Raw genomic sequence first — 142527 nt, 5'->3', positions numbered from 1 at the left:
AGGCGCTCTCTCATACAGAACATTGGAGTAGCCGGCACTGGCGCATATAAATACAGAGAGCAAATGTGGTGATGGTGACGATGGCGGCAAATGACATGTCTTCAGGAAGTTCCTCTACGTACTGTGAGAGTCCAAGTGCTTTGGAAAGTTCCAGATTGCTGTCCAACAGTCTCTTCTACTTGTTCAGCCATCCTGTTGCCTTCTCTCTCTCTCTCTCTCTCTCTCTCTCTCTCTCTCTCTCTCTCTCTCGTTACATGTAGTTACATGTAGACATTATGGAGTTCAAGTTTTGTTTCAATGTTTCCTCTGAAGTAAGAAGTTTGACTTTGTGTTTCCTTACTTAGCTCTCCTGAACCACACACCTGTTTAAAAATCAAAAAGGCTGAGGGAAGACTGACTCCAGGATTCTAGAAGGCTCTTAGCACAGGATCAACACAAAGCAAACGACTTTTACTCTTTACATTTGTTTGTTTTAGAGGGGCCACAGAGCACTGTCAGAGGGCATCAGTGGGATTGGTTTCTTTTCCTCCACCATGTGGGTTCCACAGATGGAACCCAGGTTGTCAGGGTGGGCAGGGAGCTGTTCCATGCTTAGCCACCTCTCTGGCCCCCAAAGCAGGTGTTCAAAAACAGGAGGCATGGATGGACTCCAAGGTGTGACAGAGGGACTGGATGGACTGTGGAGTAAACCATTCTAGCTTCTTACATTGGTTAGTTCTCTTTCTAAACTAAGGTCACCCATCTTCTGGGGACCCCAATGACCATGGTGCTAGTCCAGGGCTTGCTTTGCTGGCAACCACAACAAAAAAGAGTTGAGGTGTGTGTGTGTGTGTGTGTGTGTGTGTGTGTGTGTGTGTGTGTGTGTTGGGTATATTCATGTTTGTGTGTATGCAGGTGCGTGTATACATATGTGCAGTTTCATGGAGAGGCCAGAGGTTGACTCCAAGTATCTTCTTTTTCTCCCCACTGTATATACTGAGGCAGACTCTCTCACTGGAACCCAGAGCCCTAGGATTCCGCCTTAGGGATCCTGAGGGCTGGGATTGCAGGCAGCCACCTTGCCCACTCTGTACTGGCTGGTTTTGTGTCAACTTGACACAAGCTGGAGTCATCAGAGAGGAAGGAGCCTCAGCTGAGGAAATGTCTCCATGAGATCCAGATGTAAGGCGTTTTCTCAATTAGTGATCATGGGGGAGGACAGAGGCCATGTAGGTTGGGGCATCCCTGGCCTAGTGGTCTTAGATTCTATAAGAAAGCAGGCTGAGAAACCATGGGGACCAAGCCAGTAAGCAGCACTCCTCCATGGCCTCTGCATCAGCTCCTGCCTCCAGGTTTCTGACCTGTTTGGGTTCCTGTCCTGACTTCCTTCAGTGATGAACTACAATGTGGAAATGTAAGCCAAATAAACCCTTTTTCCCTCCAACTAGTCCCTTACTTGCTTGTTGGTCATGATGCTTTGTCTCAGCAGTAGGAACCCTAAGACACACTCAGTATTTGTGTGGGACCTAGCAAGCTGAACTCCATCGGCATGCTTGTATGGTAAGTGTGTCAGCGACAGAGCCATCCCCTCAGCCTCCGTTGTAACTATTTAACAAAATTAGGTATCACACACACACACACACACACACACACACACACACACACACACTGGCACTAAGATGCTCTTTGGAGTGAGTCACTGGAGTGGTAGCTTTTCAGGGTCCTCATGTGACAGTTGTAAAACCCTAAGCTCAGGAAGCAGTGACTCCAAAGACACCAGAGAGGCCACAGCAGGCTGAGTGCCAATGCCAGGAGCCAGTCCGTTGAGACCTCAGGGCATTCATCTGTGTTTGTAGCATCAGCACAGGTGTGACATTTGCCTGTGGACAGCTTTGGAGAGGAACTCTGCATTACCTGCTCATTTGTAGAACAATGAGAGGGCATTTTCCTTCCTTCACTGACCTGCTCTAACACAGGCCTAGGGAAAGAAGAGGACAGATGTGTAGGGACTCCCTGAAGAGAGAGGGTTAGGGGACACTGGGCTGGGCTGGTCCTCCTCTTTAAGTTTTTTAGTTGCATTTTGTTCATTGTGTGTGTGTGAGAGAGAGAGTGTGTGTGTGTGAGAGAGAGAGAGTGTGTGTGTGTGAGAGAAAGAGAGAGAGAGAGAGTGTGTGTGTGTGTGTGTGTGTGTGTGTGTGAGAGAGAGAGAGAGAGAGAGAGAGAGAGAGAGAGAGAGAGAGGAGTCAGTCATTCTTTCCTTCTACTGTGTGGGTCCTGGGAATCAAACTCAGGTCCTCAGATTTGGCAGCAGTCACCTTTATCCACAGAGCCATCTCATCAGCCCCTGAACTGTCTCTTCAGACAGAGACAGGAAGATGGCTCAGGATCCTATCCAGGTACTTACTTGCTGTGTGAGCCAACGCAAGTCACTTTACCTCACTGAACCTTGCTTTTTCTCATCTGTTAAAATGGCCATCTCTTCTGATTGTCTAAAGTTCACAGGCTCAAGCTCAAGGTTCGTTTCCTCAGCTAGAAAATGAGCATAAAAATCCTCACTTTCTCCTGGCATGGAAACAAGGGTTAACAACAAAAATTTCTGGTACATAGTAAACACTTAGTTAACACTAGACAGAATGTGCCCATTAGGTTTTTTGTTTGTTTGTTTTTTCAATTACAGTATTATAATCCCTTACCTACAATATAAAACTCAGAAGTGGAAGGGAGCCTATGGTCTCAGGACCCTCAAGACCAAGTTCTCAGCACAAAGGAGATTTGTTTGCCCCAGAGGCAGGGAGGGCAGGGAATAAGAGACAGATATGGGAGAAGGGGAAGGGAACAAGGGACAGAGGATAGGGGTATTTGTTCCAAAGGGAAAAGGGGCTGCCCCTGGATAGAGAGAGACATGGTACATAGGAAAACTGCAGTTCATAAAGATACAAGGGGAAACCCCGTGTTAAGATGAGGTTTTAATTTTAATTGGCCATGTTATTTAGGTGAGCCAAAGGGGGCTTTTGATTGCTGGACACCAATACTTTGATAGCTGGACCTTGGTAGCCAGCCTCACTCAGAATGACCTTGAGAGCTCCCTTTAGGAGTGCAGTCTAAGGGTTTTTAGCAAGGCAGAGAGAATGGGGGAGAAGGGCCTGACAGAGTTATGCTGGCCACACTCAAGCTGGCCAGAGTCCCCTGAGGAAGGTTCTAAAAATGAAAGTGATTTATTTGCTTCTGTTGTGTGGCAGACTTTTCCTAGGGAGACCTCTATCTCTCTCCCTGTCTCTCTGTCTCTGTCTCTCTGTCTCTGTCTCTCCCTGTCTCTCTGTCTCTCCCTGTCTCTCTGTCTCATACACACACACACACACACACACACACACACACACACACACACACACACACACACACACACACACCCTACTCACCCAAGGAGCCCACAGCAGACCAAAGCACAGATACCACTAAAGTCCATCCTGGTGAATCTATGAGTTTTACTGGGGTTACTTGCAGGAATATGGGTGTGGGGTCACTTACAGGAACAGAAATGACTCAAAATCAGCTGCATCCCCAGGGCCACCCCAGCATGGCGACAGCTCACAAAGCTGGGAACCTGGAGCACAGTGCACATCTGCAGGCAGCTCCACAGGTTGGAGTCCTTTCCGGGGGCTCGGCTGGTCCCTGCTTCTTTGAAGCCCTTCAGCTGGTTCCTGCTTCTTGCTCCTTGGCTTGTCAGAGTCTTCTTGGCAGCCCAGCTCCTCTGAGATTGGCTCTCACAGTCTCCACTGCATATGTACTCTTGGTGAGGAGGCCCTAGTGAATCTGGTCAGCCTCAGGGACTTCCTGAAGCTATTTTGAGTTGTCTGCTTGGTGTTTAAAATAGAACTTCCCTGGAGGATGGAACACTACACTTTCCCTTTGAACAGCCTAGTGTTTCACTTTCTTGCAAACATCTTGTCCAAAATATCCCATCGTTTCACTTCCTGGCAACATCCTATGTCCTAAGACATTTCCCTCCAAGATGGAAGGCTTTAATTGCCGAGGAAACTACTATACAGAATCCCCCAAATTATTTCACTGAAAAACTTGACATAAGCTGATGCCAAGCTATTCAGTGTGTATCAGTCAGCTTTCCGTTACTATAACAAATGCCTGGAGGGAACCATCTTATAATGAGAAAACATCTGCACTGGCTCATGGTTTTAGAGGTTCCAGTCTATGACTGGTTGGCCCCCTTGCTTTGGTGAAGCAGGCATGTCCTGGCAGGAGCACATGGAAGACAATACCACTCACCTCATAGCCAGGAAGAGAGAGAGGAGGGAGGGAGAGAGAGAGAGACAGAGAGAGAAAGAGACAGACACAGAGACACAGAGGACACAGAGACACAGGGAGAGTCTAAAGTCCTACAACTCCCATCCAGGACACACACCCAATGACCTAAAGATCTCCTACTAGGCCCCACCTCAAAATCACTGCCATCACTCTAGAGCCAAATTAGAGACCACATATGCTGGCTAGTTTTATGTCAACCTGACACAAGCTAGAGTCTCAACTGAGAAAATGCTTCCATAATATCAGGCTGTAGGCAGGCCTGTAGGGCATTTTCTTAATTAGTGATTGATTGGGGAGGGCCCAGTCCACTGTGGGTGATACCATTCCTGAGTTGGTGGTCCTAGGAGCTACAAGAAAGCAGGCTGAGCAAGCCAGTAAGCAGCATCCCTCTATGGCCTCTGCATCAGCTCCTGCCTCCAGATCCTGCCCTGTTTGGGTTCCTGTCCTGACTTCCTTCAATGATGAACAGTGATGTGGAAGTGGAAGTGTTTCATCACAGCAGTAGTAACCCTGAGATACTACTCTTCTGCCCGTGATCTTTCTGTCCTTCGTCTGACTGTAAAAGCTTCCTGGGAGATGTCTGATTGGCTAGGACAAGGTGACTCAGCTATGCTGCAGCTACAAGGACTTTGCTTCTATAGCCCAAAGCAGTTATACCTGGTGCAATGGGACTTCTGAGAGATAGGTGCCTCTGGGAGAATGGGGGGGGTGCAGATGCCAACACAGCAGGAGCTAATGAGAACAAAGGCTGGGTGGCAGTGAGCTCCCACAAGCAGATGGTTCTCCTGTCGCCTGGCAGTGCTCAAGGTCGGAAGGAGGGCATGCAGGTAGAGGAGGGCATGGCTGGGGTTTGCTCGATAGAGGGCAATCACTGAATTAAGCACTTCGCTCTGTTTTAATTCTCACCACGGCAGGTGGCAGGGGCTGTCATTAACAGTGTGTTCAGGCAAGATATCTGAGGATCGGGAAATGAGGCTGCCAAGATCTGAAAGACAGTCTGTGAGACCTGACTGCCCACAGACTCCCGGCCCAGGACCCACACTGGACAGGACACGGATTCCATACTGAATGATCTTCTCCTGCCGGTGAATGGAAGCTGTGTGAGGGATCAGGATGGGAGGGATTCTAAGGCTCTCTGAGGTATAACGTCAGAGTTTGTTTCTGTGATCGTTAGTGACATCCTTAACAAATGTGACCTGAGAACTCCACATCTTTTCTTTCCTTAAAAAAAAGATTTATTTATTTTTAAACTACATAGATAGGTGTATATGAGTACAGGTTTTGGAAAGGCAGAGGAGTCCTCCTGGAGCTGGAGTTGTGGAGGTTGTGAGCTCCCTGACTTGCATGCTGGGAATCTAACTCAGGTCCTCTAAAAGAGCAGTGAGAGCTCCTAACCCGTGAGCAATCTCTCCATCCCTGCTTGATAGCTTTTCAAGTTAACATGAAGCTTCGACCAAAACAGTCATATATTAAACACACACACACACACACACACACACACACACCATTTTTACAAACTGCACTACTCAGACCATTTTTCAAAAGATAACCAGAAACACAGGCTGGAGAGATGACTCAGTGGTTAAGAGCACTAGCTGCTCTTGGCAGATGACCTAGGCTAGATTCTCAGAACCTATATGGCAGCTCACAACCATCTGTAACTCCAGCTTCAGAGGTTCCCCTGTGAGGGTGCTGCACACATGTGGCACAGACATACAAGCAGGCAAAACACCCATACATGTTTAAACATTACAGAGAGAGAGAGAGAGAGAGAGAGAGAGAGAGAAACTGGAAACTTCCTGGCTTCCTGAAAACTAATATTTTTTCTAAATATTTTTATTGCTTTATTTTGTACACATACGTGTAACTGGAGGTCAGGTCAGAGGGCAACTTACAGGAGTTGGTTCTTTCCTTCTACCATGTGGGTCTTAGGGGTTGAACTCAGGTCATCAGACTTGGTGGCAAATGCCTTAACCTACTCAGCCAAGTAAATAGCAACCAAGGAACCCAGCTGGGCATGGGAGTGCACGCCTCTAATCCCAGTCCTTGGGAGCTACTCTGCTCCCATCGCTGCTATCAGAGAGCACATTCTGTGTCCTACCACGGCTGTATCTGCTTTGATCACTTAATGGAGACACCATCTGGCAGGTTCTACAGAGCTACTCCTTTACCCTTGGTGTTTAAAACTATTCTGTGGAATGTTCTTGAAACTTCTGATCTCATGTTCTCATCCCAGCCTCAACATGTACCCCTGGTTTTCTTTTTTTTTTTTTTTTACTGTTTTTTATTGTCTCATCCCACCATTTTTTTAAAAAAAAGACTTATTTATTGACTGTGTGCACAGTGTTCACTGGTATATACGCCAGCTCTCATTATAGATGGTTGTGAGCCACCATGTGGTTGCTGGGAATTGAACTCAGGACCTCTGAAAGAGCAGCCAGTGCTCTTAACCTCTGAGCCATTTCTCCAACCTTCGTCCCACCATTTTGTTTTGTTTTGTTTTTCGAGACAGTGTTTCTCTGTGGCTTTGGAGGCTGTACTGGAACTAGCTCTTGTAGACCAGGCTGGTCTCGAACTCACAGAGATCGCCTGTCTCTGCCTCCCGAGTGCTGGGATTAAAGGTGTGTGCCACCATGGCCTGTCTCGTCCCACTATTTTAAAAAAGTTTTCTTTTTTATTGTGTGTATGGTAAATATATACATGTCCATGTGGGTGTGTGCATGTGTGTGGTGTGTGTGGAACTCAGAGATCAATGTTTCCTCAATAGGTTTTCACTCTAGTTTGTTTGTTCGAGGGAGGGTCTCTCACTGAACTGGGGCTCTCTAATTTGGCATGACTGGCTGGTGAGCCCTGAGCTTTTCCTACCTCTGCCTCCCTGGCTGTGGGGTTGCAGGTCTGCATGGCCATAACTGGCTCTTTACATGGCTACTGTAGATAAAGCTATGCTTCATGTTCACTCGGCACTTTACTGACTGAGCTGTCTCCCTGGCCCTGTGGTGTGGTCCTCTAAAATTATCTGACTATTCTATTGACTGTTCTAGTCGTACCCAGCTGCAACCGGGCTCCTGGCTTTCTATGCTATTCATTTGAACCCTTCATTATCCGTTCCGCCCCCAAATTCTCCCTTTGTTGACCAGTAAGAGTCCTTTCAAGTTGGGCATTTCCTTATAACATGGCCCCCATCATTTTCTTTTCATTGTTATATAGTATTTTAATTTATTTTTCAGAATTTATAATTGTACATGTGTATTCCAGTCATGTTCAACCTTCTTTTCACTTCTCCTGGACTCCCCACTCACATTCCTCTCCCAATTTCCTCTTTTTTCTTTTAAAGGCTTTATTCTTGTGTGTGTGCATACGTGTGTGTGTGTGTGTGTGTGTGTGTGTGTGTGTGTGTGTGTGTGTGTGTGTACCATGTGAATACAGGTGCCTACAGAGACCAGGAGACATTAGATATCCTAAATCTGGAGTCACAGATGGCTGTGAGCTGCCCTGCGTGGGTGCTGGGAACTGAACTCTGGTCCTTTGCAAGAGCAGTAAATGCTCTTAACTGCTAAGCCTTCTCTTCGTCCCCCTTCCTGCTTTCCTTCCTTTTGTTTTTTATTAACTCTCTGAGCGCAGTTAGTACTGTCCACGTATATCCAGGTGTGGCCATCTGCTGAAGCAGGGTCAACCTACCATGACTACTTGCTTATAGAAAACTGACTCTCCCTTCCCTACCCGACAGTAACTGCCAATCCCATCATTCCTTGAGCACTTTCTTGCTCTCTTATGAAAGAAGACCCAAGGTCACCTTCTACATTCTCTGTCCCCGTCTTGGGATCTCCCATTTGTTCAAGGAGACCAGGGGCGTTTTGTGGGGAACAGTACCCTGAAGCCAGGATCTGAGCATGTCACTGTGCGACCCTTCTCAATGGTGGGAACTAGGAAGCATAAATTGTATGCCACCAGCCTCTCAGGCCAGGCTTCCAGGCTCCCATACTGGAGTACCAACCCAACCCCCACCACCCAAATCCCTCTTCACAAATGCCTATCTGACAACTCTAGAACTAGATTTTTCTGGGAAAGGAGAGTAAAGGAGAAGGAAGAAGCTAGCTACGTCCTGGGTACTTCATTATTTTCTTTTCCTGTGTCTTCTAGTTAGTTGTGCTGACATGGAGAGTGCTTAGTTTGCAGGTGGGTCTTTGATACGGTAATTATTGTATCGGTTTCTCTGTGTGGGTAGCTACATAATCTGTAGGTAATGACCATTTTGCCGCTTATCTTCCCACCCTTACACTTCTTCAGAACATCAGCAAGAACCTGAGAGTAAAGTGAACCAGTAACTACAACATCAGGCATCCTTCAGCTGTCCCTAGTCTCCCTTAAAATATGTTCTGGTATCTGGACATAAGGTTGTATGCCTGCAACCCCAGCATTGAGAAAGGAGGGGGAGGGCTGGAAGTTCAAGGCTGGCATGGTCCACACAGGGAATTTCAGGCCAGCCAGGGCTAAGCAGTGAGACCCTATCGATAATAACAGCAATAGTAAAATTGGGTCACACAGTGCTATGTGCCTATAATACCAGTATTTGGGAGACCAAGGTGGGAGTTTAAGGTCAGCCTGGGCTGCATAACGAGACCCTCAAAAGAGAAAACCAAACAAACACAAGAAGACTTTCGAGCTGGGTGTAAAGCTCAGTGGTAGACAACATGCCTAGCATGTACAAGGCCCTGGATTTGACGCCAAATGCTTCAGAATTATGTGTTTTTCATGGGCTGGAGAGATGGCTCAGTGGTAAAGAACACTAGCTTTTCTTACAGAGGACCTGGGTTCAATCCCTAGCACCCACACAGTGGTTTATAGTCGCCTGTAACTCCATTTCCAGGGATCCCATTAAGCCTCAGGTACTGCACACACATGGTATATATATAATTTTTTAAGTATGTTTCCTTAAATTTATCATATTTTTCTTTTTTCCTTTTCTTTCTATCTTTGTTGTTTGCTTGTTTTTCACAACAGGGTCTCACTATTTAGTTCTGGCCTGGAACTTACTGTGAAGACCAGACTGGCCTCAAACACACAGAGATCCTCCTGCCTCTGCTTCCTGAGTGCTGTGATTAAAGGTGTGTACCACAATGTCTGACCTATAATCACACTTTAAAAAAATATTTTTAAAGTATGTGTGTGTGTGTGTGTGTGTATGTGTGTGTGTATGTGTATATGTGTACAATGTCCATGTGGAGGTCAGAGGAAAACTTGTGGGAGTCAGTTTTATTCCACCATGTTGGTCCCAGGAATTGATATCAGATCTCCAGCCTTGGTGGTAAACACCTTTATCTGCTTAACCATCTCACTGGCCTTAATAACTTAGAATTTTTAAGATTTAATTAGTTTATTATTTTATGTGTATAAGTGTTTTGACTGTGTGTATGTCTAGAAGAGGTCATTGGATCCCCTGGGACTGGAGTGACGATGGTCGCCAGTCACTGTGTGGGTGCTGGGAATTGAACTCAGGTCCTCTGTAAGGGCCGCCAGTGCTCTAACCACTTGGCCACATGTCCAGCCCAGAAATAACTTTTGATAAGTTTTTTTTCTATTCCTGGTTTTCTAAGGATTTTTGAAAATGCAAATGGTTGTGAGTTTCTGAAAAGCTTTCTTCTGTATGTGTGCCTGCCATGAGATGACCCTGAAGTTTTTCTCCCTTAGTCCACTGATTACATTGGAGCACTTAATGGCTGCACTTTCTGAAGGCTAAATTCTGCTCTCTTATCTGGGATAAGCCCCATCTGGTGAGAAAAATAAACACAGGATTGAGCTAACTGATACTTTGCCTAAGTTTCTCATCTTTGTGTTAGGGGTGAGAAGAGCCTATAATTGTGTCCTCTCTGTTTTCAATTTGAAAGTAAAGATTACCCTGTCGAATTAAAGATGTTAACTGCACTGTCTTTATTCTAAACCCCTTGCTTTAGAATTGAGATGTGGGATTTTATAAGATCCCAAGGATGTGTGGCAACATTTTCTGTCCTGAAAAGACTCCCCTTGGAGGTGTCACGAGCCTGGATTGTCCAGGCTGAGGGGGCTCTGGCCACAGCCTGGCCCCTCCATAAATGAAGCCCTGGGCACAATAATGCGGGGTGCTCTTCCAAACCTGGCAGAGAAGGCTTTGGGCCTAGGTCTTCTGAGATGACAGGGAGGGGCCACAAGGGACCAGAAGGGAGAAGGAAAGGGAAGAGGCTGCCTTGCTACACACTGCCAACTGTGACGGGCCCCTGTCCCCACCTCAGGGTCTCCCAGACTGCTCCAACTGTGACAGGCCCCTGTCCCCACCCCAGGGTCTCCCAGACTCCTCTGGCTCTCCCTCCTTTCCACACCCCTTCTCCTCTTCTGCTCCCCCTCCTCCCCTGATATTCCCTAATGCCAACTCTAACTTCTAGCCCATGTGGCCCTGAGGGCCTGCTTCATTCCCCCGCCCCTTCCTCCATCTTACCCTGGACTCTGTTGTCCCCTCAGTCATGGGACAGGTCTGCTCCCTTTCCCCCACTGCCTTCCCTTTTACCCAAGCAGGTTTTTTGCTTGTTGGTTGGTTGGTTTGTTTTTGGTGGTGGTGGTGGTGGTGGCGGTTTTTCAAGACTGGATTTCTCTGTGCTGCCCTGGCTGTCCTGGAACTTGTTCTGTAGACCAGACTGGCCTCAAACTCACAGAGCCCTGCCTCCCAAGTGCTGGGATTAACGTGTGTACCACCACTACAGGGCTTCAAGCAGTGAGTCTTAATCACATGTGGTGACTGGGCTGGACCTGGTTGCTTGCCACCCAATCTGAGTAGCCTGTCCCAGTCCTGCTCTGTTCCACTCACTGATTCCTGACCAACCAATGGGGGTGGTGGTGGGGGCTTCAGAACTGTCCCCAGCATTGCTTTTCTCTCTTGGGTACCACAACGGGACGCAGCTCTGGTCCTCCCTGGGTGTGTATCTGCTGCCCCCTGCTGGTCCGTTTGTTACAAACATCAGCAGATTTCCAGTTCACAGTTGATCACTAAGTCAGTCTTTCCAACATTGAACATCACCCTGACGGAGCCCTTGACAGCAAGACCAAACCAGATCCAGGAATCCACACAGCAACTGTAGGAAGTGGGTCTGAGGTAATAAGATAAAGTCACCCCACAAAGGGGTAAAACAAAACCCAGAACATTTAGGGGCCAGAGCCTGTGCCTGTAGACCTAGCTACTCAGGAATCTGAGGCAGGGGGAATCATTGAGCTAGGAGTTAGAGACCAGTCAGGCAATATATCAGAGAGAGAGGGAGAGAGAGAGAGAGAGAGGGAGAGAGAGAGAGAGACAGACAGAGACAGATAGAGAGACAGAGACAGAGACACAGAGAGACAGAGACAGAGACAGAGACAGAGACAGAGAGTTAGCCCAGCTTTGCCTGAGCTTCTGAACTGCCCCCAGCTCCTCAGAATCTCAAACCTTCCACTCTCCCAGAGCTCCACTCCCAAGCACAGCTTGCCTGGTCTTCTCTATGCTCGTTGGGTCGCTCTAAGACTATCCACGTAGTATTCAAGACTCTCTGCACTGGCATCCTGCCTCAATCTCCCTTCCTACGATGTGTGTGGTGGCGAACCCACCTATAACCCCAGCACTTGGGAGGTGGAGGCAGGAGGATAGACGTTTAAGATCATCTTTAAATTGAAGGTCAGCTTCCACAGCCCATCCATCCAACTAGTCATCCCCCATACCCTCCCCTACACACAGTCTACTCCATTCCCAACCCAAACCCCCCAGGGAGTCTGAAGAAGGAAGAGGAGGAGGAGGAAAGGAAAAGCCTCCCTTAGCCTGGCCCAAACTTGAACTGCTCGTCTGTTTCCTTAGGAAGAAAATCCTTGTGAGAAGCAGGGCAGGGAATATAGCTCGTGCTGTGGTTCTGTTGGCAGACGCTTGCCTAGTGTACACACATCCCAGAACTGCATAAGCCCGCCATGTCCCTGTGCATTGTAACCCTTAACACTCTGGAAACTGAAGCCAGGTGATCAGAGGTTCAAGATCATCCTCATAGGGAAGTCAGCGCCAGCCTGGGTTACATGAGACCCTGTCAAATAAAGAGGGGAGGGGAAAAAAGGAGGTCCTGGGAATGTAGCTCAATGGCAGAGTGCTGGCCCTAGGTTTGGTATCTAATGCCACACCCAAAAAAAAAATCAACGGAAAACAAAAAGAAACAACAATAACAAAAAACCCTGCTTCTCTGATCCCAAACGATGGGAGGCTGCGGAAGGAGGATCAGGATGACTTTATAGGTACCGGCAGCTCCCGCGTTCATGCCACCGCTGCGGGGTGCCTCCTTCGCAGGAGGTATGCTACTGGCTTATAACAAAGAGAAGTCCTGCAACACTCCAGGTGGTATAGCCCACCTGTCAATCATGCCTTACTCTAGCTCAGCCTTCCCTCTGGTCCCAAGTGCGACATCCAGCTGCCTACATCTGTCTCCACGTGGGCACCTTAAATACACCCCCCCAGCTTGTCAGCTCAGATCTCCCCAGATGGACTGTCTAAATCACCACTCCATCCATGAACCCAGTACTCATCAGGAAGAGCTCCCTCTGCCTGGCCCTTACCCATTCATCCCTTGACCCGCCCACTCATCTCAGCATCTCCCCCCAGTCTCCACTGTACATTGGCCATAGCCGTGTGGTGGTTTGAAAAGGAATGACCCTCATAGACTTGTGTGTTTGAATGCTTGACCCATAGGGAGTGGCAATATTAGGGGGGTGGCCTTTGGAATGTGGGTGTGACCTTGTTGTGGGAAGTGTGTCACTGTGGGGGCAGGCTTTAAGTAAGGTCTTATATGCTCAAGCTATGCCCAGTGTGGCAGTTTCTCCCTGATGCCTGCAGATCAAAGTGTAGAACCCCCAGCTCCCTCTCTAGCACCATGCCTGCCTGCATGCTGCCATGCTTCCCGCCATAATAATGGGCTGTTGCAGGGGTCATGGTGTCTTTTCACAGCAATAGAAACCCCAAGACAGCAGCCTAGGCTTTTTCCCAAAGCCGCCCCACATTCAGTATGTACACCACATGGCAGCAGATTGGTATATTTGATTGTGATGTCATTCTATTTGAAACACAGGTGGCATCCATTTTTCTTTGGGCCAAAGTCAAAATTCCAAGAGTAGCCTTCAAGGCCCACGCTCTGGCCCCTGCTGCTTCTCCCAACTCTTGGGCACTCCAGCACCATGACCAGATCCACGGCCTCCTTATGGCCTGAAGATAGGACCAACCTCCTCTCCCTTCACCCAGTTAGCTTCCAACTGTCCATCAGAGCTCACCTCAAGGACTGCCTTCTCAGAATGGCCCTTCATGATGCTCTTGAGGATAGGTCAAGTATTGTGACAACCCTTCTTAAGGAGCTGTGTCCTTTCTTCCAACACAATTCACCTTGCAATCCCCTCACTCACTAGATGATGACCAACACATTCCCAGACTTGCCCCCCCCCCGTGGGCAAGCATCAACGCTTTCCCAGGAGCTCGTGGGACCTCAGGGGACCTAGCTAGCATGGCAGAAGCCTTTCCATCTGACCTCAGAGTGAGTCACTAACAAGAAGAAGTAGGGCTGGAGAGATGGCCTGGTGGTTAAGAGCACTGGCTGTTCCCACGTGGTATCCCACAACTGTCTGTGACTCTGTTCCAGATAAGCCAATGCTTTAGTCTCTAGCACATCCATGCACAAAACATATACATACAAATAAAATAAGAATAAATCTTAAAAAACTATAACAGGCCAGTCAGATGGCTCAGCAGGTAGAGATGTGTGCCACCAAGCCTGAGGTGGATGCCAGGGACCCACATGGTGGGCGGAGAGAATCAACTCCACAAGTTATCCTCTGACTTCCACTTGTAGAGGCTTTGGCACTCACAAACACAGTAAATAAACTCATGTACATAAATAAATGTTAGCCGGGAGGTGGTGGCACACACCTTTAATCCCAGCACTCAGGAGGCAGAAGCAGGCAGATCTCTGTGAGTTCCAGGCCAACCTGATCTACAGGGCAAGTTCTAGGACAGCCTCCAAAGGCACACAGAGAAGCCCTGTCCTGAAAAGCAAACAAAACAAAACAAAAAAGTATACAGGGGCTGAGGAGCTGATGACTGTCCCACAAGCGTGAGAACCTGAGTTTGATCCTCCTGAACCCACATGTACAAACATGTACAAACCTGGACATGGTGGCACATGCTTGTAATTCCAGCCCTGTGGAGGCAGATCCAGGCAGATCCCTGGGGCTTACTAGCCAAACAGCCTAGCCTATTTGATGACTTCAAGACCAGAGAGAGACCCTATCTCAAAATGAAGATGGACATTGTCTGGGAAATGATTTGCTACCCAAACATCAGGACCTGAGTTCAAATCCCCTGGTACCCATATAAAATTGGAGGCAGGGCTGGAGAGATGGCTCAGAGGTTAAGAGCACTGACCGCTCTTCCAGAGGTCCTGAGTTCAATTCCCAGCAACCACATGGTGGCTCACAACCATCTGTAATGAGATCTGGTGCCCTCTTCTGGCCTGGAGGCATATATGCAGACAGAACACTGTATACATAATAAATAAATAAATCTTTATTTAAAAAAAGAATTGGAGGCAGTCATACATGTGCCTATAACTCCAATGCTATGGAGAGGAAAAATGAGGGTGTCTGGGACTTGCTGGCCACCAGCCTAGCACCAGATCCAGTGGGAGACACTGTTGTAAGGGAATAAGGGATAGAATGACAGAGTAGGACACCTGACGTCCTTCTCTGACCCCTAGCGTCTACATGCAAGCATACATGCACACACACACACACAGAGAGAGAGAGAGAGAGAGAGAGAGAGAGAGAGAGAGAGAGAGAGAGAGAGAGAGAGAAAATATCTAAGTCATCCATCTTTTTCCTGGAAGAGCATTTTGTCCTTCTTTCTTTCTTTCTTTCTTTTTTTCTTCCTTCCCTCCTTTCCCCCTCTCTCCCTCCCCCTCTCTATCCTTCCTTCCCTTCCTCTCTCCCTCCCTCTCTCTCTATTTCTTCTTCCCTCCCTCCCTTCCTTCCTTTCCTTCTTGGAGATAGGGCCTCACTGTGTAGCCCTGACTGTCCTGGACTCTGCAGATGGGTCTGCCGCTGCCTCCAGAGTGCCAGGATTAAAGGTGTGCACCACCATGCCCAGCTTTTTTCTTTCCTTTTTTCAGTACTGCGGACTGAACCTAGAGCTCCACTTACAGTAGGCAAGAGCTATGTCTGCAACCCCCCTCACCTCTGCCCCGCCCCCTTCTTCAATTTTCACTTCAAGCACTGGGTTGCCCAGGATTGCCCTCTTCTTCCTCTCTCACCCTGGCCGATCTCAACCTCCAAGTACTGAACATTGCAGGCCAGAGTCATGGGTCCAGCTGCCATTCTTCCCTTATCACAAAAGCAATGGGCGATTGTTGTAGAACAGCAACGAGGAAACACAAGCTCGAGGAGGAACGCACAGTCCTGTGTGCACGCTGTTTTGCAAACTGCTTTTCACAAGTCAGCATCTATGCTTCTGTCGTCCTGCTTGATAACCTGTTGTCTGAAAGCAGCAGTTTTGTATGTGATAATCATGGTAGATGGGTACACATGTGTGTGGGGATGTATGTACATGTGCATGCATATGGAGGTCAGAGGACCCTCTCAGGAGCAAGAAGGAATCCACTATTTTTTTTTTTTTTGGTTTTTACAAGACCGGGTTTCTCTGTATTGTTTTAGAGGCTGTCGGTCCAGCCAGGCCTCGAACTCACAGAGATCCGCCTGTCTCTGCCTCCCCAGCACTGGGATTACAAGGGTGGACCTCCATGCCTCCACACTCTGCTCTCTCTCTCTCTCTCTCTCTCTCTCTCTCTCTCTCTCTCTCTCTCTCTCTCTCTCTCTCTCCTCCCTCTCCCTTCCTTCCTTCTTAATCTTTGAGACAAGGTATTTCTATTCAGCCCTGGGTTGTTTTTTTTTTTTAACTTTTATGTGAACTTTTGGGATCAAACTCAGTTCCTCATCCTTACAAGGCAAGTTCTTTACTGACTTAACTATCTCCCAGCCACACACACACACACACACACACACACACACACACACACACACGTCTGTCTGTCTGTCTGTCTGTCTGTCATATCTGCTTTTGGGTGGAGAGGCCACAGAGGAGTATGCAGAAGTTTTCCCACCTCCTCAGCTTTCTAACGTTCTAATGTCCTTGACACAAATGCCCGTCCCCTTAAACCATTCCCAGGGGCCACTTCAGCTCACCACCAGAGGGCAGCCGCGGTCCACGCCAGCCGCCTCCTCCTGCAGCCCAGTTTGAGTTTCTGCCTGGACTTAGACTTCGTAGGGATGAAGAGTGGAAGCCCGGAGGAAGAAGAGACCAGTTGGTGACTATGGCTCCCCAAGTGGGGTATCTCGGTTGTTTTTTAGTTTGTTTTTGGAGACAGGGTCTCACTGTATAGACTAGACTGGCCTGAAGCTTGCCCTACACACCAGGCTATACTTGAACTCACAGAGGCCCCCCTGCCACTGCTGTGATTAAAAGTGTGCACCCCCCACCCTCCAGGATATCTTAAGGAGTTGGTTCTGCCCAGCCCTGGCTTTCTCCCTCTTCTTATTCATTCATTCATTCATTCAACAAACTTCAGTGTTTTATTTGTTTAGTAGGGAGAGCTTGAGACAAGGTCTCATTTAGCCCAGGCTGGCCTCAAACTATGTAGTAAAAGATAATTTTGAATGCCAGAGGCTTCTGCCTCCACCTGCAAAGTGAAGAGATTAGAGACATACACCACCAAATCTGGATTCACCTGTAATTTAAAGCAAACAACACAATGAATCTAGTGTGCTTGAGATGCCATTGCCATAACTGAGTTCTGGAACCTTCTCCCTGGAGACACCTTGGGCCCCTAGCAGCCGCTCCCAGGCCTCTACCTGCTCTCTGTTCTCCCTCTTCTGCCCGAGGCCACCCCCATCTCTATAGATGTGCCTATTATTGGAGACGATTCAAACTTTTTATTACATTTTAACTTACCTGGGGGCCACAACATGCGTGTCCCAGTCAGAGAACAACCTGTGAGAGCCACCTCTACGTCCACCATGTGGGTCCCAGGAACCAAACTCAGGCTGTCAAGCTGGGCAGCAAGCACCTGAGTGCTGAGCCATCTCGCTGACCACATCTTACATAAATTCATTCTACAGCAGTGGTTCTCAACCTTCCTGATGCTGCAACCCTTTAATACAGTTCCTCATGTTATGGTGACCCCCCAACCATAAAATTATTTTTGCTACTACTTCATAGCTACAATTTTGCTATGATTATGAATTGTAATGTAAATATTTTTGGAGATAGAGCTTTGTCAAAGGGGTCATGATCCACAGGTTGAGAACCACTGCTATAGAGATGGTGCTCATTTGGTTCATTTCACTTAACATAACATGTCAAGGGCTGTCTATGTTGTAACTTGGGTCACTACTTCATGTCTTTTCATGGCTGAGTGATATTTCATTTGACGCACAGACCATCTCTTCACTATCTATTAATCTGGGATGGACATTTGGCTTTTTCCATCTGGGGGCTATTGTAAATAAGACTGTTTATGGGTGTGTCTGTCTGTGTACACCTTCTAAAGATTACAGGCGGGGCTGGAGAGATGGCTCAGAGGATAAGAGCACTACCAGCTCTTCCAGAGGTCCTGAGTACAATTCCCAGCAACCACATGGTGGCTCACAACCATTTGTAATGGGATCTGGTGCCCTCTGCTGACCTGTGGGCATACAGACTTATGCTATATACATAATTAATTAATTAAAAAGATTACAGGCATCACCCAGAGGGGCTGGAAACTGACATCCACACAAACACCACACACAAGTTGTTGGAAAGCAGGATCCTTCAAGTCAAACAGACACCATCTTCAGGAGTTCAACCATGCCTGTTTGCAATAAGTAGATCATCACAGCTAAGTTTATTGGCTGTGGATGGTCCCTATAGAGGAGAGTGTGGGGAGGACCGATGGACCCTCACCTGGATATCCAGTCACTCCTTTCATCCAGTTGTGTGATAATCCTGCCCTAATTGCTCAGGTCTCAGGGAGGAGCTAAAATACACAGTTGGGGAAGACTCGGGGGATAAGAGGCTCCATCTACCCAGCCGTGCTGGGGCCACCATCATGGTGTAGACCTTCCCATCTGCTTTAGGGTCACCCTCACTTCCGCCAGTAATCCCTCATCATGTTCCATACGCAAGCCTAACAAACTCACTGCCTGCCCTCTCCCCACCCTGCCCCCGGAGTGAGCTTTGGTGGATTCTAGCTTTGGTTTGTCATTAAGACCTTCTGTGAACAGGATAGACACTAGTCCCTGGCAGGTAAAAGATTCTTTTTTCTTTTCAAGACAGGGTTTCTATGTGTAATTTGGGCTGTCCTGGAACTCAGAGCTGTACACCAGGCTGGCCTCAAACTCACTGAGATCCACCTGCCTCTGCCTCCCCAGTGCTGGGATTACAGGAGTGCCCCACCACCTCCCAGTTCAGAAGATTCTTCAAATATAGGTATTTACAGAAACTGTGTGCCAAAGTGGCAAAGCTTAAACACAGCCTGGATGGTCCCCAGCCCACCAGTGATGGAGAGACATAACTACAACCCATCCAGACAACGGAATGTTCTGCACACTGAAAACATACAACATATCAGGGCTGGGGGGTGTAGTTCAGTCAGTAGCATCCTCACCAGCGTGAGCAAGGTCCTATGTTCAGTCCCCAACACCACATAAACCTGACAGGCACACCTCCAATCCCAGCACTCAGGAGGCAGAGGCAGGAAGGAGGATTAGGAGTTCAAATCATCCTCAATTACATAGCAAGTGTAAGGCCAGCCTGGTCTACATGAGACCCTGACTCTAATATAAAATAAGACATGAAGAAACCATAAGCGTGTATAATTAAGTGGGAAAGGATTCTGAATTAGTTCCTTACAGTATGATTCTTTACACACACACAGAGGAGATTCAAGTTCAAGGGTCTCACAATGTAGCCCTAAATGGCCTGGAACTCACTATGTAGACTAGACTTGAACTCATAGTGACCCTTCTGCCTGCGAGTGCTGGGATTAATGTGTACCATCTCACCCACCATTACTGTTCATTTTCTTTCTCTCTTTCCTTCCTTTCTTTCTTTTTTGAGGCAGAGTTTCTCTGTGGAGCCCTGGCTGTCCTGAAACTGTCTCTGTAAACCAGATTGGCCTTAAAACTCAGAGATCTGCCTGCCTTTGCCTCTCCAGTGCTAGGACTAAAGGCTTATGCCACCATCTGGCTGTGTTACTGTTTCTTGAAATAGGGTTTCGTGTAGCCCAGGCTGGCTTTGAAGTCTCTGGACTCCTGACCCTGCTGCCTCCACCTCTGACATGCTGTGATGCTTCTGCTTTCCCTTTGGGGGATGATCCGGTTTACCTGCTCTTCCCTGTCTGGGCTGGGTGAGAGCATGGGCTTGCCCAGCGGTCCCCCCTGCTGCGCGTGCGCATGTGTCCTCTCCGGAGCTGCACGTGTCCATCCGCTCCTGCTTATGCTGCTCTGCTTTTGCTGTCCCTGGTGTTGTAATTTAAAAAGCATGTGCGAGAGAAAAACACCATGTGACAGAACTCACGCGGAGGGTTTTTTATTATTATTATTAGGGGAAAGAGACTGGGAAAAGGAGGGAGGGGAGGGGAAGACTGGCCTCTGGGGACAGAAACAGCAGAAGAGAAAAGAGAGGCAGAAAAGTAGGGGGGGACAGAGAGACAGGCAGAGAACGAGAGAGAGAGAGAGAGAGAGAGAGAGAGAGAGAGAGAGAGAGAGAGAGAGAGAGAGAGAGAGAGAGAGAGAGAGAGAGAGAGAGAGAGAGAGAGAGAGAGAGGAGGTGGGCAGGTCCCTTTTAAAAGGAAACAGTGAATGTGCACAGGTGGTGCTCTTAGTGGCTACAGCTGAGGACACATCCCATCAGAACCCCAAGGACAGGCCAGTACTGATGCCTGAATGCTGACACCTGGGAAGGAGCCCAGGGCCTCCCATGTGTTTACTGGGCTCTTGTTCAACCACTGAGCCATGCCCCCAGCCCTGTACCTGTTTTAACTGTAGTACCTTCATGGACCATCAAGGACCTCTGCCGTGCCAGCCTTTCGCTGCTATTCTCTTAGCAAATGTATTCAAACATACGCACTTGCCATATCAAATGTGATTTTTTTCTTGCTGTATTTTTCCCTTTCTTAAAATTTAAATTAGAAACAATCTTATTTTATATATCAATCCCAGTTCCCTCCCCCTCCCATTCCCCCATGCCCCCCACTGACCCCCATCCCACACCTCTTCTGCTCCATAGAAAGGGTGAGGCCTTTTAGTTTTATAATTTGCAATTGAAATGATCTCTGTTCACAGGTTGGGGGGGTGTTGTTTTGATGGCAATGTTTACTTTAGCATCATTAAAATTCTTAGTTCAAGTTGGAAGCATCCTCCAGGCACTTGGACTCTCCCAGGCCCCAGAGCTGAGCTCCGGACACGGAAGAAGACAGCCACACTTAGTCCAACCTCTTGTTTTCTTCATCCACCCCAGACAGTCCAACAGGGGCGAGGCCCATGGAGACCCAGGCACTGATTTCAAATGGGCAGCTCTGGGCTGGGCCATTCTGAAGAAGCAGGGTCTGCTTGGCTCCTTCTTGCTAGCTCTAGCTGGAGCGAAAGGTCTGCGTTCTGAAATCCCAGGGGAAGCCTCTTCCTAGGAACACACAAGGCTCCCCAGGGACAGAACCAGTGGGAGTCTCTGTGGCTTTCAGGGTCAAGTGCAACCCTCTGGCTGGCACTCCCAGTCCAGCATTGCTCTGGTCCCTCCTGCTGTGCGTTCTCCCCCTTGCTTCCCTGTCATGCACCAACTTTCTGGTAACTTCTACACTGCCAGGTCTTTGCCCCTGTTGCTGGCCTCAGACTCACTGGGTGGTTGAAGCTGACCTTGGATTCTTATCGATCTGTCTCTGTCTCCCAAGTTCTAGGGTTACAAGCATGTGCCTCCAGAGAATCAGGAAGAATAGGGTTTGGGGCTAGCCCTGGCTACAAAGCAAGACCCTGTCAATATATTTATAGATATTTTGAAGACCAGTTGCCCTGAGAACTGGAGCCAACTCCTTTCCCTGCCTGGCAGGAGGGCCTGGGTTCTAATCTGGCCTGTTTACCTCCTGTCAGAAACATATCTTGGACTCTCCTCTACCCTCACATGCTTACCTGTCTTGCCCTTCTTTGGTCCCTGGGGCCACACTCCAGCTAGTCTATCCTCTGTCCTCACTGATGCTGTCACAGTGTCTGCCAGGTGTTAACTTCCTTTCCAGCCTTGCTTGCCGGTGATACGTCTCTGACCCCACTCAGCCCACCTCCAATGGAAATCCATTTTCATTATCATTCTCTCACAATTTACACACCATCAAGTAGCAAAGTAGCATTTACAGTATCTGTAATAAATTAGTGTTAGGAAACAACGATCACTAGCAAAATATTTTTTTAAATGTATTTGTGCCGGGTGGTAGTGGCTCACGCCTTTAATCCTAGCACTCGATAGGCAGAGGCAGGCAGATCTCTGTGAGTTTGAGGCCAGCCTGCTCTACAGAGCGAGAGAGCGAGTTCCAGAGCAGCAAGAGCTGTAACACAGAAAAAAACTGCCCCCCCCAAAAAATGTGTTTGTATTTGTGTGGGCCTGTGAGTCTATGCACCACAAGGTTGTAGTGCCCATGGAGGCCAGCAGAGGGCATTGGATTCCCCACGTCTGGAGTTACAGGCCATTGTGAGCTGCCTGTGTGGGTGCTAGAAACCAGACCCAGAACCTCGGAAAGAGCAGGAAGCGCTGTTGTTAACTGTTGAACCAATTCTCTAGCCCTTGGGAAAAAATATGCTATGAACTATTCTAAGACAAGGGAGCTACCTCCTCTCCATTTCATTCCACCCAACCTAAGTTTGTTGGGATGGCTCTCGGTTTGAGGTCCCCTGCCCCCTCTCAGGTCTCTGTAAGTTTATAGTCAGCTGAAATCTGCTCTGAGCACCTTCTTGGGCAACAAGGGAAACATGATGAGTTCTCTCTGGACTCACAATCAAAGAACAAAAGGCCTTTTCATTTGGGAAATGCTCTTTGTCCCAGTGCTAAGGCACAAGGATTTGTCATAAAGGCAATGCAGCGAGGACAATCCCTAACAGGTTTTATAAATAAAGCTCCCATGGCCCATCCCACTCGGTTGGCTTCCTTGTCTTCCAGGAGGGCGCTTTTTGGAAGCATCTTAAGGGCTGGCCTGATATGATTTGGATATAAAGTGCTCCCCCAAAACACATGTGTGGAAGGCTTGGACTCCAGTGCAATGTTCAGAGGTGAAGCTGTGGAGAAAATGGTTGGATCCCGATGGCTCTGGCCAGATCACAGATCCCTCTGTCATCTGATGGCTCCATCAGAAGGACCATAGAGACAGGGAAGTAGGGCTTGGTGAATTAAGTGAGCCACCGGAATGTACCCTTGAAGGGTCCATCTGTCCCCAGCCCTTTCTCCATCTGCATTTCCCAGATGCCACGAGGTGAGTGGCTTCCTTCATTACAGTGTCCTGCTTTGCCATAGCATAGGCCTGAAAGCAACAGACCATAAAGAAAAACCTCCAAAACTATGAGCCAAAATGAACCATACCTTCCCTAAGCCATTAATCAAAAGCGCCTACCACAGAGGATTTGGGGATGGAATGTCCACCATCAGAGCCTTGGAAAAAAGCAAGTATTTTGCCTGTCAGGTACTAAAATGTAGGCATGATCCCCCACACGTGGCTGCAAGCCCTTTTCCACGCCATCTGTAGAGCTCCCAGAAAGCTGAAGATTGGACCTAGAGCACACACGTGAGGGGCAGGTGTTAAACATGGGTTCCGTCTGTGGCTGGCATCAACATTAGTAGCGTCAGTCTCCCACAGGGTTGTTTTTTACCCCACCCACCCCAACCCACGATGCCATACCCACTGACTACATGTCTTTTCTGGCCTGCCGCAACTGGAGCCTGGTCTTCAGCGGGTAGTGGAGGTGCCTGGGCACGTGTTGGTCTAGGAGGTGGCCGAGGCACAATGACTTCATGGTGTCTCCACAGACAGCAGCAGCCCAAACAGTGTGAGTCATGCGGTTAGAGCATTGTGGGATCTCAGCACACCTGACGGATCACAGGGACAGCAGCCAACACGGATGTTAGGAGATCTGCAGGCTGGGAGGGGACCGGCCTGCCCTCTCTCCTCCTGGACCTGCCCATGATCTTCTCTCAAGAGCCCGTAGCTCTTAGCAACGGAACTGGATGAAAGCCCACAGGGCCATTTCCCAGCTGTGTGACCTGCAACTGTGCTGAGACTCGGGAAAGGAAGGGGTAGGTGGGGGCCAGAGTCCACCTCTACACAGCTCCACATCCTGCTCTGTACACCCTGCAGAGAGAATGACTGACTTCCTACCAACACTAGCTGTGTGTTCTCCATCCATGAGGACAAAATCCCGGAGGTTTTATATACTTTGGGACCTCTCCCCTAGGGATTAGGAGTCAGTTGACCAGGGAGGACAGGCTACCAAGCACTTCTCACAGCTCCCCAGATGATGCAAAGGGACTAGCAGGATCACAAGCTGAAGATATCCAACCTTTCTTTTCATATCCAAGGAGACTGAGCCCTACAGATTCCACATAGCTTTTTCCATACCCAAGGGCCCCACCGTATGCAGTGCAGTGGGACTCTACATTGTTCCCTCCATGGGAACAGACTGTGGAATGACACATACATCAAAGTGGAGGGTAACAGTTGTAAACCAGAATCAGGTTCAAATCCTGCACTGCCACAGACAGGCTGTGTGATACGGGGCAAGCCACTTCATCACCCTGACCCCCAGAATTTTCTTCTGTTAAATGGGGATCCTACGAAGCCTAAAGCAATAGTCACTGAAGAGAAGAGTTTGATTGACATTTATGGGGCGCTGTGTGCTGGGTCTGTAAATGGACTGCAGCATTAGGGTCAGGTTGACTGAGGAGGCCCCCAGAGGAAGCTGGCTGGGCAGGGGAGGGTAGAGGTATATATGAGCAGCCACATGGAGGTGTGTGTGAGCCATGGTGGGGAAGGCCATGCCTGCCCCTTGTCAGATCAAAGTGACCGACCAGGAAAGGCTCATTGAGGCTGTGACGGTTTGGACCCAAGCAGCTGACAGCCAAGCAAAGAGCATTCAAGGGGGAGGGAAACGGCTTTAGCAGCGGGGCTCTGACCTTTCCCATGCCCCGGACTCAGCAGGCAGAACAACCTGGTTCTGTTTCAAGGGCGCCTGGCTCGGTGCCTCTCTCCAGCCCTCACCTCAGCCCAAGGGCTGCAGCCATTGTGACAGCAGTCAATGGCCATCCCAGTGGAGCCCTGCCCAGCCCGGAACGGTCAGGTTAGGAAAGCTTTAACCGCAGCAGTCCCCAGACACCCCAGGGTGAACCTCGATAGCCCTCCCTGAAGCTCAGCTGCTGCCCCATCTTCAGAGGGCTTGGGCTGACTTCCTCCCATGCCTGGGGCTTGCACAGGAGCGACCCACTACCCAGAGGACTCTTCAAGGCTCTCCCGAGACAGCCGGCTCATAGTCTTTCTCATTTCAGCCCCTTCACTCCTCCTATCCCACATCCCCAGTAAAAACCTTCAGCACCAATCTTCAAGTGGCTAAGCTGACTTTACCATACTCGCCCTTCGAACCTCCCTGCCTAGCCCCTGTTCCTTGCTCTTTCCTATATCCCAACAATCTGCCTCTGCCTAGCTTCCAACCGCCTCATTCACGCTGTGAATTAAAAAAAAAAAAAACTCATGTAGCCCATTGCCCAGCATGGCCTTGAACTCACTATGTAGTGATATCATAGCATGCTTGTTTAGTATATACAAAGTCCTAGGATGAAATCAAACACTGAACAAACATGTAATTCTAGTGCTCAGGTGATGGAGACAGGAGGATGAGAAGTGCATGGTTGTGGTAGTTTGACCTAATTGGTTCCCACAAGCTCATAGAGAGTGGCACTATTAGGAGGTGTGGCCTTGTTGGAGGAAGTGTGTCCCTGTGGGGGTGGGCTTTGAGAGCTCATATATTCCCCAGCCATGCCCAGTGCCTCAGTCCACTTCCTGTTGCATCTGATCAAGATGTAGCCAGCACCGAGGTGTTGGTGGCGCACGCCTTTAATCCCAGTACTTGGGAGGCAGAGGCAGGCGGATCTCTGTGATTTCGAGGCCAGCCTGGTCTACAGAGTGAGTGCCAGGATAAGCTCCAAAGCTACACAGAGAAACCCTGTCCCGAAAAACAAAATAAAACAAACAAACAAACAAACAAACAAAAAAAGATGTAGCCAGCACCATGTCTGCCATGCTCCCTGTCATAATGATAATAGACTAAACCTCTGAAATTGTAAGCCGTCACCTCAATTAAATGTTTTCCTTTATAAGAGTTTCCTTGGTCATAGTGTCTCTTCACAGCAATAGAAACCCTAAGGTCAACCTGGAATCCAATACTCTGGAAGCACAGGCAGTATCACTGTGAGTTCTAGACTAGCCTAGTCTACAGAGTGAGTTGTAGGCCAGTCAAAGTCACACACTGAGACCCTGTTCCCCAACCCAGCAGTGAAACCTAGCACCGATGTAGCAGTGTGCATCTGAATCTCAGCATTTGGGAGACAAGACCAGGAGGATTGCAGCAAGTTCAAGGCTAGCCTGATCCACATCATGAGTTCTGTGCCAGCATGGGTTATATGGTAAGCACCTGTCTTAAACCATCCCCTCCAAAATAGTAAAATAAAAACAATTAAAATTTAAAAGAAAGTTTGAGCAGGCATAGTGGCACCCTTGCAATCCTAGCACTTGGAGATGGAAACAGGAGAGTCTCAAGTTCCAGAACATCTGAAATTAGAGGGACATATCCAAAACAAAACAAAAAGAGAAATCAAAGAAATCTTTCCAGAGGGCTGGGGCCATATCTCTGTGGCAGAATGCTTGCATAACATGTTCAAGTCCTAGGTTCAATCCCCAGTATTGAAATAAATACATAAAAATTCAAAGACGTGGTTGTGGTGGCACACACCTATGATTCCAGCACCAGGGAAGTAGAGGCAGGAGATTCAGGAGGTCAAGGCCAGCCTGAGCTATGTGAAACAAACAAACAAAAAGACTGAATTAGTGACTGAGACCAAAAGAGATAACTACTCTAACAGCTGAGACAGGAAAAGATACATGGGGCTCTCGCAGGCTGCTTTTAGGGTGACTTGGAATGACACCCTCGGTCCCTCAACCAGGCCAAGGTGTACCTGGGAGCAGCTGTCAGCAGTTGTCTAGGGTAGGGGAGCAGGTTGCTCTCCACGACCTCCGATACCTTGGTTACCTACCCGGTGTTCATCTTATCTCTGCCTCTTGATGCACCCTGGCATGCTTGCTGTCTCAGCTACATCCTGGCTCTGGGATGTTTGTAAGCACAGAGGGCCCCATCAATGGGAATTTTAGAAAACTGAGGCCAGTGAAATGACATTGACCCTGTAGCACTCAGTTCTGGCTCAATAAAGAGAACGAAGACAGCCGGGCGGTCGTGGCGCACACCTTTATTCCCAACACTTGGGAGGCAGAGGCAGGAGGATCTCTGTGAGTCTGAGACCAGCCTGGCCTACAAGAACTAGTTCCAGGATAGGTTCTAAAGCTACACACGGAAACCCTGTCTCAACCCCCCCAAAAAAGAGAATGGAGACAATACAGGAGGGGTTTGAGGTGGGTACATGTTGGCACAAGCCTGTCTCCTAGGGTTTGAGGTGGGCACATGTTGGCACATGCCTGCCTCCTATGTATCCCCATGCAATCTCAAACAGGATATAAAACTCACATTAAAAAGTAGGAAAATGCTTTTTGTCAGATTAAAACAATAGACAACTTGTTTTGTGCCAGTTCTCCCATGTGTGACCTTGAACATGAGGTTTTATCCTCCAGCCTTGATTTCCCCATCTGTTAAATGAGGAAATCAAACCCACTGAGCTGCTGTAGATGTGAATAAATTTATACAGAGGAACACTTGGCCCAGGGCCTGGTGCATAACAAGGAGACCACACGTTTCGGCAGTCAAGATGATGGAATCTCTGAATCTCTGTTTATTTTAAAAGTTTGTGTGTGTGTGGGGGGGGAGTCTTTCTGTTACATAGCTTTGGCTCTCTTGGAACTATGTAGACTAGGCTGGTCTTGAACTCACAGAGATCCACCTGTCTCCACCTCCTGAGTGCTGGGATTACAGGCGTGCACCACCACTGACGGCTGGCTCCAACATTTTTAAATCATGGTTTTACTCTGCACATGGGTGTTTTGCTTTCATGTGTGACTGTGTGCCACACGCATGCGTGGTGCCCAGGGAAGCTGGAGGAGGGCATTGGAAGAGGGTGCCTTTGTTTATAAACATGTAATCTGTTGAAGCTGAGCCACCTTGAGGCCTGTCTCGTTCCTTATTTTACTAGAATCATTCATTCTTCTGCTAAAAGGAATTAAATTATGAAAATTTATTATTATTATTGTTGTTGTTGTTGTATGTGTGTGCACATGCACATGCCACGTGAGCGTATGGTGGTCAGAGGACAATGGGTGTAAGTTAGTTCTCTTCTTCCAACCCTGGGCTCTAGGGATCCAGCTCCAGGAATCAGGTTTTATGGCAAGAACCTTTACCTTTAACTCAGCCACCTGAAAACAACCGAAGTGTTTATTCAGCCTTTTGGGTCTCTGAGATCGGATCTCACCTACCATCCCAGTAAGTTTCCAAAATTCCCTCCCCGCTTGTCCCACCCGCCTTGCCCTCAATTTTGTTCCTGTTTCTATAGTCCAGGCTGGCCTCAAAATTGTGACCCCTCCTTCTTCCACCTCCCTAGGCCTGGGATTCCAGGCCTGGCTCCTGATACTTTCTCTGTCTCCCTCCTGTCCCGCACAGCAGCCCGCTCTGGTCACTAGCCTTCCCCAGGTCCTCTCCTCTCGGATTCTCCCTGTAGCCTCCACACTTTCCGGGCAGTTCACCTCTCTCCTCTCCCTCCACTCTGCCCACCAGGTAAAGCCCAGGACAGCTGCTCAGCTTCCTTCCTCAGGGAAGAAGGGAGGGGGCAGTTATTGTGGTCTCTTCTCACAGGCCTGGCGAATTCTGATATCCTACTACAGCTGGATGCTGGGGGTCCAGGAAGGTACCCAGAGGGTTCTTATGAGGACGGTACTGTGGATATCTCTCTGCTGTTGCCTATTTATCTCTCTTTCTCTCTCTCTCTCATTAGGATCTTATATAGTTCAGGCCACTGGCCTTGAATTTGCAGCAGATGACCTTGAACTTTTTTCTAAATTTAATTTTATTACTTTACGTGTGTCTGTATACCATGTGCACGCCAGAAGAGGGCGCCAGAACCTCCTGAACTGGAGTTACAGAGTTACGAGCCATCACTAGAGTGCTGGGATTCGAACCTGGGTCTGCCAGGGGAGCATCCTGTGCTCTCAGCTGCTGAGTCACCTCTCCAGGCCCGACATTGCACGTCGGATCCTCTTGCATCCATTTCCCAAGTGCCGCACTCCAGGCATGAGCTGGTGTGGGGGCACACTGGCTGGTCTCTTAAATTCTCTCACCAGCAAATAGGCGGGATCATGGCTTCTTCTCTTCAGAACTATCAGAACTGTCAAACTGATACCTCAAAGCATCAGCTACCTAGTATCTGTCTAGCACATGGCAAATGCTAGGCGCTCCTGGGTTCTCAGAAAGCCTTCTGGGGATGACCTCTAGATTCCTGGGTAAGGGCTAGAGGTGCCAGACGTGCAGCTCTTCCTTGAGTTCCGTAAGGCCCAGAGTGACCTTTCCCAGAGCAGCAGGGTGGCACAGATAGGCCTTGGTCACAGGATCAGAATCCACTCTACTCCTGGTTTTGGTGTCAGCCCAAGCAGGAGCTGTGTCGGTCCTGTCCATCCATGTGCCCCTTTTGAACAGGGAAAGCGTAGTCTCTCCTTTGCCTTTTTATGTGTTTATGTGTTTACCGCAGGTGGGCGTGGGGTGGGTGTAGAAGTGTGCATGAAGGTCAGAGGATGGTTTGCGGGTGTTTCCTCCTCTCACCGTATGAGTTCCCAGGGATAAACTCAGGCCACCGGGCTTGGTGACAAGCACCTTTACCCCCTGGGCTGTGTTGCCAGTGCCGCACCCCCACCCCAATCTTCACAGTGCTGGGACCACACCCTGCTATTGCTGACCCAATGACAGAGCATTCCAGAATGTTTAAGGTGTGTGTGAGCAAAATGTGGTCATGAGACTTGACCTTTTTTTCTTTGTTTTGTTTTAAAATGGGATCTCAGAGGTAGGAAGATCTCTGCGTTTGAGGCCAACCTGGTCAACAGAGCGAGTTCCAGGGCAGACAAAGCTGTACAGAGAAAACCTGTCTCGAAAAACTAAAAACACAAAGCTAAACAAGAAGTTCTCGTGTAGCTCAGACTGGGCTTACGTAGCTTGAGCTGCATTGCACACCTGCTCATCTTATGCGCTAGGATTGCAAGCCTGTGCCACCACACCCTGTGATTTATTATTGGACTGTAATGGGGAACAAAGAGCACACAGATCCTATGGGAGCTGTTAAAGGACTTTTTTATTAACTGAACATACTCACCCTGTGTCCCCAAGCCCGGGCATCACAAAGCACATTGGAAGCTTCAGTGCCACGTGTCAGTCACCCCCTCTTTAAGGCAGATACAAGCCTGACTGACAACACATTCATGTTGCTTCTTTCTGATTTTTTTTCAGGATATCACTTTGTGGTTCTGGCTGGCCTGGAATTCACTATGAGACCAGGCAGGTCTCAAACTCACAGAGATCTGCCTGGCTTGCCTTTGCCTCCCACCCGCTGAGGTGAAAGGCTGTACCCCAACACAAACAGCCTCTGAACTTTTTTGTAAGCAGAGCAGGTGGGCTTGTGTAGCAGACTACAAAGTAACCACACTGTACACGAATTCCTAGAATTTTCACATCGGTAGAATGAGACAGGTAGGAATGGTAAGGCCCATTTTACAGAGGAGAAAACTGAGGCTCATAAGAGGAGAGAGAAATGTCCACAGCCATGTACTGACAAGAGTAGAGCTGGGGTAACTAGGTAGGCTTTAAGATATCTTTCCAGGTGGCCTGCTGAGACCCCAGGGAGACCCCTTGAGAAGGAGCCAGAAAGCTTAAACCAGGCTGAGGCCGTAGCATAGGGGCAGGGAGGAGGTTACATGCCTAGCATGCACAAAGTCAACCGTATACAGGGTATGGTGATAAGCACCTACGATCTCTGTACTTGGGAGGTGGAGGCAAGAGGGCCAGGAGTCCTAGGACACTTCTACGTGCTATGCACGGAGTTTGAGGCCAGCCCGGTTACAGGAAAACGGCCTTGTAAAGATCCCCAAAGAGAAGACATAGGTCAGGGGCTGACATGTTCTCTGTCCCGCAGAAGAAGGGCTCTCACACCTTAGGGCCGTCATCATTGAAGCCCGCACACATGCAGCCCAGCACAGCCTGCACTTTTGCCCATGCGTGCATCCTACCTGCTGCTGTACGTGCTCTGTAACCTCCTCCCTGCACCTGTACCTCCACAGGGACAAATTCAGAGTGCTGCCAAGTAAGGGGCTGCGGAGAACTGTGTCCACCCCGACAAGCTCTCACACACACATGGTCCAGGAGCAGACAGCCCTGCTTTGCAGTCAAAGCCTGGCCTGGCTTTTTTCCCCTCAGAGACAGACCCTGGAAGGGGGTTTCAGCCAGCTTTTTCTACTCTTCCCAAATCCACCACCATCATCTCCAGCCAATTCAACCCTCTGCCATCTCCAGCCAATTCAACCCTCCCCTCCTCCTCGTCTCCTTGTGGATGGTAGGCATGATTTCCCAGGTCTTCCCTTCCTACTTCGCCAACTCTTAGCCATCTTTCAGAAACCCATCTCAACTCCTCCAGGATGTCTTTGTCTCTCCACATATATATCATGTCCCTTATACATTAGGGTTTTTTTTCTTGATACCATCCAAACATAGGTAATGGCAAACATCACATAAGTGGGGCATGGTGGGCATGCCTGTAACCTCAAGCACTCTAGAAGCAGAGGCAGGATTGGGATTTCCAAACCAGCCTGGGCTAGGTACTATGAGACCCATCTCTGTTTGGTTGTTTGGTTTTTTGTTTGTTTGTTTTTGTTTTTAAAGACATGGTTTCTCTGTGGCTTTGGAGGCTGTCCTGGAACTAGCTCTTGTAGACCAGGCTGGTCTCGAACTCACAGAGATCTGCCTGCCTCTGCCTCCCGAGTGCTGGGATTAAAGGTGAGCACCACCATGGCACGGTAGTGTGTGTGTGTGTTAATTATATGCATGTGTTTGTCTGTGTGTGATTATATGCATTTATGGATGCCGGTGTCTTATGATGTCAGAATAGGGTGTTGAGTCCCTTACAATTGGAGTTACAGGCAGTTGTGAGCCAAGTGTTACTGGTTCTGAGAACCAAACCTCCACCCTACCCCCTCCTCCAGGCCCTATCCAGGCAAGAGTAGTACTCGCTCTTAACCACTGAGCATTCTCTCCAGCCCTGAGACCTGTCACAGGACAAAGTCACACAAACAAAACACACATTTACTACCCAGGATACACTGACCTCTCTGCCTCACAAACCGAGCCATCTACAAAGTTGTGGCAACTCTCTGCCATGTTCCCCAACTGTGTATGTGTGCCTACACGTGCACCAAACGGGATTCACTGTCTACTCTTTCATAACAGAAGCACGAAGCCTCCTTCTACCACGCCCACATGCGTGTTCAACAGGTCACAAATGCACAGCTCACACAGCACACAGTTTCCTGTTCTTTCCTCCTCTGCACCTGCGCAGCAGGCATGAAGAGAAAGTTTCTTTACTAGAAGTATGAGTGCCCACGCCTACCGGGCCTTCATTCCACTTCCATCGACCGCTCTCAAGCGCGCACGCACGTGTACACACTCATACACACACACACACACACGAGTAACAATCCCCAAATATAGTCCTCTGTCTCTCCACATAAACACACAGGCACGCAGAATCCATCCCTTCCCCCTTTTCTGTCTCCTCCTCTCCTCCCTCCTTCCTTGCACACACACTCGCAGCTGCAACGATCAGGGTCATACTCCAGTGCAGGCGCCAGGCAAGAGACAAAGGTCGCCAAGACTCCCAGAGCCCCAACTGGGCACAGGTGGGCTTGTCGCCGGCTCCATCTGTCCCTAGAAACGGGTCCTGGAGAGGTCTAGTCTAGGCACGCCGAGCCGGAGGATTGGGCGCGTTCCTGGCCCCACCGCCATCCCGGGCAGCCAGGGTCTCCAGCGCTCCGGCACCCCATGGGTTAAGAAGCCCGCGGGGGCGGGGGAGTCCTGCCTACATTCCTGATTGGCTGTTGCTCCCAGGGACCGCAGCCCCCGCACCTCGGTATTGGCTCGCAACGGGCCCCGCCCCCTGGCCTGGGCGCCCTAGCCGCGCGCGCCGCCCCAGCAGCTAGCCGCGCCGTCTGATCCGAGAGCGCTGCGCAGCGCCGCGGAGCCGAAGCCGGAGCTTCAGCGGGAGGCGCAGGCAGAGCCGAGCCATTTGGTGCCCGCGAGTGATGGTGAGTACGCCCGCTGCCCACCGCGGCTCGATGCAGCCCCGATGGTCCCGGCAGTAGAGCGGCAATGGCATCCCGGCCGGCTTGCGGGGGGCTGGGCATCCCCTGTAGCTGCGGCCCGCGTCCCGCTGTTCTCAGGCGTGGAGCCGGGGGGCGTCCGGGCAGTGAGTACCTTGGTTCTGGGCTGCTAGTTCTGGCCTTTCGTGGACACTTGGAGTGGTGTGTTGGGTTTGGGGTATATGTAAGTCTCTGAGTTTGGTTTGGCGTGGACACCTTGGACAGCCAGGCCGGATCGACTCAGAGACCTCAGGGTTCGGCTGGCCTTGAGCTCACATCCCGCATAGTTCAAGTGAGTTTGGGGTTCGAGAACGCTCTGCACATCTTGGGAGATTGGGTACTTTTCTCCTACTGCTGATCCTGCTGTGGCGCATGGGGTGGGGTGACTCAGAGAGGAGGGAACAGTCTAAGGTTCTGCGAGTTATCTGGTGTTCCCAGCATCTCCCAGAAAAGAATCCTCAGAGAGGGGCCAAGTGATGACTCCTTTGGGCAAAAGCACCAGGGTAAAAGGGGTTCTTGAGGTTTCCTTGGGAGCCTAAGCCTCAGGAGTGACATCCATCTAATCGAGATCCGGTTGCTTTTGAGGGCTTCGGGGAGGTAAGCTGTCTCTGGCCCAGAGCCAAGGCCTCAGGTTGCCGGTCCATCTCACGCCTGCTGTGCTTCTCTGCCTGTGGACCTATGATTGCCTCTAAAGCTGGTCTTTTCGGTCTGTGCATTGGATCCAAGGCACCGATCTGGCCTGAGATCTGTCTGAGCTCTCTGTGGTTGGTCCCAGGGACTTGCCTACCTCTATGATGTCACTTCCAAGCCTGAGGGGTTCAGTGAGGAATGGAGGGTACCATGGAGAGAGTGGAAAAGGCCTCAGTGACAGCTCCAGGATCAGCTGCCGGGTCCCTGCACTCCCCTGCTCGCCCCTCCCACTGATAGGAACATAGTAAGTTCCCCTTAGGTACCCCTTTCCTCTCTTCTCTCTGAGTCTCCCCTCTTACCCACAAGACATCACTTGTCCCTCTAGAGACTGATGACTTAATTCTACCCCCAAGGTGCCCAGAAATCATCTTGAACCAGTCTTGCCTCCCCCATTAAGAATCTCCCAGGAATGTGTTGCGTGGATAGTTTCATGGCTGGGGAATGCGTCACCTGTGGACCAGCTCTTGATTTAAAGTCTGAGGATGTGAGAGAGCAATAAAAGAGCGAGAGACTTTGAGGTCACACATCCTCTCTGTACCCACCCTGACCCGAACTTCTCACAAAGAGGATGTCTTTTTCCTCCTTACAAAGCCCCAGAAAGTCTGCTGTGATGGTGTATGCCTCTGATCCCAGTGTTTAGGGTGCTGAGGCAGGCATGTGGAGAGTTCAAGGGCAACCTGAACCCAAACAAACCAACTGACAACCCACTCTGCCTTGGTAACACTTTTTTATTTAATTTTATCTGCATGAGTGTTTAGCTTATATGTATGTGAGTATACCACGTGCATGCCAGGTACATGCAGAGGCCAGAAGAAAGTGTTGGATCGCCTGGAACTGAAGTAACAGTTTTGAGCCACTATGTAGGTGCTTGGAACCCTAGGGGTCCTCTGTAAGAGCAACAACTGCCCTCAACTGGTTGAACCATCTCCCACTAACACCCAGAAGGTTTCCCAGCCCATCAGAAAGACCTTAGATTCTTAAACACATTTGGGTTCTAATCCCAGTTCCCCACATCCCTTCTTTGTTGAGCTGTCTGTATTATAACCGCATTGTGCTCTCCTCATCAATGAGATGGGTGTCGGTTCCTGTCTCCTAGGATGCTGCGGGGATCAGGCTAAGATAAGCCCAAGCTAGAGTGTTTGAAATGCCATTTACTTTCTTTTACAACCTTGAGCTCAAATTAGAAAGTTCTGCTAACCATCCTGCCTATTTGCTGGTCTGGAAGAACCACTCATTTTTATCATGTTTAGGAGATGACAGAGACACTTCAAGAGAGTGACCTGTTTCTTGTTTAGTGGAGACTTACAGGATGCCTGTTCTGTGCTAGACCTCATGCAAGGGAAGAAAAGGGGACACAAACCATGTGTTGATGAGGCTTCTACCCATCCCTAATGGTCCTCCGGCCAGGTGTCATGTCCTTCAGGGAGGTGGCTGTGTCATGCCCAGCAAGTGTTCCCTCTTCTGGCTGGAGAGGTGGCAGGGTCATTAAGCCGATGTAATCTGAATAGGTAAACATGTTCCAGTTAGGGGGAACCTGTGTGGTATCAGATCAGAAGTGTGAGGACACAAAATACTCAGGGCAGGGACAGAATAGGGAGGGGCTGTTTACCATTCAGGTATGTGGGAGCAGGTGAGGGGGGCCAAGGCAGGCATGGGAAATAGCGGGGACAGAGAGCAGAGGCCTTGACTGTCGGGGGTGGGAGCCCACTGTCGCCCACTGACGCACAGCGTTGATGCACCATGAGTAGGTGGGGTGAGGACTGACGTCAGACTTCCTTGGGTTCTCCTAAAGCTGGTTCCTTTGCCATCGTTCCCAAGAGGAGCTTGGATGCAGGGTTACTTCAGCCTGGGTCTTAAATCCAGCTTCCCACCCCTCCAGCAGAGTCCCCCAGGTTCCTGGTGGGGTTCCTTTACCCTGTGCAGGCTGTTTCCTGTTGTTGGCGCTGGGTCTCCCGGGTACTCCCAGCTCTCCACCCAGGTCCCTAACCTCTTGGCAGAGAATCAGCACTGTTCTTAATGGCCTCCTGTTTTAAGCCCCGCCCCCGGCCCCACCCCTACCCCCACCCCCCACTCCCGGTTCTCAGTGCTGGGATGGGCTACGGGATGAGGACTCCCAAGAGGCTTTTTATATCTTCTACCTCCAGATGTCCTCAAGCCACCCAGCGGCAGGCACAGAGATGGGAAGGCAGTGTTCCAGGGGCACAGCTAGGCGGGATGGTGAAGGCATGAACTAGGAGGACTAACCAGGCAGAGGGGCCGAAGGGAAGGAGACAGGCTGAACTCGCACTCTGTTCCGGTGGTGACTTGTGGACCCGTCCTTCACTGAGTTTGGGCCACTGTTCAATGGAGGGAGATCTTTACTGGACATAGGTTGAATGGAAGACAAGATCCAGGACTCAAATTTGAATCCTGATGTCCCATCAGTTTGCTGTGTGACCCGAGGTCAAAAATCCTCCCTCTCTGTGCTCCCTTTCCTCCCGTGAGGGGCAGATGTACGCTGCTTTTGAGGATGACATGTGAGGATACCCACACAGAAACATGCAGTGTTATTGTGTGAAGATAAGAGGCAAGGGGTTCAGAGAGTATGGTGGTGGCCACCTTGCCCCGGGCAGCGTGCTAGTCCTAGAAACTGGGTTACGCTGGAATATTTCTGTCCCCACACTTGTCCTTGGCCAAGTAGCCGAGCGGTGACAGTTACTTGTGTTTCCTTGCATTTGGTAAAGAAGGATGCTGTTGCTCTCTGGGAAGGACCGATCGCAGTTTCTAAGTGAGAATTATAGAGACTTCCATCCTGTCCTGAGGGGGGGCTTGGAGAGCAGGAGGTGGCGACAAGGAGGGGGAGCCACCAGCTAATAGCTTCTGCTCATCTGCTCCGTCCACTTGCAGTGACTGTGTGCACATCTGGCCGTCATCGTCAGGATATGCACCCACCAGGTCGGCCTGGGATAGCACAAGGCCCCGGGCCGGGGCGGTGGGCGGTGTGGCTAAGATTGACATGTCTCTGCCACAGTCGGATAGGCAAGCCTATGGGCAGGAAATGACAAGCTCAGTTCCTGTTGCTATGGAGACATGGGGGGAGGGGAAGGGGAGGGAGGGGGAACCTGGCCTGGGGATCTGAAGAGGCTCCTGGAGACCACAACATTCTTTGAGCATCAAGAATGAGTGAGTAGAGCTGGGCCTCACCATGCACGCCTATAATCCCAACCTTGAAGACACAGAGGCAAGAGGAGACCAGAGGCAAGTTTGAGACCAGCTGAGGGAAACTCAAAACTCAATCTCAACTACCACAGAAGTGTGAGTGGGACCAGGAGGGGCTTCAGGCCGAGGGGAGCTGTGCATGCAGGATGAGGCAGCTGGCCTCGGGAAGGAGCTTGCCTGAAGGGTGATGTCTGGCAGCTGGCCAGAGCAGGTGCACTTGGGGAGGGCCATGTGACGGATATGGGTCTTGATTCTAAGGGCACTGGAGATCTACTCAGGAGTTTAGGGCAAGGGCTCCTGCCTCCCACCAATGGGAGGGGGGCGGGACTTAGATGTTTTCAAACTTTCTTCAGACCTGGGTACAAGGTTTCTTAGATCCGGGGTTGTGAAAGCAAATGTCCGGAGTTCACTTCAGGAGCTGAGGACTAGAACCAGTAGCAAAATGCTTTGGCCCCTAGCTGCCACTTTATTTAGCCTCCCTGAGAAAGCCCCTTGGGATGGGGACTGGACCACTGGGCAGAGGTACTGGGGGCTGCTGGGACTTGGCACTGGCCAGGCTGAAAAGCTGGTGACCTGGTTCACCTTTGCTGAAGAGTGGCAGAGCTAGGACTGGAACCCCATCCAGACCTCTCATCTCCCTGGCGTCTGTGACAGTCACTCCCTGCCTGGCATTGCCCAGGACCCCTGACTGGTGGCGCCCTGGGATTTTGGACTGCATGAGCCTGTGTGTAGGTAGCACAGCCCCTGGCCCCAAGGTGGCTTCTCCAAGCCCACCTGGCCTGCTTCTTTGCCTTCTTGGCTGGGGTGCAAGGACTGGTGTGGGCGGCAGCCAGGAGGTTACAGTGTAAACACATCATGTCAATATTTACTTCTGCCTGGAGCCAGAGCCTCCCCCTCCCATCTGCTACCCCTGCCTGTGCTCCAGGAGAACCAAGGCCAAGTGCAGAGGCCTCAATGAGACACTCTCCCTTCCCAGGCCTCAGTTTCCCCATCTGCAAAATGACATGACAGGAACAGTCAACAGCCGTTTTCAGGAACTCCAGTAAGGCAGTAAGCATAGCGAACCCAGCATTAACATGTGTGGGCCTGGTTTGCACCTAGCCTTCCCATTTCCCTGTCGGGATGGTGGGCATGTTTCATACGACCCTTGAGCTCTGGCCTTGTGCCCACAGCCCCTGTTTTAGATGGTCAGCGAGAGAACTCTCAGCAGGGCTTGCACAGGAAGAGACCGGAGAAATGGCAGTGGTAGCCCTTGTTATTCCAGAGAAATGTTTTATGATTCTCTGAATCCAGACACTGACTTGCGTCACTTGGAAACTGCAGCCAAGGGTGGGGACTCTAACCTCAAGGCCTCCCGGTGCTCTGAGGCCAGGAGCTGGGCTTGGGAAGCCCTGGGCTTGAGTAGGAGGACCCCCCCCAGTCAGACGGTGGAGCTCCTGATAAACCAGCTGAGGTCCAGGACTGGAATGGTCACAGTGATGTGTGGCTGGGAGAGGGGTGGAGAGTGTGGAAGCAGCTCATGGGGAGGGAAGGAGGACTCATTTCCTAAGCAGTTAATTTGTGGAATTGAGTCCCTGAGCGTGTGAGCAGGCCAGTCCCCTCCACCCTGAGACGAGGGACCACAGGTAGCTCTGGCAGGCTTGAGGGTGAATAGCCAGCCCCTGAAGGCAGGGCAGGGCAGGGCAAAACAGGATCCTGGGGACTGGTTGAGTCTCAAGAGTTGGTCTTGGAGGCCAGGAAATCCAGAATCTAATCTGGTTCTATCACCTTTTAAAAATTAGTTAAGTAATTGAAATACGGTCTTATGTAGCCCAGGCTGGCCTGGATCATTCTGTGTAGCCTGGATCACTCTATGTAGCTGAAGTGGGCCTTGAGCCTCTACTTCTAATTCTACCTCATGAGCGCTGGAGTTACAGGCACCATCACATCAGGTTTATGCAATGATGGGGATTGAACCCAGGACCTCATGCCTGCTAGGCAAGCACTCTACCCATTGAGTTATGCCCCCACCCCTTTTCGCTGTCTCACTTTTTGCTCTATGCCTTCTCTCCGAGCTTGGTTTTCTCTCAAGTGTGGAACTCTTGGAGCTTTTTTGTGTAGTAGTTGCAAGAGTTAGAACATATCCTATTCCAGGAGCCCAGATCAGTGTTGGGGAGTCCAGAGGCCCCACAGAGCCCAGCTCAGTGTTGGGGAGTCTAGAGGCCCCACAGAGCCCAGCTCAGTGTTGGGGAGTCCAGGGGCCCCATGGAGCCCAGCTCAGTGTTGGGGAGTCTAGAGGCCCCACAGAGCCCAGCTCAGTGTTGGGGAGTCCAGAGGCCCCACAGAGCCCAGCTCAGTGTTGGGGAGCCCAGGGGCCCCATGGAGCCCAGCTCAGTGTTGGGGAGCCCAGGGGCTCCATAGAGCCCAGCTCAGTGTTGGGGAGTCCAGGGGCCCCACAGAGCCCAGCTCAGTGTTGGGGAGTCCAGGGGCCCCACGGAGCCCAGCTCAGTGTTGGGGAGTCTAGGGGCCCCATGGAGCCCAGCTCAGTGTTGGGGAGCCCAGGGGCCCCATGGAGCCCAGCTCAGTGTTGGGGAGCCCAGGGGCTCCACGGAGCTCAGCTGCTGTCTCTGTCACTGCCCGACTGTGGCGACATGACACTGGTGCACAGAGGTCCCAGGGCACGCGCATCCCGCCAGCCTGGTTTTGCCGGTGTGTTCCTCTGTATAACATTTGGAGCAAGATGACTGCCATTCTGCAGCTCCCACAGGCCCATCACAGGTGCTGCCCCAGATGTGCTCGCTGTCCTTTCCGTCGCCTGGTTTGAACTTTATCAGTGTCAGCTCTTACACACAAGCGCCTCAGGGCCTGGTTCCCCTCAGCTTTGGTCACTACTCAGTCCCTCCGAGGGACTTTCCTCCTGGTGCCTGTTCCAGAATCTGCTTTTTGTTAAGCTGAGTTGTGTCATGTTGAGTAGATAAACTTGTAAATAATATCTGTGACTGACATTTTGCTTGCTCTCAGTTTGGGGCCAGTGTGACATTCTTGTTCATGTCCATACGTGTCTGACTTATGCAGCTGCCACAGCATCCTCTGATGTAGGTGTTCCATTTGAGAGCATACCATTCTCCTCCCTGTCACCAGCCCAGTGCTTGGCCTAGAACATGCTTCCAGGGCCTGTTTGTCTCAGCCCCTGGCTCCTCCTCGATAGCCCTGCCCCTGCCCTCGGGGCCTGGCAAACTCTGAGCTGCATTCTGCCAGCCCTGGATTCCACTGCACCTGGTGTTCCTCAGGTTAGAGAAGGGGTTCTGGGCCTGGAGGGGACCCCTCTGTCTCGAGCATGTTCTGCCACTGACTGACTTTGTATAGCTTAGGCTCATACCTTCCCCTCCCCGACCCTGGCTTCTGGTGGTCTCCTCATTTGGGGAGCACTTGCTCCTGTTAATAGGGCTTTCCTACCTCCAGAGTTGGACCAAGATAATCTCTTTGCCCCAGGCACCCTGTACCTCTGCAGAAGGCTCTGGGAGAGAAGAAGGCTCTCCTCTCTTGGTCCCCTTCCTGATAGCCTCCTTCTGAGTCTGCCCCACCCTAGCAGGTTTAGAAGAGACAGCCTTGGTATCAGGCCATCCTGAGTGTGTGCTCTTACTACTCCCAGGCTCTGGCCTTGGGCAATTCACTCTGTCTTCACCTACGGGGCTGTAAGAGCCAAACGAGGTCCCAACTCATCCAAAGGACAAAAATCTCTGTGGTCATCAAATCCCAGCCTGCAAGGAGCTCAGGTCTAGTGGAGAACAACTTGACACCATGTGCAAACCCACCTGCCAGGGATGTCATTTCAGAGAGAAGAAAGTAAAGCAGGATGGCGTGGGACAATGGCTGTCATGTGGCTGCTCTAGTTGTTGTCCAGAGGATGGGAAAAGGGCAGCAGGGCAAAGATACGGAGGAGGAATGTGGGGCAGAAAGAACAGGAGGGGCAGAGAGCCTGTTACGGGGCCAAAGGAGTTGGCATGTGAGGGTAGAAGAGGGTAGAGATGCATCATGGGAAGGTGGAGGAGGAGGTGGACAGGAAGGGGGCTAGTCGTGAGAGCCTTTTCTGAAGGGGAAGTGAAGCATTGCATTTCGTTCCCAGAGTGATGTCAAGTCCCTGGGGGTCAAACAACTCCTTTGGGTTTGTTTGAGAAAGGCCCTGGCTGTTATATGCAGGACAGACTGAAGGGGGCAGGAGTGAGGCAGATGCTGTGTCCAGCAAGAGATGCACCCTGGCCTAAGGGTGTGGCTGTGCTTGTGTCTCCAGAGGCTAGGTTTTAGGTACTTTAGGGATGGACCTGGGTAGAAGATGGTCATGCAAAATGCTTGTAGACCACCATTCCTGGTAGGAAGGCTCAGTGGGCAGCAATCATCAACAGCTGGACAGACCCTTTTTTTTTTTTTTTTTTTTGGTTTTTACGAGACAGGGTTTCTCTGTTTTGGAGGCTGTTGGTCCAGCCTGGCCTCGAACTCACAGAGATCCGCCTGCCTCTGCCTCCCGAGTGCTGGGATTAAAGGCGTGCTCCACCACCTCCTGGCCAGACCCATCTTAAACCGACGCCTGAACTCAGTCTTGCCAGCCTACCAAGTGGCCCAGTTCTCACTACTTGGCTCTTAGAAACCCAGAGGGCCTGAGCCTGCTTCCCCTGTTTTTACACACCCTACCACTGAGAAACGAGGGCAGGGGTGGCCATGGCTACAGGGACACCCATCCCTGTGCCCTCAGCTATTGCCCTGTTCTGGGCATTCCTGTGGCTTTGTGGTTCCTGGGTGGCACTTCTTTTTCCTCAAGTGTCTACGTGGTCAGAGGACTTCTTCCTGGACTTCCAGGAACAGTAGGCAGGGTGGGGGAGACATAAGAAGGCAAGAGAGTTCACAGAATTCTCTGGAAATGGGATGTAGACGTCCTCTACACTGACTTCCTCTTGAAGAGACGAAGAATAGAAAGAGGTCTGGGGAAACGACTCAGTGAATAAGAAGGCTTGCTGCGGGGGCTGGAGAGATGGCTTAGCGGTTAAGAGCACTGACTACTCTTCCAGAAGCGGTTAAGAGCACTGACTACTCTTCCAGAGGACCTGGGTTCAATTCCCAGCAACCACATGGCAGCTCGCAATTGTCTGTAACCCCAAGATCTGACACCCTCACACAGACATACATGCAGGCAGAACACCAATGTACATAAAATAAGAATAAATAAACTTTTGAAAGGGATTTTTGTTGCTCAAGGCACGAGGACATCAATTCCATGTAAAAAGGCGGGCGCGGCCCCACATTGGTCTATAACCCCAGTGAGGGTTGGAGACAAGAGGATCACAGGGTCTTTCTGGATGCCAGCCTAGCTCCAGGTGCAGTGAGTTATCCTGCCTCAGGGGAATAAGGTGGAGCATGATAGAGTGGACACCTGATGTCCTCCTTTGACCTTCACACGATACAATGGGAGCATATACCTGCATACACATATGTGTACACATACCATGCACATGTACGCTGTCAATATCACACCCACAGGCACCAGGCATTTAAAAACAAAACAAGACAAAAAAGGCTCAGAAAGTCAAGAGTCTTCCCAAGGACACAGCAAGTTCAGTACTGCGTCTTAGAGCCCTGATTCTGTGTTTGTTTGTTTGTTTCTATTCAGATTGTGGTTTCTAGAATCAACAAGTGTGGGTTCTGGTATCACCTGGCACTGAGTCCCAGCTGGGTCCTTGGGTGAACAACCATCTCTGAGTCTTGGTTTTCTCTCACATAGGATGGTTAACACCTTCCACTGTGATGCTTGACTGAGGACAGATGCCAAGTTCTCAGGCCTGGAGGCAGTACACAGGGCAAGTCTTTAGTGATGGGGACTATTACTGCAGTGATGGTTCTGACCTCAGCAGTGAGAGTGCATGTGTGTGTGTGTGTGTGTGTGTGCTCACAAGTGTGTGTGAGCACACACAGTGTTTGTGCACATGAGTATGCATGAGTGTGTGCACATAGGTACGCACGTGCACTTGTAGACACACAGAGACCAGAAGACAGCCTTGGGTATTGTACCTTCCACTCCTTTTCTTTTTGCTTTTTGAGAAATTATCTCTCACTGGCCTGGAATTTACCAGATCAGCTAGGCTGTCTGGCCATCCAGTCCTAGAGATCTGCCTGTCTCTACCTTCCCAGCTTTTGGGATTACGTGTGTGCGCCACCATGCCCAGTTTTTCTTTCTTTAATTAAAACTCTGTCTATCTGCCTGCCTGCTTGTGTTGTGTGTACCTACATGAGTTTATGGACGCCATGTGTGTGTAAGTGCCCACAGAGGTTAGAGAGCATTGAATCCTGTGGACCTAGAGTTACAAGTGGTTGTGAACTGCCTGATGTTGGCGGCCGGGGACCAAACCCCAGTCCTCTGCAAGAGCAGTAAGTCATGACTCCAGCAATCCCACCCACAGCTTTTCTTATGTGGATTCTTGCTTGTAAGGTACACTCTTTACTCACGGAAGCTTCTCCCAAGCCCCTGCCCTAAGTCTTTTGAAGAACTGGAAGTGGTTGTAGTTGTCCCCCATGCTGCTCTCCAGTTCTGAGGGTTGCAGGTAGACGAGAGGTGGGAGGATCCCTGGGGGTCTATTTTATTTTGCTTCTCCATTATAATTGAGAGACCCCTGATGCAGACCCTTAGTTTCCACCATCATTTCAACATAGACAGACAGACAGACAGACAGACAGACAGACAGACAGACACACACACACACACACACGGCTGAGGTGACTGGAGCTGTGTCTCAGTGTCAAGCATGTCAAGCAGGCAGGCATTGAGGGGCATGCCAGAGTGGCTCACCACATCCTGCATTTCACCAGTGACAGTGTGCCCTAGTGGTCACGAGCAGGGGCCATGCATTGATGGGAGCTTTAACCCCGTATGTGCCACCAACTTGTGAAGCACTTGCAGCAGATGAGTCTTCCTCTCTGAGACTCCACCTTCCAGTCCCTGAGGTAGCAGCCGCAGCTCCATCCCTCAGTGATCACAGACAGCAAATGAGATGGACCCAAAGAAGAAGGTGGGCACAGACTCATCTGTCCACTCTTCTGAGTAGCTGTTAGAAGCTTTCTAGGTTGCTGTATCCATCAGTTTCATACAGTCCTGTCTTTTCATTTTTGTTTGTTTTGAGACAGGGTTTCCCTGTATAGTCCTGGCTCTCCTGGAACTCGCTCTGTAGACCAGGCTGTCCTTGGACTCACAGAGATCCACCTGCCTCTGCCTCTCTAGTGCTGGGATTAAAGGTGTGTGGCACCACCACTGCCGGCTTCAATTTTCTTTATCTATTTATTTTGTCTTTTGTGTATGAGGGTTTCGCCTGCACATGCACCACGTGGTTGCTGCTGCCTGTGGAAGTCAGAAGAGGGCGTCGTCCTCTCATGAGTAGCAAGTGCTGAGTCATCGTCTCCCTAGTCCCTGGACCTGGGTTTGAGCTTGGGTGTTTTGGCTCTAGAGTTCACGTATTTTATATGTGTGGAGGTCACAAGACAATGTGTGAGAATCTGTTTTCTCCTGTGGACCCTGGGGACTGAACTCAGGTTGTTAGCTTTGGTAGCAAGTGTTTTTCCTGGCTGAGCCATCTTCTCATGGTCTCTTGAGCCTGAGTTCTTAAGTACCCAGTTATCCATTGCTCCTCTTCAGTTTACTCCCCCCCCGTCATTCTGTCAAGATAGCCATTTGGACTCCATGCTTCACCTGCCGTGGGAAGAGAGTCACAGTGGGTCTTCTGAAGTCTTCCTTTAGCAGAGCTCTGGGATGAGCAGATTCCGACCCCCAGGAAAAGGAATCCGAAAGTTCGAAGCCTAGCAAATCCAGAGGCTGTGTGGAGGGAGGAATGGGTTTAGGACCGATGCGTTTAGAAGGGGGAGGATGGGCCCTTAGAAATCAGAAAATGGTTTGAACTCCAACAACTAGCATCTGCTGAGGGCCAGGCATGGGGTATCGGGCTCTCCAGGAAGTGAGAGGCCTGTGGGAGAGCTAAGCAAGTCAGCAGGGAAGTTGTTGGATGGTTTTGTGTGGGTGTGTGGGCCAGAAATTTGAAGGACCAGAGCAATGGGCAGCTAAGTGGGCCCAGGGATCTGCTGTTTGAGCTGGCTCCTGAAGTCTACCCGTCAGGCAGAGCCAGGAGTGGCAAAGCCCGAATCGGACAGCCTGGCTCCAAAGCCTGTGTTCCCACCCACGTGGCATGCTCAGCTAGATGTGACATGTGTCCTGGTCCCCCCACAGAGCCTTGGACAACTCACCAGTTGCTGTCACTTTCACCTAGGCCTCTATGCTTCTGTTCTGTGTAAACTCCCGCCCCTCTGCCAGGGAGAGTCTCTGCCTTGTAGATGCCTAGGGCTTGGGGTGTCCCCCGACACCGATTTCATCCCTAGAGTGCCTGTGGTTATAGAGGAGTGTTTCCTGTTTTGCAGGGACCCTCTGTCCCATGCCCTCCAGCGCCTCCTCTGCTCATAGCAACAAGGTCATTAGCTGCCCTTAGACACAGGGGAGGTGGCTCTTAACTGATGAGCCCAGTGTCCAGCCTCACAGGCCAAACCAACGGAAGGACTGGAACCTGCCCCTGGACAGGCCCAGCTCTGAGGCTTGTGCTATGCTTTTCAGCTCGTGTGAGCAACCTGGGATGTGACGAGCCCTACACCTTTCTGGTGACAGTGTTGTCAGCCTGTGCCAGGCCCCCCTGGGGTTTCAGGGCCATGGGAGCCGACTGTGTGTGTTTCTCAGGTTTCCTCTGGTGGGAGAACAGCCAAGGGGGATACTGACTACCTGGGCATCTTTACTTTCTTTCCAGAGATCCTGACTCATTCGTTTTTTTGTTTGTTTGTTTTTTTGGTTTTTCGAGACAGGGTTTCTCTGTGGCTTTTGGAGGCTGTCCTGGAACTCGCTCTTGTAGACCAGGCTGGCCTCGAACTCACAGAGATCCGCCTGCCTCTGCCTCCCAAGTGCTGGAATTAAAGGCATGCGCCACCACCGCCCGGCCTCATTCGGTTTTGAGTGGGGTTCAGGAACCTACATTTCCAGCAGACTCCCTGACTCTCACCTTGGGGGAGGTGGTGGTGGCAGGTCTCACTTAGGAAATTCCAATTGGTTGCGCAGTTGTTCGTGGCCCAGCGCTGTCCCCCAGTGATCTATTTTGTCATTTCCACCATCAGAATATCAGTCGGTTGGGGAAATTGATGCAAAGAATTCAGGGAATCTTGCAGTCATGAAGACCTTGGGAATCTTCAATCAAACGGGGGAAATGGTGGCTCACAGAGTTTGGGCAACTTTCCCGAAGCCAGCTAGAGTGCTCTGATACTTAATCCTGACTGTCAGCTTGACGAGAAGCAGAATCACCCAGCAGGCAAACCTCCGGGCATGTCTGTCAGAGTTTCTACACTGGGTTAATTGAGGTGAGAAGTGCTAACCTGAATGTGGACAGCGCCATCCCATGGCCTGGAGGTCCCAAGCTGAATTAAAATGAGAAGGCCAGCAGAGCAAGTCTTCCTGTACCTGGATACTGTGTGATTAGCTCCACTTGCTCCTGACTCCCTGACTCCTGCCTTTCTGCTGTGTGTGTGTGTGTGTGTGTGTGTGTGTGTGTGTGTGTGTGTGTGTGTGTGTGTGTGTGTGTGTGTGTGTGTGTAGTCAGTTGTTCTTTCCTTCTGTTATGTGGGTCCCGGGAATCAAACTCAGGTCCTCAGATTTGTGCTCACGTGCGCATGTGCAGATCCACAGACGCCCTGGATGTTGATTCACCCTGGAGCTGGAGTTACAGTTGGTTGTCTGCTGCCTGACATGAGAGCTGGAAACTGTAAAGAGATATAGGTTTCTAGGTGGTGAGATTTTAGGAAGTTGCCCGATTGCACTTCCTGCTTACTCTAGTAATGTTTTTTTTTTCCTTCTCTGGTCTTTGATGAGGTTGATAGTCACAGCTATCATCCTTTCTTTTCTTAGCTAGAGCATATTAGGTACAAGATTTAGATTTTCCAGAATAAGACACTTTCGGAGTAATCTGTTATTGCCATTACCCTGGGACTGGACATTTTGTATGTGTTTCTTGCTTAATGTTGCTCTTGCTGGTTGTAGGTCTAAATTTGTGTGTGTTTTACCTTTCTTTCTCCTAGACTATACTTGATATTTGTTATCATTGTACATAGTTTTGTATCAGGCTTAAAAGCCTCTTATTTAGACAAAAAGGGGAAATGTAGTGGCATTCTGTTTCCCAGTGGACTTGCGATGGACCATGGCTTCAGGTGTGCAGATGTAGCCCCTTATAAAGAAGAGGAGGGCTTGGCTCGCTCCCTTGGGCTGTAGTTGATGATCCAGAAGGGCAGAGACAGCATCTTCATGAGCAGAAGACCTCGATGGTTATTTACCATTAATTGTGTAAGTGCTTCCCTAATAAGTACCTGTTAATCATTTATCTGGGTGTTGTAGACTACTTTAACCCACCTTCAGGCAACAGAACTCGGGTCCTTGAAAGAGCGGTGCGAGGCAGCAGTGCATATTCTTAACCACTGAGCCACCTCAGCTCCTGTGTCCTGCCTTAAACTGTAAGTTGCCTTTTGTTGGGCGTTTGATCATGTCATCAAGAAATGTACCTAATTCAGTGGCTGAGCTGAGATTAAACCTGTATCCCTGAGCTTCTTAGTACCCTGTTGCCTCGTGCATAGAGGTTCTGGAAGACACAGACTCCACTCTGCCAACCACAGCTACAGCAGAGTATAGGATGACTAGTGGTGGCAGTGAAGGCCGGCAAAATTGCTCCACAGGTCAAAGCGCTTGCCACCAAAGCTGACAGTGAGTTCTGCCCTGGGGATGCAGGTGGCGGAAGGAGAGAAATGACTCCTCCAAGTTGTGTTCTGACCTCCACACATGCACACAAACGCACACACATAAACAGATGGACAAACAGCGATGGTGCATACCAGCGTGTGCTAACCATCAACTGTGAAATAAAGAGCAGTGCTTGTCGTAACCGCAGTGCCCGCGGAGCCATCCTGCCCCCAGGCAGAAGGGTTGGTCTCTGATAGGAGACACCTGTTTGCAGAAATCAGAAAGGGTGAGTTAGTTAAATGTTAACAAGAGGAGGCTCACATAGGCTCTGACCAAGAGAATATTTGCACAGGAGTTGGAGTCAATAGCAAGGGTGAGAGTGACCTAAGGTGAGGGCTGGAGGCGGCCAGGGGTGGAGCCCTGCAAAGCCGTATCAATCAGGTGAGAGCTTTGAACTTAATCCCCACAGCAATGGATTCAGAGCCAATCTCTTCAATACCAGAGATCGTATTTAAAGCCCTCAAAGAAGAGGCAAAAACGGGCAGCTGGCAGAGTGGAGGCTCCCTCTCAGTTGGAAGGGCTGCCATCTGGGCAGTGGCAAGGTCCCTCTTGCCTTCCGTCATGCTCTCTCTGGCCCTTGGGTGGAGATGGGCTGGGGGAAGGGTCATGCCTGGGATTGGCAAGGTGGTGGAGGTGGGGGCCGGGGGACAGATATGGAGGGATAGAGTTGACAGGGCTTCGCTGGAGGCAGGGTGAGATCCAGCCCATTGCTTTGACAGGTGACAGTTCAGAGCCTGGGAGGGTTGCGTGAGTGACTGCTGCCACAGCTGAAGCAGCAGAGACCAGACGCTGGGGCGTGGGGGTGGGGAGACAGCCTCCCTGGCCAGACCTTCCAAGCAAACCCTAACTGGGATGGATCCACATTGCTGGCAGCTGCTTTTCTGGAGTCCTCTTCCAGGCCTCTGGTGGCTCCCCCCACTCTCCCCCACTCCCCCCCCACTCCTCCCACTCCCTGCAGAGCCTGGGACTTCAAGGCAGGGAATGCTGTGAAGGCAGAATGCTGTCTTTGAAGCAGCTAGTGGGGGAGGGGCAGCACTCTGACCTCCAAATTCTTTCCCTGTGACCTCTCTGACCCTGGAGTGACCCAGGCCCCGGGGACCTGGGAGGTCCACAAGAAGTGGGGGTGGCTACTAGATCTGCCGTATACAAATAGTCCTTTTCTGGGGCATGCGGAGGGGGATCCCAGGTATCTGCCTTGGGACCTCTACAACAGAAGGGTCTCCTCAGAAGTAAGACAGTCCCTCATCTGACTCCTGAGCTGGAAGCTCTGGCAGTCACTTCTGTGCTCTGCCGTCTTCCCTGGTTGGCTCTCTTTGGCCAGTGTTACTTCCGAGGGCTTAGTTATCAGAACGTCCAACTGGGAAGCTGCCTCCCACTGCCTTCCTTTGGGGCATTCACTCCTTCTTGGGAGCCACAGCTGGGAATCCCCTGCATCAGCTCTCCCCGGGTTTCCCCCTACCCACTCACCAGGTCTCGAGGCCGCACCCACCGACACTGGGATTGTCCCAGTCCCTGGATGCAGTTCCCAGGCTCTAGGAGCCAGCTTCCCTACTTGCTTAGAGACCAGGAGGCCCTCACCTCCCTTCCCTCAGCCTCCCAGGGTCCTGTATTCTGACACCTGGCTAACGCTTAGTGGGCGCTCAGATAGTGTAACCCCCTTCCAGTCTCTCTCCTCCCTCCCCCGCCACGACTCCCCAGCGGCTCCCACATGAGTATTTCTGTTCAGGGAGCTTTGCGTGGCAACTCACTTGGGAAGTAGCTATTGTTGGCTGAGGACATGGGGTGGAAGAAAATGAAGGAGGCTGAGGAACAGGGAGGACTCCGAAGCCTACAGGCTCAGTGTCCTCTAGTTTCAGGTCCCCATACCCTGTGGGCCAGTGGGGTGGCTCTGTTGTGGGAATCACTGCATCAGGGCAAAGGATATCGAGTTTGCAAAGAGGGTGGACACCCTGAGGGCAGCAGCCAGGACCCTTAATGCCACTCGTTCTTACTGCCTCCCTGCCTTGTTCCCAGTCTGCTGCAGAAGATGGAACCATGATTTATTAACTATTAACACTGAGCCGAGCCCCAAGCTAAGTGGCAAATACATTGGCTTGTTTCACACAGAGCCAGCCCAAAGAAATGGGTCCTACCGCCACACACACAAAAGGTCTTGCTATAATGCTTGGGATGGTCCTGAACTCCTGGACTCAAGTGATCCTCCTGTCTCAGCCTCCCGAGTAACTGGGACTCTCTGGCTTGTGTCCCATTTTTACAACGGAGAAACTGAGGCCTGGGGAGGTGAGGGAACATGCCGAAGTCCCATAGCCCAGAGGTGTCAGGGTTCTCAGTGGGTGCTTTGTCAACCCTGGGGAGCATCCGTCTTCCGGGACGCTGGTGTTTTGCTTGGACTCAGCAAGGCCACTGCTGGGAGGTCAGTGGGAGGGGGAGAAAGCTGCCTGGGAGCCAACAGGGGTTGCTGGGGAGGAGTACAGGCAGGTGCATGTTCAGAGCTGAACGAGCAGGTAGCCCAATCTGTCCTGGGGCACTCCTGCCCTTCCACAGTGACCGATACTTTTGTCCCCTGGAGGGGACAGGAACTTCCCAGAGGGTACAGCGTGTGCCCTGGTTCCATACTTGCATTCAGGAAGGGGCAAAGGGAGGGAACAAGCCCCTAGCAGGGCTGTGCCATGCGCAGGTACAGTCTTGGGGACTAACCTGCATTCACATGGTCACCAGGGAGATACTGCTAAGGGTTCAGCATTAGCTAATGACAAATGTACAAAATTGCCTTTGACCGTCCAACTTGGTTCCTTGACTGTGTCTCTATCTTTTTGTTTGTTGTTGTTGTTTTTAAGATTTATTTTATTATTTTGTGTGTGTTTTTGCCTGCATGTGTATTTGTGTATCCCATGTGTGCCTGGTGCCCACAGGTGTCAGAAGAGGGCATCAGATCCCCTGGGACTAGAGTTACACATGGTTGTGAGCAGCCGTGTAGGTACTGGGAATTGAACCCAGGTCTACACAAGAGCAATCGGTGCCTGCCTCTGCCTCCTGAGTGCTGGGATTAAAGGCGAGCGCCACCACCGCCTGGCTTTCTTCCATCTTTAAATGGGTTCCGGGATTGAACTCATGTATGTGAGCAGACTTGCATAGCCAGCACCTTTACCCACTGAGCCATTAGCTGCCCATAGTGTGCGTTTTTAGAAAGTAGAATCCCAAACACAACACACACATCTCTCCTGAGATCCCCTCTACCAAGGAGCTGGCAAACCCAGGCCAGTTCTTCTCTCTTTGGTGCCTTGAGTCTGTCATGCTGTCTCTGACTGTCTGTGAGTCAGCCATAGAGTTCTCAGGAAAATCCTGAGGAATTTTTCTTCTCAGTCAGTTCTAATTGAGCCGTGTGGGCAACACCCAGTGACACATGGTAAAACTGGGTAAGGAGAGGCAAGGCGGGGCCCTCTCTCTCTGCTTGTCTGTGCCTTCCCCTCTGTCTTCCTGGGCCGCTATCAGCCCCATCTGGGTGGAAGATGGATTTAGTGACCCTGAGGCTCCCCAGCCTGATTTGCTCTGCCTCAGCCCTCCAAGGAGAATGAGTCATTTTTCTAAAGAGGAGATGTTTCCTTTCATGTGGGAGGAGGGAGGGGAAAGTGTAGGGTAGGGACAGTCCCTTTTGGTACCCTTCAAACTCAATTCTCAGCTCCAAGGAACAAACACTTCAGCCACGTACCTAAGGACACTAGGGCCACTGTTGTGTGGAGCAGCCAGGGCTGATTACGGCATTGACTAGGAGCTCTGAGGGCACCGAGTCGCCTTTGCAGAACTGGGTTGGGTTGAGTAGCGGGGTTCCTCTTGGTTCCCCCTGAATGGCCTCTGTCTGTGGCCTGGCTGTGACTGGTATAGATCCTTTCCCCTTTCTTCTGCCCACCTAAGGATTCAGGATGGGGGCATACAGATCCATCCTTTCAAATCCTCCATATAGATCCATCCTTTCAAATCCTCCATATAGATCCATCCTTTCAAATCCTCTTAAACCTGAATGAGCTCAGAAGGTCCACAGTGGGTGTAAAGTACCCCCTCCCCGTCCTCTCCTCCTCAGTCCTCCTGGTCCTTCCATACTGCCCCCCTCACTCACTGATTGGCCATAGTCATTGTGAGACTTGGAAATCTGGCTTTAGTAAGGGAGAGAAACAAAATGGATGGCAGAGCAGGCAAGGATGGTCGTTCCAGCTTTCCCGGAGACAAAATCCGAGTCTGGGTACAGTCCAGAGCCTGTCCACCATCCCAGGCACTTCCTGGGTAACTTGAAATACTCCATTTTATTCTCGACTCCCTTTTCTTGTCTTTAAGGCAGAACTGAGCACCAGTCACAGCTGTGAAAACATCTGCACAGCAGCTATTTCCTTTGAGTCTACGCTCAGAGGTCATCTCAGAAAGCCTTTCTCTGGGCATGGATTCTAACTCGGCCTGAACCTCCCAGTCTCCCAGTCTCTGTCCCTCTATGGTGTGTGTGTGTGTGTGTGTGTGTATTAAACGCATGCCTTCATATATGTTCTATAAGTACTCTACCACTGAGCTCCAGCCCAGCACTCATTTACTTTGTATTCTGAGTCAGGGTCTCCCTAAGTTGACTGGGCTGGTCTTGAACTTACTCTGTAGTTCAGTTCAAGCAGTCCTCACACTTGCCATACTCCTGCCTTCATCTTGGAGGAGCTTGGATTAGAGGACTGCCACTGGGTTCCTGTCTGGCTTGGCTCCCTTTGCTGTTTAGTTGTTCTTCTTGGCATTCGCCCCAACTGGTTGTATTTTTTTATCTTGCTCCTTCTGCCCCCTCCTTCTGGTGGATGTTGCATGAAGGCAAGGACTGTATTTGCTTTGTCCCCTGCTGAACCCACCCAGCACAGTACTAGCATATAGTTGGCATGCAAATATTTGCAAAAACAATAAATAACTAGGGGGCCAGCAAGATGGCCCAGCGAGCAAACTCTCAATGCCGACGAGCCTGACAGCCTGAGTTCTATCCCCAGGGAGGAGGGATCTGACTCTTGCAAACTGCTCTCCAGCCTCCATACACACACCATGGCACATGCACAGGCATACATGATCATTACATAAATAATGTAAAAGAATGAAATGAATCACTGGAGGCGGGGGCTGGAGAAGTGACTAAGAACACTTGTTGCTCTTGCAGAAGACTGGAGTTCGGTTCCCAGCACCCACATGGTAGCTCACAGCCACCTGTGATTCCATCCCAGGGGATCTGACACCCTCTTGTCTCTGAGGGCATCCTCACACACGCCTTTGTAAATAAAAAGAAAAGGTAGTCTTTAGGGGATTGGAGAGGTGCCTCGGTGGTTTAGAGCACTTGTTGATTTTGCAGAGGACCAGGGTTCAATTCCCAGCATCCACATGGTGGCTCACAACCATCTGTGACTCCAGTTCCAAGGGATCGAATGCCCTCTTCTGACCTCTGCAGACACCAGGCACACACATACATGGTACACATTACAACTGTAAAGGCAAAACACTCCTGAAGTAAATACAATTGGTTTTTTTTTTGTTTTTGTTTTTAGGTTTATTTATTTATTATATATACAGTATTTTGCCTGCATGTATGTCTGCACACCAGAAGAGGGCACCAGATCTCATTATAGATGGTTGTGAGCCACCATGTAGTTACTGGGAATTGAACTCAGGACCTTTGGAAGAGCAGCCAGTGCTCTTAACCTCTGAGCCATCTCTCCAGCTCCTAAATACAAGTGTTTTAATTTAAAAAAATATATATTTGTGCTAGATGTGGTGGCACACACCTTTAATCCCCATACTTGTTTGGCAGAGGCAGGCAGATCTCTGTAAGTCTGAGGCCAGTCTGGTCTACATAAAGGGTTCCAGAACAGACAAAGCTACATTGAGAGACCTTGTCTGGAAAAAAAAAAAACTAAAAATAAATTTTAATAATATATAAAGAAATCTTTAAAGAAAAGGAACAGTTGGGGAAAATGAATATGTAAGTGGGTGGGTGGATGGATGGATGGATGGATGGATGGATGGATGGATGGATGGATGAGAGCAGCCAGCAGTGTCAAGCCTGGGTAAGGGCCAAGTACATTTCGGTCCCTCACCCGCCTGCCCAGCATCAGCTGGCCCCCTTGAGGTTTCATGCTTGGTTTTTCTATTTGTGCTCTCACAGTAGAGCACGAGATTGCCCTGGGGCACAGAGTGAGCACTATAAAAGTCACCATAAAGGGAAAGTCAGAAGGCACTGTTGGGAGTAGAATGTGGAGTTGGCATACTTTTTAGACAGAAAGGCGACTCTGCCAGGGCTCTGGCTGTGTCCTCCAGCCCACCAGGCACAGGTCACACCTCTGTCCCCCGGGCACCTTGGGAAAGCACAGGAAGCCTTGGTTTTGGAAATGAGCCCAACGCCAGAGTCCCAGAGTCTAACCCAGCCAGGGGTTATCGGTGTGGGATCGGAGGTGTTGACCGACGTTCCTCTTCCTCCATCTATGGCCCGCGTCATTTATTTCTGTCTAGCCTTCTTGGCACCCGATTTGCACCTGTCTCCCTCTACGGCTTTGGCCAGGCCGCTTGCTAACCTGGACGAAGGTGAGCCCTCCACCTGGGCCCTCCTGCTTTTCCTCCTCCTCGTGGTTCCACTGTATCTCTGAAACTTACATCTGGACAGATCACAGCTCTGTCTGAAACCCTCCATGGCTGCCTGTTACCCCAGGGAGAGTCTCGGTCTTCCCCACAGAATGCTCGCGTGCTTTGGCAGCCAGCCCTGGCCTGTGTGCCTTTCTCACCCAGCCAAACAGGAAGTCCTGTCACTCAGCTTCCCCTTCCTTCCTCCTCCACACCTTTGCCTAGGTCATGCCTTTTTCACTTCCTGCCCTGGAACCTTGGATTCCATGAATGTGCGGATCCTGCATATCGTGCATCCTCCTGTCCCTGCGGGACTGTGGATAGGGCGGGGATGTAGTAGGTATTCCACAAAACCCTACTGTTTTACACAACAAAGCACAAAGTCAAGGGTGAGCTTTAGCAGGCCATCACAGGAAGCCTAAAATTGCAGCAATGACAAATGCCTCTTGTCACAGGAGCTTAGAGAAGATTCCCTGAGGGGCAGTACTCTGTGATCTGAAGAGAGAGAGTGTTGGCTTGGAGGGAAGGGAAGAGCCTTATGGGGTCAGAAAATGGTGTGTGCAAAGGCCCTGTGGTCTAAGGGAATGTGAAAGGCATGCGTAGATAAGTAGATAAATAAAACGTGGGGAAAAAGCAAAGCAAGGAAAAAAAAAAACAGTCACTAGGACACAGGGTCATGAGGGTGGGGGCAACTCCTGAAATGAGGCCGAGCAGGGTGACAGAGACAATATAGAAGCATGCCGACACCAGCACGCCCGACTTCCTCTTGAAGCGGCATGTGGCTTACTCTGGGTAACTGTGCTTCCCTGTCCCCAAGCACTTGTGTCCATATCTCATATCCTGAGTCACCGGCTAGGCTGTCAGGTAAGGCACAAATCCCTCTTCCCTTTTTGCAGAGCCCAGAGAGACTCCCTTCTGCTGGACTTGGAGATGAAGCACATAGACAGGGTTGTCTAAGATTACCAACTATTTATTTGTCTGTTTGTTTGTTAACTAGGGTCTCTTGTAGCCCAGGCTGGCCTCCAACTTGTTATATAGCCAAGAATAACTGTTCCAGATCTTCCTACCTCCACTTTTCAAGTGCTGGGATCATTGATGCATGCTAGCATACCTGGCTGCACGCCTGTGATTTTCTGTCCTGCTCTCCTGGGTAGCTCTTTGGTTCAACTGGGGCCCCAGATGATAGCACTTTCTTGCTGTTTCATTGGTCCTGGATGAACTGGAGCCTGCCATCTTTGTCACAAGTCATGGGGCTTTGGGATGGGGCGTGTGGAAGGCCCCGGCACAGCCCTAGTTTGTGCTCTCGGCTGCTGTGCATCCTGGCTAGATCAGAAAGGCTGACTGGTCACTTACCTGGGGAACATCGTTTGATATTTCTGTGGTAACTGTGCAGCCAGGATGGACGCCTTGGCTTCACCTCACAAAGGACCATCAAATCCTCCTTGCAGCTGGGCAGTGGTGGCGCACGCCTTTAATCAGAACACTTGGGAGGCAGAGGCAGGTGGGTCTCTGTGAGTTCAAGGCCAGCCTGGCCTACAGAATGAATTCCAGGACAGTCAGAAACACTGTCTCAGAAAAAAAATCTCTTTGCTGGGGGTCCATGTTATACAGAGAGAAGTCTCTGTTAGGAGATAGATATGTGTGGGGTGTCACTAGGCCATGCACACTGTTAGCTTGGAGCATGGCCTGGGCTATAGAGGGACATGTCCATGCACACCTCCCCTGTGTACATCATGGAAAGTCATCCTTAGACTTCTCCGAGTTTATGTTTCCTCCTGTGTAAGATGGGGCAATGTGTCAGGACATAAAATTACTTAAGAGGCAGGCATATCTGTGAGAGTTTCTGGGTTAATTGAGATGGGAAGACCCACCCTGAATACGGGAGGCACCATCCCCTAGGCTTGTGTCCCAGACTGAATAAAAAGGAGAAAGAGAGCTGAGCACCAGTGTCCTTCTCTCTTGCTTTCTAACTATGGACACTACGTGACTGGTCGCCCACACTCCTGTGACCACACTTTCCCAGCCATGATACATGACCTCACCCTCAAGCTGTGACCCAGAATAAACCTTCCTCCTTGTGTTGCTTTTGTCCAGTATTCGTCACAATAATGTGAAAAGTAACCAACACAGGGAGCTAGCCCCTGACCTCAGTCAGATATTGTCCCAGCTGCCTGGTAGTCACAGGAGCCAGAGTCAGGGGTCTTCAGAGAGAGGAGAAAGGTGTCCCGGGACATGAGTGTCATTAGGACCTCCCAAGAAGTATGGTCTTCAAGAATACTGCTGAGTTTCGATTTCTCTTCTCTCAAATGGAATTTTGACTGCTGGAAAATGGAGTCAGGTAATTGCTGGCACAGCAAACCATGGCTGGCCCCGCATATAGTCTCTACTCCCCAGAATGGTGTTGTCTACATATGGTTGCCCAGGGAAAGGATTTCCTGGGCCAGGCCTGGCTCCCAGCAGATGCTGAGTCTGTCTTAGGGGCCCTCCTCCCAGTGGGGAGACCCCTTTTATGTGCTTTATAGATTCTTCAGGAGCCCATGTGTGTGTCCCGCCCCCTAGGCCTTATCATCTGTGTAAAGGTGTCTGTGTCCTTGTCCTTTCTCTCCTAAGAGACACCTAAGCCTGTTGGGTAAGCTGTGTAAGTCAAAGAAAGGTCTGTCTACTCAGTGGTGTGAACCCTAGACAAGTGACTGTCTCCTGGACCCTCATTTTCTCCCTCTGTGAAAGGGGCTAATAACACCTGCGGCCTTGGGTGGCCACAAGGGTTATAGGGATGTATCAGTGAAGTACTTGGATGAGGAACTCCTTCTCTTTCTGAACCGAGGGGCCTATCAGTGGACAAGGATGGCCTGACAGCTGAGCCCTGGGCCTCAGAAGCTCCCATTGCCCAGATGGTTTTGCAGTGGCTCTCAACCTTCCTAATGCTGAGACCCTCATATAGTTCCTCATGTTGTGGAGACCCATGACCATAAAATTATTTTTGTTGATACTTCATAACTGTAATCTTGCTACTGTTACGAATCGTAATGTAAATATCTATGTTTTCTGATTGTCTTAGGCGACCCCTGTGAAAGGGTCATTTGATCCACAAAGGGGTCCGGACCCACAGGTTGAGAACCACTGGCTTAGAAGCAGCAGGGCCCCTATGCAGCCTAGAATGAAGAGAGGCCTGGGGAGGGAAGCCCAGAAACAAGTCTCTAGGATCATGAGGTGGTAAGGCTGTGACCCCAGATAAGTGACTTGGCCTGTCTGAGGCATGCTTCCTTTCTACAAAGTAGGGCAGTGATGTAGCTCCCAAGGTTGCTCTAAGTAGTTAGCGAGCCAGGCGGTGGTGGCGCACGCCTTTAATCCCAGCACTCGGGAGGCAGAGGCAGGCGGATCTCTGTGAGTTCAAGGCCAGCCTGATCTACAAAGTGAGTTTCAGAACAGGCTCCAAAGCTACAGAGAAACCCTGTTTTGAAAAACCAAAAAAAGAAGTGCTTGGAACAGTCTAGCTGGGAGTGTTTTTATCTGTACTTAGGATGTGTTCTCAGTGCCTCACTGACTTCTTGTCCAAACTCTACCCAGGAAACAATAATACATTTTGTTCAGTCTTATCTTTCTGGCTCCTTCCTTGAGCCGGGCACTGTTTGGAGTGCTTTTGTCACATTACATCATCTCATGGTCATCGTATTCTGGGCTGGCTCTGTTGTTACCCCGTCGTATAAATGTGGAAGTCCAGTGTCCCAGCACCTGCTGTAGCAGAGCTCGGCTGTCTCACTTGATCCTTGTCTGAGGAGATCGTGGACCTGGTCAGGACATCTTGCAGGTACCAGTGGGGTACAGCAAACATCCGTAGGCAGATGGGTAGGCAAGGAGTAGCACAAAATGAGGCCAACCCAGAGGTGAGCAATGTGTTTGTGGGAAGCCCGTGGCAGGCGCCGTGGGACCGCATGTGTTTATACAGCCTGTCCTGGACAGGCAGGGGGCCTTGACCATCTAGTGTAAACATCCGGATACTTGTCAGCTCAATGGAGGACAGAGGCACCAGGGACCATCAGCCAGTGCCTTCCTGCACCTCCCGTGGTGCTGCTGTCGTGGTGGATGGATGAAGAGGTGCCACGGAGGTGACATTTACTGCACACTTTACATGTGCCTGGCCGTTTGCAGACAGTGCCCTAGTACACTGTGTGGTCTGGTTTATTATTTTTACTTAGCTGATGAAGAAACTGAATCATAGGAGTTGTACAAACCCAATTCCATTGAAAACCACCAGGTTTGGTTTTCTGGGAGGGTGTCTTGGTTTATTGTTTTGCCGCTATAACAAAATAACCGTGACAAGGTCATTTTTAAAGAGTAGAGGCTTATTTGTCCTGGAGGCTGGAAAATTTAAGAACATGGTGCTTGGGTCTGTGAGGACCTTCCTGCCATTTCATACATGATCCAGGGCATTATATTCAACAGGGTGAGAACATGACATCTTGGGTCTCACTGTGTAGTGGAAGCTGGCCTCGAACTCACAGAGATCCGCCTGCCTCTGCCTCCCAGGGATTCAAGGTGTGTACCACCACACCCACCCCTCTCTTCCTCTTTTTGTAAAGCCACCATGGAGTCCACCCTCCCGGCCACATCCAGTCTCAGTGTCCTCCCAAAGACTGCACATCCTCTTACGATAATGTGAGTCTGGAGTGTAAGTTTGTAACACACAAGCCTGGGGGGGGCACATTTAAACCACAGCAGGGGCTGTACGGCTGGGACACTGTACCTGAACCTGCCTCAGTTGTGCGGTTTCCCAGGCAAACTTAGTTCTAACCCTTATTCAGCACCATCAGCCTCCACCGCAGACATACCTCCATTCACCCTCTCCGATTCTTGCTATAGACTCTCTCCTGGGTCTACTGTTGTTCCCCCCCTCCCAAAAAGTGAAATTTGTTTCGGTCATTTATTTACGTATTGGGGCTGAAGCCCAGGACTTTGTGTGTACCACACAAGTAAGTGTTCTGCCCCAAAACCTCACCCCAAGCCTTCCCCATCACAGGGTGGGGGACAGGCCCAGCCAGGGGGATTGTCTGGGTAGCTTCCTGCGGACTCCTTTTCCCCACTAGGAAAAAGATCTCGCCAACTGTCAGATACACAGCATGGCTTGGTGCATTAATGCAAATCACACGAGTCACACGAGTCACACGAGTCACACGAGTCACAGGCCACCGGGTGTTTACTTCTGCTGCTGGCCTGTCCTTAACTGTTGAGTCTGGCACTTGGTGTCCTGAGGTCCATCCAGGCTCTGGGTGTCTCTTCCTTTCCCGCTGTCACCAGTGTTCTGGATTCCCTGTCATTGGTTTCTAGTGACCACAGTAGCTTTCAAGGGGATGTATGTTGCTGGGTTATGTTAGGGAGGGGAACGGGAAAAGCTTCGGGTCTGCCGACAGTGAGCAGTGTCCAGAACTCTCTGGTCCATGCAGGTAATTGGTTGAGTTGTACCAGATGCTGGGGAACAGCTTCAGGGACTTGCCTAATCCTTTGAGAGGAGGGTCTTTCCTACCTCAGAGAATAGTTTATCATGTTTCCCCGGTCCTGTTGTAGCACCCAGGTCAGCTGTTTCTCTCCCGAGGCTGTTGGGTTGACATGTGTGGGACACCAATGAATGGGGCAGGCCTTAGTCACCTGGTGGCCTAGAAGTCACTATGCAGGGCTTTCCTAGGTATCCTGGCAGCTGTTAGATTGAGTGGAGCCAGCTGGCTGGACAACTTTGACCTAGAAGACCACTGGGGGTTAGGGGTGGAGGAGACTTTTGTGTCCGGGAGTGACGGGCGGAGGGGAGCTGCAGAGGTTGGAACTGGGCTGGCGACTAACTAACATCCGATGAGGACAACCACTGCAGCATGAGCTGCCCTGTTTGCTAGCTGTGTGCTTCCGTTTCCCTCTGTGAAGTGAGACTATGAACTGAGGGGCTGGTAGACGTAGAATTAGCAAGTATAAACGTTAACTCTCAGCACAGTGCCTCCGTAGTTGTAATTACAGAGCACGTGGAACAGGCCTGGTGTCACCAACCAGACAGCAGGCCTGATGACATTGGAGTCACAGCATCACAGCCTTGTCAGAATGTCTTCCTAGAGGAGAGATAGGAAGCAGATGAGGACAGGGTTGGGGGCCGTGGGTATATGGTGGCAGATGGGACACTCAGACCCTGGCTTTTCTAGCTAGGCTAAGTCAGGGTAGAGGCTGTTCATCTTGGCAGGGGTCGGGGGACAGGCTTCCTGGGTCCTCTCTGCGCTGTCCTTGCCATCAGGCTGATTGCTCCCTTGGAAGAGAAGAAAGCTTGTTCCTAATTGTCCATTATGCAATTGCAAATTGGCTCTGAAGCTGGGCTGAGCAGAGCCAAGCCCTAAAGGGGAGGGGAACCCTAGGCTGTGTGGCTACAGAGCCAACATTTCGGGGACCCGAGAGGGGGTTTGGGAATGTCGTCTGTGTGAGTATTCCAGGCAGAGACACCCTTCCCAGAACACTCCATTTGGCATCGTCCCATAGCACCTGAGAGCAGCAGAGACCTGTGGTCCCATCCTCTCACCAGCTGGGTGACCTTGGGCTGTACTTAACCCTCTCTGTGCCTCTAAATTTCACCTCTCTGACATGGGGTTGCTGACATGGCTGCATCAGAACCTTCGTGGCTCGGAACTGACTCATCCCTTGGGAAGTGGTTTTTGATCTGCTGCAGATGCCATTGCCATCTACCGCAAGCAACAACGGTGGCCACAGAGTCCTCAGGCTGAACCAGAGTACACTGCAGCTTTCCTTTCTGTGTCTCTGTGGTCAGGACATTCCTGTGTGGTCACAGTAGCACCCAGTGTCCCGGCAGGTGTCCCGGGGGTGCCTCTTTGAGAGGTAGCACTTAATTCTGATGTGCCCTTTCCCATGTCCTCCCCTTCACCCCTGCCAGGCCAGTGGGTTCAGCTTTCTTGTGCTCGTTCTACTTAGAGCAGTGAGAACACTTGTCCTAGAACCACGCAGCAATCAATGTGTGAACTTACAACACAGTTCGTAGTCTCCCACCTCGGCTCTTCCTCCAACACTAGGGGAGCAGTTAGTTCTCAAGGAATCCAAGCCTCGTGCTCACTCCCATGTTCCCCTGAACCTAGAACTCCCCCCAAGACCCTCAAGTCTGTACCCTGGGATCACTCTGAGCCGAGACTGTGTCCTCCGAAACAGTACAGCCCTCCCTCCCCTGCCGTTGATAGAAACCAGTCCTTCCGAGGCCTCTCCTTCTGGACTCTTCCCTCCCCCAGATGATCACATGTGGTTGGTGGTGGGTGGAGTATTGGGGACCTGGAGGGAAGCTGAGCCTGGGTGGGCTTCCAGAGGCAGAGACATTCCTGGTCACCAAGGCAACCGCAGCTCAGGAGCATGTTTGACGGAGGATCCCCTCTGATTGGCTGGGGCTGACAGTGTGGAGCCTTGCTGTCCCAAGAGGCCTGGGCATTGTGTGGGGTGAGGACCAGCCCTTCATGCTGACAGGGAAGCTCGGCATCGTGGATGGGACGGTGGAGATGAAGAGGCAGCGTGAGACAGGCATTTTGAGCCACACAGACTCTTTCTGGCTGTGCAACAAGAGCAGATCTCTACCCTTGCAGGTTTCCCATCTGCAAAGTTGGGGCCACTGACAGCACTTATTATTACGCTGAAGTGTAAGGGGATCGAATGAGCAGCATCAGTGTCCAACACATATAGCCTCTTTGCACTGTTCTCTTCTCATTGGAAACTGCCACCTGGGATTCTTATCTCTGGCTAATAAAGAAACTTGCAAGCTGAGGGGGTAGCTCATTTGGTAGAGTGCTTGTCTTGCATAGACAAACCCCTGGGCTCCATCCCCAATGCCGCATAAAATGGTCCCAGTGACACACATGCCAGTAGTCAAAGCATTTGGGATCAGAGGAAGGAGGACCAGAAGTTCATGATCATCCTGGGCTATCTAGAAAAAGAGACCAAGATGGTGGCTTATGCTTGTAATACCAGCATGACTAAGGAAAGAGGATCAGCATGGGTTTGAGGCCAGTCAGTAGGTTTCTTGGTGTCCCTAGAAGCCTGGGCATTGTGTGGGGTGAGTAAGCCTGCTTTGAGGGAGATCTTGTCTTCTCCATGGGGCACAGTAGCCATCTGCTGTTTTCTCCTTGTCATGATATGGCAAGTGACAATGATCCTACAGGGCTTGGAAGAGCCCACGCTCAGATTTTCTGCTGAATCGGGTATGGGGGGCTGAGGTGACAGAGTCTGGGCCTTCAAGACTCCATTCTATGGCAGCAAGTGGGTCCCCAGAGCCATCCCTAACAACACCGTGGTGTCTGGTGGATGGCCACACAGACAGGGAGGAGAGCATGCGGGTTTGATGGTAGCTTAGCTGGCATGGGCCCAGGCTGATTCTGCCAAACTGTGCCACCCCCAGCTCCTGTCCTGTCTGTCGACAGCAGCTCCCGTCCTTTGGGAACTGTCCCCTCACTGTGGTCGCCACAGCTGCTAGGCTGCTGATCACAGTCTTGAACACCAACCCTGCTGTTCTCACTGGGGAGGGTACATGAGCCAGGCCTGTTCAACCTGAGTTCTCCCCTGGACTTCATCACCCAGCCCAGGCAGGAAGAAGGTTTTTAGGCTTGCACAGGTGAGCATGGCTGGCTCCCCTTCTGGGAAGGATGTCAGGTCTCAGGAGGTGGGAGTGAGTGTGGGTAGCATATAGAGGGGGCCACTGTGTCAGCATGGGGTTTCCCAACAGCAAGTCTGGACCTGGTTCAAGTCCTGCCTGATGCCCAGTCCTCCATCCCATTCAAGAAATGCCCGCTAGAAGTACACTTACTGCCTGGCAAAAATCCATGTTTGCAGAGTGACATCTCCCATCAGAGGTCATGTCGTTTACAAACCTGAGGGTCTCAATTTAGGAAGCTTCTCAAAGGTCCTGTGTAGTAATGGCAAAGACAGCTGGTGGGAGGGTCACGAAAGCAGAGAAGATGATGATGTCTGAGCAGCAGGGCTTGAGCACGTGACACACTCATTCACTCACCCGTCCATTCAGGCGTTACCGGGCTGCATTCCAAACACTGTATAAAAAAACCGATTGTCCTTCCACCAAGCAGGAAGGTGGATACTGTTATTTTGACACGTCGTAGGGCTGAGAATAGGCACAAAGGGCTTAAGTTGCTCACTTAGGGTCCCACAGCTAAACTTGAACTCCATACAGTCTGGCTTCTGAATTTCTGTTCTTAACCAAGAGTGGGGTGTGAGTAGACCCTGTCCAGCCCAGAGCTCTGCCCGTGTCTCCTGGCCCAGTGGGGAGGAGGCTGTAATGTCCATGGCTAGAGTGTGGCCCTGGAACTCTGGATCCCCAGTGTGGCCTGGGTGATAGGGAAGGAAGACAGAGGGCCCTGTGGATTCTCTCAGAGGATGGGTCGTGGGGTGCTGTCCTAGCCATTTCCCAGCCCGGGCAGATATGGAGCTGGTGCCGGGCTCTTGCCAGGCACCCTGCCATTCTTCAAGCTGTGATGTGATAATCTCCAGTGGTGAGTGATGGGCTTTTGGCTTGGCCCTGCTGAGCCCTCGGCGGGAGGCTGGTGACTTTAAGAAGCTCTGGCTGGTAGCCCAGTCCTGGGGAGTTTTCAGTGGCTCCAGCCAGAGAAGCCCTGAGCTGAGCGGGCAGGAGGGGTAGTGCGCACTGAGCTGCAGTGTGTGCTAACAGGAAAACAGAAGAGCCCCGGGGACCTTCTGCAACAGCCAGGCTTCAGCTCGCCCTCCGTGCCCAGGCCCCTCCCTCCTGCTTTTCTCTTCTCACTCAAAGGCTAAAGCCCTGTTTACAAGGGAAAGGTGGCAGCTCAGCCAGAGCTAGAGACTTCTCTGAGGTCACACAGCCCATTTGCTGGGCTCTGGACAATCTGTAGACCTAGCCTCGTTGCTCTATCTGACCTGAAGTGTTTCTGGAAGACATGCCCAAACCCCCTTAGGTTTTCCAACCCAATCCCAAGCACTGTTCTTCTTGTTATCCCCAATTCCAGAGAAGGGATTTCTCCTGGTGACAATTGACAAGTGCTTTTACATTTGTGGGGAGAACCCAGCAGCCCAGGAATCACTACAGTGGCCTGTGAGGTTGGGACTGGAGACTGAGGCTTCCATTGTCCCTCACTGGCTGGAACTAGGAGAGCAGGCCAGCCAGTCTTGGGAGCTTCAATAATAGCCGCTTTGCTCTGGAACAGAAGAGGCCCAGTATAGGCCCAGCTCTGGAAGTTAGGGCTTTGCTAGCAGCAGAGCCAGAGAGGTGACAGGGACAACTTAAGTGAAGATCAAGATCTAGGGAAGGGACAGTGTCCCTAAGAAGAGAGTGTGCCATTCCCATATGAGTAAAGGACTTGGTCATGGCTCCTTGACAAGAGCAGGCCAGCCAGGCTTCTTCAAAGTAACTTGTTCTAGACTTCTTGTTCTAGACTTCCTGGGGACACAAATGGGACCCACTGTGGGCTTAAGGAAACAGTGAGTGGGGCTGCAGAGAAGGCTCAGCAGCACTGGCTGCTCCTCTAGAGGACCTGGGTTTGATTCCCAGCACCCACATGTCAGCTCACACCTGTCTGTGACTCTAGATCCAGGGGTTCCACTGCACCAGGCATGTATGTGGTATACACGTGCTGGCAACATACGAATACATGTGAAATAAAACAAATGAATCTTAAAAAAAGGAAAGGAAAGAAAAGAAAACAGCGTGCATGAAAAGGGATGCTGGAGGCAGGATCCCACCCTGGACAGCCTGGTCCTCCCCTCTGCTAGGTACCTCCATGCTAGAGACTCCTCCCTCTTCCTGTCTTGAGCCCAGTGCTCAGAGCAGCTGTCTGCGTGGGCACAGTGGTTCGCTCTCCTGGCTGTCAAGTCTGAGCTCCCCACTTCCTGCCTTTGGTTATTTTGCTGAAGTATGAAGAATCCATAGCCCCAAGCCTGGTGGGGGCAGGTCACCAGCATGTCCTCTGGGGTGCATGGTAAGGTCTCCCCAGTGCCCTGATTGAGTCCTTGCATAAATGACTATGCTGATGACTGACGTTAAGCCTTGCTTTTCTGAAGCCCTCAAAGTCAGCCACTGTGCTTGGCACCTTACCCAAGGGGGTCCTTTCTCCCTCAGAATTCCTTTGAGGGAGAAACTGCTGCCCTCCTGTATAGAAAGAGAAACTGAAGTTCTGAGAAGTGGCAAGACTTGATCAGCATAATATGACTCCTCAGTGGCCAAGCCGGAAGTGGTCTGGCTTTAACATCAACCTTCTTGCCATATTGCAATTTTCATGTCACCCAGTGACACACACACACACACACACACACACACACACACACACGCACGCACGCACGCACGCACGCACGCACGCACGCACCCGTAGCAACGTTAAAGACGGTGGTCTGCATCACACAGGCCTACTTGGGACAATGTTGAGGGAGGCCGACACTGCACTCGTGAGGAAGGGTAGAGTCTGGATGGGAGGGACAAAGACCACTCTGTTGTTCTGTCTTCCTGCACCTAAAGTTGGCTCAGCTTTGAGCCCTTACCACTCACTGGCAGCTGACACGTGGGGCTTCGGAAGAATCACGGGTTGGATGACAGAGGTCTGTTCCTGGCTGTGTATCTGGCTCAGCAGCCCCAGGGTTGGGCTTTCTCTCAGAGCCTCAGTTACTAGTCTGTTGGATGCTCTGGGGCTGGAAGGCAGAATCCCCTGCCACACTGCCCCGCTCCTCCTTAAACCCATTCTCCTCTTGCCTCAGGAACTTTTGTAGAGGTTCTGTAAAACACTTCTCCTGACTCAACCTGGTCTTTCTGGTCTCAGGCAATGTGTCACCAGCTTGCAGAGTCCTTCTCCCAACACCTGCATGACCCCTCCCTGCTGTCCTTTCTTGTATGAGGCTACCAGGACACAATCAGTTCAGGAACTGAAACAGGAGTCGAATTGCCTGGGTTTGGATCCCAACCCCACACCCTCCCCACCCCCCTGTATCCCATCCCCAACCCCTATGGCTAGATGACCCTGACTCCATTCAGAATGTAACCTCTCTGCCAGTTTCCTCACCTACCAAAGAGATTCAGCAACAAACAATATGTATTGCTACTTTCGTGAAGATACATTTAATATATATACAGAGATACATTTAAAGCACTTAGCATATAGTATTTGACTGTCAGAGAACAAGCACTCAGTACATATTTGATGTGATTCTTTCTGCCTCATTGTTTAGTATTTCTCTCCCACACCACAATTCACATTGCTAGAGTGAAGACTCTGTCTTGTTTAATGATATACTCCCTGTAGTGGGTTCATTTCCTGGGATGCAGGTACAAGATGAATGAATGAAAGAAGGGAGGGAGGAAGGGAGGAAGGGAGGAGCAGATGAATACCAGCATCTTGGGCTTCAAAGAGGTTCTGAAGACGTTTGGGTGGAGGTTGGGAAGACAGATCTGTCTTACTGTAAACTCTGAGCCCTGCCAACTCTATTCCATGCAGCCCCTATGGCATGCCAGCTTCCGCCTGTCCCGTTGGGGGTCCATACCCCTCCAGGCAGATGAACCTCTCTAGAGATGGGTGTGGCTCCCTTTTGCACCAGTGTGACCAACCCTGGGCATGGGGGTCAGTGGGAGTTTTCCCCTATGCTCAGCAGTTTTTCCTCCCAGGGCCCGCAGCATTGAATCTAGCCAGTTTTATCTTTACTGCCCACTCATTTTCCAAGCCGTCACAAATAGACACATCCCCACTGGCCCTCACACTGCTCCTAAGCCCCCCTGCTCTAGAATTTCAGGGTGGGTCGCTGACACAGCAGTTCTCCTTCAAGCCCTTCCTGGTCCCTAGTGCTCTGTGTGCCCTAGACACACAAGTGCATGTGCCCAGTCTCAAGAGGGAGGGGAAGGAATTGGAGAGATGGCTCAGAGGTTAAGAGGCTCAGAGGTTAAGAGCACTGGCTGTTCTTCTAGAGGACCCAGGTTCAATTCCCAGCACCCACATGACAGCTCACAGCTATCTGTAACTCAAGTTCCAGGGGAATCAGATACCCTCACGCAGACATACATGCAGAGAAAACATCAACCAATGTACATCAAATAAAAGCAAATAGACCAAGCCAGGCGGTGGTGGCGCACGCCTTTAATCCCAGTACTCAGGAGGCAGAGGCAGGTGGATCTCTGTGAGTTGAAGGCCAGCCTGCTCTACAGAGTGAGTTCCAGGACAGGCTCCAAAACAATACAGAGAAACCCTGTCTTGAAAAACAAAAACAAAACACACACACACACACACACACACACAACACACACACACAACACACACACACACACACACACAAAAGCAAATAGACCATTAAAAAAAAAGAGGTGGGGGGAGATAATAATGTTACTCCTAAACAGAGGTCATTGAGGCTTGGGGGACAAGACTGCTGGATGGTGAGGGCCAGAAGCAGCTTTACACCCAAGTCCAATAGGGTGGCTCATAACTACTTGTAACTCCAGCTCTAGGGGATCGGATGCCCTCTTCTTGACTTCCATGGGCACACACACACCAGACACAAAAGAATGAATGAATGAATAAATAAATAAATAAATGTAAAATACATCTTTAAAAAAAAAGCCGGTTAGTGGTGGCACACACTTTTAATTCCAACACTCAGAAGGCAGAGGTGATTTTGAGGTCAGCCTGGTCTACAGAGTGAGTTCCAAGACAGCCAGGGCTGTTACACAGAGAAATCCTGTCTCAAAAAACCAAAATTAATTAATTAATTAATTAACTAATTAATTAAAAACATTTTTATTCACTGGGCGGTGGTGACTTACGCCTTTAATCCCAGTACTCGGGAGGCAGAGGCAGGCAGATCTCTGTGATTTCAAGACCAGCCTGGTCTACAAGAGCTAGTTCCAGGACAGCCTCCAAAGCCACAGAGAAACCCTATCTCCGAAAAACCAAAAAAAAAATTGATTCAGGGCTGTGAAAAGTTTCTACACCCCAATAAGCCTCCAATAAGCCTCTCCACGATGCAGCAATCCAAATCAGACCAAATCAAACCTAATTAGAAAAAGTCTACCTCTAATGGCTACAGCACCCCTGGTGGCCTTCCAGCCTCCCAGAGAGGAGACAGGAAAGGGAGACCAGAAAAGCTGGTTTCTGGGGGACAGGTTTTTTGTTTTGTTTTGTTTTGTTTTTTGGTGTTTCTAGACAGGGTTTCTCTGAATTGCTTTGGAGGCTGTCCTGGAACTCGATTTGTAGACCAGGCTGGCCTCAATCAAACTTACAGAGATCCCCCTGCCTCTGCCTCCCAAGTGCTGGGATTAAAGGCGTGGGCCACCAATGCCCTGCTCTGGGGGGCAGTTTAAATACCCTGTGGGAGTGGTCTTGAGCATCTGGGAGAGGGGTCATCATTTGGTGGACTTTCTGAGATGCAGCAGGGTTTTGAGAGAGATAGGGGAGGAGGCTTGGGTGGAATTTCCACCAGAACATCTTTGGGTCTATGGATGCCAAGGGCTTGGGTGAAGCTTCCACCTTAACAGGCTGGCCTTGAATTCACTGTTATAGCTGAGGGCAATCCTCCTGCCTCAACTTTCAGGGTGCACCTCACACCCCCCAGTTTATGTGGGGCTGGGGTTGGAATGCAGGGCATCTGCATGCTAGACAGAGTGCTTTACCAACTAGGTTACATCCCCAGCCCCAGCTTAGTGCATAGGTCGCCACGTGCAGGCTTCTGTTTCGGACACCATGGGTCTGTACAGTTCTTCGAAGATCAACTACACACAGCTTTAAACCATAGATTTCAACCTCTGATGTAGCCAGCATTGTGCAGGGAGAGCAGACTGGTTGCTAGAGACATCTCAGCATGTCTTTGTCACATTTGACCTGCCCAGCATCCACATCCAAAGGACTCAGGCCCTGTTTAGACCTTGAGCCCCTCCCCGCCACATTTCCATTTCTCTTCTGTGGAGGTGTCACTTGTGTAGAATAAAACACAGGGGACAGCTAGATGTGTCTTGACAAACACACGCATTTGTCAGCAACCGTGGTGAAATCAAGATGGAACGCTTCTGAAATGTCTCTATTTGCCAGTCTTGCTCCATCCTAGGAAGTCCACTTTCTTAGGTTACCGCTCTCCGGACATCTGTCACCATTGTTTAACTGGTCTGGCTTGAAGCTTCATGTGACCCCTTCTCCCACATCTGGCTGAGGAGCCTCCTAGTGGGAGGCATCTTTTCTCTCTGTTGCCTGTCATGGTGCCAGCATGGTGATGAGGTGGCCGGATGAGGAGGCCAGAAGGGGTGAGGGTGGGCTGTGATGCCTTGGGACCTGTGGCCTGTGGCCTGTTCACTGGGGGCATCTGTTTACCCTCCAGCTATGTGAGAATGTGGACCTAGCAGCATCCGTGTGTTTTTGCTTTGTTTGTTTTTACAACGGAAACTTTAAAATGTTGCTCTTCATGTAAAACCCATACCATGCTGGTATTTTAAAAACTTTGACACATCTGTGGACCAGATTTGACCAGCTGGCAGCGGGAGTGTGAGCCTGTAGGAGGCAGTGACAGGAACAGCTGATGCTTGGTTCAGCCCTCCCTTTGTCTCAAGTCCTTGTTCTGTGAAGTCATTTAATCATTGTGATGATTCTTAATAAACCCGTTCTTATAGCTGAGTAAGCTGAGCTACAGGCAGGGATTAGGTGCCTGGCCACAGGCTATAGACGGAGCCCCAGGATGAGCAGTGATTTGAACCCAGCTAGTTCTAGGAACTGTATTCCTAACCATTGCCCATATTCCTCCAGGGTTCAGGGAAGCCAAGGCTGCTTGACATGGCGATGCCACGTGAGGTGTAGATCTGTCAGCCAGTCAGGTGCTGCTTCCCTGAGCAGGCCTGAGAGGGCCTAGCCCTGCCCACTGAGCCTGCCCTGACATGGACCAATTTCACATCTGGGTGCTTTTTTAGCAGCCGGGTGATGGGACCCCCAACTTTAGTAGTACTAGCATGGCAATGAGGGGAGGGGAGGAGGCTGGGAGCCTGGTAGATGCCTGATGAGGGCTTATGGGAGGTATGAAATGGGGCCCAGCCCAGGAAGGCGAGGGTGGAATCAGACAGAGCCAAGACATGCTGCTGCCTCAGGGGTGCTAGGGGCTGGGCACCCCCACTTCCTGGGGATGTGTCCAGACAAGCCAGCTATCTGGAGAAGAGGAGGATAAGGATCACTGGCAGGGCAACCTTCTGCCTCCCAGGGGTGAGGCCAGGGAGTGATCAGCTGAACTCCCATCCCACTCCCCCTCCAGGGTGCTTGTTGCATCCTCGGGACCCACTGTGGGTAGGAGAGCATCTGTAACTTCTAATTTTTAAAGAAGATGGCATAGAAGGGCCTGCAGACATATCCAGACTCTCCCCTGTGGCTGTATCCTGCCTACAAGTCCCTGAGCGGGTATAGAGTAGGTGCTAAATGAGTGTTTGCTGGGGTGTTTTTTTAAAAGCCCCACTTATGAGATGTGTGATGTTATCACTAAGAGTTTGTTGTTATTATGATTATTAGTTTTTCAAGACAGGGCTTCTCGATGTAGCCCTGACTGTCCTGGAACTCACATTGTAGACCAAGCTGGCTCCAAACTCAGAAATTCACCTGCCTCTACTTCCCAAGTGCTGGGATTAAATGTGTGTGCCACCACACCTGGCTTCCCTCCCCAGAGTTCTAAGAGGTACACAGTCACACAGTTAGAAGTGGTGGCAGAGTAAGAAGAGGACCTGTATAGGGTATTCAGTGCCAGCCTGGGGCATAGGCTGGAGGCTGGGCACGGGAGCGCTGCCTCTCAGACAGCTTGTTCCCCTCGAACCATTGGTAGGCCCTAGGGAAGACCTCACGCTGCCTGTGTCCCTTCCCTCCAGAGTTTCTAAAGCCTTAGTTTCTCAATTTGTGAAATGGGAAGAGCGCTACCCATCCCGAAGAGCTGTGAGGAAGGCCCAGCTCGCAGGACCCCTGTGAAGCGGTATTGGCCTTTTAAGGACAGGGGACTGACAGGTTCCTAGTCTAGCCCAGTGAAACTTAATCTGCGTGCCAGGCTTCAGAACGGGTGTCCAGGCTACCTTGTAGTTCTGTGTAGCCCAGGATGACATTGAAACTCTTGTTCTCCTGGGTCACCCTTCCTGGCTCGACTTACGTTACCGTTGTATTTTGGGTGCTGGGCTGAATTGTGTTTTAAATTACTTTAAGCGTCTGAGTGCTTTGTCTGTATGTACCTGTGCCACATATACCTACCCGGTGCCTGTGGATGACGGAGGGAGGGCTTTGGTCCCCTAGAACTGGAGGTACAGACGAGTTATGAGCCACCATGTGTGTTGGGAATCAAATCTGGGTTCCCTACAAGAGCAGCCGTTCCTCTTAATCGCTGAACTATCTCTCCAGCCCTGAATTTTTTCCTTTAGTTTTCTTTCTTTAAAAAAATTTTTTGAGATAGAATCTCAGGTATCCTCTGGCCTCCAGCACACTATGGAGCTGAGGATGGCCTTGAACGTCTGATCCTCCTGCCTCCTCCTCCCTGATGCTGGAATCGCGGGTGTGCGCTAGCACACCCCGTGGATGTGGTTCTTTCTGGGCGTTGGACCAGGGCTTCGTGTGTCAACTGAGCTACACCTATGGGTACCCCAGCATCTCTCTTTGTGTTCGTTAAGGGCAAGCTGACATCAGCTCTGTCATGGCACTCTCTGTCCCCCAACCTTTGCTCTAATGATCCCCTGCTGCCCGAGGAAACGAGAAACCTATATGAGTCCTGGTTCTCATTCACTGGCTGTGTGACCATAGACAAGGGAATGGACCTCTCTGGGTTATTTTCTCAACCTGAGAGGGACTCATCTTGCCCATCGTGGACCTCAGTGAGGGCTGGACAGGATCGTCCATGTAAGTTGGTTGTCTCAGGGTTCACAAATCCGAGGTATGCCTAAGCTTCCTGTCCGATCTGTTTCATCCTCTCCCTGGCCGCAGCCTGCCCACCAGGGTAACACAAATACTAATTACCACCACTTCCACAAGCTGCTTCCTGGTTGGACCTAATTACCAAGCAGGTCAGGCACGTTATAAATATCATTAAACCAGGCAGATTAGCTTTGTCCTAAGTTTTACGTGATTAGATCAGCAAATTGTTCCGGCACCCTTGTCCTCGCCAGCCTAGGACTTGCCCAGCCTGGGTGTCCCTCACGACAGTGCTGGAGAAGACACCGAGGTGCAGGTGTCATTGGTGGCTTCGGACTCAGGGCCGGCTCGCTGGTCTGCCTTGTGCACAGCGCCCTGAGAAGACCCAGGAGGCCATGTCCGAGGCAGCCGGGACCAAACAGGTGCGAGGTGGGGAGGCAGGAGCTGCGGCTGCTCTGGCTGTGGGATGGAGCCCCAAGGGACGGGACCCAGGCTCTGTGGTTTTCCGGATGTGTGGCTGTCGGCTTTGTGTGAGCACCCTCTGCAGTCCTTTTATTTTTGTGTGGGTCCTCTTCCCTCCTGAAGAGCTGGCTCCTCCTCAGCCTGCCACATGCAAGGGACGGTGACTGGATGCCAGCTCCCTGCCGGCCTGCTATGTGCCTTGCTTAGCCCAGCATACATACGGGCCCCACATGCTAGGTACCCTGCCTTCCCCGTGAGACAGGAGGGAAACCGAAAGATAGGAAGGAACTGAGATGCTGTGCTTAGGGTGAGATACTGAAGGCCTGTTTGAAAGGAGAGGGGAAGGGTCCTGGTGAAGTCCTGGAAGGCTGCCTGGAGGAAGATATCTAAGCTGAGGAGTTCACTGGTACAGAAATCGCGGGGTGCGGGGGGGGGGGGGGAGCGTGAGGAAGATATATAATATAAGCTGAGGAGTTCACTGGTACAGAAATCGCGGGGTGCGGGGGGGTGGGAGCATGGCTTGGACATGCAAAGGCTTGGGAGCAGGAAACCCGTGCATTAGGGGACCCGATCCTGTGTTTTGTTGTGGTTCCAATGTGCGTGGGGAAAGGGGTCTGTGAGAGAGATCCTAAGAGTCCGACCCTGGGCTGGAGAGAAGGTGGAGGTGCCAGCTGGCAGTTTTCCTTCCGTAGCCCCAGGAAGCCGGTCTGTTAGCAGGAGACAGGCTGGGTCTTGTCAGTTAATTTGCATCTTTCTACCCAGAGTTCAGCGGGAGATGAGCCACCTGGAGATCCAGAGACTAGCAAGCTAATAAGGAAAGGCTTCCCCGGGGAGCTGAGCCTCTGAGGCTGTGGAGTGGAGGCCTGAGGTGACCGATTGGGGTACCTGGTAGGGTACATTCCTTCACCAGTACACTAGGGAAGAAATGGAGGTGGTCAGCCGGGCGTCGGTCACTCCTTCCATAGGCACCAAAGCAGCTGCTGGCAGCGCTCCTCAGGGTCTGCATACACAAGTCGACAAGGGCCAAGTGGGCATATGTAGAGTCTCTGTTATACTGTTCACAGACCACAGTGGCCCACCCTCAGGTAGGGCTGCCACGTGTCTTGGAGGAAGCAGACAGCAACCTGAGCTCCCCCTGTGTATTCTGACCTCGGGTGGTTCCCTAAACCTCAGCTTTAGCCTCCTGCAAACCCCTGCCCCACACCCTACACCCTACACACTGCTACCTTTCACCTCTTGCCCAATATCTCCTTTCCCTGTTAGGCCAATGCCATTAGAACCTGTGGTAGCCCAAAGCCAAATCTCTTAGCCCAACCTACCAGGTTCTAGCCTTTTATTCCCCACAGCTCAGATGGAGTGGCCTGTGGTCTTCAAAGAGCCCTCCCTGCCTGCCTGAGAGATAGGCCCTGGAGTGGGGGTGGGGGGAGGCGGGCAACAAGAAAAGGAGGAATGAGGGAAGATGAAGAGAATCAGAGATCAAGTCTTAGTTGTGTTAATTGGCAGGCTTCAGTTTCCAAACCTGTGAAATAGGTGTCTTGGGACTGGTTCCACAAGATGATCATAGATAGAAATAAGATAAGGCCATAAAAGAGCCTTGTCAAGAGTCAGCAACTTGGGGGGGGGGTTGGCCAGCTATCATTATTATTATTATTATTATTATTACTTAGTGCTTGGACTAAAACTCAAGGCCTTGGACATGCAAGCAGGTTAGCTGCCACTGAGCTGCTGGCCATGACCAGTTACATTTATTTATTGTTTTATTTAAGATAGTAGTCAAACTGGCCTTCTACCCCCATTCTGATGTTGACATCTCCTCCCTCCCTCCCTCCCTCTGGGGTAGAGTCTCTTGTTCTGCAGACTGGCCTTGGATTTACTGTGTAGTCAAGAATGGCCTTGAACTCCTGATCTTCCTACCCTACCTCCTAAATCCTGGGATTGCGGGCATGTGCCACCATGCCCAGTTTGTTGAACCCAGGGATTCATGCTAAGCAAGCGCTCCAACCCATCCAGCTATATCCCCAGCCCTGTGTTTCATTGCAGGGACCAACTGCAGTTCAAGAACCTTGTTTTAGAAGTAACCACAGTAGCTACGGGGAGAGATCAGTTAGTAAAGTGCTTGCCATCCAAGTGGGAGGACCTATATTCAAATATTTAACCCCCAAAGCCCATGGAAAAAGCTGGAGAGGTGGCTCAGTGGTTAAGAGCACTGGCTGCTTTTACATAGGTTCCCAGCACCCACGTGACTGCTCACAACTGTCTATAACTCCAGGAGATCTTTAAGTTTCAGGAGATCTGACACCCTCACAGGGACATACACACAAGCAAAACACCAATAAACATAACATAGAAATAAAATAAATATATAAATATAAATATATATATATGTATATCCAAGTGTGCAGACAGGGCTTTGGAATCCCAGAGCTGGGGAGGTGGAAACAGAAGAATCCGTGGGGCTCTCTGCCCAGCCAGTCTCTCTGCCCAGCCAGTCTCTCTGCCCAGCCAGTCTCTCTGCTAGCCAGTCTAGCCTGCTCAGTGAGTTATAACCAAGTGAGCGACCCTGCCTCAATAATAAAAGATGGCCAGTGCCTGTGTGGGCCACCACTGGAGGTTGTCCTCTGGCCTGCAGGCACACTACATACTATGTGATAATGGTAGGAATAACTCGGGCACTGTCTGTGGACTTGGCGCTGATCTCCACACTTACCTGCCGCTGGGAAGTGGCAGAATGGGTTAGCAGACTGAGGTTTCCTGCGAGAGCTTTCGCTGTCTCCATCTTCATGCCTGTTGAGTGTGTACCGGGTAATGGTAACTTCTCACAGATCCCAGCCACACTGGTGGGTACTTGGCCACCAGGGTGGCCCCCTAAGCAGTGGAGACTTAGAATGTGAAAACAGCCCAGGTGCAAATCGTCACTCTCTTTATCACTTCTGACACTCTCCAAGATTCCCTGAAGATCCCTGCCTTGGGCAAACCAACCACAAAATCCATCTGACTAAAGCTGTTGGGACCCATGGGTACCACCAGAACACAAGCCTTTGTCATCAGAAACATGGAAGCATCTTTGTGCCTCACTTACGCTTATCCCAAACCCCCAGTGGCCGATGCAGGGCAAGTTTCCAGGTCTGGCACCATTGTCCTCATCTGGTTTTTATCACTTTCCCGGCCATCGGGGACCCGGGACCCGCATTCCACAAGGAGCTGCCATTCCCACTTTACCACCCTTGATCTCAGCTAAGCAGTTCTTGTGCCATCCAGGCCCAGATGCAGCCCAGATTTCTGGAAGGGGGGGCTACGAAGCATCAGGGTGTGGTGCCCATATAACCACAAATGAGGCCATTAAAACAGGCCCTGGCCGTTCTGCCAGCCCAGGGCCTAGTCTTCCCAAGGCATGCAGACTCTATGAGGTTCCCACCGGAAATAGTCCTGCCTTCTACAAAGAACATAGGCCCTGGTGTCCAGGCCCAGGCTTGAGACCTGACTCTGATCCTGACTGACTTGATGTGTGGCCTGGCCTCCCTGGACAACTTAATGAAGCCAGTATGGGTGGGTTTGCAGGAAGGTGAAAAAGCTCATATGGCAGCACCTCATGACCCAGCCAGAGCACTGGAGAGGTGAATCCCCCGGACCCTCGCTCATCTGTTTGTTAAGTGGAGATAAGGATGTTGCCTGAGAGGGGGGAAGAGCTGAGACAAAAGGGACTCTTAAGACATCTTGCCTGGCATTGGTGGCGCAGCCCTTTAATACCAGCACTCGGGAGGCAGAGGCAGGCGGATCTCTGTGAGTTCAAGGCCAACCTAGTCTACAGAGTGAGTTCCAGGACAGGCTCCAGAGCAATACAGAGAAACCCTGTCTCAAAAAACAAAAACAAAAAAAAAAAAAAAAGAGAGAGACACCTTAAGTGACACCCAGTAGGTATAGAGTCCTGTCACTACCTCCCCTTCCTCTGTCTATAAATGGAAGACACACCTGCTAGGCTAGCCCGGGTGGCTGTGGGGACCTGTCATCTGTGGAGTACCTGGCAGGTCCAGAGAGAGGACAGCCCTTGGTGCATGTCACCCACTCAGGTATAACATGCTCCCTACTGAGGAGAGGTGGGTGAGATGCTCACCCCATCTGAGGTAGGTGCGGTTTCACTTCGGGCCCAGCTGGCATTGCAGGAATGGGGTGAGGCTTTTGTGAGCTGAGAAACCCACAGTTCTTTGCAATGCTTAGTTCTCTTGAGAGGTTTAAGAGCTGCCTGCGTCATCCAGTCACTGACAGCTGCCTTGGGATGGATTGGGCATGGTTGTCCACCACCCATAAGCACCTTGGCTCAAACATCTAGAGGCAACTGGGTAGTGGTGGCACACGCCTTTAATCCCAGCACGCTGAAGGCAGAGGCAGGTGGATCTTTGTGAGTTACAAGGCCAGCCTGGTATACAGAGTGAGTTCCAGGACAGCTAGGGCTACATGAAGAAACCCTTTCTTAAAAACAAAACAAAAAAAATCTAAGGGCTGTATCCCCAGGCCAGGCCCTTGAGGGAACAGGCCATGCTCTGTCTCCACCCCACTCCTGTTCTGAGATGCTTGCTGTAAGGAGGTAGCACAGGGAGGTCCTGGGAAGACACTTCAGTGGGGGTAGATGCTGTCAGTGGTCAGGAGGTTTCCTGGAACAGAAGGTCTCTGAGACGAACTGGAAGTAAAAGGAGCCCTTGCTTAACCTGCTGGCAAGCTACTTCCCTTAGCTTCAGTTTCATTCTGCATAAAAGGGGCCAACGAAACCCACCAAAGGGAAAGGATACCAAGCTGAGAGGGTAGGAAGAAGGAAACTTCCTGCTCTGGCCCTCCTAGGTGCCAGGGGATGTGTCGGGGGATCAAAACTCCTTTTCCAGGGCCCTTTCCTCCTGTGATTAGCACCTGTCACTAATGCAGCCAGATCTCTCATTTTTGAAAATCCTTAGGTGTCTTTCCCTCCTGGAGTGAAGTAATAGGAACTCCCTCACCCAGTGAGAGAGGCAGAAGTTTCAGGAATTTGGATTGCCCCCACCCTCTCACCCCCTCGAAGTGGGGCTGCAGAGATGACTCAGTGGTTAAGAGCACTGGCTACTTTTGGCAGAGGACCCAAGTTCAGTTCCTAGCACCTACATGGCAGAGTCCCAATGCCCTCTTCTGGCCTCCATGGGCACCAATTACACATATGGTATACATACACACATGCAAGCAAAAAGGTCATATACAAGAAATAAGAGTAAGCAAATCTTTTATTTTTTTAAATGATTTTTCTAGACAGGGACTTGTGTAGCCCTGGCTGTCCAGGAACTCACTTTTTGGACCAGACTGACCTTGAACTCGAAGATCCACCTGCCTCTGCCTTCTGAGTGCTGGGACTAAAGGTGTTTGCCACTACAACCAGCAACAAATCTTTTAAAATTTTTTATTCTATGTTGCAGTTTTTATTATTTTTTAAAGATGTATTTATTTATTAGGTATACAGTGTTCTGCCTGCATGTATGCCTGCAGGACAGAAGAGGGCACCAGATCTCATTATGGATGGTTGTGAGCCACCATGCGTGGGTGCTGGGAATTGAACTCGGGACCTCTGGAAGAGCAGCCAGTGCTCTTAACTGCTGACCCATCTCTCCAGTTCTATGTTACAGTTTTTCACTTTACATACAAGTATATATGTAAGCACACCACTTGCATGCAATGCCTGTTGAGGCCAGAAGAGGGCATCTGATCCTCTGGAACTGGATCAGATGGTTGTGACTGCCATGTGGGTACTGGGAACCAAACCTAGATCCTCTGGAAGAGCAGCAAGTGCTCTTAACCACTGGACCATCTCTGAAGCCCCCAAATAAATAAATAAATAAATCTTTAGGAAGAGGTATTTCACACACACACACACACACGCGCGCGCACACTCCCTTGGATGTGTTTCTGTGTTCTCCTAAGCAGTGCATTAGACACTGAAGCTTTTGTGGGAATTTGAAGGCAGCCCCTCGCCACTGCTGGCTCCCCCATTCAGCTCAAGAGCAGTTGTTGAGCACCACTCCATGCCTGGTGATGGGTAGTCTCCCACACGTGCCCAGCTGCTGTAGGCAAAGCTCACGGTTCTGGGGGGGGAAAGGGGAGGAGCACCAGGTAATAAACACTAAAATCAGAAAGTTAACCGGGTGCTAGTGGGTGTATGTGGAGGTGCACACCTGCGATCCCAGTACTTGGGAGGTGGAGGCAGGAGGATGGTGAGTTCCAGGCTCGCCCAGGCTACGTAATAAGACCAATAAGACCCTGTCTCCCAGAACAAAACAGCCATAACAGACCGTGCTGACTACTATAAGGGAAGGAAGAGGCTGCTGTAAGAGGATGTGGAGAGCTACCTAGGGTGTTTAGGACATCTGAGCCGGTGGCATTTAATCTAAGACTGGAACTGGCTGTGGGAGGAACCAGAAAAGAACTTTCCAGGTGGCGGAAGGGAGCAACAGCTACAAAGGACTTGGCTGAGAAAGAGCAACGCAGGTATCTGCAGATCTGAACAAAAGCCAGGGCAGAGATCTGGGGCCTTGGTGTGTAGCAGCTGAAGGGGAGGGTTGGGGACCAGCAGCCCTGAGCCTGGCAAAGACTGGGGGACTTTGAAGCTAGTGTGGTACGATGAGAATTTCATTTACAATGGCTGGCTGACTCTAGCAGCTGAGCAGGCTGTCAGAGGGAGGGCCCTGGGGATGAACTCAAGTGGGATTTGACACCGAGCACCTTTACCTACCTGAGCCATCTTAGTGGCCCCTAAAGCCTGGAAACCCCCAGGAGCCACCATCCTCACTGGTCCCTCCCCCTAACTTGGACAGCCACCTCACCCCTCCAGGCTGGCTCACTTGCATGAATGCCCAACAGTGAGAATCAAGTTGGCACGGATCAGAAATGGTGCTTAGGAGGGATGGCTCTGCGGTTAAGAGCACTGACTGTTCTTCCAGAGGACTGGGGTTCGATTCCCACCACTCTTACTTTCACTGGCACGCATATGGTACACATACATTCCCACAGCCAAAACACTCACAAACATTTTTTAAAAGACGAAAAGAAAAGAAAAATGACTAATTGGAAAGCTGAAACCTCCAAATTCACTCAGCAGTCAAGTCAGGGGACTTTCTTAGAATTGTAGAACTTCATTTAGAACTCTGGCTTTAAAGCTCTCGAATTAGAGGGAAAAGGAACTGAGATGTTGGGGGGATTCCTGACTCCTCCTCCATCCCACATCCCGCAAGCCTTTCTAGCTAGGTGGAAGACCCCTTGTCTCACCTAAGGGCTGATGGTGAAGGAATCTGTCTTGACCCAGCTAGGCTTTGCTGACCTTCATTCATTATGAATGAAGCCTCTATGAGTCCCTGTCCTGCTATCTAGGGTCTGGGGCTGGGCCTGGAAAGAAAGAGGTCCCCATCCCAACTCTCGTGGAAGGCCAGGGAGGAACATGTGCTGCAGGCCACACCCACTTTCCAGCAGGCCCCGCCCCCGGCAGCCAGAGAGTGGAGACACCAGGGGATCCGAGCGGGACTGGGCATCGTGGGGCACAGCATGCGGAGTGTGTGGCCACCACTGGCCGCCGTGCTGTCCGCTCTGGGGGTGAGGCGGGTGTGGCGTGCGGGGAGGACCGTCCATTCGTGAACTGATCTCGGGTGGCCGGGGCGGGGCGGGGCGCCGGGGGCCCCGCTTCCCCATTTGGCTATGGAGACGCTGAAGGAGTCCGTTCTGCACTTGGCATTGCAGATGTCATCCTACAAGCGGGCCACGCTGGACGAAGAGGACCTGGTGGACTCACTCTCCGAGGGCGACGTGTACCCCAATGGCTTGCAGGTAGGGACTCCAACCTTTGCTAGTTCAGCGGTGCCCCACCCCCACTTAGCCCCAGAGGGGAAAGGAGGTGGGTCGTGTACCCCGCAGCTCTGGATCCATCCCACCTACAGTTCCAACCTTCCCGGGATCCTTCAGGCTACAACTCGGATGCAGACGTACTCTCCTGCCCTGAACTTTTCACAGGACAGCTGGGGGGTGGGGTGGGGGGAGTGATGGGAAACTTGCCCGGGGTTTCAGCGACCCAGCACCCAGCCCTGACAGCCTAACACTGTCTTCACTTCTGCGTGGCGGGTCCGGCCACCCTGGAGCCCTGGCCGGGACACATTACCTCCATTTCTCTCCGTCCTCTCTGACGACCTGTATTAACTGGGGGGGGGGAGGGGGAATGGCGTGCCCCCTCACCCCCCTCCACCAGCCCCCCTGCCCTTTGCCAGCCTACTCCGGAAGCTTAGTTCCTTCCTTCTAGTGTGTGCCCCGTGGGAAATTCAGAGACTTAACATCTGACTTGACAGTGCCTTGCAGGAGAGGAGGGCTGTTGCCCAGGCTTTCTCCTCTCCTCTGCCTGGGGCAGCGCTTTCTGGCCAAGCCCTCTACAAGGGTAGAGTTTAGACATGGGTGGATAAGCTGAGTTTTGAATGGGAACACCCAAGGCAGTTCTGGGATCTGGTTCTTGAGAAACCATCCCAAAGAGGGCAGGACCAGGAGGATTTCTGCTGCGTGGGCCTCGGAAGGGACAGAGAAGAGGCTTGGGTACCTTGTGAAGGACACCTAATCAAAACTTATCTCATCGAAGGAGTGGGGCCTCAGCCTTCCAGGCCTCCATTGGTCTCCTCTGGTTAGTGACGTAAGCCGGGGGGAGACTCCTGGCTCCTCCTTCTCCCCAGTGCCTCTGCCCACTGGGATTTGGCTCCCTGCCTGCTGCACCCCACTCAACCTTCAGGACTGCTCTAAGCTGTAGGGGTATTTCCTCTACCTGCATTAGAGGAAACTGAGGACAGTCACACTGCTAGAAACTGGAGAGGGAGGGTCGAACCCAGCCTGTCTCGGATCTCTTCCTGCCAGCTCCTCATAGTGGGTTACACAACACCCACTCTCCCTTCAGTCTCTTTTGGTCTTACTTGTCATAGAAAGTTCTAAATGTGTCAGCCTCGTGTAAGCATCTCCCAGTTCACAAGAGAATAATACTCTTGTGATAGCAACAGTCCACCTGGGTGTGTATAGCCACTTCATATCAACAGCACATTCATCTGAGTGAGATTCTCCCAGAGCACTGAGAAAACTCTGGTGCGCTCTCTCTCTCTCTCTCTCTCTCTCTCTCTCTCTCTCTCTCTCTCTCTCTCTCTCTCTCTCTCTCTCTCCCTCTCCCTTCTTCCTTCCCTCCCTCCCTCTCGTTCACCATCTCTCTGAAGCCAGGATCCTGGCTGTGAATTCTGACCCCCCCCCCAGACTCTGAGCAAGCCACATAGTCTATTTCAGCCCTCATCTGTAAAATAGGACAAGGAAGAAATGGAGTGACCTGTGTCACTGCTAGGATCACTGTTTTGTGACCCACAAGGGAGGGCAGGTAGCCATATCCCAGGTGCTGAAGCTGAGACACAGGACCGGTATGAGGCGTCTTGTGTGGGTTGAACCTCTGTCTTGGTGTCCTCATAGCAAGCTGCCTGAGTAGGTGTATTTCCTGATACCTTTACAGAAACATGCAGGAACGTGGCTGAGAATTCGGGGGCATTTCTGTAGGTGCCCTGTAAGTCTTGCTTGGAGCCTCCATGACTTCCCCAGAGCAAATACAAGCTCGTCAGTGCTCTCTCAGCTAAAAGCCAAGAACCATCCATCTACTCTCCCCTCCCCTCCCCTCTCTTCTTTCCTGCCCCCTCCCCATTATAGCCCAAGCCCCCCCCCCACTCCGGGTCTTCCTACCTCCAGTACCAGGATTGCAAGTATATACTGCCAGGCCTAGCTATATTGCAACCTTAAGCCTTCTAATAGCTTAACGTTTTAAGTCTCTTGGGTTATTATTCAATATAAATGTTCTACGTGTTTATGGATTAAAAAAAGAAAATATAGTCGGGCACAGGGCCTTAATCCCAGTACTTGGGAGGCAGAGGGAGGCAAATCTCTGAGTTCAAGATCAGCTTGGTCCACAGAAACCCCCTGTCCATGAAAAAAAAATGGCTTAAGGGCCTGAGGTTACAAATTTATGCTAGCGAGGTCCTGGATGCGATTCCCTAACAACATGCACATGTACCCAGGGAGGCTTTAAAAGCAAACTAATTCCACTTAGAAATAATGAATCTAGTATTTTACATTTGAGTGTGTGTATATATATTTTTGGGGGTGTCTAACTTAGACCCTCTCCCTAGCTTGAGTTGAGTTCTGCCAGCCCTCCCCTTACACACACACACACACACACACACACACACACTTTTTTGAGATAGAATCTCAACTTGAAACCCCCCCCTCGCTTTTCTCCTAATCACGCCACCACACCTGGCCTGTATGTCCGTATTTTGTTTCTTCTTGTTTTTGTTGTTGGTTTTTGAGAAAGGGCATCACATAGCTTAGGACAGCCATGAACTTCCTGTGTCCCCGAGGACGTCCTTGAACTTCTGATCTTCCTGCTTCTGCCTCCCAAGCGCTGGGTTTACAGTTGTATGCAGCACTGGGGACCAAGCCGGGGGCTTACTGTTTGCTCAGCTCCGTGTCCCAGCCCTCTAAGCACAGGTTTAACGCAATGCAGCTCTGCCTGCCTGTCAGGAGCTTTAGGGACCCCAAAGCACCTCAGCTTTCTTTACAAGATGGGTCATTGTGGGTATCCCACCCCTTAGAGCTAAGATTCAAATGAGGCAATATTGATTTTTTTAAAGCATTTATTCTGGTGCTCTCAAAATGAATTTAGCTGTCACAGAAACTTATCGTGGCTGATACTTCCATGATGCATCGTGTATAACGTTTTCCTTCCAAAACTCTGCTCTGAATGCCAGCTACCTGGTACCCTGTTACACATACACTCATGCACGCGTACGTGCACGTGCCGATTGCAGTAGCTTGAAGGAAAATAATTGAGATTACACCTGCAGCCAGCATTGGGGGCCTGATCACAGCTGCCTACCAAAATCTCTGAAAACCATCCGTTTATTTCTGGGGAAAAAATAAGGAAAGGGAGCCGAGATATGAAAATCTCAGAACCCTGATGCCCCACCCTCTGCACAGGGCCGCCTTAGGAGAATAATTTGAAGGACAGACCTACTTAAGACTCCAGACAACTTCCCCCTTGTCAGGAGGGACCTTCAGCTCTGTCCACCAATTGCAGACTCTTGGCCAGCAGGTTCTAGAATCTGATATGGTCACACCTGGGGACTTCACCCCAGCTTCCTAGTGTTAGAGTTGAGAGACAGGCTTGGAGGCTGCCTTGGCACACCCCTGGGGTCCTGGCTGACCTCCTTTCCCTCATGCTAGAGAACTGCCTATTCCTTCTGGGAAGACACACATTTCCTGAGACTGTGATTCCTCTTAAAGGCTGATTTTTTGTTTGTTTGTTTGTTTTCTGGAGTCTGCTCCCACAGGAGGAGCTATTAAGCTGTCACCAGTCTCTTCAAGGTCAGGCATGGAGGAGCATGTGGCAGGTGGGACTCAGTGGCCTCAGCCGGAAGTCTACCTCATGGAAACTTTACTGGAAGGAACTTCCCCAAAGTGATCCCCCCATGAAGGCAGCCCCACCCCCCAGGCTGAGCTGTCAAGGTCCACCTACTCTTAGAGGCTGAATCTGAGAGCCCGGTCCTCCTGCCAGCCGTCATGACGCTGAGCCTCTGTAAGGGTGGGCTCCTTGCCAGAGGTTTGGCAGACAACCCCTGTTGGCTGCTCGGTGAAGCCAGGTTGCTGGGGGCCCTTAGACTCTGAAAGCAGGCTAAGCCCGGTTCCCACCCCTGTACCCTGTACTGCTGGCCCTTCTCCTGGACCCCAGGGCAGGCACCTTCCCTCACCTGTAGAACTTGTTCTTGCTACAAGCCTAGGTGAGGCTGGCGCTTACTTCTGTAACTGAATATTTATCCCCGCTTATAATAGGCTTTGTTCCTGTGCGCTGCAAGCCCTGGGAACACCAGGGCTGGACACCTCTGCCTTTTCCCTCCCACCCTGTCTCTCCTTCCCTGCTGCCATCTCGAACCCTTCCTCTCTGTTCCTCTTCTCCCTCTCCTTCTCTCTTGGAAGGGCATCCCTGTCTCTCCTGTCTCCTGCTCTCTTTCTGTCTCTACCTCACATTGTTAAATAGGATGCTAAGCCGGCCAGCAGGCTGAGTCCACAGTGCATTAGCGCTGTTACTTGGCCAATGGCCATTCCTCAGTCACCTCTCCCAAATTGGATTGGGAAATTAATCCTCCTGCCTTTCAAGTGGCCACAGTGTGGTCTCCTTTTTTTTGTTTTTGTTTTGTTTTTTTTTTTTTTTTCCGAGACAGGGTTTCTCTGTATTGTTTTGGAGCCTGTCCTGGAACTCGCTCAGTAGACCAGGCTTGGTCTCGAACTCACAGAGATCCGCCTGCCTCTGCCTCCCGAGTGTTGGGATTAAAGGCGTGCGCCACCACCGCCTGGCCAGTGTGGTCTCCTTTGATGGCATGTCCTCATGTTGTCAGGATCCTCTCCAGAGCACTCTCACCTGTTCAGAGACAGCCTGGGACGCGTGCTCTCATGGACACAACACCTTCTGGCCATCAGTCATCTCACTCAGATTTATCTCGGGTTCTGGTACACAGAGAAGCCCCTCGGGTTGAGCCAGGCGTAGCCTTGCCAGGGACATTGACATCAGTATCCCTTCACCTGGCTGTCCTTCTGCTCCAGGATTTGTCCCAACCTTCCTCCACCCCCTCGCCTGCTTCGTGGTCATGGCTCAATTAACAGAGCTCAGAGGTGGGGAGACCTCGGTTTAAGAGGCCTCCTCAGCTTGGTGCCAACTCCGGGGAACTCGTAGGACAGACTGATTAGCTTGGGGGGAAGCAGGGAAATGCCACCTCATCGGGACACTAAGATGCTGTGCTGAGGGGAACAAGGAGACAGCCAGGTGCAAAGACATCAAGGAGGTGAGAGAGGAGGAAAGAAGAGACGGCAGATAAAAGCAAATGGATAGCCGGGCGGTGGTGGCACACGCCTTTAATCCCAGCACTCGGGAGGCAGAGGCAGGCGGATCTCTGTGAGTTCGAGGCCGGGCTGGGCCGATAGCCTCCAAAACAATACAGAGACCAGAAGGCACAAGATGGGCCGTCTCTCCAGATCATGCAGTTCCCTCCATGAGACCCTGCCCTCTCCTCCCCCAGAAGACAGGCAGGCTGGGACATCATTGCTCCATGTCAAGCTAAGTGTTTAAACAGATGGCATCCACTGTGAATTAAATTAGAATCAAGGCAGAATTGAATTAAAAAGCCACAGTTTCAAGTAAGACCAGCAAACGGGATTTGAAAATAGGATCATTAACTTTTGTCATGTTTATTGCTTGACTTTCAAGTCTGGGCCAAGCACTTCTAGGTTTCTGGACAAGCCTTGTCTCTGAGGGCAAAGGGAATTTGGAGCAGCTCCTGTTTAAGAAAGTCTAGAGGATCTCCTCAGGCAGTCCCCACCACCTCCAGGCCACCCACCATCACCTGGCTACCACCATGGGATACACACCTCGTGGCAGTCAGGGAGTCTCCCAGTCCCCAGCATCCTTTTTACAGTTTTAGATCCCAGTTTTCCTTCCAGAAGAAGTCCCCACGTTCCTCTTTCTCTTTAGCACCCAGGGGGTACCCTAGGATGGCCAAGATACCCTTCCCGAAGATGACCCATCTCAGATCTCGTGTGCCAGTTGTGGGATGCCTTCTAGGGGCTCTGGGGGCAGTCCTTGCACAGCTCTGTGGGGACTCAGCGAGTTGGGTGTCCCCAGGTCCCCTGGTATGCTGGGGACCTCTTAGGGGCTCCTGTTCCTCTTCTGTTCCCTGCAAGCATTACTCCCCCCCCCCCCTCCTTGTCCACCCTAAAGGGCAGGTGCAGTGACAACTCTTGCCGGTCCTTTGGAGGGGGTTCCTATTCTTTCTCACAACGATGCCTTGTACCCCTGGCCGTCTTGTCTCCACCCCCAACCCAGATATCGCCTCCTCCAGGAAGCCTTCCATGCCTACCCATCTATCTGCTCATCATCTGCTTACCCTCCCCACTATAAGCGAAGGAATCCGGTTCTCCCCCCTTGAGTTGGTGCCCAGCTGTTTGCACAGGGTGATGTCACTGAACAGCCCCACCTTCTGGGGACTCTTCCTGTCTGTGCCCCTCCTGGCTTTTGCAGGAAGTACCTCTTGGAACAGAAGAGACCTCACCCCCCACCCTCCCACCCCCGTGCTGGCTTTGGGTGTGAAGAAGAGTAGGCTGAGGGCCCTGAGTACTGTTGGCAGGCATGTCCCTCCTCGAGTCCCCTGCCCCCACCGGCCTGCCACACCCTCCACTTCCCCTCATTGTACCTCCTTTCCTGTTTAGCCAGACGGTGGGGGCCTGGCACATTTTTCCTCCATTAGAAGACCTGCCCAAATGGGGCTTTGTCTCCTCTTGTCTTTCCCCACCGTCTCCTAAGACCATGTGTCTGGCCCGTTGGTGGGCTCTAGAATCTACAGATGCCTTCAGATCGCAGCCCCACCCATTCAGCTATGTGACAAGTGACCGACAACCTCAGTTTCCTCATTTGTAAAAAGAAAAGCCGCGAGACAGCCCTGATGGGATTAGGAAGGCTTAGTGGGCCGAATGTGTCCCCACTTGTAGAGAGCAGGAGCCGTGGTCATGTCCTGCTCTGTAGATGCAGGAGCTTGCTCTGAGGAGGGCCCAGCTGGCCGCCCTCTGGATTCCTTCAAGGCCAAACATCCTGTTCTTTTTTGAGCTCCTTACTGGAAAAATGGGAAAGCTGTTGTTTTTGCTTTTTTTTTTTTTTTCATCTACCCGTATCTAGTGTCACAGAAATCACAAGCCCTCCTGGGCTGAGCTGCTGGTTCTCATGTCAGAGCAAATCTAAGCTACTGGCCAGGGCAGTGGGTCTGTTCCTGGGTTAGGGCAGATTCTGGGAACTGGACCACCTCTGAGGCAGATAGGCAGCCTGATGCCTCCCCAGGGTCTGGTCCTGCAGCAGAGCCCCTTCCTCTTGGGGAAGGGGGACCCTGAGCTCACAGTCTTGCCACCCCTCTCTCCCCCTTCCCTGCAGGTGAACTTCCGAAGCCCCCGGAGTGGCCAGAGGTGCTGGGCAGCTCGGACCTCAGTGGAGAAGCGGCTGGTGGTGCTGGTGCTGCTTCTGGCAGCAGGCTTGGTGGCCTGCCTGGCAGCCCTGGGTATCCAGTACCGGGCAAGTAGGTGAATCTGTTATTTGTGGTGGGCTTAGCCATGCTCCCTTCTGCTCTGTCACTCTGTACAAGGTGGGGACCTCGTTCAAGCTGTACTTGGCCTCCAAAGCCAAGGAGAGAGATGCCTAGGGACTCAGGATGCAGACAGAGAGGTGGGTGGAATGAGTGCTATGAAAGATTTGAAATCAGAAGGACAAATTGGGGTGTAGTGGCTCATGTCTGTAATCTCAATACCCTGGTAGACTGAGGCAGGTGAATCAGGATTTCAAGGCTAGCCTGGATCACTTAGTAAGTTCAAACCTTTCTAGACTATGTTAGACCCTGCCTTAAAGCAATATAACCAAAAGGATATGAGTTCACACCCTGGTTCAGCAACTTAATGGCTGGACAAGCCCTTTCATTTCCAAAACTTACATTTTTCCTTCTCTAAATGAGGAAGGGGCGACTCTGATGACATATGTATCTGGTGTCTCCGAGGACTTCTTCAGTTAGCGTTGGCTCTGTTGCTGTGAAGGCGTGACTGTCTGCCATCCGTCGGCTCAGCAGAATGACAGTAATGGCTTCTGTTTACTGTGGAAGTGTGTGCCGAGTGTGTGCAAAGTAGAGCTTTCTCTTTCTGCAGCTACCCCATCCTGAGTCAGCTGCAATTCAGAGCATCCTGCCAGGCAGGGTGGGCCCAGCACTGTCTGCCTGCTCTTGGCCCAGAAATGGTGAGCAGGCTGGACCCCAGCAAGCATGCTGCCCTGGGACTCCCCTTAGGAGCCCCAATAGTTTCTTCGGGACTCAAAGAGTGCTCCCAAAGAACAGCTCAAAAATAAGAAGCACAGTGGGGGCTGACAAGATGGCTCAGTGTGTAAGGTGCTTGAGGCCAAGCCTGACAGCTTGAATTTAATCCCCAGACCTCACAGCTGTTGTTGCTGCCAGGTGGGCTCCTGAGGAGGAGTCCAGCATCTGCCTCTGTCCCATTCCTCTCTCTGCCTCCAAGCCTGGACTTGGGATAGAATGGTCCTCTTGCCTTAGGGTGGAGCTGGGCTAAGGCTCTGGAAATCCGTGCACTACCTGAGAAGGCAGCAGCTGCCTCAGGACTTGGAGAGCCTCATTGCCTCAGCAGGCCCTGACTTCCCGCGTGTGAACAAACACCAGGCCAGGCAAAGCAGGCCCTGACTTCCCGCATGTGAACAAACACCAGGCCAGGCAAAGCAGGCCCTCAGATTCTGGAAGCCCCACCTCTAAGCAGTGCCTGGGCCCCTGGAGACATTCTTACCCACCTCCCTGCTTCGGAAGCCTCCTTTCCAGGGACTTTCAGCCGCTTTCCAAACAGCAGCAAAACCAACACAAGGTTCTTCGAGGAATGTTGGTCTTTTTTTGTTTTTTCAGTATTTTAAAACGTTTACTGATTAATCTGTCTGAGCATTTTGCCTGTGTGTTTGTGCACCTCATGCATGCTTGGTACCTGTAGTGGTCAGAAGAGGATACTCTAGGACCTAGAGCTACAAATAGGCGTGAGCTGCCATGTGCCTGCTAGGAATTGAAACCAGATCCTTTGGAAGAGCAGCCAGTGTTCTCAACCACTGAGCCATCTCTCTAGCGGGAAATTTTTGTTGTTTGTTTTTTGTTTTGGTGTGTGTGTGTGTGTGTGTGTGTGTGTGTGTGTGTGTGTGTGTGCGCGCGTGCGCGCGTGTAGGCCAGGTGACAACACTTGGATGTCATCCTTAGGAACACCATTCACCTTCATCATGATAGTGACTCTCACTGACCTGGAGCACTTATTATGCTCAACCAGCTTGCATTGGTATCACAAGTGTGTGCCGCCACTCCTGGCATTTGTACATGGGTTCTGGGGTTACTGACCAACCTATTTCCCTAGCCCTGTTCTGTAAAGCATTTTAAAGCATCTTGAGGGCCAGATGGATGGCTAAGTGGGAGAAGGCACTTGCTATCAAGCCTGATGACCTGAGTTCGATCCCCAGAACCTACATGGTAGAAGGAGGAGAGCACTGATGCCCATAAATTGTCCTCTGACTGCCGCACACTTGTGACACACAATCTCACAGTACACTTACACACACACACACACACTCACATGTGTACTTACATGCATACTCACACAATCAATACGTCTTTAAAGGATTAAAGCATCTTGGAAGAGTAAATTACATCTGAGCTGGTTTCTGCCTTCTCAGCTGATTGTGTGTCCCAAAAGAAAGGTATATTAGCCCCCTCTCCAGCAGGTGACCAGGTCACAAACACTTTCCTTTCATTTAGTAGCTTAGTTGTTCATCCACACACACTCACTGAGCAGCAAGGGATGCGTGAAAACAAGTTCCTACTCTTCTAGGGAGGAGGACAGGAATGTAACTGTGACCTAGCACAGTCCGTGATAGGATGGCAGGAGCCCAAGGCAGGAAGGAACACAACACAAGAGAGCCTGGGAAGGTTTCCATGGAACGGGGAACTTAGATGAGAGGGCCCCAAATATCAATCAGTTAGATAGGGTCCCCCAAACAATTCATTAATCAGGCTCATAGACTTTAAGTTCTTGATGGGCCAGGGATGTTTGGGTTTCATTGTTGTTTTGGTTTTCCAAGACAGTTTCTCTGTGTATCCTTGGCTGTCCTGGAACTCACTCTGTAGACCAGGCTGGCTCAATCTCAGAGATTTGCCTGCTTCTGCCTCCTGAGTGCTGGGATTAAAGGCATGGGCCACCACTTGACTTCTCATGTTGTTTTCAAACCCAAGTGCCCTCAGTGTCTGTCTTCTGGGTATTTCCAGTCAAGATTTTGCCAGGCTAGACTTCCTGCAGTTTGCTGAGTAAAAACAATAGGTACTATTTTCCCAACATAAAGTTATGTCATAATAGTGAATAGCCCTTTTCAAACATACACGCACACACACACACACACTCACTCTCTCTCCTTTTATCCATATAAAGGAGTTCTGGCCTTCCCGGTGGCGACTCTGGTTTAATTAGTGTTACTGTAAGTGACTCTGTCAACCCTGCCACAGAAAGACTCTCCAGGGGCTGTGACTCAGTGGTAGAGCACTTGCCCAGCATGTTCAAGGAAAGCCCTGGCTCCATTCTCGGCTCTTGAAGATTCTTTTCAGCTCAGATGCCAAGAACACAATAATTTTGTTTTGTTTTTTGTTTTTGTTTTGAGGTAGGGTCTCATGCACCTCAGGCTGGCTTCCTGCAATTCTTTATAGTTGAGAATGACCTTGAACCTCTGATCCTCCTCCCTCTACCTCCCAAGTGTTAGGGTTACAGGCCTGTGCCACCATGCTTTGTTCTATGTATTAGCAGGGACTGAACCCAGGATTCTACTAACTGAGCTACATTCTCTGCCCTAATTGTGTATGTGTGTGTGTGTATATATGCATAAATGTGTGTGTATGCATAAATGTGTGTGTATGGTGTGTGAATACACACATGTATGGTATATGCACATTGTATAATATTCTCTTTCTTTTTTTTTTTTGTTTTTGTTTGGTTTTTCAAGACAGGGTTTCTCTGTGGCTTTGGAGGCTGTCCTGGAACTCCATTGGTAGTCCAGGCTGGTCTCGAACTTACAGAGATCCGCCTGCCTCTGCCTCCTGAGTGTTGGGATTAAAGGCGTGCGCCACCAACGCCCGGCTAATATTCTCTTTCTCACATACAGAGACAGAGAGGGGGGGGGGGAGGGGGAGGGAGAGGGAGAGGAGAGAGAGAGAGAGAGAGAGAGAGAGAGAGAGAGAGAGAGAGAGAGAGAGAGAGAGAGAGAGAGAGAGAGAGAGAGAGAGAGAGAGGAAAGAGCCTGGAAGACATCTATTGTTAATTGTATTGAAAAGTCAAATGAATTTGCTGGCATCAGGATCAGAAGTCTTCATGGAGGAAGGGCTGCTGAGAGAAAATCGGCTTTAGCTCCGAGCTCTTTGAACCACCAAAAGGAGTTTACAAAGCTAACAGAAGTTTTATTCTAAGCTTCTAGAACTCTAAATCTGCTCACCTTGTATCTCATGAGGGATCTAATAGCTGCCCAGTTAGGTCAGGGCTAGGTGGGGTTTGTGGCCCCTGGGCTCCAGGGCACCTATGTTATTCACCTTTCATTGACCTTTTGTCCTTGGCCCTCAGGAACGCCCCCAGTATGTCTGAGTGAGGCCTGCATCTCAGTGACCAGCTCCATCCTAAACTCCATGGACCCCACGGTAGACCCCTGCCAGGACTTCTTCAGCTATGCCTGTGGGGGCTGGATCAAGGCCAACCCGGTGCCCGATGGGCATTCACGCTGGGGGACCTTCAGCAACCTCTGGGAACACAACCAAGCCATCATCAAGCATCTACTGGGTAAGAACCAGGGGACCAACGAGGGCCAGGTCCCTCACTGTGTGAGCCCGAGTGAGTCTGAGTTCTGGTCTCTTCGTTTGGGACCTGAGATCCGTAGCACCTATAGTTTGCAGCACTGGTGAGCATGTGTGAGGTGTTGGCACTGAGTGGGTACACAGAGCTTCTAACCGAAGCTTTCAAGGCACAACTCAGCTCCTGGCTGGCGCTGACTGAGTTTGTAGTGTTGTGAGGGAACGGAACAGAGGTGAGATGCTCTGGATCAGACAGTACATTTTGATCAACGGTGATGTCACAGAGGATGGGGTGTGCCACTCAGTTGGTAAATGTTTGCTTGGCATGACATATAAGGCCACGGGTTCAGTCCCCAGCTCACGGGAAATCTAGTGTGGTATCTGTACACACCTGTAATCCCAACACTTGGGAGGTGGAGGCAGGAAGATCAAAAGTTCAATTAAAGTCAACCTGGGCAAGCCAGACAGTGGTGGCGCACACCTTTGATGCCAGCACTCAGGAGGCAGAGGCAGGAGGGTCTCTTGTGAGTTCCAGGCCAGCTTGGTCTATAGAGGGAGTTCCAGGACAGCCAAGGCTACACTGAGAAAGAAACCCTGTCTCAAAAATAAAACAAAACAAAAAAAGGTCAACCTGGGCTTCAGAGCCTGTCTCAAAAAAGAAAAACAAAAGGAAAGTATGACAAATAACAACTTTTCAGAGTTTGTCACTCCATAGATAGAGTCATCTGGGCTGCTGGTGATCTGCCTTGAAGAACACTTGACTATTCAAAGTCCCTTTGGCAATAGAATCCATGATTAGACCCTCCCGCAAGGTCTGACCTGCTTGTGCTATGTTCCTGGTTAATATATAAGATCCTGCCCACCCACTGCTCCTCTCCCAGGAGTCCCAGCATGTGCTGGACCACATGTGCTGACCTCAGCAAGCCCTTTCCAGCCCCCTCTCTTGCTTCCCTCTGCCCTCTGCCCTCTCCGGGGACTCCCAGAGCTGGAGAAGGGCCAGATAGGGTAACATCTATTAATTTATCTGTCAGTGACACAACTTAGGTTCATGAATACTTAACTATGTCTTGGCAGTTGGTTGGATTTTCGAGGCAAGGTCTCTCTATGTAGTCCAGATTGGCCTTGGATTTGAAGCAATCCTACCTTCACTGGGCTAGGGTGACAGGTGTGAGCCACCACACCCAGCTTGTCAGGGTTTTGGGTTTTTTTTGGGGGGGGGGTGGATTTTGAAGCAGGGTTTCTCTGTGGCTTTAGAGTCTGTTCTGGAACTAGCTCTTGTAGACCAGGTTGGTCTTGAACTCACAGAGATCCACCTGCCTCTGCCTCCCGAGTACTGGGATTAAAGGCATGCATCACCACTGCCTGGCACTTATCAGGTTTTTTAAAAGCTCTTTAACATACTGAGGAGTAGATGACATAGAAGTAGCCACTTAAAAGAGGACAAATCCTCTCTAAGTGACGAAAGTCATCTCAGGAGATAGGAAATGATTCCAAGTTAACAGCTGATTTCTAGGCAGCCATGCCCTTCAGATACAAGTGGGTTAAGGACACGGTACCTTTCCTTCCCACCCCCAGCCTCAGACCAGGACTGTTGCTAGGCGACCTACCCAGCCTCTCCCCCCAAAGTCCCCAGCAGCTCCTTAGCAGGACCCCTCAGCTCATTACTTTACCCACCAAGTTATCAGGGTTCACGGGGAGTAGCCTGCAGCCCTGGGATATGACTTCCTATCTACTCTGTACCTTGGGGTCAAGTTGATGGTGGGGATCTTGCCCTGTTCGGTAACAACCAACCAAGACCTTGACATAGGGAACAACAGGGCCTGGTGGTATCAGGGCCACACTGCAGAGCTCTGAGCCAGGTAGGCTCCCTACAGACCAGCTTGGCTGCTCACCCAGGGCCCTATTCTATGCCAAACATCCTAAAACATGACTCCCAGTGCTATCCGACAGGGAAGGTTGCTATGAGTTTTGACTCGAATGCAGTGGTTCAGAGACTGAACATGGGGCCTGGTTCCTAAAGTGCTCAGCAAAACGCAGCTGCCCTTCTGGTGCCTTTGTGTGAACTCCAAGTAGACGCCTCCCTAGCAAACTACATGACTGTAGAGGGGACTTTCAGTCCTTGGTTTCTCCATAGCATAGACTCTCACATAGGTCACTGGTAAGGGTGCAGTGAGGGATCAGAGGATGGCAAAATCCTACACTATCTTATGTCTCAGCATGATGCAGACCAGCTATCAGTGAAGGTGGTACTGGGTGTATCTCAAGGAGCTAAGTTTTTAATTTGTTTTTCATGATGCATCCACGGAGGTACAGGCCTATGGTCCTGTTGTGGATGACACTCAGACAAAAGTGAATTTCCCAGAAAATGATGGAGCTAGGGGTTCAGACCAAGAGCTGTGGAGGGAGACTCGAAGCCTGTGCTGTCCTATTCCCAGCTCTCTCTAAGCCACATCCACTACAGAGAGGCCCAGTTTTGCTTGGGAGTGAGGCTTATTACTTTTTCTCCAGTGGCTACTTGGTTAAGCTCTACAGGCCAGGCAAGCCCTAGGCCTCACATAGCTGAGTCACTTCTATGGCGTACTGGTTAGCAACCACTCACTCCCGTACACACACCCAAGGCGTGTGCTAGGGTCTCCTTTCCCAGCCTCCTCCTGGAAACTAATGGAGAAGTGGCTCTTCAGCAATGTCTTAGTCTCTATCTCTCTCCCTCTCTCTCTCCCTCTCTCTCTCCCTCTCCCTCTCCCCCTCTCCCCCCCAGGACTCAGGCCTCAGGAGAGCCAGAGCTAAGAGCTGGCAGGCACTGGAACACAGAGGGTGCTCAGCACCTCCAAAGGTAGCCTGTGGGGGATCTCAGATAGGTAGGGCGATAAAATGGAGCAACTTGGAGTGTCAGTGAGGACTATGCTGCTGACCCAACAGCACAGATGTTAACATGAATGCGAAGTGTAGCCTTGAACAAGCCCTGTCTTGTGAATGATTGGTGTCCTCCCTCCCTCCCTCCCTCCTTCCTTCCTTCCTTCCTTAGGGTCCCTGGCCCATGCTGGCCTTGCACTCCCTATGAAGCCAAAAATGATTTTCAGCTTCTCACCCTCCTGTCTTCACTTCTAAGTGCCGGGATTACTGTGCCTGGCTTATATCAGCCCTTAGACTTGGCCTTGCCTTTGGCTTTCCAGCTGCGCTTAGCTCATATTATTTCACCATCTAGACAGCCTGCCCCACAAACCCTTCCAGACCACGATCTCCCTCCCCATCTTGTGTGTGGGTGTGTGTGTGTGTGTGTGTGTGTGTGTGTGTGTGTGTGTGTGTGTGTGTGTGTGTGTGTACTTGCCCATGCACATTTGTGTGCATGCCAGAGGTTGATATTGACTATCTTTCTCAGTTGCTCTTCTACCTTGTGCTTTTGAAGCAGGGTCTCTGTCTGAAACTAGATTTCACTGTTAATGCTAGACTGGCCGACCAGCAAGGCCTGGAATTGACCTGTCTCCATCCCCCACAGCTTTGGGGTTACAGGCCTAGGTTGCCACACCCAGCTTCTATGTGGGTGCTGGCATTCCACACTTAGATCCTCATGTTTCTAGGACACTGAGTCATCTCCTAAGCCCTTTAAACTCTCTTAAGCCTATTTTCCTGTTATGTCTTCTAGCAAAGGGCCTCCTGGGGCCAGAGCCACACTGGTGTGTATGTACCTTTCAGATTTACAGCATCTTATAAGATGGGAACGTAAAACTGGGCATGGTGGTGTATTCCTGTAATCCTGGCATTCTGGAGGCAGAGGTGGGAAGATCAGGAGTTCAAGACCATCCTTTGCTATATATTGAGGTCGAGGTCAGCCTGGGTTATATGAGACCCAGACTCAAAAGCAAAACAAGGATAAATACTTAAAATACTAAACATAAGCTTGGTGTGATGATTGAGGTAGCACAAATTTCATAAAGAACAATCAGCTATCAAGGCTAGGGAGGCAGCTCAGGCGGAGAGTGCTTGCCTGGTATGCACAAGCTCCAGGGTCCACCCTTAGTACCAGAGCTGGGGGGTGGGGGTGGCGCATGAGGCAGGGGTAGGGGGAGATAGCCATCTCCCTTCCTTTTTATGTCCCTGATGCCAGTCGCTCTGAGAACACAGAACATTCCAGTCTCATGAAATGGGTGCTTGTGGGTGACTCGGCCATGAATTATATCATCCCATATCATCTCATTTTCATTTTGATTATGTCCCCCCCCCATGTTTACTGTCTCACGCTGTTTCCTCTTCCTGTCCTCTGTCTGCCTTACAAAGGCTTCCCCTGGTATAGTGCCTGCAGCAGTTGGCGTATTTTCACTGTAGATTGATTTTGATGGATTTGATGATTCAGTCAGGGAGCTGGGTGCCCGACTTCTGGGGGGAGCAGAGGGGGTGGGGGGTGGGGGTTGGTGGCCTGGTTTTTCAGCATACTGACTAGCAAGAAAGAACAAGCAAGCAGAGAGACAGAGACGCCAGTCCAGCCTCAGCCACTTAACTTATGTGACCTAGGACTAGTTTCCCAATCCCTGGCCTATAGATTGGGTGTGATCCAAGTAAGAGCCACTTGTGAGGAGTGTTATGACTAGTTGCATACATGACCACACCCACATGCAGAGAAGCAGTCCGTTTTCTCAGGGTTCAAATTCCAGCAGGCTCATTAGTCGATTTGTCGGCTCCTTCACCTTCCTGGCCTCTTTTTCCTTCTCTTTGGCTGATAACACCTCATCCATCGCTCTGTGGTGATGAGACACAGGCCTGACCTGGCCCGGCCTGCACTCGGCACCAGGAAGTATTGATGGTATTGTCACAAAGAACTGGCCTCCTCTTTATCAGCCGCTCTTCTCCCTCTAGTGTGGAGTTCTTGAGGCCGGGAGCTGTCTGAACTGAGTCTGTGGTTTTATCTAAAACAAACACTGGCCTTGCCCTGATGGAGACTCCAGGCCCCACATACTTCTGCCCAAACAATGCCGTGGCCGTCAGAGAGACTGTGGAATTCCCAGGCACCCGGTTCCTGCAACCCATCTCAGCCCCCTGCCTGCCTGCCTGGCGTTTGCTTCCTCACCCCAGCGGCGATGTGAGAAAGGGATCCAAGAAAAACTCCCAGAGGAAAAAGAGAGCCGATTAATCAGTGTGCTGTCTTTCCTCTCTGGGACTTTGGGGAAGTGGCTGTAGAGGTTTCTGGAACATGGGGTCCCTGGAAGGAAGTAACTAGGCAATTGGAAACTCTGTTGTCTGGTCCCGTGCTGCCAAACGATTTCCACACCACTGGAGCCCTGGAGGTCTCCTTTACTCCCAAGTTTTCCCCTGGCCTTTACATTGCAGTCAGCAGTAGCAGCTGCTGAAGAAGCCAAGCCCAGTATGCAACTCTCTTTCCATCCCGTTCCCAAGTGCTTCCTGCCCCTTCTCTGCCACTCTCCAGCCCAAGCCCTGTCTTTGTTCACCTGGTCTATGGAAGTACCTCTCATGCAGCCATCTTTGTGCTCCCCCACAGGCGTGTTCACGTGTGTCCATGTGCATTTGGAGGCCAGAGAGCAAGGGCAGACGTTTGCATCCATTTCTCTCTACTCTCTTTTGGGAGGGGCAGGATCTCTCGCTGACCCTGGAGCTCACTGATTCAGTTAAATTGACTGGCCAGTGAGCTTCAGGGATCCACTTGTCTCCATTCCCCCACCCCTGCCCTCCAACACTGGGCTTGCAAGTGTGTGCAGCTGTACCCAACTCTTAGGCGGGTGCTGGGGATCTGAACTCAGGTCCTCATGCTTGCATAGCAACGCTTTACCAACCAAGCCAATTCCCCAGCTCCGTATGGCTAACTTGATTCAGTTCAGGTCCTTCTGGAGCTTGAAAGATAGTAGCTGCTCCCAGATGAAGAGGAGAGGAGGAGGCCAGTGTGCCACAGGATGTCCCTGAGCTTCTGCTCCCCCCCCCCCCAGGTCAACACTGTCCCTGAGCATCTGCCCCCCCCCAGGTCAACACTGTCCCTGAGCTTCTGCCCCCCCCAGGTCAACACTCACAGGTGAGACAGACACGCCTGGCAGAGATATGAATGCTGGCCCCCATTGTGCCCACCCATCCTGCCTACCTTCCTCTCCTCATAGATCTCAGCCTGGAACTGGCCTTATTGTAGGGGATGGGGGCATCCCTTGGAGTTGGTACAGAGTACACCCAGACACCAAGTTCTCAGCACAAAGGGAATTTATTACCCAGAAGGGGCAAAGGTTGGGGAGGGGCACTGCCTCTGGATCAGACAGAGGCAGGCTGCAGGGGGAGCAGCAGCAGGTGTGTGTGTGTGTGTGTGTGTGTGTGTGTGTGTGTGTGTGTGTGTTTTAATTTGGTTTTTTTTGTTTTGTTTTGTTTTTGCAGGAGTGAGTTTTAAGGAGAAAAAGGGAAGTCTGTGCTAGGACAAGTTGACAAGTCCTGATTGGACAGGTCAGACATTGTAGTCAAATAATGAAGTTTGATTGTTGGACCTTGGTGTTTAGTCTCAGGAGAGGGTCAGTAGCCAAATAAGGGAATAGGCCTTGGGGGCCAACTTGAGGAGTGTAATCTGTTTGGCAAAGGAGAGGGAAGAGGGATGGGTAACGCCTGCCAGCGCCATGTTTGCCGTGCTTGGGCCTGCTCAAAAGCTTTTCACCACCCTTCTCTCCCAGATAGGATGTTCGGCTTTATTCTACGGGGGCACTAGGCTCTGTCCTTGTAGCACATGTGGCTGAGGGCCTACTGTGTGCCTGGTCCGAGGGACACAAAGATGACTGATACAGGACATGAGGCAGAGGCAGGCTAGACGCAGCCCCATCCCAGTGTGCACGTAGATGCTCTCATCACTGCTTAGTGGCTGTCCCCATACATCCTTTACGCCTAGCCCAGGAGCTGCCAACCCTGGGGACTGAATGATTTGCTGTGAGAGAGCCACGAGCATGACCGCAGAAACCCAACTTGGTCAGGGAAGCCTCACAGGAAAGGGTGGCCTTCATGAAGCAAGTGTTCTCTCTCCCTCCAGATGCCGGCAGGGCGGGGGGCCGGGGGGGGGGCAGTGGGGGCTGGGGAAGGTGGGGGGGTGTCCGGTCGGTGGCCTCCAGCTGGAAGTCAGAACACACAGTGATGAGCACAGCCATGCTGTCCCTGGGAAGCTTGTCTTTAGGTCTCTTATCTCTGTGGCCTTGGGGCCCAGGGGAAAGCAGATGCCAGGCTCATTTTCCAGCAGAGTTCTGCTCTGATGCTGGCCCTGGCCTCAAAGGGTCATGGCCAGAGCCAGGTATGGATGGTGAGTGAAAGCTTCTGCGGCCTGGCCAGCACCTGACACTTCTGCTTTCCCTTCTAAGAGCTGAGCTGGTGGGAGTGTTGCCATAGAGATGAGGCCCTGGGATGTGGTGCGCTCCCCCTTCCCATCCCTCCAGTGCTCTCAAGCCTGAGACTCTGGCTCTGCTGTTTCCAACCTCCCTCCAATGCCCTCAAGCCTGAGACTCTGGCTCTGCTGTTTCCAACCTCCCTCAATGCTCTCAAGCCTGAAACTCTGGCTCTGCTGTTTCCAACCTCCCTCAATGCTCTCAAGCCTGAGACTCTGGCCCTGCTGTTTCCAACCTCCCTCAATGCTCTCAAGCCTGAGACTCTGGCTCTGCTGCTTCCAACCTCCCTCTACTAGAGGCTTCATCCCATCATTCCCTTGGGACCACTGATCAGTGACAGCTTTGGTGCCATTTCTGGTGAAGATGGGGAATGTGACTCTCTGGAGGCAAGAGATGCCATTGATGATTAAGACTTCCCAGGAGGAGCTAAAGAGACAGCTCAGCAGTTAAGAGCACTGGCTGCTCTTCCAGGGGTCCCAGGTTCAATTCCCAGCACCCACATGGCAGCTCACAACTGTCTGTAACTCCAGTTCCAGGAGATATACTCATACGGACATACATGCAGACAAAACACCAATGCACATAAATTTAAAAAAAGACTTCCCAGGAAATGCCATCACCTGCCTGTGACAAAGGGCTGTCTCTCCTCCACAAGCTTGTCCTTTTGTGCTCCTCTCCTTGGTCCTTTAGTGTCCTGCCCTTCCTCAAGGGCCCCTCCCCACCCCCTTTATCTTTGAGACTGAGCTCACAGAGAACATCATCTGGAACTGGGGCTGCACCTTAGCTGGTAGAGTGCTTGCCTAGTATTGCCCATTGCCCAACATTGCCCAGCTTTGCAGGGCTCTGGGGGTAACACCAGCACTGGGTAAGCTGAGCACAGTGGCACCTTAGGTCATCCCAGCTTGAAGTCATCACATTCTTTAAAGTACTTTGTTCCCTGCACATCCCTGTCCCTTGTCCATATCATGAGCTCTCCAGGGTCAGGGAGCAGGTCCCATGTCTGTCTGTAAAATTTCATACTCAACCTGGTGCCCAGCATCCAGGCTGTGCCCAGTGTGCTGAAGGCCTAGAGTGAAGCTTCAGATCAGCAAGCCTCTGAGAAGACCTGGGAGCTGAACCTGGCCTCCACAGGGTTTTGTGCACAAGCCCCGGGGAACAGGGGCCTTGCCATTGGTATCCCAGTGGTTACATGATGTGTGGCCCAGAGTGAACCTATGATGTGATGTCTGCCTGGTGAATGGAGGCATAGGGTCCCGCCAGAGACTGGTTATGGAGGAGGAAGAGCTGGGGTGATCTTGCAAGGAAGCAAAGGAAAAGACTTCAAGGTCAGAAACCAGTGTGAAAGGAGGAAAAAAAATGGTCTCAGCATTGCAGAGTTGCCACCCTGAAGCTGGACTCTGGTGTATGTGTGCACGTGTGTGCACATGTGTGCCCACTCAGACACAACAGCTCTGGTACACAGTAGATCCCTTGAGGGCCTGAGCAGCACGAAGTGGTGTGACTACCCTGGGAACAACAGAAACCTTCCAGGCCACACGTGTGCTGGCATGTGGCCTTCAGCAGGCGGCAGGTAGCACGGGAGCTCAGGAGGGGGGAGGGGGAGTCTCCTGGGTGTCCAGGAAGCTCTAAGCCCACCCCACCCCCCGGTAGGATGAGATACAGCCCCAGCCTGGGCCACCAGGGTGGGACGTGGAAAACAACCCTTTGAACCCTCTGTAAGCCTGGCAAACATATCTAGCCCTCACAGGAGAAAGCGGGAAGTCAGTTCCTAATGAACGAAGCCTTTCAAGTCTTATCCAACTCCTGCCTCTCTCCCAGACAAGGTCATCTGGGATCTGAAAACCATGGCAAGATGCCTACCTTTCAGGCAGGGATTCAGGGCCTTGTGCTGTCTGGTAGGGAAACCAGCCATCCTGCTGGGTGGGCACATGTCTTAGTTAGGGTTATAATTGTGATGAAACACTAACCAAAAGCGAGCTGGGGAGGAAAGGGTCTGTTTGGCTTACACGTCCACATTGTAGCCCATCACTGAAGAAAGTCAGGACAGAGCCAAAGCCAAAAGGCAGGAGCTGATGCAGAGGCCATGGAGGGGGGTTGCTTACTGGCTCACTCATCATGGCTTGCTCACCCTGGTTTTTATAGAACTCAGGACCACCTGCCTAGGGATGGCCCCACCCACAATGAGTAGGGCCCTCCCCATCAATCACTAATTAAGAAAATGCTCTACAGGCTTGCCCACAATTTGATCTTATGGAGGCATTTTCTTAATGTTCCCTCCTCTCAGATGACTTGAACTTGTGTTGTCACAAAACTGTCCAGCACAACACGCATTGCCTTCCCAGAGACATATCTGTAAGGCCATCTTGCAGAGAGGAGAAACACAGGACACACTTTTGGTAACAGTCAGCTCCTCATATAGAGCTCGGGGACAAGGCTTCTCTTCCATGGGCAGTGATTACCATGGTGCTTTTGTCCAGCCCGGAGTGCTGAGGATCCTGGAAGGGCTCACCCAGTTGGGACACAACTCTGTTATTTCTTGACATTCTAGAAAATTCCACGGCCAGCGTGAGTGAGGCAGAGAGGAAGGCCCAAGTGTACTACCGTGCGTGCATGAACGAAACTAGGATTGAGGAGCTTCGGGCCAAGCCCCTGATGGAACTGATTGAGAAGGTGGGTGCCCGGGTGGACGCCCACTGCCTCCTGCTGCTCAGCCTCCTGCCAGGGCCCCTGGCGTCCACCCCAGCTCTCAGCCACCTCACACCTCCAGCTACCACGCCCAGCCCGAGCTCGGTGCCCATCTGTCTGCTGTGGGTGTTGAGGTTGCCTGAGCATGTGTGTGCTTAGCTCCATGTGGTGGATCTGTCTGCTGTGGGTGTTGGGGTTGTTTTGTTTTGTTTTGAGACAGAGTCACATAGCCCAGGCTGGTCTCAAACTTGCTATGTAGCCAAGGATGTCCTTGAACTTGTGATCTTGCTGCCTTGACCTCCTGAGGGCTAGGACTACAGGCATGCACCACCATGCCTGGTTTTATATAGCTCTAGAGATTGAGCCCAGGGCGTTGTGCGTGTGAGATGTACCCTGCGAGCTGAGCTACGTCACTAGCCTCCCGCCCCAACCAGTCCATTCCGAGCACATTTGCAGTCTTGGGTGGCCTCCAAGGAACGCTGCCTGAAGCTAGCTAGACTTCCGGGTGCAGGCAGAGGTGGCTGGGGATGTTTTCGAGCCACCCCTGTGCCCTCATGGGCTTTGCTTCTCAGCTCACCTTGAGCATGGGCATTGGTGACCCTGGGATAGTATCTGTCCCTCCTCTCCTGCACGGGCCCTATGGGCCAGCATATGCCAAGCTGGGGGACCAATGGTAGAGTGTGTGTGTGTGTGTGTGTGTGTGTGTGTGTGTGTGTGTGTGTGCGCGCGCATGTGTATTTATTTGGGCACATGGAGGCCAGATGACAGCATCAGGTGTCCTGCTTTGTCACTCTCTTCCTTATTCCCCTGATATAGGGTCTCCCCACTGACCATGGAGCTGGGGGGATAACCAGCAGCCCCAGCAATCCTCCCATTTCTTCCAGCACTGGGGTCATAGACTTGCAAGATGATGCACCCAGTTTGGTTTGTTTGTTTGTTTGTTTGTTTTTGTTTTTTGAGACAGGGCTTCTCTGTGGCTTTGGAGGCTGTCCTGGAAGTAGCTCTTGTAGACCAGGCTGGTCTTGAACTCACAGAGATCTGCCTGCCTCTACCTCCCGAGTGCTAGGATTAAAGGCATGAGCCACCACCGCCAGGCCTGCACCCAGTTTTTATTGCAGGAATTTCAACGTGGGTTTCCATGCTTGTGGAGCAAGCACTCATTACCAGTTTGCAAGACGACTGTGACTTCTCATTCTTTTCCCCATAAAGACCACTGGAATTATGTTTCAAACTGTGTCCATGGCAGAGTCTCTGACCTCCACCCCAGGCATATGGGGTCAGCAGGCTTGTGTTCTCTTGGCACACTTAAGTGACCAGGTGTGTTATCACACACTTTTAATCCCAGCACTCCGGAAGTGGAGGCAGGGAGTCTCTGTGAATTCAAGGCCAGGCTGGTCTACATAGTGAGTTCCAGGACAGCCAGGACTGACTGAGACCCTGTCTGTAAAAGAGAATCTAAAAACCAACAAAATAAAATTCCAAGATGAATGGTGCCCTAAGTACCAAGACACACAGACACAGAGACACACAGACACAGAGACACACAGACACAGAGGCACACAGACACAGAGACACACAGACACACAGACACAGAGACACACAGACACAGAGACACACAGACACACGGACACAGAGACACACGGACACACAGACACAGAGGCACACAGACACACAGACACACAGACACACAGACACAGAGGCACAGACCCCCTCAGCAAGCATCACCCTGCTCATTTGCATAAGAGGGCAGAGTACTGCTCCAGGGTCACACCAGCTCACCACAGGCACACACCTGTGCGCACACACACCACCCGCCCCTGTCTGCTCTCTCCCCACAGCTTGGAGGCTGGAATATCACAGGACCCTGGGCCAAGGACAACTTCCAGGACACGCTGCAGGTGGTCACAGCCCACTACCGCACCTCACCCTTCTTCTCCGTCTACGTCAGTGCCGACTCCAAGAACTCTAACAGCAATGTGATCCAGGTGGGCTGAGCCTAGGAAGTGACCTTAACTCCTGGTCACGACTGGTGGCACCCTCTACTCCCCTGCCTCAGCCCCTGGCCTTTGTGGCTCTGCTTGGGATGGATTTGAGTCCATCTCTCCCTGGTTTCACCTGACCCATCCATCCATACTACTCACTTGCTGTGTGATCTTAGGCAACTGGCTCAGCCTCTCTGAACTATACTTGCCTTGTCAACACAATGCACTATAATAACTCCTATCTGAGATGAGGTATGCTAAGACGGAGTCAGACAGCTTCCATGGCAGGTCTCTAGAATGCTCCTCTCCTCCCTGCCCAACTCTCAGAAGGTTCTTTACCACCATTGTCTCCCCAAGTTTCCATTCCAGTTCTGCAGGGTAGCTGCCATTTCCTTTACTTTCTAGAGGGAGAACCAAAGGATCAGAAAGGTTCGGTAACTTCACCATGATCACACAGCCTGGGGTGACTCGAACCACATGGACAGTGTTTGGTGAAATACTGTGTTTTGTCTAGGCCAGGAGTTGTTTAAAGAGATCTGTCTAGCCCTTCAGAAGAACCCAAGTCCCTGTAGCTAGGGGTGGAATATACCTGTCCCACCCCTAGTCCCTGGGTGGATATATCAGATATGGTTATCAGCTCCTCTTGTTCCTACTGAGACCTGCCCCAGGGAAGGCGGTAGCCAAGCAAGGAGCTTCCCTCTCACTCTGTCCCCCTGCAGGTGGACCAGTCCGGCCTCGGCTTGCCCTCTCGGGACTATTACCTGAACAAGACGGAAAATGAGAAGGTGAGCTTGCCCAGACTGCCCGGGTATGCATGACAGCACAGCTGGGCTTCTGTGAGGGCTCGGTTTCCTGAAGGCTCACAGGAGGGGGAGGGGTGTCCCCAAACCTCCTGCAGTGCAGGCACAGGGGCATCATTTACCCCTTCTCTAAAGAGGGCAGTGGTGACAGCCTTTTGTAGGCACTAGGCCTTTTGTGGGGTCACTGCTGTCAAGCTGATGGTACTTTTACCTCACCTTTTACTCGGGGACACTCACAGTCGACTCCTCCAGAACCTTCTGTGCCTATGATGCCCTTGGGGAGACCTGACCTGAGGCTCACACACATGTCCCACCTGCGCCTGCTCAGTGCCCAGTGCTGGGGAGGTGGTCCCCAGGGACCTTGAGGTCTAGGGGAGGTGAACCTCACTTGACTGACCGCTCAGCCTCATTCTGTTAGTGGAGAGATAGCTGAAGCAATGTAATTCGGGGACTTGACTCAGACCAGGGGCCACGCCGTTGGCAGGTGTCTCAGAGCAGGCTCATTGGGCCAGTGAGATGGCTTAGCAGCCAAAGAGGCTTGCTACACAAACCTGGCAACATGAGTTCGATCTCCAGAAGCCACATAAAGGTAGAAAGGGAGAACTGAGTCCAAAAAAACTGTCATCTGGCCTGTATACACACAACATGGTGTATGCAACCTCCAACACATCACGCACACACACACACACACACTCACAATGTAAAAAAGTAAACAAAAATAAAAATTTAGAAGATAAAAGATCGACTTTGGAATGAGCCTAGAGAGATAGGGCCAGGGCATCAGGTCCCTCCTGGGCCACTCTGGGACCTGTGGAAGCATTTCAGCTCAAGCCTAAGAGCTGTGGGGAACCAGTGGACAGACACAGCATCAACATCATTCTTGAAGCTATGTTTCAGAAGCTGGGCTTGGTGACACATGCTTGTAATTCCATCATTTGAGGCAGGAGTATTACCACGAATTCCAGGCCAGCCTGGGCAACCGAGTAAAACCTTGTCTCAAAAATAGAATAACAAGTCAGACATAAACCTTTAGGGAAGGAGAGGCAGGTGGATCTCTGTGAGTTCAAAACCAGCCTGGTCTATATAGTAAGTTCCTTGGCTGTATGTGCTGGGCTGTAGTCTGTCCTGCCCTCCTCTAGCTCAGAGGACAGCAGGTGGCTGCCACAAACAGTTTTGGGGTGCTGGATTCCACAGGTGCTGACTGGATACCTGAACTACATGGTCCAGTTGGGAAAGCTGCTGGGTGGTGGGGATGAGGACTCCATCCGGCCCCAGATGCAGCAGATCTTGGACTTTGAGACAGCGCTGGCCAATATCACCATCCCCCAGGAGAAGCGCCGTGATGAGGAGCTCATCTACCACAAAGTGACGGCTGCCGAGCTGCAGGTAATTTGAAGGGTACCCGTGCACGGGGCCAGGGCTTCAGTGGAAGCTCTGGGGACTGGTGCCTCAGACCCACTTACCAGACAGATCCCTGAAGTCACCTGATGAAGGAGGGTGTTGATCCTTTCAAGGAGGGAACCTTACCCAGTAAAGACCATGAGGATAGAAAGGGATGCCAAGGTGAGGTTGCTTTCTGAGATGTTTCCCTGGAGACCTTGGTGGCAGTGACAGCTCCCACGGGTGGAATGGTTCCATCCCTTCATGTACCATGGAGCACTGCAGAGTTGTGGGATATAGTGTTTCCCCCCCTTTTTTTTATGAAAAACTCCTGCAAAGCTTATTTCTCGTTATTGTTTTGAGAGACAGTATTATGTATCACAGGCTGGCTTTGAACTCACCTGGTAGCCAAGGATAACTTTGAATTTCAGATCCTCCTGCCTCTATCTAAGTGCTGGGATTACAGGTGTGGGCGACCATGTCACTTGGTTTCTCTCTGTAGCCCTGGCTGTCATCTGTCCTGCAGCAGAAGACCTGGTATTAATTAAATTTAGAAGGGGAAACTGTCAGGGCCCATAACGATGACTCTGCTTCGTCTTGCCTCAGGGTCAGAGAATTCAAAACTATCCTTAGTAACTCAAAAAACTTAAAGGTCTAAGACTTGGCTACTGTAGGATGTTTGGTAGGTCTTGGTAGCAGATGTCTTATCTGGTGACTCCTACATGGCTGAAGGGCTGGCCGGGACTCAGGCGTGGCTCCCTAGAGACCTACTCTTGATTGTGACACACCCTTGAGTTCTAACTGATGGTTGGACCTATACTTTCTCTGAGATAACCAGAGCTGGAGGCCTGCTAGAGGCCTGCTCTGACCTCTTTAGTCAGTCCTGTCCTATGCTGCCCCCTGGTGGCTGCTTGGCCCTCAAGGCTCCTCAGTTAGTGGCCCACTGGTTCCTACTTTGTAGTCTGTCTTGCTGTCCAGCCTTGTCTTAGGCCCCAAGGGGACAGGGACTTTCATCAAGTGACATCGTTGACTGAGCCTTGCTCTTGCCCCAAGAAGGACACCATGTCTGTTTCGTGAAACCAGAGTTTCACCACTATGTCCTCTCATCTGACCCAGCCAGCTTTGACGGTCTGTCCCTTCACATGGACTCACTCACCTGCCCCCAACCCCAGCTAGCCTGTTCCCCAAGAGACAGTCTGTATCTCTCTGCTAAGAGCTTTGGGGGGAGAGAAGCTGGGCCCTGACCTGGGCAGGAAAGGCTAGGGACTCATGTTTAATGATTGGCACACTTAAGCCAGGCTGGAAGAGTTCTAGGAGGAGCCATAGCCCACTCAGGCCTCCTGTAGCTGCCAGCTGCCTGCAGGTTCCCAGGGGAAGTGGCGTCAAATGGGTTGTTATGGAGACAGGTAGTCTGTGCAGGGTACCATCTGGCACTGTTTTCCACTCTGAAGCTAAAAGGTTGAGGGAGATGTTGTTTGCTTGGCATAATTTGGTTTGTTCCAGCCCTGCAGGTCTTACCCTGGGGGGCCTCATAGTAGTCTGATGCTGAAACCAATGCCCGGAATGGTGTAGGGCACACCTGTGGTCAGCCAGTGTTCACCGAAGTCTGGACCCAACCTCCTCTCCCCCTTGCTTTTGAGCTATTCTCCCACAGAATAAAAGGGGAAAACAATGATTGGTTCTACCTAGCCTGCTCCCCAATGCTCAGGAGGGATGGCTGCTTCAGAGGTAGCAGCCTACCAGCACTAACCTGGGCTTGGGGTCAGAACATGGCACTGCCCTATTCCATCTCAAGCTGTGTGATCTGAGGCAAGTCACATGACTCAACCCTTTCCTGGTAGAGTAGCTCATGGCCCGTTCTCTGAGCCCTGCTCTGGGTCGGAACACAAAGGTAAAAGGGACACAGTCCCTGCCTGCCCAAGCAATGGCGGTTCGCCATTTTAACTCTCCGGGGATCTTTGGAGGGCAGATGTTAGGGGATGTTAGCCAGGAGGACTGGGAAGATGTGCAGGTACAGGAAACTGTCTCCAATCTTGGAGAAGCCCTGAACCCCATGAGGCTGGAATAGGCCTGTCTACCCACCTACCCACGGGTGTGATGAGGTAGAGAGAGGTGAGCATGTCCAGTGCTGACCGGTGTGACTAGAGGTGCTACCTGGGTCCCCGGCACTAAGATAATTACAATTTTTTTTTTTTGGTTTTTTGAGACAGGGTTTCTCTGTGGCTTTGGAGGCTGTCCTGGAACTCACTTTGTAGACCAGGCTGGCCTCGAACTCACAGAGATCCACCTGCCTCTGCCTCCCGAGTGCTGGGATTAAAGGCGTGCACCACCAACGCCCGGCTTGATAATTACAATTAATTAAGCACAGAGCATCTTCTCTGATAGCTGAAGACTTATTTTCTTTCCAAACTCTGGGTGAATATAGACACCGCCAGCTTTATGGTACGGTTCTCGCCTAGCCCCGCTGCTGTACCGGATGGCTTCAGGCTAGCCTGGAGCAGAAACTGAATTCAGAACCATGAATCAAACAACCTACATCACTTCTCCAGACACTTTCCCATCCCTTCGTAGGAGCTTCTGTGTCCAAGGCTGCTGGAGGTGAGGCTCCCTCCTGTGCCTATTTTTCCAACTGGGGAAGGAGTCTTTTTTTTTTTTTTTTTTTTTTGGTTTTTCGAGACAGGGTTTCTCTGTGGCTTTGGAGGCTGTCCTGGAACTCGCTTGGTAGTCCAGGCTGGTCTCGAACTCACAGAGATCCGCCTGCCTCTGCCTCCCGAGTGCTGGGATTAAAGGCGTGCGCCACCAACGCCCAGCTCGGGGAAGGAGTCTTAAGAGTATCAATTCTTCTCTTTGTTCCCATTCTGTTTCCAGTGTTGGCAGCTGAACCTGCACATCTAGGCAACTGTTCTTCCACTGAGCCACATCCCAGTCTTAGCTTGTCTTTGAAAGATTAATTTTATTATTTTTAAATTGTCTGTCTACATACCGTGTATATCTCTCCTTGTATGTACACATGAGTGCAAGTACCCACAGAGTCCAGAAGAGGGTGTGGGACCCTCCAGAGCTGGAGTTAGGGATGGTTGTGAGCCACCTGACATAGGTGCTATCAGCTGAACCCGGGTCTTCTACAAAAGTGGTATGTGCTGTTGCCCACTGAGACATCTCTCCACACCCATATGTGTATGTATGCATGTATATATGTATGTATATATATATGTGTGTGTATATATATGTATGCATATATATATATATTTATGCTATATAGTTAGAGGCTGGCCTGTACTAGCCTATAACAAAGGCTGTGTGTGTGTGTGTGTGTGTGTGTGTGTGTGTGTGTGTGTGTGTGTGTGTGTACACACCACAGACTGGCCTCAAACTACATAACCTGGAACTTCTACATAGACCAGGCTGACCTTAAAATCCCAGATATCACCTGGTTCTGCCTCCCAAGTTCAGGGCTTACAGTCATGGGCCACCATACCCAGCTATAGAATGTATTTTTATCAAATTCACCCTCTCCTCCTAGATCCCACCCACACCCACTCCCGAATTCATGTCCTTTTTTTTTTTTTTTTTTTTTGGTACTAATCTGCCAAGTCCGGTTTGTGCTGCCCATGTCCTCATGGGTGAGGGGCATCTACCACTGGAGAATGGAGCTTGGTCCACCTTTAAAGACAGCTGACTCCCTCTTCCAAGAGCCATCAACCGTCAGCTGCTCCCCAGCTGGGGGCGGGGCTGGGCGACCCTCTCATTCCACACTAGAATGCTGACTGTGTTCATCTTGTGAGGGCAGCCGCAGCTACTATGAGTTCGTGAGTGTCCTGCTGTGTCACAGAAGACACTGTTGCCCCTGCACAAGATCAAGCCGTGAATGAGGTGTCCATGTCACACCCCAGCCTTGGGAATTTCGAGACAGGGTCCTCTACAGTACAGGCTGACCTTAAACTCGAGAACCTCCTGTCTCTGCCTCCCCAGTGCCAGGACTGTAGATGTGTGCCACGCTGCTGGTCTCTCTTGCTCTCCAAGCCTCTTTGGTTGGTACTCAGCAGGGATCCTTGGCTTCACATGTGGAAAATAGAGCTCATGGGTATCCTCAGGGGGAACCAAATCACAGCAGGGTGTCCCAGTTGACTAAAACAGCCATCTCCATGGAAACGTGTTAAGTTAGGAATTCCTGAAGCAATTGAGGCTGGAAATTCGAAAATCCTAGTGTTCACACATGGCTTCTAAACTCAGAGCCAGGGTGCTTCCCGGTGGGAACGTCTGCTCGCCACACAACAGGACAGGTTGCGTAGAGCCCGAGATGATTTTCACCATCAGGATCTCTGTCAGAGAGTTCCAGTGACGCGTGGTTCTCTCAAATTCCGTGAGCAGTGACATTTGTAAATGTATCAGTTTCCCCGGGTCTTTGCCAGAGGATCCTGCTATCAGGTGGCTGTCATGGCTGAGCCCTATTTGAAGATCTCACGAGTGCACTTCTCAAGCCCCTGGCCACCCAGAGCCAGAGGATCTGCCAGGAGGACGAGCCAGGGGACAAGGATGCTTGGAACAAGGCAGGCTATTTCCAGAGGACCGTGCAGGCAGCTCTGGGAGCTGAGGGGGTTGTCTCCGTTACAGAAAGGCTGCGAAGTGGCACTGAGTCCTCGAGCTGGTTCCTGCTGGGGACTCCATCAGCTCCGCTCACTCCCGCTCGCACCGCTCTTACTGCAGGATGTATTGTGACACACTGGCTCCCTGCCCACTGTGCTGTTCAGTTCCCAGCCCAGTACAGTTGCCGTCAATGGCACAAATCAGCCCCTTGCTGGGAGCTGGCTGGGAGCGTTAACAGCTCACCGATGCCTTTGGGAGCCAGACACACCCTCAGCCTCACGCCCATCCTTCCAGCTCTCTGTACTATAAGAGCCGAAATGCCCTTTGAAGCCCAGAAGCTGTGTTCTAGGGGTGTTCACAGGTTTAATATGTAGGAGGCCAAGTTCAGTCCCTAACACCGCCAGCAAGCAAATAAGTCCAGCAGTGACTGAATCCACCTTGTAGACCTACACTGACTCCAGCTGACATGAGACCTCAGGGAAGTCACCTTTCCGTGCAGAGGGTCTTAGAGCTGAGGACAGGCTGTCTGCTGCTCTGATGTTACAGGTAGACTTCATGCCTGCTTTTTCCCATGTGAGGGGCTTTTATAGCATAGGTGTCGCTCGCTCACTCACTGCCTTTACTTGCCTGACATTTTCTATTTCTTCAAGGAAAATGAGAACAGAATTTGAAATTCCTCAGGGCCAGCCCTGCTCAGGGCAGAACTTGAACAATGATTGGCTTGGCTGCCATTGATGACCGGCTTGCTAAGAGCCAAGTGCCCATGATGCATTGCTGCAGATGGTCATTTATGCTAAACCACAGTCTCCGTAGCCCTGAAAGACCTCACATTCTGAAAAGTGGCACACTAAAAATAACAGGACATGTGGGTGACACGGGGCTGGGGCTGACCGTTCCAAAGTTGTGCAACTCTGCTCGGGGACGCTGTGTTAAGTGAAGTCAGCCCGCTACAAAAGGGCAGACTTTGGGGCCTAGGGGGTGGGGGACAGCTCAGTACAAAAGCATTGGCCTTGCATGTACAAAGCCCTGGGTTCAAGCATCGGAAAGAAAAAAAAATACAGTACAAGAACAGAGGCTGTTTCTGTCTTCCCTTAGCTGAGGCTCTTGGTGTAGATTCGATAGAGAAGGAAAATAGAGTGGATGGGGTCCACCTTCTGGGGACTTGGGAAGGCGGGAGTAGAATCCTTCAGCCTGGCAAGATACTGAGGCCGGGTGGGGGGGACAGGGGGACGGTGGCAAAACAGTGAATGGCTAATGCCACTCAACTGGACTCAGTCATACCTAGGAGGAGGCAGAGGCAGAAGGATCACTGCAAGTTCAAGGCCAGCCTGGTCTGCATAATGGTACTTTGTTGGGGGGGGGGGGGGCGTGTTGAGATGATGATGCAGGGCTGGTGAGAAGCCTCAGCAGGTAACGGGCGCCTGCGCCAAGCTGGTGGCCTGGGCTCCGTCCACGGCCCCCACATAGTGGAAGGAGAAAACCGATTCCCTGTAGTTGTCCTCTGAACTCCGCCCGAGTGCTGTGGTGTACGCACATACACAAATGCATAAATCTAAGTTTTGGAATGGGGATAGCCAGACCTGGGGGTGATGCCTTTCATCCCAGGAGGCCGCATGAGGTCCTTGCCATTTTCTGAAGTGGAGCTGCAACAAAATTAGGGAAGACGGAGGCGGCCGCCATCATCCGCCAAGTCCCACGTTCATGGCATGCGCATCGGGAAAGATTCATGTGTACTAGTCAGCATGGTCCCCCTGGTCCTCATGAGAGCCCAAGGGGAAGGCAAAATTATTACCCCTCCTTTTTTTTTGTTTTTGTTTTTCAAGACAGGGTGTCTTTGTGTAGCCATGGCTATCCTGGAACTTGCTCTGTAGACCAGGCTGGCCTCGAACTCATAGCAGTCTTCCTGCATCAGCCTCCTCAGTGCTGGTTTCAGCTGTACCAACTTTCAAATGAGGTCTCTTTTTATTTTTATTATTTTTATTTATATGTATGTATGTTGCTGGGTATGTACGTGTGTGTACAGGGACCTGCAGACACCAAAAGAAGGTGTTGGTTCTCCTGGGACTGGAGATACAGGTGGTTGTGAACCTCCTGACATGGGTGCTAGGCACCAAACTTGGGTTTGGTTCTTTGTTTTTTGTTTGTTTTGTTTTTTTGGTTTTTTTTTTTCCAAGACAAGGTTTCTATGTATTGTTTTGGAGGCTGTCCTAGAACTCGCTCTGTAGACCAGGCTGGCCTCGAACTCACAGAGACCCGCCTGTCTCTGACTCCCAAGTGCTGAGATTAAAGGTGTGCGCCACCAATGCAACAAGCTCTCTTAAACACCGAGTCACTTTGACAGCCCCTCAGATGAGGTCTTGTCACCTGGCCCCTTCGACTGCTCCAGACAGAAACTGGCCAGTCAGCCCTGGCTCTGCCCTGTGCCCTGCCAGACAGCGTGGTACTCGGCCCTCAGTCAGAACTTGATGATGCCTTCTTCTGAGGAATGGCCTGGAGACCTGGGCTGAGGGGGGTGTGGCCTGGCCACCCTCACACTACCCTCTTTTCTTGCAGACCTTGGCACCCGCCATCAACTGGTTGCCGTTTCTCAACACCATCTTTTACCCGGTGGAGATCAATGAGTCTGAGCCCATCGTGGTCTACGACAAGGAATACCTGGGACAAGTCTCCACCCTCATCAACAACACCGATAAAAGGTAAAGGTGCTAAAGGGACAAAGTGGTCTGGAACACCTGCCCTCAGGCATGGTGGGACAGGTGACATGGGGACTCAGAAAAGGGGTCCTGGATGGGCTTCTGTGTGAGGCTCCTGGTTATGATCACAGGTTCAAATCCCAGCTCCTCCTCTCATAGCTTTGTAACTTTGGGGCAAGTCTCATCCACCCCAGAGTTCCTCTCCCACCTATCCAGTCAGGCTGTGGAGAGGTAGGAGAACTAAGGGAAGATAGTGCTGACAAGTACTGAGACCCAGTAAATGCTAGATACTGTTCAAACTCAGTGACACTTTTTAAATTTTTTTTTTTGAGACAGGGTTTCTCTGTGGCTTTAGAGGCTGTCCTGGAACTAGCTCTTGTAGACCAGGCTGGTCTCCAACTCACAGAGATCTGCCTGCCTCTGCCTCCCGAGGGCTGGGATCAAAGGCGTGCACCACCACTGCCTGGCCACTTTTTAGATTTTAATGACAAATGTTGGAAGGTATAGGGGGAAAGAGAAGCTCCCAGGATGTGTGTCTGTGTTCATGTGTGCACATGGAGAAAGAGAGGTTTCCTGGTAGATGGTATGCCTCCCTCATCAGGGCCAGATGCTTTCCCGTGGCCTTTATCATCTTCCCTCACAACATCCCGACTCTGAAAACGTTTTCCTGACTACATAGTAGTTCATCATATACATATATTTGTCAGGTGTCCAGGTTAAACAGACATCTTTGTGCTAAGGTGACTCCATTTAAAGCATGGCAGGTTTCCTATACCCTGGAGATGGGTCAGAGGGAGCTGCCAATCATGGAACCTTGAGTCTGGCTCCTTCTAGCTGGGATGGAGTAATTGAGCAGTGGCGTTTATTGAGTACTAGCGGCATGCAAGTGATTGCATTAGACATCAGGGCTTTTCTGTGGTTGCAAAAGCTAGGCTTTACCTTGAAGGGCTTATGTTCCCTGTGCTTAGAGGGTGGCAAGCATTTGTGTGGTCAGGCTGGAGAAGAGCCTAGGTCAGAAACTGAGTTTGAGCGCTGCCCAGGGGTCTCTGAGCTCTCCCCGGTCCTGTCCCCACAGCCTACTCAACAACTACATGATGTGGAACCTGGTTCGGAAAACGAGTTCCTTCCTGGATCAGCGCTTCCAGGATGCCGATGAGAAGTTCATGGAGGTCATGTACGGAACCAAGAAGGTGAGCGTGCTACTGTGCACACCTGTGTGTGGGGCAGGGTCCGTGGGAGACTATGGTTCTGCTGCAACTATGGCTGTGGGTTTCCAAAGGAAAGAGAATGAAGAGAGCCACCGAAGGGGGGGCAGCTACTGTCCATGGGAACAGGAGGGAACCTGAGCCAGCAGAAAGTGGGCAGGGGCGTCTGGAAGGAGGCAAAGATGCTGAGACAAAGAGCAAAGAGGTATCTTAGCAACTAAACTAGTTGACAGCAGAGGTAGACTGTAGACTCTTCATTCAGCCCCTTCACTCTAGTGATGGCTGCTTCCCTTGTGTGGTGGGGAAGCCTCACAAGCCTGGGGGTGGGGACCACTGTTTTCTTTTCTAAGTTTTCTTTTATTATTGCGTGTGCGTGATGTATGTGTAGGTGCATACAATGGTGTGTGTACGGAGGTCAGAGGACAATTTGCGAGTCAGTTCTCTCCTTCTACCATGGGTTCCGAAACTTGAACTCAAGTCATCAGACTTCTGCAGCAAGCCCTTTTAGCCAGCGAGCCATTTCACCTGCCCTCCTTGTCTTTCCTTGAGACAGAGCCTCATGTAGCCCAGGCTGGCCTCAAATTCACTACATAGCTGAGGGAGACCTTGAACTTCTCATCTTCCTGCCTCCAGCTCCCAAGTGCTGGGATTACATGCACCAGAGTCTACCAAGTTCCCTTCTTTCTTGCCCTAAAAATTCTGTAAGATAAAAATTACATACAAGCCGGGCATTGGTGGCACACACCTTTAATCCCAGCACTCGGAGGCAGAGGCAGGAGGATCTCTGTGAGTTCGAGGCCATCCTGATCTACAGAGCAAGTTCCAGGACAGCCTCCAAAAACAATACAGAAAAACCCTGTCTCAAAAAAACCACACACACATACAAAAATCTACATACAGTGAGATACATAGGGTTGGAGAGATGTCTCAGTGGGTAAAAAGTTGGCAATACAAGCGTGAGGACCTGAGTTCGAACCCCCAGAACCTACATAAAAGCCAAATGCCGTCATATGCATCTGTAATCCCAGCACTCGTACAGAGAGATGGTAGCCAGAGATGGGTGAATAGGCAGATATTTGTGGCCAGCTAACCGGCGGAACAAATGAGACCCTGCCTGAAAGTGGAAGGTGAAGACCTCCACACCCTCACTGTGGTGTGAGCATGCCCACACTTACGTGTGAATACACACACAAAACGTCCTTTTAAGAACTTTAAAAATGACGTAGCATGCTGTAACTGGCTCAGTGACTTTTGACTGATGACATCGCTCAGGTACTCACCACCCCAGTCAAGGTAGACGATACTCCCAGGACTTTTGACCTAACAACCTGAGCAGGAAGTGCCTGGTGAGGCACCCACATGCACACTGTGCCAGCTTCTTGTTCTCAGTGGAAACGTGTAGGTCTCATCCATACAGCTGGGTCCCTGGCAGTCTGTTCCCTGCTGCACCAACTGGCATATTGGGTATGGAAACCCTGTGTTTTAGAGAGGCGGTGGTGGCCCACACCTTTAATGCTTGTACTTGTGAGGCAGAGGCAGGTGGATCTCTGTGAGTTTGAGGCCAGCATGGTCTACAGAGTGAATTCCAGAACCCTCAGGGCTGCATAGAGAAACCCTGTCTCAAATAAATAAATAACAATAACAAAAGCCCTCTGTACTTTGATTATCCACACATTGCTGTATGAAACCCCACATTTTGATTATCCATTTGTCTACAACAGGTGTTGCATTGTGTGCAGCCTGGGGCTGATATGAATCTAGAGTGTGTGTGGGGGTGTGTGTGTGTGTGTGTGTGTGTGTGTGTGTGTGTGTGTGTGTGTGTGTGTGTGGTTGTACCATTCACAAGGGCTGACAAGTAGGACTGAGGCTTTCCAGGGCTTCAGTGAGACTCCTTGTTTCCAGCTTAAACTGGTCAGGCGCCCTGTGGACTTGAGGACTTGTGAGAAGAGTGCATTCTGCTGTGGCTGCAGCTGTGTTCTTCCTAGGAGGCTGCAGTCCCGACCGTCAGGGAAGGTTTCACACCATTTAAGTAGAAGTTCCCTGAACACTCTGGCAGGCGGAGGTGGGGGGGTGGGGGGGTTGGGGGGGTGGAGACTGGAGAGCAATTCCTGCACCAACCACACCTTTCACCTGCCCTCACTTGCTCCAAGACCCCGAGAAGTCATCTTGGTTTCGTTTTCAGTTGTTTTTTTAGACAGGGTCTCATGTAGCCCAGGTTAGCCTTGAACTCACAGTGTACCCCCAAACTCCTGATCCTTCTGCCTCTACTTCTGCAGCCCTAGGATTACAGGTGTGCACCGCCATGCCCAATTGTGTGAGTGTGGGTGTGGGTGTGGGTGTGGGTTTCACTCTGTAACTCTGGCTGGCTTGGAACACATTATGTGGACCAAGGTGACCTCTAACACACACAGATTTATTTGCCTCTGTCTCCTAAGTGCTAGGATTAAAGCTGTGTGTCCCCATACCCTGTCCCATATCTAGGTTTTTTTGGGTGGTTTTTTTGTTGTTGTTATTGTTGTTGTTGTTTTAGTTTTTCCAGAGAGGGTTTCTCTGTGTAGCTTTGGAGCCTGTCCTGGAACTCACTCTGTAGGCCAGGCTGGCCTCGAACTCACAGAGATCCGCCTGCCTCTGCCTCCCGAGTGCTGGGATTAAAGGCGTGCGCCACCAATGCCCAGCTCCCATATCTAGTTTTATGTGATGCTGAGACATGAACCTAGGACCCCATGCATGCTGCACTCTCCAACTGAGCTGCATCCCCAGGCCTTTGGGGGGAAGCAGGCTGAAGAGAGAGAGGTGGTCTTACTCTGTAGCCCAGGCTACTCTCAGACTCAGGTCACCAACTCCAGGCTGTCATATCTATCTCCAGGCTGTCATATCTATCTTTTTTTTTTCCGCTTCAGTACGGGTGACAGACTCTCCAGTTTCACACATACCAGGAGAGCATTCTACCACTAAGCTGTACCCCGAGTCCCGGGACCCCCTCCAGTCCTGTGTTTTCCTGGTTCAGTGCTTAGGGTAGTCAGAAAAGGCGTCTGTCTCTGAAGTCCCAGAAGAGAGCACAAGCCCCTGGTGGCACCATTTCCCACACGGAAGGGGCTGAGAGAAAGAGACTGAGCCCACTGACACCCATACGTGTGTTTTCCAGACCTGCCTCCCTCGCTGGAAGTTTTGTGTGAGTGACACGGAAAACAACCTGGGCTTTGCCCTGGGCCCCATGTTTGTGAAAGCCACCTTTGCTGAAGACAGCAAGAACATCGTAAGTGTTTCCTGAGGGCCGCGGGGTTTGAACCCAGAACGCACTAGGCGAGCATTCTACTGAGTCACATCCCCAGCCCGTGCGGCTAGTAGTGCCGACTGTGCAGACAGACTCCAGTCGGAGTCAGGGGCTCTCCGCCTTCAGTGCCACCACCCCTGCTGCTGGCTAGTGCCACTCACTGTCCTCTGGAATCTTCCACCTGTCTTTGGTCTCCAGGTCTGGTCATGGCACAGTTACCTTCCAGAATTGCTGTTCGTCTCCGGAGTGATCACAACCTTTTTGAAACTGTCCCTCAGAAGCAAATTCTCTAGATTTCAAAGCTCATTCCATTAAAAATGATGTCTTTGCTCTGGTCAGTGTGGGAGAGGCTACTTCCTTCTCTGAAGGAATCTCAGTGCACTGGTTCATGTCAGAGGCTCTGAAAAGTTCTGCCACGGGAGCTTTCCCAACTTCCCCAAAGCCTGCCTCATCTTACTTGACCCGTCCTGACAGTGGGAGAACGGATGGGAAACTTGGTTCCTCCCTGACTCGGCACCGGAGGTTAGACTTTGGCCGACAGCACCCTTCTGCACAGGGCTTCTTTGTGTTTAGGTGATGTCATAGCCCAGCCCTTACCGGTGTGGCATCTGTCCCCCCAGGCCAGCGAGATAATCTCGGAGATCAAGAAGGCATTTGAGGAGAGCCTGAGTACCCTGAAGTGGATGGATGAAGACACGCGGAGATTGGCTAAGGAAAAGGTGAGGCTGCCTGGGAGTTCAGAGGGCACCAGGCCGCCAGTGCCAGAGCAGAGCCTTCGGTGGGGGAGGGAGTGGGTGGGAGAAGTTCTGTCCAGTGGAGATGTACATGGATGCCATTGTGCCCTGTGAGTTTATCGGGACTCCCAACACCCTGAAGCCCACAATGGCGTGATATCAGGAGACCTCCCATAGCGGAACGGGGAAGGGCAAGGAGCGTGCGCGCCACAGAGGGACTGGACCAGCCCTTCCATAAGAACTGGCTCCTGTGGTGATTAACCCTCTCTGCCTGCTCATTCCTGCATGGTTGTCCTTCATGAGGGCCGAGGAAGGCTGTGTGACATAATCACCTCTCCTCTCAGCACTGTTGTTCATGGGGTTCTGTTACAGTGCATAGACTTTGGGGGCACACATCCAAGCCGCAATGGCTCTCTTGGGGGAAGTGTCATTTCATCAGAATTTACCAGACTCACTACAGGAAAAGATCTAGAAGCCTAAGGAAGCAGGAGGCTAGCCCTGGCTCTCCTTGGCACAAACCCTGAGCCTGGACCCCATAGAGCTGGGGCAGGCTTGGCCAGCGTCACTTGACAATGTCTTTCTCACTCCATCCCTCTGTCCAGGCGGATGCCATCTACAACATGATAGGCTACCCCAGCTTCATCATGGACCCTAAGGAACTGGACAAAGTGTTCAATGATGTAAGTGGCTTCCACCTGCCCCGAAAACTCCCTATGCCCATGTGAGAAAGGACCAGGATTGGTCTGATGTAGATGCTGGGGATAATAACATGGTTTTTGGCCTGTATCAGAGTGACCTGGAGTGGGGTTTGGGGATATGGGCATGAGGATGGCTTTCCCTGTTCCTTTGTGTCCTGAGTCAGTGGGGGTTCCTGTCTCCCCAGAGCTACCGTCAGCCATTGCTCAAGGTTGTTACCGGAACACAAGCTGTGCATCACCCCTAGAAATGGCCAGCTCCAGGGAGTGAGTGGGAAATAATGGGAGAATGGCTAGGGCAGGGTGGCTCAGTGGTAGAGCTTTACTTAGAGTGAATGAGACCATAGGTTTCCACCCCCAACACCACAAAACAGAAAAAAGGAACGGGAATAAACAGATATGGTGACACAGGTCCCCAATCCTAGCGTTCCAAAAGCTAGGGTAGGAGGAGCCAGGGTTCAAGGTCATGTTTGGCTACCTGGCAAGTTCAAGGCCAGCCTGGACTATAGGGTAGACCCTATCTCAAACAAACCAATGAAAAGAGTAAGGGAAGTGTTGGGGAGCCGACTCGGTGGTTAAGAGCCCCTGCTGCTCTTGCAGAGGACCTGGTTGATTTCTCAGTGCCCATGTTGGGCGGCTCATAACTGCCTGCAACTCCAGCTCCAGGGGATCTGACTGCTTCTCACCTCCATGGTCATCCATGCACACACACGTGTATACACACACACACACACACACACACACACACACACACACACACACACACACGAGTTTTTAAAACTATTGCTTGGAAATGAAGGGAGAAAGCAGATCTTCAGTGAGCCCTCACCCCCTGCTGCTGCTCACAGGCATCCTCCTGCCCCTGGGTCCTCTCTTCCTTCCTCTGACAGTGATTGGACTTTTGACTTTGACCTTGAGACACTAGTGGAAAGAGGAAGCCTACACCCAGAGGTATTTTAAAGCTTAGCTTGACAGCAAGGGGTAATTGCTATCCCTGCCACTTGGAGCTGTCAACCAGTCAACCGCCTCAATCGGACTGCGGTTCTGACCCACGTGACCGGGTCTTCCGTGTTCTCAGGATTGAGAGTTATCAGTTGGGGCACTTTTGACTTTACAGTAACCTCACCTTGTAGTTATATTTAAAACCTGAATCTGTTAAAATTACCTCTGAGGCTGTGAGACTCTGTCTGCAGCCCGATTCCTTGAGAACCACTTCAAGTGCTCCCAGGTAGATACTGGGATGTCAGAGCCAAGGACTCCTAGAGGCTGCCAGGTGCTGCCCTGGGACCTGACTCCTCAGCTCTTTCCCTTAGCTAGAAAGATCTAGAATGTATCTAAGCAAGAACTCTGCCTTTGTCTGGGACACAGAACCCAGGCTGCATGTTGAGGGATGTATGAGGGTGCAGCTGGGTGTTGAGGGGTATCTGAGGGTGTGTGCCCCTCCCCCACTTGAGATAGAGTTTAGCTCCAGGCATTAGGTCTGTGTTGTCCACAGGAACCTATTTAATTAAATTAATTTTATTTTATTTACTGACTCAGAGCCAGGGTCTTACGTAGCCCAGGCTAGCCTTGAACTCTGTGTAGCCAAGGCTGACCTTGAACTTCTGATCCTCCTGCCTCTGCCTCTCACATGCTGGGATCACAGGCATGCACCACCATGTCCAGTTTATGAATGTTGGGGATTGAATGCCACCCGCCCCCCCCAACCAGCTTCATTCATGCTAGACAAGCAATCTACCAGTTGAGCTACACCCCCGTCCAATTAAATTAAAACGTAAGAGCCACACAAGCACACTCAAAATGCTTCATAGGCCGGGCGTTGGTGGCGCACGCCTTTAATCCCAGCACTCGGGAGGCAGAGGCAGGCGGATCTCTGTGAGTTCGAGGCCAGGCTGGACCGATAGCCTCCAAAACAATACAGAGAAACCCTGTCTCGTAAAAACCAAAAAAGTAAATAAATAAGTAAATAAATAAAATGCTTCATAGCTAGTGTTTGCCTTATCGGCTAGGACAGGCATAGGATAGATATGTCTGTCAGTGCTGGGCATATTCTTGTCGAAGTCCCAAATGCTGCAGCAGGGCATCTCACAGCTCCATGACGCTCTCGGGCATCCCTGGGTGATGCTTTTAGTGTTTTTGAAGAGGAAGGTCAAGGCCAACGGAGACTGTGAGACCACAGCCCTGAGCCGTCCTTTCATGCCTATAGACCAGTCGCTTGGCTGTGGGGTCGGGGCCTCGGTTTCCTTGGTTCCCAGCCTGGACATGCTCTGATCTCTGACTCTGCTTTGCTTCCCCAGTACACGGCAGTTCCTGATCTCTACTTTGAGAATGCCATGCGCTTTTTCAACTTCTCCTGGAGGGTCACGGCCGACCAGCTCAGGAAAGCCCCCAACAGAGATCAGTGAGTTCCCCAAGGTGTGGGCTCCTTGCACGCAGGGAGACCCAGAGTGACCTGGGGTGGGTGGAATGTGACTTCCTCACTTGCTCGCCGTGAGTCAGAAGCAGCTGTCGTAAACGCTGTCTGAGGGATGGAGACCGTGGAGCGCCACTGGGCACATGAGAACTGTTCCAGTGCGTTGTATCGCAGCAGCAGCAGCTGGGGAACTTTTTCACAAACGCAACCTTTAGTGCCAGGGCGTAGCTCAGTGGTGGACTGCTTGCAGGGCAATTGCAGGGACCTGAGCTGGATCCCCAGCTCACCTATGAGTGAGCCCTGGTGTCTGTCTTTTACTGTTTTGAGACTGGGGTTTTAGTGTGTTGTCCAGGCTGGCTTTGAACTCGTGCCTCAGCATCCCCAGGGCCCAAACAACAGGTGCAAGATTCTGCACACAACACTTTGGGTGTGTTGGTATTTTATGTAGTTTTAAAAAAAAGGTGTTTGAGCCGGGCGTTGGTGGCGCACGCCTTTAATCCCAGCACTCGGGAGGCAGAGACAGGCAGATCTTTGTGAGTTCGAGACCAGCCTGGTCTATAAGAGCTAGTTCCAGGACAGCCTCCAAAGCCACAGAGAAACCCTGTCTCGAAAAACCAAACAAAAAACAAAAAACAAAAAAACAAAAAAGGTGTTTGCTGTAGAAGTGTGAGGGCTCTGTGCATTTGTCACCTCCCCTCAGTACTGGCAGAGGGACAAAAGGACCCCAGGGGCATGTCCCACCCACCAGTCTAGCCAAATTGGCAAGCTCCAGGTACCATGAGAGACCTTGTCTCAAAAATTAAGGTGGACATCAATAGAGGAAGACATTCAACAATGACCTCTGACCTACACACACACACACACACACACACACACACACACACACACACACACACACACACACAGGTAAATGCAGGCTCCTGAGCTAAGCATGTATATTATACTCATAGGTAGAGCAACTTGCCTGGTGTGCATGAAGCCCTAGTTTCTATCCCCAGTTCACAAAATAAAAACAACACAAAACAAAATAAAACAAACGAATGAACAAAATCTCTTTAGGAAAGTCAGGCACCCTCTCAACTCAGTCCTAAATTACTTTCTCCATCCCAAAAGCATTCTGCAAAATTAACCGGCTAAGGACAACTCCCCTTTGCCTCTGGCGCCCCCTTGTGGACAAGAGGTTCAGAACTCTGTTTCCTCTATGTCTTCAATGGTACTTTCCTAAAGCATGAGATGGGCTTTGAAACGTCATCTAATCTAGTTCATCTGATCTTAAATTTAACTTGGTCTTTCAGCTAACTTTTGTTATTCACCCATGAATGTATCTGTGGCTGTATGGGTATAGATGTGATGTGGTAAATTTCTCGATATCTTTGCATGGCTTAATGACACCCAGCAAAATACCTCTGCAGTGCACTGGGAGGAAGCAGAGCAACTGGACTCACTTGCAAAATGTCCTTTCTCTTTTGTCATTCTTTATTGGCTCTCCCCTCTGCACCGGGAAAACGCTGAGATGCCAGCTATTTGGTTCACTTTATTTTTGATCTTAGGACCTTTCCATCAGATCTGTGAGCATAGCTCAGGTGATGGAGTGCTTGCCCAGCATGTTTGACCCTTGGCACCTCATAAAAAGCAGGATGATAGGGGCTGTAGAGATGGCTCAGAGATTGAGAGCACTGGCTGCTCTTCCAGAGGACCCGGGTTCAGTTCCCAGCACCCACGTGGCAGCTCACAACTGTCTGTAACTCCAGTTTCAGTGGATCCAGCACCCTCACACAGACATATGCAGGCGGAACACCAACATACAAAAAAACAAAAATAAAATTTAAAAAACGGGGGTGATGCACATATCTGCATTTTCAGAACTTAGGTGATGGAGGTGTGTGTGTTTTGCCCGCGTGTATTGTATGCACACCACATTCCTGCAGTGGCTGTGGTGGCCAGAAGAGGTCATCAAATCCCCTGGAACTGGATTTATAGGATCTTGTGAGCTGACCTATGGCAGCTGGGAACTAAACCCAGGTCCCTGCAAAGAGTAGCCAGTGTTCTTAACCACTGAGCCATCTCCAGTCCACCCAAAACATGTTTTGAAGCCTCACATTTTCGTCATGGGTAACAGATGACGTCAGTTGTTTTCCCAGAGATTATAAACTCGCTTTGCTCATTAGCGAGAAAGCATTCAATATCCGAGTGCAAAGCCTGTGGTTGGTCAGCCACTCTGAAAGCAGAGGCATCATAAGAAGGCTAGAGTGCTTTGTGGGTGTCCCATGGGTCACACAGAAAATTAAGAGGCTCCTATGGGGGCGGGGGGGGGGGGAGGTGAGGGAGTCAGGGTTTAATGGGCTCTACAATTATACTACCTCTTAAGGACAGAGAGTGAGGGTGGCTTGTCCTGTGGGCTGGGGGGGTCGCTTCTCTTTTCTTTCTGATTGTGGATTTTTCTGGCTTGTATTTGTTTGTTTGTTTGTGTGGGCTTGTTTGCATGAGTGTGAACACACGTGTGTGGGTACACGTGCACTCTGAGCTATGGGGCACATGTGTGTGTCTTCCCCAGTCAGTCTTCCTATGTTGAGGGAGGGTCCCCTTCTTGAACCAGAATCACTAATCTAGCGAACACATTTGTCCCAAGGTTCTCCTGTCTCTGCCTCCCAAGTGCTGGTGTAAGGCTTAGGCTGGCCACCATGTGTAGCCACCTGGCATTTACGTGGCTGCTGGGTACCTGAGCTCCGGTCTCCACACCTACATTGCCAGCACATCAACAGTGAGCCATTTCCCCAGTACCCCACCATTTTTTGTTGTTTTGGGGGGTTGGTTTTTTGGGGGGTTGTTTTGTTTTGGTTGTTTTTTTGTTTGTTTGTTTAAGACAGGGTTTTTCTGTGCAGCTTTGGAATCCATCTTGGCGCTCACTCTATAGACCAGGCTGGTCTCCTGATAGCATCCTCCTGCCTCCACATCCTAAGTGCTGGGATTGTAGCATGCCCACCATTCACAGCTGTGTTGATCTGGTTTTTGGTAGAGCACCTGTTGGGGAAGCCTTGGTAGCCCTTAAGACACTTTAAGAACTGCTGATAGAGCCGGGCGTTGGTGGCGCACGCCTTTAATCCCAGCACTCGGGAGCCAGAGGCAGGAGGATCTCTTTGAGTTCGAGACCAGCCTGGACTACCAAGCGAGTTCCAGGACAGCCTCCAAAGCCACAGAAAAACCCTGTCTCGAAAAACCAAAAAAAAAAAAAAAAAAAAAACTGCTGATAGAAGCATTTTGAGCCTTACACTCCAGTGTTTGATATGTCAAATAGAAGATAACTCCTGGTCTTTCTGTTTCCAGCTCTTGAATGGTGGGATTAAAGGCATGTACTGTCATCCCCGTTAATGCAGTATTGGGAATTAATCCCAGGGCTTTGTACAACTTAGACGAACACTTTGCCATTCTGAACTTGAACTATATCTCTAATCCTCAGAACCCACTTTTTTTCCCTTGTTTTTTTGTTTGAGACAGAGTCTCTATTTGTGTAGTTCCAGCTGTCCTGGAACTCACTCTGTAGACCAGGCTGGCATCAAACTCACAGAGATCCACCTGCCTCTGCCCCTCAGTGAGCCGGGATAAAAGCGTGTCCCACCACGCCCAGCTCAGATTGCACATTTTAAGATCCTTGACAACGGTCTCTAAACCACGCCCACCTCCCCTTGCACCAGGTTCGCCAAAGGTCTCATGTGTGCTTGTGGCTTGCAGGTGGAGTATGACCCCACCCATGGTGAATGCTTACTACTCGCCCACCAAGAACGAGATCGTGTTTCCAGCTGGGATCCTGCAGGCACCATTCTATACCCGCTCTTCACCCAAGTAGGTCACGTCTGCTGCTCTTAACCCAACCGTTCGCCAGCCTCAGCAACCCTGAGACCAGTCCGGCCCAGCCCCCCTGGCTGACCACTTAGCCCCAGTCTGGTGCTCAGAACGACTGGAACTGGGAGCTAGAGATAGTGGAAGAAACAGCTGTGGTCCTGGGACTTCCCTTCTGGCCTCTCTTGGCTCTGATATCCCTGCTTAGTGGGGCTTGGAGGAGCATGTCACAGAGTCAGGATCTCTCTGGACAGCATCTTAAAACACAGCTGGAGGGTAAACATTATACCTGTGTCTCGTGCAGGTGGGCTTTGAAAGCCACAGTCCTGGGTTTGAATCCCAGGCTGGGTATGAACCGCGTGCCACTTAGGCAGACAGGCTGACCTGGCCCCAGCCTCAGTTCACTCATGAGTATTAAGACCCAACTCTGCTGAGGTGACTTACAGGTGCATGGCCCCCAACTGTGACTAAGTCCGCCCAGCCTCCTGCGATCCCCAGGGGCCACATTCCCGGAAAGCCCCGAGGTCACCTAGTGGGGCTTCACCCTCACCCATGTGTTCCTCCTCCAGCGCCTTGAACTTCGGTGGAATTGGTGTCGTGGTGGGCCATGAACTGACTCATGCTTTTGACGATCAAGGTATACACTCCGTGGGGCCCCCATCCAGGCAGAACCAGCCAACTTCCTGCCCCCCCCCAGTCCCCTCACGTGTCCACGCCTCTCTTCTCTCTGCTGGGAACCTGGGGACTCCGTGTGGTGGTGGGAAGGTCTGTGGCTACTGTGAAGCCCCTGCTCGTGGACAGTGCTCTTTTCTTTTAACTTACTAGTTTTTCTTTTATATGCATTGGTGTTTTGCCACGGGTGTCAAGTCCTCTGGAACTGGAATTACAGACAGTTGTGAGCTGCCATGTGGGTGCTGGGAATTAAACCTGGGTCTTCTGCAAGAGCAGTCAGTGCTCTTAACCACTGAGCCATCTCTCCAGCTCCATGGGCAGTGGTCTTATTCAGAGGCTGGCAATAGTATTCAGCAGGGAGCATACAGTTCCCAAGTAACCCCACAGAGACTTTTTTTTTTCGAGACAGGGTTTCTCTGTATTGTTTTGGAGGCTGTCCTGGAACTTGCTCTGTAGACCAGGCTGGTCTCTAACTCACAGAAATCCGCCTGCCTCTGCCTCCCTAGTGTTGGGATTAAAGGCGTGCACCACCAACGCCCGGCTCTGGTGTGGACTTTTGAAATCTCCTGTTTCCTGAGTATCTCCTTTCAACTCCTGAGAGTCCTTCTCATCTCCTTCTGTCTACCAGTCCCACCTAACCTCTACCTATTGACCAATCAGCTTCTTTATTAAACCAGTCACAGTGACATAGTTTAAAGGAATAGTCCACACTCTACCATTCTAGAAGCTTCTCTGGTCTGACCATAGTCAGAGAAATGACAGTGCAGCCCTCACCATTAGCTGATAGCCAGGCTCCTAGTGATTGCCTCCTGCCTTGGGGACCTCATAACCCAGAAGGGAAAGCTGGGGCCTGCCTGTGATCCTGGCACTGCCAGCCCTGGCTAGGAATCTATTCCTTGGGATTGGGGACCCTTAGCCAGTAATAAAAGCCAGCCACGACCCTCTGTGCCCTTGAACTAGCTATCAGTGGCCTGGACTGTTTTCCTGGGTCGTCTCTGGTATGATTGGCCAGGCCTCCATCACGTGGGTTGATCACTCCCATCCATGTGACTCCCATCCAGGTGGCAGAGGAGTAGCAGCAGGTCCCACTGTGTGACCACTCTCCTGCCTCCACAGGTCGGGAGTATGACAAGGACGGGAACCTCCGCCCCTGGTGGAAGAACTCGTCCGTGGAGGCATTCAAGCAGCAGACCGAGTGCATGGTGCACCAGTACAGCAACTACAGCGTCAATGGCGAGCCCGTGAACGGTCGGCACACCCTGGGCGAGAACATCGCCGACAATGGGGGCCTTAAGGCAGCCTACAGGGTATGTCCGCTCCCCTGGGACTGAGTCTGGTCCAAGGTCTCACAGTAGAGGGTCAGTACAGCCGTGTTCCATGCCCCTCGGTTCTCTGGGTCAACACATGGGGTGGAGTGACTGAGTGTTGACCGGGAGAGTTATGAGCTTCCGAGCTGAGCCCTGAGACGGCTTCCTGCTGGGAACCTGCCCCTCTGCGACACAGGGCGGGACCAGGCCCACTGCACAGCCTGGCCATTCTTCCCGCATCAGACAGGAGGGGCCTGCACAGGCGAGGGACTGTCTCTCATTGTGACAAAACACCTGACAACTTGAGGAACAAAGGACGTGTTCCGGTTTGCAGTGGCGGATAGTCTGTCACGGTGGGAAGGTGGCAGGAATGGGGGAACAGACCAGCCAGCCACGTTGCCTCTGCAGTTAGGATTTAGAAAGTAAACAGGAAGTGACTGAGCTGTAAAGCCTGGAGGCCCTCCCTGCCCAGTGACCCACTTCTTCCAGTGAGCTGCCACCTCCTAAAGGTTCCGAAGCAGTCCCCATCGCTCCCACCATCTGTTAACCAAATGTTCAGACATGTGAGCCTATGAGGGCCTTTCACGTTCAGATCACAACAGGGACACTGAGAGGGTTCTGGGTTCGAGTCCCAGGGCTAGCATAATTGACCTGTGTCGAGTGGCTGAGGACTCCTAGCTTTTCTCCCAAGTGCTGGGATTAAGCATGTGCCTGGACTGGAGAGATGGCTCCGAGGTTAAGAGCACTGGCTGCTCTTCCAGAGGTCCTGAGTTCAATTCCCAGCAACCATATGGTGGCTCACAACCATCTGTAATGAGATCAGGTGCCCTCTTCTGTCATGCAGGCAGAACACTGTGTACATAATAAATAAATCTTGAGAAAAAAAAGGCATGTGCCACCACCGTCCAGTGCTGTGTTGAGTTTGAGATGCATCATGGGTATCTGGCTGGGTGTTCACCAGAGAGAGGCTGGAGTGGGAAGCAAACAGCCAGCATGATGGAGTGTGTGTTTTAGGCTATGGGGTTGAACTCACCCTCTTTTGAATGGGAACACAGAAGAAAGCCAACGCCCAGGTACCCACCTCTGCCCCTGAACCTGCACACATCCTCACCTGTGTCATGTCTCGACTCTGCTTTTCTCTCCTCCCAGGCCTACCAGAACTGGGTGAAGAAGAACGGGGCTGAGCAGACGCTGCCCAGCCTGGGTCTCACCAACAACCAGCTCTTCTTCCTGGGGTTTGCACAGGTGAGCTCACTGGGTGTGTTCCTTCATGTGCAGTACCAGAGCTCCAGAGCCAAAGGCAGCTTCCCCTCAAATGGCACCTTCCTAAATCAGCGGACTGTCTTTGGGACATTCCCCTACCTGGGGGTCCTCCTGGCTCCCTGGGGGTCTCAGGTTCATTCTGCTGCTGTCGTGGTGGGGCCAGTGGAGCGGCGCCAAGGCCCCACGGTGATCCCAGATTCCCTTTGCTGCCCTGCCCCAAGGTCTGGTGCTCGGTCCGCACACCTGAGAGCTCCCACGAAGGCCTCATCACCGACCCGCACAGCCCCTCCCGCTTCCGGGTCATCGGCTCTGTCTCTAACTCCAAGGAGTTCTCAGAACACTTCCACTGCCCTCCTGGCTCCCCCATGAACCCTCAGCACAAATGCGAAGTCTGGTAAGGGCTGCCGTCCAGGGAGCACAGAAGGGAAGGGGTCTGCCGCAGCTCCCTCCTTCCAGCCTCCAGGCCACCGCCCAGCCCCTCAGCCGCCTAGGGCCCCTCCCCACCCTGGAGGGTATGCATCTGCCCTGTCTAAGCCTATGATGGAGGTTCACCGCTTGAACGCCCTGTGAGGCCCCAGCATCCCAGACACCCAGGTGTGAGCTAGAGGGCGTTTGTGTGTCCAGCTGCTGGGCCTCACACCGACAACGGCGAAGGGGCACAGCCCCTCGCCCACATCCAATGCCATCATACCACAATACCACTGTGTCAAATGCTTTAAGATATATTTTTGGGGAGACTTGTTTTTTAAGCATTATGGAATACACTGGAAATCTTCAGGGAAAAATGCATTTAAAACACTTTTTTTTAAAGGAAAGATTAGTATATTTATTATGTTCTCTTTTTCTAAGTAACCTGTGGACAAAAGAAGCCCCACTGATTCACCCCAGGGGACCCCAGGCTGCTGAGCATGCCCCCACACTTGAGCGCTACCTTAGGCCATTGTTGGGTGATTGCTTCTGTAGTCACCCGTGCAGACAGGAGATGCAGGGGCCAGGCAGAGGGGTGAGCCAGCTGAGGGGCCTAGCTTCTGGGCATGACCCCTCAGTCATCTGTCCTGTCTCTGGAATCCAACCTTGGGGACCCCAACAAGGATGGGCTGATACCCAGAGTTGATAGCTGTGGCAGCACAAAGCCAGGGCAGGGCCCTCCCATGGGGGCCCCCGAGCAGTCTGGACTAGACTAGCCGTCCCTCATTAGATGCACACTGTTCCCCAAAATGTCCTTCTTTTGTTCCCACCTCTCCTGGCCTTGGGGACCTGTGGCCTCTCTGTAGCAATTCCAATACCCTGAAGTGGTCTGCCTCGCTGACCCTTGGCCCCACAATACAGGAAAAGGGAAAGTCGTCCACTTCTCTCTCCAAGCTCTGTAGCCCAGAGTTGCCCTGGCCTGGTTCCCAGGACCCATTCTCTAGTGCCTTAACTGAGGCTGTGGCCCCTGAGCTCCACCGAGGAGGCAGCCCCTGCCTGAAGCCCTTGGCTTTCTCCGTGGAGTCCCCAAGTGTCCTGACTAAAAGCCAACACCATAGCCCCTCTCCCAGCCTGCCTATGGGGAAGCCATTCCAGATGGCCAGTGTTGGGAACTTTAGGCCTCTCTCAGGCTTCCAGCCTCCCATAGCACTCGAGGTGAATTAAACCAGTTCTTACAGGTGGCCGGTTTCCTCTCATTGGGGGGGGGGGTTTGCGGCTGTGAGCCAGAGGAGGCTTAGAATGGAAGGTTCCCAGCCGGATCTGGGCTTACAGGGAAGTCCTCTGTCCAACAGCATCACCCAATAGTAGATATATGGGTTCCCACTAGGTGGCGCTCACTGTGGTTCTCATGATGGCTGTACAGAGGCAAACCTCTGTGAGCTGTAAGCTGGGAGCGCAGTGGTGCCACCACCTGGCAGGCCATGCTCCACATTGCACAGCACACACCCCCTCCCCATACCATAGTCCTCCTTGGCCAGGAAGCCCAGAAATGTAGTCTTGGGCCTGCTCGTTTAGGGTTAGCCTTAGCACTTGGGCAGGGAGCTGCAAGCTGACCCCTGACAATGCCCCTGGTCCCTGGAAGCATGTTCAAGGTCTCGTAGCTCTTCTGGGAAAGATTACACAGGGAGCAGGAAGGTGGCTGGAGCCATGGCCGGCCACACATGATCTTCTGAGTCCCTCTGCCCCTCCTGCTCCTTCCTCTTGCCTCCCTGTGGAGAGGCAGTCCTGAAAGAGTGTAGCACCGGTCTGGAGAAGCAGGATCCTGAGCTGGGGTTCAGCAGTACAGTTATTGCTCAGGGGTGCAAGGCAGCCACAGCAGAAAGGCCCAGACCGAGCAGAGATGGGTGGGTACAAAAGCAGCACCCCTCCCGTCCCCCCAGCCCCCCTGCCCTCCAGAGAGTTGAGGAAGACGGATGTGAGGAGGGCAGCTGCTCTCAGAGAGACCCCTCCTCTCAAGCCTGGGGGCTTCCCTGCGGGTACAAGGACATGGGGTTTGGAGTTGGGGAATCTATTTTTTTGTATTATTATGTTTTGTGCTACTGTAGTTTGGGTGTGGCACTATTGTAAGTAAAATAAAATACTTGTACCTAGCGCCCTGTGTGTGAACGTCCGTCCTTGTTGGGTGATGTGTGTCCTGTGGAAGCATGAGAGGGACCTCCCTTGGCTTCTCGGCCTCATAAACTCCCTCCTGTCCTTCAAGGCCCCACACAATAGCAACTCCTCCAGGAAACCTGTTCTCATTTCCTAGTTCACACAGGCTTCTATTTCCAACTAGGGTGTGTCAGTTTGCCGGGCTGACGCAGAAACCACAAACTCTCTGACTAACATGACAGAAATTCACTATCTCATAGTTCTGGAGACTCAAAGGCCAAGATCAAGGTGTTGCTAGGGTTGGGTCCTCCTTGGTGTCCGGAAGAATGGTCCAGGCCTCTCTCCTGGCTCCTGGTGGCATCACACTCATGCATGCATGCATGGGACAGATGTGGCACTGGCTGCTGCCCACCCCTTTCCCAAGAAGGGACACATAGCTTCTCCTGTCAGATTCCCAATGTACCCCCAGGCCCCAGCTGCAGAAATCAGTACTGTTTTTGTTTTGTTTTGTTTTGTTTTGTTTTGAGACAGGGTTTCCTTTATAGCTTTGGCTGTCCTGAAACTCACTCTGCAGACCAGGCTGGTGCCAAACTCAAGAGATCCACTTGCTTCTACCTCCTGAGGGCTGGGATTAAAGGCGTGTGCCACCACCACCCCTTTCCCAACAACCAAGAGAACAAATGGCTTCCGGGTCCCCAGCCCTGAGTCCTGAGCCCCCATGTCCCTTTTCTTCGTAAACAGTCCATCCCTGCCACCATCAGCAATGGCCCTCCTCATGCAGAGCCTGAGTTTCCTGTCTGGCTATTCAGGCTGTCCCTTCCAGCTGAGGACTGTGGAGACAGCAGACTCGTGTCTTCAGAATAACTGGGAAGTGTAAACAATCTGAAGTCATTAACTGTGAACCAGAGAGCCAGCAGGGTATATGATACATGGAGGGATTAGAGAAGCCTTTAAATGCTCCCAGACTCCAGTATAGCAATGGGCCTAAGGACAAATGACTTCGAAAAGAACTGCACCCCCTTCACTGGAGATGAGAAGGGCAGAGGCATATCCTGGCCGTGCCCAGAAAGGCCCATGCCATAAATAATTCCAATGCTCCCCCAAGCTGAACGTAACTCCAGCATACTCACAACCAGAATCCCAACGTAATTATCTGCGAGAGTGACCACGTGAGTGGGTGTGGTGCTGGGGCAGAGCTTTGGGACTGGTGGACACTACAGCCACTTAAGATGCGTTGTCACTGTAGCAGGCTCTCTCTTGGGCCACAAACCAGCTCCCAGATCAGGACAAGGAGACTTATTATTAGTAATGAATGCTCGGCCTTAGCCTATGCTTCTCCCACCAGCTCTTACAGCTCCAGTTAACCAGTTTCTCTCCATCTACGTTTTGCCTTGGGGCTGTTTACCTTTCTTTCATTCTGTACATCCTGCTTTCACCGCCTCCTCCCTGTCTGCTTGGTGGCTGCCTGGTGGGCTGGCCCCAGGCGTCTCCCTCTTGTTCTCCCTCATTTACTCCTGCTCTCTGCCCACAAGCCCCAAGCCCCGCCTATCCCCCTCCTGCCTAGCTATTGGCCATTCGGTTTATTAGATCCATGGGGTGTCTTAGGCAGGCAAGGTCAGCGGCAGCAGCACATCTTTACACTGTTAAATACAGCATAAACAGATGTCCTGCAACACATCCTTTTTTTTTTTTTTTTTGAGACCAGGCTGGCCTCTAACTCAAAGAGATCAGCCTGCTTCTCTCTCCCCAGTGCTGGGATTAAAGGCATGTCACTGCCTGGCTGATACACTGTCATCTTAAACAGAATTTGTTAAGCTGATTGATGTTGACGAGAAATGCACTGGAATACCCAAGATTGGTTATTTAAGGTAGAATTTCAAGTGGCCCAGGCTGGCCATGAACTTGCTATGTAGCTGAGGATGACCTATCTTAAACTTCTTTTTAAGAATTATTTATTCTTGCCGGGCGTTGGTGGCGCACGCCTTTGATCCCAGCACTCGGGAAGCAGAGGCAGGTGGATCTCTGTGAGTTCGAGGCCAGCCTGGTCTACAAAGCGAGCTCCAGGACAGCTTCCAAGACAATACAGAGAAACCCTGTCTCGAAAAACCAAAAAAAAAAAAAAGAATTATTTATTCTTATTTTGTGTACATTAGTGTTTTGCCTGCATGCATGTCTATGTGAGAGTGTCAGATCTTGAAGTTAACAGACAGTTGGGAGCCGCCATGTGGTTGCTGGAAATTGAACCCGGGCTCTTACTTACTGAGCCATTTCTCCAGCCCTATCTTAAACTTCGGATCCTCCTGCCTCCACCTCCTAAGTGTGGTGAATACAGGTGTGCACTCTTTGTTTATTCGATGATGGAGGTGGAACCCAGGGCCTCATGGGGGAAACTTGCGCCCTCTGACCCTCCCAGGTGAGCATGTCATGTAATAACCTAAGATGGAAGTGTGTCACATCTGAGGCAGTGGTGCCCAGTGAGGGAGGATGTGGCATTTGCTCCAGCAATGATTTCATATCTGGGAGAGCAGGTACACATGGTGTATACATACTTACAATCACACATACCCACAAGTTAAAAGTCTTAAAAAGCATCTGAGCAGGCTTTAGGGGTTCTCATACAGATCTACCTGCCTTTGCCTCCTGGGCGCTGAGACACTGTTGTGTACTACCACACCTGACTCAACTTTGAAAGTTTTTTCACAGCTGTTCTTGGAGCTGTATGAAGACTGGAGTGGGAGGGGACAGGAATGGAAGTGGAGATAGCAGTCAGTCAGGGAGCATAGAAAGCGGGGTGTGTGACACAGCAGGGGTAACAAGGAGCCTCTGTCTTGTGTGACATCCAGGGGATCGAGGAGTCTGTATCTGGTATGACACACCCCCGGGGTAGTGAGGAGCCTGTGTCTGGGCTCTACCCTCATTTCCATTTCTTTTTGTAACACCATGGCAAAACCCCTGTTCTCCAGAGGGCATGCGCTGGTTCAAGCAAGCCGTTTCTCGCTACCGTGTTAACATATGGCCACGAGGTGGCGCCAAAACACAGAGGATCTTCTGGCTGACGGGTCCCACCCCCGACTGGTTAGGCATTGGAAGGCAAAGCGGACACTTAAAGTAATCCTGGACTAGGTTCCTGAAGATGTGAGTTCTAGTCCCTCCACCACAACTTCCTGACTTGGGCACATTCCTTTGCATCTCTGAACCCTAATAGTAACAAGAACAGAAGTTATAACCCAGGCCTGGGCCCCACATCACCTAATTTTAAAGACAGGCAGGTCAGTATAGAGATTCAGAACTCAGTGTTCCAGACCTGAATATAATTCCCACTCCAACCCCTAACCAACCATCACCCAGTGACATTAGAGTCACCTGCGAAGGAGGACCTTCAGTTGAGGAATTGCCTCCATCAAATTGGCCTGTGGGCATGTGAGGGGGAGAGGGGGGCCGCAGCAAGTTTTCTTTGTTTTGGTTTTTTTTTTTTTTTTTTTTTTTGGTTTTTCGAGACAGGGTTTCTCTGTAGCTTTGGAGGCTGTCCTGAAACTCACTTTGTAGACCAGGCTGGCCTCGAACTCACAGAGATCCGCCTGCCTCTGCCTCCCCAGTGCTGGTATTAAAGGCGTGCGCCACCAACACCCGGCGACAAGTTTTCTTAACTGATGCAGCCCACCATGGGAGGTGCCACCCTAGGCTCATGGGGGGGGGCTGTACAAGAAAGTAATGGAGCAGACGGGCATTGGTGGTGCACGCCTTTAATCCTAGCACTCGGGAGGCAGAGGCAGGTGGATCTGTGAGTTCGAGGCCAGCCTGGTCTACAGAACGAGTTCCAGGACAACCTCCAAAACAATACAGAGAAACCCTGTCTTGAAAAAGAAAGAAAGAAAAGGAAATGGAGCAAGCCAGGTGTCTTAGTTGCCTTTCTATTGCTGTGAAGACACCATGACCAAGGCAACTCTTACAAAAGAAAACTTTTAATTGGGGAATTGCTCACAGTTTCAGAGGGTTAGTTCATGACCATCATGGTAGGAGCGTGGCAGCACCCATGGTGCTGGGGCAGAGGATGAGAGCTTTACATCCTGGTCTGCAGGCAGACAGGCCAGGAGAGCCTCTGGACCTGGCACAGGCTTTTGAAACCTCAAAGTCCACCCCCAGTAACGCACCTACTCCAACAAGGACACACCCTCCCTACAAGGCCACACCTTCTAACCCTTGCAGGCTAATTAGGGACTAAGCAGGCAAACATTTGAGCCATATGTCCTGGAACTTCTCTGTAGAACAGATTGGCCTCAAACTCGCAGAGATCCAGCTGCCTCTGCCTCCTGAGTGTTGAAACTAAAGGCATGTGCTGCCACCACCACCCTGAAAGTTGTTTGATTTTTGAAACGAAGTCCAATTAGTGCTGCCCTGCCAGAATGTTGGCTGATGCATTTGGCTTGATCCTGTGTAGGTAATGGTAGCTAAGGTGAGTTCATGAGGGCAATGGGCATGTCGTCTCCAGAGTGGTTTATTTCATCAAATTAGTTAATCAGAGCTGGGCGTTGGTGGCGCACGCCTTTAATCCCAGCACTCGGGAGGCAGAGGCAGGCGGATCTCTGTGAGTTCGAGACTAGCCTGGTCTACCAAGCGAGTTCCAGGACAGCCTCCAAAGCCACAGAGAAACCCTGTCTCGAAAAACCAAAAAAAAAAAAAAAAAAACCAAATTAGTTAATCAGCTGAGAGAGGACCTCGCTATGTATGGCAAGCTGAACTTGATATCAGTTAGCCTAAAATGGTCTTGAATTTAACCCTCCTACCTTGGGTCCTCTACCCACCAAGGCTGAGATTATAGACTCTTCCACATCTAGCAATTCCATCCTCCTTGTGAGCCTCAGTTCCTCCATCAGAAAAAAACAAAACAGGTTAGATGTGGCTGGACATTTAGCGGTCCTGCTAGCCCCGACATGTCCTCCTCCCTCCCTTTTTAATTTTTTTAATTTAATTTATTTTTTAAGACAGGCTTCTTGTGTGAAGTCCTAGCTGTCCTGCTTTGCAAACCAGGCCGTCTTTGAGCTCACAGAGACCCTCCTGTCTCTGCTGGGACTAACGGGGTGTGCCACCACACCTGGCTTTCTTTTCTTTTTCATCCAGCATTTATTCGTCCTTTCAAGGGGGATTTATCACTTTATTCCAGGTGCAGGTAACAGACCAGATGCACACCAAAATAGACGTCACGCACTGGAAGGCCTTTAGTTGGAACCCTGTTGATTCAAAGGCAGTCAATCCTGGCAGGTTATCTCCTGTTTGAGTGGAGGGGGTGGGATTGTGCCAAAGTTTATTTCCGTGCATCTCTGGGCGGCTGTGTACACGCATGGGAGCACACACATGCACATTTATATATAACGTCTGCAGCAGTGTTGTCATGGGAACCAGTTCTTGGTATCTCTGATGGATGCATGTGAGTGGAGGAGCTTTTATGGAGCACCCCTGCATGCACTTTTGTGTGGCGTGAAACCCTGCTGAGAGAGTTGCCCCTGAGAGCATTCCGAGGCCCTTTTGATCTCTGCTGTGTATTTCCCCCATTGACCTTGTCAGACATGAGTGAATGGGACTGAGGGGCTGAGTGTCAAGCTCGGTGGCTGGCCGACATCCTCTGGGACATTTGCCAACCTAGTGGCACAACACTTGGGCTTCTCCTCCTTTGAAATGCTGAGGGCTGGGGGATGATGTGACTGAAAAGACACAAAACAGACAAGGGTTGTAGTCTCAGAAGTAATAGCCACAGTGGCCACTTTGAACTCTGTGTGCAGTGCCAGCTTGGGGAAGCAGCCGAATGCCAGGCAGAGGGCGAGGAGGGAAATTGCTATTCCGTGAGCACTGGCTGTGGGCCTGGCCCCAGAGAGAAGCCTGTGATCATGTACTCCTCAAGTCAGCTCTGGGAGATGGGGGTGGCCATTCTCAATGGGAGCCTGGGATTTGGAGAAGAGGAGTCAGCTAGATAGGGAGGTACGAGGTTGGGGTTCGAGTCCAGGCCCAGAGCCTAGGCTTTGCACACCATCCTCATCTGTTCCAAGGCAGTCAGGGCTACACGAAAGAGAGAGAGAGAGAGAGAGAGAGAGAGAGAGAGAGAGAGAGAGAGAGGAGTGAGAGAGAGAGACAGAGAGAGGAGAGAGAGAGACAGAGAGAGAGAGACAGAGAGAGAGACAGAGAGAGAGAGACAGAGACAGAGAGAGACAGAGAGAGACAGAGAGAGACAGAGAGAGAGAGAGAGAGAGAGAGAGAGAGAGAGAGAGAGAATGTTGCCCAGGCTATCCCAGAACTCTCTATGTAGACTATCCTGGCCTCAGCTTGCCTTGGTCTCCCAAGTGCTGGAATTAAAGGCATGTGCCACCCTGCCCGCTCACTTATTTACTTTTAGTCATGCCCATGTGTGCCAATGTCTGCAGAAGAGGGCATTGGGTCCCCTATGCTGGAGTTGGAGATGATTGTGAGCCACCTGTTGTGGAGGCTGGGACTTGAAGTCAGGTCATCTCAAGAGCGGGACATGTTCTTGACCAGTGAACCATCTACCCCGCCCCTCCCTTCCTCCTCTTAAAAACCCACTAACAGCTCAGCCAGTGAAGTGCTGGACGAGGACCTGAGTCTGAGCCCCAGTACCCATGTAAGAGAGCCAGCCATCAGGTGTATGCTTGTAATCCAAGTGCTGAGGAAGTAGACTTGCAGGCGCTTGGTAAGCAGAAACCTGCCCACCTAGCCAATTAGTGAGCCCAGGTCCTAGGGAGAACCCTGTCTCAGGAAACAAGATGAGTGTCTCCAGAGGAAGGACTTCCATGGCTCCACATGCACACTCACACATCTATTTGTACATGTGTGCCCATGTGGACATACATATATACTGTGAACATTATGCCACGAACACCATCATTGGGTTCCACGCTCTTGTGACCTCACTGAGTCATTACTTTGCAAGATCCACCCTCCAAGTACCACCAGTGTGATCTTCTGGGGGTTCAGCTTCCAGTACATGAACGTTGGGGGTACACGCTGGAGCCAGGCTATACTCTACATACCCCTGGTCCATTTACTGCAGTCAGGTTTCCCCTCAGTTCTAGGCCAGGACTGGAGTGAGAATCAGCAAGGAATGGAAGCCTAAACATTCTCCTGAGAAACCTGAGTTCCGGTGGCATACGGGGCCCTGGATAGTTTGCAGGATGCCCCACCCCAGTCTATGTGGGAGCTTGCAGGACAGGGAGAGAGCTGGTTCACATGGCCACCTGGGGCCAGGAGAATGCTAAGCTCATGCTCTACCAATAAGTGGCGGTCCTCACCAGGCACTCTCCACTAGTTCATTACGAAGTCTGGCGAGATTAGTAACTGTTAGAGATAAGAAGACTGATGGGGCAGACCCAGGTAATGAGCTGAGAGATCAGAACCCAAGCCACCTGGCTTCAGACCTGCATTCCTCCTCCTCCTCCTCCTCCTCCTCCTCCTCCTCCTCCTCCTCCTCCTCCTCCTCCTTTTTGAGACAGGGTTTCTCTGTGTAGCACTGGCTGTCCTAGAACTCTCTCTCTGTAGACCAGGATGGCCTCAAACTCATAGAGATGTGCCTGCTCTGCTCCCCGAGTGCTGGGACTAAAGTCATGTGCCGTCACCACCAGGAAGGCAAGGGAGCCTCATTTATTGACAACATCCTATGCGTCTCTGGATCTTGCTAGATCTTTCTTCCCATAGCTTTGCTGGAACGTGAGAACTACCGCAGGCCTCTTCTGACAGATGAGAGAATCCAAGGCCCAGAGAGAGAAACAGTTTAACTACGGTCTCAGAACTGGGCTCAGTGCCATGATCCTCTGTTTTCCAAAATGAACTTCCTATGCTGCAGAAGTAGGTCAGTCCTGGGCCCTAATCCCATAGTCCGTGGTCATGGCGCCAAGAACAGGACTTCGTTTCCTTACAGGAAAGGACTCTACACACACCAGGAAGGAAGAGGACTCCCAGCTTCTCAAGTGAAGGATGTCCCCCAAGTTGGCCAGAGTAGGGTTACATAAGATGGTTAGATCAATACCATCCCTCCAGTATCTGGAGTCCCTCTTCATTTCCCAGTGAGTCAGCCTCTGGGCATGGTGACAAAGTGAAGGTAATAGCCCCTGTCCTTGGGAGGAAGACTTGGAAGCCTTCATCTTGATGCATGAATACACGAAATAAAAAGAGCTCTCTCTCTCTCTCTCTCTCTCTCTCTCTCTCTCTCTCTGTTTTGATTTTTCCAGACAAGGTTTCTCTGTGTAGCCTGGAACTAGCTTTGGACCAGGATGGTCTTGAACTCACAGAGATTTATCTGTCTCTGCTTCCCGAACGCTGGAATTAAGGGTGTAAGAAGTTTCTCTTTATGTTCAAAGAAGTTGTGATGCTGGATATAACAGTACTTACCTGGAATGCTAGCAGCTTGGAGATGGAGACAGGAGGACAGGAGAGGAGACAGGGATTCGGGGTCATCCTTGGTTACCCAACAAGTTTAAGGCCAGCATGAGCTACTGAGATCATGTTTCACAATGAAGCAGAAGGCAATTCACGGACTGGGGATATATAGCTTGGTCAGTAGAGTGCTTGCCTAATGTCTCCAGCACTGCATAAGCTGAGCATAATGGGACACACATGCTTGTAATCTCTGCCTTCAGGAGGCAGAGGCCAGCCTGGTCTACAGAGCAAGTGTGTGTGTGTGTGTGTGTGTGTGTGTGTGTGTGTGTGTGTGTGTGTGTGTGTGTGTGATTTATTGAGAACCTAATAACACAGGAGAAGCAGAAGGAAAGGAATAATTGCACCTGACTAAGAAAAAAGAGAAACTAAGACAATTTTGTTCTATAAGGTGGCATGCTAGTTTTTTAATTGGCTTTAGTTCTTTATTTTTTTTTTCTTGTTATGTAGCCCTGGCTGTCCTGGAGTTTGCTATGTAGTCCAAATTGGTTCAAGACTCTTGGCAAATCTGCTTTGCCCTCCCAGTGCTGGGATTACAGGTGTGTGCCTGGCTTTGAGTGGGTTTTGAAGGATAAATAGGAGCTGGTAGGTATTTCAGGAATAGGAGACAGTGGCGGTGGGAAGATAAACTGGATAGAACGCCTTGGAAAAAATGAAAGTGGTGTTCAGATTGTGGGTGGGGAGCTATAAGAATGAAGGAGCAAGGAGGACAAGAGCCAGATGTGACAGGGCCACAAGTGTTTAACCAAGAAACATGGACTCCCTTAGTATCACTGAGGCTGCGTACACACTGAGCGCCAAGTGTTTTATTTTTCCATTCCAGTGAGAGAAAAAGCATACAATGAGGGTGGGAGAGAGGGGGAGGGAGAGGGAAATCGTTGAATTTGGGAAACCAAAAGACATTCATCTGTAGAATTAATTCTAACTGTAAATGCTATTTTTGTTTTCCTGGTGGCCAAAGCAGAGCACAGCAATCTCCCAGCCTCCTTCCCGGTGTTGGGAAGTGCCAGCATGCCAGGCCAGCTCCCGTGAAGATCAGACCACTGGAGCCTGCCTGGAGCCTGGCGCCAGCTGAGGGCATCTGGAAATCCAGCTTCCTCCTCTAGTCACTAGACACAGGCAGGATAGAATCGGGGGTCTTCCTAAGACATCCAGCTTGGCAGGATGTTTAAATGGCTTCAGGTTAGGAGCCAGGGGAGGGCTGGACCACCCAGGGATAAGGATATGGTTTCTAGATTCCAGATGCTATGTGCTTGTCATTTAGAGGAATCCCCCAGCACAGGGGTCTGGAGAACTGAAGTGCAGGCCATGCAAGGGAGGAAGCCTGCCACCAGGACAGTCACAGGTTGCCTTGTCCTCAGGTTCGGCCACTGCCACCTGAACACACTGAGTGATTTTCTAAACAAGAAGGAAGAAGGTGGGCTCATTTGTCACTTTCAACCATGGGCTCTGTTGTGGGATGCTATATGGCATATGCCTGCAATCCCAGCATTGGTATTCAGGAGGTGGAGGCCACTTGGCAGCTTCTGCAGGCAACGAACGAGGAAGGAGCTGAGATGCAAGGGGGGTTCTCATCATGCCCTGGGCTTTCATGATGGTCTTGGGGCAACTGTGTAACAGTTCATCTTTCATCCATGCCAACTTTAGAAGGGAAGCTTGCCTCTCCTCCTCCTCCCCAAGTCACTCTGGCCTCAAACTGGCAGCCCTCCTGTCTCTGGGATACCAATAGATCTCAATCTCAGTGTCTTCCTTGTCCATCATCGTCGTCATCCCGCCCTCCCCACCCCAACCCTCCACCTCATAAGGCATAGGGCCACATCAGGTGGCTGTCTTGCAGGGTTGGCTTCTCTTGGCAGCTAGCCCTAGGGACCCTGTGGCTCCACTTCTAAGCACTAGGGTCACAAGAGGGCAGCCACACCCACCCAGCTTCTACCTGGGCTCAGAGCTCTCCTCTCAACTTGTGCAGTGAGTGCAGTGGGGGGCTCTACCTGCAGAGCCCCCCTCCCTAGCTCTCGGACTCGGTGGGCAGGCTCTAGGACTGCCTATGCCATCCTCCGTTTGCTAGGTAGCCGAGGGAGGCTTTGAACGCCTCTACCTCCCAAGGGCTGGACTTACAAGACAGTGTCCCCACATCCAGCTTTGTCTTTTTTGTTTTATGAGATAGGGTCTCATGTGGCTGGTCCGGAAGCACCAAATAGCTGAAGGCCCCCTTGAACCCCTGACCCTCCTGCCTCGGCCTCCCAAATGCTGCTGCTCTTTCCTTTGGGTTTCCCATCTCTACACTTAATTGTGTTTAGTCTTGGGACACCAAGGCTCACACTGAGCATGCTCTTGGCAAAGCTTGGTAAGAATCAAAGAGATGAACCTCATGGCATAACCACAGAACCTCTGTGGCTCATGGAGATGTCGTTTCTTGGTATTAACATAGCTGGTTTTTATGCCAAAAAGCCGTCGCCTCCAGTAAAAACAAACAAACAAAAGAACCACATAGTACTAGCTTGCCAACA

General features: G+C 51.1%; 1 protein-coding gene across 2 annotated transcripts; it reads left to right on the top strand.

The window, feature by feature from the left end:
* Positions 1–32777: 32777 nt before the first annotated feature.
* On the top strand, positions 32778–131584 carry Ece1 (endothelin converting enzyme 1). 2 transcript variants are annotated; one of them, XM_040756307.1, is made up of 19 exons: positions 32778–32921; positions 80397–80483; positions 87685–87826; positions 91929–92141; positions 102047–102168; positions 104022–104168; positions 104885–104950; positions 106160–106351; positions 113486–113628; positions 114701–114815; positions 117976–118086; positions 118725–118823; positions 119441–119518; positions 121831–121934; positions 125676–125786; positions 126353–126420; positions 127572–127762; positions 128912–129007; positions 129247–131584. In XM_040756307.1, the coding sequence occupies exons 1-19, from the start codon at positions 32919–32921 to the stop codon at positions 129421–129423; spliced, it is 2265 nt and encodes a 754-aa protein (XP_040612241.1). In that variant the 5' UTR covers positions 32778–32918; the 3' UTR covers positions 129424–131584. The 2 variants fall into 2 exon arrangements, with proteins under 2 accessions (XP_040612241.1, XP_040612240.1); XM_040756306.1 differs by lacking the exon at positions 32778–32921 and adding an exon at positions 80121–80252.
* The last annotated feature ends 10943 nt before the right edge of the window (positions 131585–142527 follow it).

Source organism: Mesocricetus auratus, unplaced genomic scaffold (genome assembly GCF_017639785.1).
Source record: "Mesocricetus auratus isolate SY011 unplaced genomic scaffold, BCM_Maur_2.0 Super-Scaffold_100014, whole genome shotgun sequence".
In the NCBI taxonomy this organism is placed as follows: domain Eukaryota; kingdom Metazoa; phylum Chordata; class Mammalia; order Rodentia; family Cricetidae; genus Mesocricetus; species Mesocricetus auratus.
Note: the sequence above shows the minus strand (reverse complement) of the source record. Positions and strands in the feature narration are given on the sequence as shown.

Coding starts and splice junctions, on each gene's coding strand:
- Ece1 (XM_040756306.1), top strand. CDS start 80,205: ATGCGGAGTGTGTGGCCACCACTGGCCGCCGTGCTGTCCGCTCTGGGG. Junction 80,253..80,396: donor CCGTGCTGTCCGCTCTGGGG/GTGAGGCGGGTG, acceptor TTGGCATTGCAG/ATGTCATCCTACAAGCGGGC. Junction 118,824..119,440: donor GGAGATTGGCTAAGGAAAAG/GTGAGGCTGCCT, acceptor CCCTCTGTCCAG/GCGGATGCCATCTACAACAT.